The sequence below is a fragment of the Melanerpes formicivorus genome, unplaced genomic scaffold (assembly GCF_026170545.1).
Source record: "Melanerpes formicivorus ecotype bairdi unplaced genomic scaffold, bMelFor1.0.p_v2 SCAF_12, whole genome shotgun sequence".
Classification (NCBI taxonomy): Eukaryota; Metazoa; Chordata; class Aves; order Piciformes; family Picidae; genus Melanerpes; species Melanerpes formicivorus.
This window is the reverse complement of record NW_027142364.1, coordinates 22014092-22136202: the sequence shown is the minus strand read 5'-3', so window position 1 is coordinate 22136202 and position 122111 is coordinate 22014092. Positions and strand designations below refer to the sequence as shown.

At 54.1% G+C, this 122111-nt stretch overlaps 3 protein-coding genes and 1 non-coding gene across 6 annotated transcripts; 3 read left to right on the top strand and 1 right to left on the bottom strand.

Annotated features, from left to right (window-relative positions):
* Positions 1–19848: 19848 nt before the first annotated feature.
* TRNAN-GUU (transfer RNA asparagine (anticodon GUU)) lies at positions 19849–19922 on the top strand. The gene has a single exon. It is a non-coding gene; the product is annotated as a tRNA-Asn (tRNA).
* A 1716-nt stretch (positions 19923–21638) lies between these two features.
* Positions 21639–41184, top strand: OSTN (osteocrin). 2 transcript variants are annotated; one of them, XM_068145728.1, is made up of 5 exons: positions 21639–21713; positions 35705–35803; positions 36859–37076; positions 39733–39825; positions 40848–41184. In XM_068145728.1, exons 2-4 carry the CDS (start codon positions 35705–35707, stop codon positions 39815–39817), a joined length of 402 nt encoding a protein of 133 aa, XP_068001829.1. In that variant the 5' UTR covers positions 21639–21713; the 3' UTR covers positions 39818–39825; positions 40848–41184. The 2 variants fall into 2 exon arrangements, with proteins under 2 accessions (XP_068001829.1, XP_068001827.1); XM_068145726.1 differs by lacking the exon at positions 21639–21713 and adding an exon at positions 28019–28067.
* Positions 41185–43311: 2127 nt separating this feature from the next.
* UTS2B (urotensin 2B) lies at positions 43312–53596 on the bottom strand. Its single transcript, XM_068145725.1, has 5 exons — positions 53400–53596; positions 50909–51010; positions 47648–47685; positions 46283–46376; positions 43312–43910 (listed from the first exon to the last, which is right to left on the bottom strand). The coding sequence occupies exons 1-5, from the start codon at positions 53521–53523 to the stop codon at positions 43885–43887; spliced, it is 384 nt and encodes a 127-aa protein (XP_068001826.1). The 5' UTR covers positions 53524–53596; the 3' UTR covers positions 43312–43884.
* An 11494-nt stretch (positions 53597–65090) lies between these two features.
* On the top strand, positions 65091–119192 carry CCDC50 (coiled-coil domain containing 50). Of its 2 annotated transcripts, XM_068145666.1 has the most exons (12): positions 65091–65309; positions 88475–88537; positions 91604–91727; positions 97368–97458; positions 100492–100600; positions 104861–105592; positions 107918–108024; positions 108552–108596; positions 109120–109224; positions 110072–110151; positions 111142–111239; positions 112149–119192. In XM_068145666.1, exons 1-12 carry the CDS (start codon positions 65261–65263, stop codon positions 112166–112168), a joined length of 1623 nt encoding a protein of 540 aa, XP_068001767.1. In that variant the 5' UTR covers positions 65091–65260; the 3' UTR covers positions 112169–119192. The 2 variants fall into 2 exon arrangements, with proteins under 2 accessions (XP_068001767.1, XP_068001768.1); XM_068145667.1 differs by lacking the exon at positions 104861–105592 and having other exon boundaries at positions 65146–65309.
* The last annotated feature ends 2919 nt before the right edge of the window (positions 119193–122111 follow it).

Below are 122111 nucleotides of genomic sequence, written 5' to 3'. Positions count from 1 at the left end.
TGCTGACAGTAAACTGTAATCAAAGCTTCCTCTCTTAGGGCTTCATTTCTATCAACATGTGCTTTTAATGCTTTGCAAGTATCCTGATCAAGAGCTGTTTCTCTTCTGCTAGTACAGCCACTTAGTATGGGGTGGGGGGGAGGATATGGGCTTGACTAAGCTGGTAAAACAGGGACTTCATCTAATGCAAAGGCTGGCAAGTTTCCAGCTGCTTCAGCTTGTTTTGATGAGAGTTAACAGTATGTGCTGAGCTGAACCATAGAATCATGCAGGTTGGCAAAGACCCCTGGGATCATTGAGTCCAATCACTGACCCTACTCTAAAGAGGTCACATCTAAACCATATCCCCAAGCAGCACAGCCAAACAACCTTTAAACATGGGCAGCCTCCCTGCTGACTCCACCACCTCCCTGGACAGCCTGTTCCAATGCCTGACCACTCTTGGTGGGGGGAAAACTCTTCCTACTGTCCAGTCTAAATCTACCCTGCTGCAGCTTGAGGCTGTTCCTTCTTGTTCTATCACTAATCACCTGTGAGAAGAGACCAGCACCAGCCTCTTTCCCATGTCCTTTCAGAGCAAGGTAGAGAGCAACGAGGTATCCCCTTAGCCTACTCCTTTTCAAGGTAACCATCCCCAGCTCCCTCCATGGCTCTTCAGCAGATTTATTCTCCAGACCCTTTCCCAGCTTCCTTGCCCTCCCCTGCACTTGCTCCAGCACCTCCACATCTCCATGTAGAGCTCCAGCACCTTGATATCTCTGTGTAGAGCTAAGTGATAAAAGGGGCATCTTCAAGGCTTTGTTTTGTGCAGAGAGCCTAGAAAAGGGCAGGGTCCCTGATCAGGCTGGGGGCTGGTCAGTCAGGTCAGACCAGTGAGCCTTACTGCATTCACACTTAGCACAGAGGGGAAGGCAGCACCGTGCTGCAGCCTCACCTTGTTCCCCAAGGTCCATCTGTCATTTGCATCCCATCAGTCTGGTGGCCAGCATCCAGCACAGCTGTCTCCTGGGGATCCAGCCTTGAGAAAAACTCATCCTGCAGCAAACTTGTCTGCTTTTCCCCATGTCTCAGGTTGTCTGCATCTGCAGCATGAGCTTCTCTCACTTGATGGCAAGAGCCTCCACATCCACTCACAACAGGTGGTGGCAAAGCTGTTGTCTTCTGCCATAGACAAGTGTGAACAAAACCACAAGGACCTCATGGTCCTGGTCAGTCAGAGCCATCATCCACCCTGTCAACTGCTACAGGCTGGGCTCAGAGTGGCTGAGAGCAGCCAGGCAGAAAGGGACCTGGGGGTAGTGGTTGACAGCAGCTGAACATGAGCCAGCAGTGTGCCCAGGTGGCCAAGAAGGCCAATGGCATCCTGGCCTGCATCAGGCACAGTGTGGACAGCAGGAGCAGGGAGGTCATTGTGCCCTGTACCCAGCACTGGTTAGGTCACACCTTGAGTCCTGTGTCCAGTTCTGGGCCCCTCAGTTTAAGAAGGACATTGAGAGACTTGAAGGTGTCCAGAGAAGGGCAACAAAGCTGGGGAGGGGTCTGGAGCACAGCCCTGTGAGGAGAGGCTGAGGGAGCTGGGGTTGCTTAGCCTGGAGAGGAGGAGGCTCAGGAGAGACCTTCTTGCTCTCTGCAACTCCCTGGAGGGAGGCTGTAGCCAGGTGGGGGTTGGTCTCTTCTCCCAGGCAACCTGTGACAGTGGGGCAGGAAAGGATAACTAAGGAAAACAGATCTTAAAAGGAACCTGGGGCAGAACAAGAACTGATGCTGGCCAGGTACCTTGGGGTGAAAAGCTAGCTGGGGTGAGAGCTATTAGCTTCTTCTACATGATCCAATCAACCTTTTGAGAGACTGGCTAGGCAGGGTGGAGGGCAAGGCAGAGTAGTCTGGGTGAAAAGACTGCCAGTGTGTTGAAGAGCTTGAGGAATAGGGATTGGATCAGAGCTAAGGTGAAGGTAAGACCCTGAGAGGGCACAGAAGGATATTACTAGAGGGACAGGAGAAGTGGAAGCATGTTTGAGAAGCCTGTGGTGTAAATCACTGGTGCTCAATAAAGTCAGTGCCAAAAGCTTTCTGTCAAGTTGAGTCTCTCTGTCCTGTGCTTTCTGTGGTGCTATGGTAAAGTACCATTGCTTGAAGCAAAGTGGGAAATCAGCCTGGAGAGGGCAGGAAGCATGACAAGGTGAGAAAAAACCAGGAGGTGTGCAGTTCTCAGCCAGCCTGCTCTGGAGGTGACAGCCTGGCCAGCGTGGCTGCCCTCTCCCAGGCTGCTGGAGGTCTCTCGAGATTGTAGGTCTGAGCACACGGCTTGGGCTGTCAGTGAGGGCAAGCTGGGATGTCCTTTGTCAGGCAATCCCCAGGAAACTCTTCCAAGAGCACACTTGTGCCACATCAGTCAGAGTACTGCCCTGCCTCACCTCTTCACTCACCCTGCTTTTGCTCGTGCCCCAGACCTTCTGGCAGGAGAGCCAAGAACCTCGCAGGAGTGCCTGAAGGGCTGTCCTGCCAGGCTCTCTGAGGAGCTCCTGGCAACCCAGAGAGACAAGGGACAGGAGGTCCACCAAAACCAGACCTGGGCTGAGCTGCTGAGTTCTCTTGGACTGCAGCAACCTCCCCAGAAGCCTCCAACTCAGCCTTGTACTGGGATAGTCTGCTGGGCTTCCTGTACTCTGGTGCATTCTTGCTGAGCATCTTGGAAGTGTTTTGGCCAGCAGCACAGGTAGAAGTTCCCTTCTGTTACTAATAATCCTCTTCCTGCATTCTAATTTAATTTCCCTATCACTCTGTCTTTTTCCACTGCTCATTTCCCCTTGACAGCTAAGGTTGCACCAACAGATGTGTGTTCCTCTCCCCCCCAGTGCATGTAGCCTTTTTAATGCTGTTTGAAGGCATTCACATTTGGACTGGAGTGCACCTGCAGTTCCCATTAATGTCACAGAGGGAAGCTGACCCACTGGTAGAGAGACAGAAGCTCTGAAGTCTCTGCTCTGGCAGCAGATCTCAGGGAAGGCAAATAAAAGGCCCTGGAAGGTGGCAGGGAAGTCTGCTCCCTAAGGCAGCAGCAGTACATGGAGGGTACTGGCTGCTACTGGAGCTTGTGCATCCAAACCCAGCTTGTGTGCTTGTGCCTGGCCTTGCCTTTAGGTGCTGGGCTTTGAATCAGAGAATCATAGAATTGTTTGGGTTGGAGGAGACCCCCAGGACCATCCAGCCCAACCTTCATCCCAGCCCCACCCTGTCCCCAAGTGCCATGGCCACACCTTTCTGAACACCTCCAGGGATGGGGACTCCACCACCTCCCTGGGCAGCCTGTTCCAGTCCCTGACCACTCCTGCAGCAAAGAAACTTTCCCTAACCTCCTCTGGTGCACTTTTGGGCTATTTCCTCCCCATCTATCACCTGAGACTAGGGAGAAGAGAACAACCCCCACCTCACTCCAGCCTCCTCTCAGTCCCAGGCACCGATACAGGCTGGGCAGGGACTGGCTTGAGAAAAGGCCTTGGGGGTTGCTGGGGGAGGAGAAGCTCAACAGGAGCCAGCAGTGAGCACTTGCAGCCCAGAGAGCCAAGCAGAGCCTGGGCTGCAGCAAGAGAAGCAGAGCCAGCAGGGCCAGGGAGGGGATTCTGCCCCTCTGCTCCAATCTGGTGAGACTGTGTCCAGTTCTGGAGCCTCTGTTAGCAGAAAGATCTGGAGGTGCTGGAAGGTGTCCAGAGAAGGGCCACGAGGATGAGCAGAGCTCCTCTGCTATGGAGACAGTTGGGGTTCAGTTTGGAGAAGAGAAGGCTCTGAGGACCTTCTTGTGGCCTTCCAGGATCTGCAGGGGGCTGCAAGAAAGCTGGGGAGGGACTTCTTAGGATGTCAGGTTTTGATAGGACTGGGGTGGATGGATCCAAGCTAGAGGAGGTTGGATTTAGAACAGACATTAGGAAGAAGCTCTTCCCCATGAGGGTGGTGAGAGCCTGGCACAAGTTGCCCAGGGACATGGTAGAAGCCTCCTGCCTGGAGGTGTTTGCAGCCAGGCTGGATGTGGCTGTGAGCAACCTGCTGTGGTGTGAGGTGTGGCAGGGGGATTGGAACTAGATAATCCTTCCAACTCTGACAGGTCTGTCATCCTGTGACTTTCTGCTTTGCTGGTTTCATGATTGTCCCTGGAAGGTGTTTTGTACTTTACCCTGGAAAAGTGCAGGTGAGGATCTCAGCATGGACAGAAGTGTGCTAGATACTGGTGAAGTGCTCTGCACAGAGGAGGCAGGCAGCAGGAGCAGTGGGCAAGTGGGAAGGTTGCTGCTTAATAGTGTAAGGGTCTAATTCTGCTCCCCTAGTGCTGCAGAGCAAATACAAGCCTGAGAGAAGCTGTTCAGGAAGAGCAACTGAGAGAGGAAAGATTGAACCAGGTTCAGCACTGTGTTCCTGTAAAATTATTCTTAGCAAAGTGAGTCAGGTTATTGACTAAGAGTAATGTGTGTGAGGAAATCTCTGCTTCCCCCTGGTCTCTCTGTTCTTGCCTAGCATGCTTCTGCTTTGCCAAGTGATTTGGGCAAGCACATATGTGGTGTGCTTCTGCTCTTGTTGGTGCAAGCTGCTCCTCTGATCTTTGTGGCATAGCCAGATGAGAGAGGTTTCTCTCTCCTCCTGAGAGCAGTGTCTGAAGCATTGTGAAACTGCAGCACTGTCAGTGAGGCTTACAAGAATCACAGAGCTGTCAGGGTTGGAAGGGAGCTCAAGGCTCAGCCAGCCCCAACCCCCTGCCATGGGCAGGGACACCTCACACCACAGCAGGCTGCTCACAGCCACCTCCAGCCTGGCTGCAAACACCTCCAGGCAGGAGGCTTCCACCACCTCCCTGGGCAGCCTGTGCCAGGCTCTCACCACCCTCATGGGGAACAACTCTTCCTCCTCACATCCAGTCTGAATCTCCCCATTTCTATCATTACCTGACACCCTCAAAAGTCCCTCCCCAGCTTTCTTGTAGGCAGGAAGAGCACAGCAATTTGGGTGAAGAAGAATACAAGGCCTCCAGAGAAGATCACAGGTTCCAAGGGTTTTGCTGTTTGTAGATCAAGCCCTGAAAAGCCCCTGGGGACAAGGAGGGGTGGGAGAAGGATGCACACACTGTGCTGTGCAGTGCTCACCTACACCTTGCCTTCCACCAAGGCTTTGCCTTCCTCCTCCCTGTCATTATTGTGAGAATCCTTCTGGTTTCCAGCTGCCTTGCTGGCTCTGGTTACTGGAGACAAAGCCAATGCCTAGGACAAGCTTTGTCTGATGTGAATGGTGAATGTACTTTGCTTTAGGTACTGCAGGAGCTGGCTCACAAGGGAGGGGTGCAGGAGAGAGGCCATGGCAAGCTCCTGATGGCAAAGTGGCCAGAGCTTTCTTGCAAGAGCTGCAGAGCAGGGGAGTCTTCAGACTGTTCATCTGTGCTCTCTCATGTCTTGCTCTGAGAGCATGAGGGCTGCATGCTTCCCTTCAGCCCCTGGTGGGGTAGCTCATTAGTGAGACCCCATGTAGGACTCCCCTCCTCAGCTGCAGTTTCTCCTGCACTTGTGTGTGATTATGACCTACCAGCATCCATACTGTCTTCCTCCTGCTTTAGCCATTCTGTTCAGAGCTCTGCTGCTGACAGTGCCTCATGAGTTTTACATGAAGGGCTCTTATTCCCTGGCCCTCATGGTGGAGGCCAGCACAACCCAAAATACTTTCCTGGCTCCCCTTTCTGGATGCAGCTGGTAGATAGTGCTGTCTCTTTGCCACCTTCCACATCACACTCTGGCTTCTCAGCTCTTTTTGAGGCATCATTCTTAGTGCTTTGTGCTGGCATGTCAGGTGGAGATTGAGTTCAAGGACCAGCTCCTGCAACACCTACCCACTCTGGGGCAGAGCTCTAGCCATACTTGCAAAACAGTCTTCTCTGTGTTAGGCAGCTTGAAAGATAACAGAACAAAATCAACCAGGTTGGAAGAGACCTTTGAGATCATTGAGTCCAACCTATCACCCAACACTATCAACTAACCCATGGCACCAAGCACCCCATCCAGGCTCTTCCTAAACACCTCCAGTGATGGTGACTCCACCACCTCCCTGGGCAGCACATCCCAAGGGCCAATCTCTCTTGCTGGGAAGAACTTCTTCCTAACCTCCAGCCTAAACCTCCCCTGGCACAGCTTGAGACTGTGTCCTCTTGTTCTGGTGCTGGGTGCCTGGCAGAAGAGACCAACCCCCACCTGGCTCCAACCTCCCTGCAGGGAGTTGGAGAGAGCAAGAAGGTCTCCCCTGAGCCTCCTCTTCTCCAGGCTAAGCAGCCCCAGCTCCCTCAGCCTCTCCTCCCAGGGCTGTGCTCCAGACCCCTCCCCAGCTTTGTTGCCCTTCTCTGGACACCTTCCAGCAACTCAACATCTTTCCTAACCTGAGGGGCCCAGCTAGAGGATTCTGCTTTGCTGTAGAAAGGCTAAGGAAGAAGGCACTGAACCAACATGATCTCTGTGATTGTTTCTTGTGATGTATGTTCCTGCAGTTTGAATTTCATCCTCTCAGCACTTTGTCTGGAAACTGGAAGTAGGTAGAAGGAGCAGAGGAGGCTGTGGCACTGAAAGCAAGAAATGCAGAGCAAAAATTCAGCCTGCAAGATAGCTGGAGTCAAAGTGTGGTTTGTTTTCTGGTCTCTCTTTAGAATAGGAAATGAATCCCAGATTCCAATCTCTCTTCCTCATAAATCAGCAGTAGCTGCTGAAGCCAAATGGCTGCAAACAGGAGCAAATCAGGGCCTTCAGAGCTCCATGGGCATTGTGGGCAGTGGGTGCAGTTTGCACAAGGGCAGCTTCCTGAGAGATCAAATTGCTCATCCCATTTGCATTGTCCCTCACAGCCTCAGGGACTGGCACCCCAGTGCAGTCCAGGCTTGCAGTTCATGAGGCTGAGCCAGACACCAGGGTCTGCAAGGAGCCCCAGGGGTTAACACTAACTGAGAACCAACCCAAGTATCATAGTCCAGCTGGCAAATATTCCCAGGCCACAATGTCTTTGGCACCCCTCCGTCCCCCAAGGTCTCCAGTGGTTCTGAGGCACCCACCACAAGGAAATCAAGGCTTTGAAAGCACAATAACTGAAGAGAATCTTGATGGCCCTGAGGCTTGGGAGCGCTGGGAGTGTAGTGTGGCATGAGCTTCTCTGCAGTGCCTGACACCATCCACCCCTGGGTGCAGGAAAGGCTTCCCACCTGTGTGCCTCCTCATCCTGAAACTCTGGGAACTGCTGGAATGGAGCATGGAGAAACCCTTAGGGTGGCAAATCCTTCCCTCGTGTGCCAGCTCCACCCTGCTGACCTGCAGGGCCATGGCTGCTTCGAAGCGGGGAAGGGCATCTCTGCTATGTTTAGCTTCATGTGCTGACATGGTCACTTTGACCCAAGTGAAGTTCCCTGGGGCTGCTTCAGGTGTTCTTCCTGTAGGAGCAGAGGGATGCTGAGCAGAGTTGTGCTTATGTGTGTCTTAATTCTGGGACAAACCTGGGCACCGTGCTTGCTGGGGCTCCAGCTGAGTGACTGCTCCAAACCTGCCTTTCCCTGGCAGCAGCCTGCCAGCTTTCCTTGGCAAACCTTACTCAGGGAGAGTGTGTCCAGCTCAGCACCTGTAGAATCACAGAATCCTTCAGGTTGGAAAAGACCCCCAGGGTCATCAAGTCCAACCATTGACCCTACTCTGCAAAGGTCACCCCTAACCCACACCCAAACAACCTCTGCACACAGCCACCTCCCTGGGCAGCCTCCCTAGTGCCTCCACCACCTGGCTGGGCAGCCTGGTCCAACCCCTGACCACTCTTTTTATGAAGGACATTTTCCTACTGTCCACTCTAAATCTACCCAGTCACAGCTTGGGGCCATTCCCTCTTGTTCCATCACTAATTACCTGTGAGAAGAGAGCAGCACCAACCTCTCCACAGCCTCCTTTCAGGGAGTTGCAGACAGCAGTGAGGTCTCCCCTCAGCCTCCTCTTCTTCCAACTAACCATCCCCAGCTCCTTCAGTCACTCTTCATCAGATTTATTCTCCAGGCCTCCCCAGCTTCCTTGCCCTCCTCTGCCCTGGCTCCAGCCCCTCCACATCTCTCTGGTATTGAGGTGCCCCAAACTGGACACAACACTCCAGGTGTGGCCTCCCCAGAGCGGGGTACCAGGGGACAATCCCCTCCCTGCTGCTGCTGGACACAGCATTGCTGATCCCAGCCAGGTTGCCTTTGGCTCTCTTGGCCACCTGGGCACACTGCTGGCTCCTGTTCAGCTGCTTGTCCATTTGGACCCCCAGGTCCCTTTCTGCCAGACAGCTTTTCAGCCACACTGCCCCAAGCCTGGGGCATTGCTTGGGGTTGCTGTGGCTCTCTCTTTGGCTGCTTTGGAAGGATACTTGAGAGTTGAGCAGGTACATTGACTCCACATCAGTCAGCATCTACCTCAGTTGGACTAGTTCAAAAGCCTTGTCTGTATCTAGCAACTAATTGAGAAGGCTCAGCCAGGACAGTCCTGGGAGGGGGAGGTTTAGGCTGGAGGTCAGGAGGAAGTCCTACACAGAGAGAGTGATTGCCCATTGGAATGGGCTGCCTGGGGAGGTGGTGGAGTCACCATTCCTGGAGGTGTTCAGGAGGAGACTGGATGGGGTGCTTGGTGCCATGGGTTAGTTGATCAGGTGGTGTTGGATGATAGGTTGGACTGGATGGTCTCGAAGGTCTCTTCCAACCTGGTTTATTCTAAGTGTCTGATTTTCTACTACAAGGGATGGGAGCCAGGAGCTTCCCCTTTCCCCCCTCTCCAGAGATTGTAGGCTGGTGTTGAGAGGTGTCCAGCTACAGCAGCCCTGCAAACACAGCTCCAAATAAGCCAAGGGCACTGCTGCAGGCATCTCACTGTGGTCAGCACAGGCATCCTTGTGACCATCTAAGGGTTTAAATGCATTTGCATGGCTCCCTAGATGAAGTGGGAGAAGCCACTCAGTGGCTAGAGCTTGGTGTTATTTTTGGCTGGTTTCAGCTTCTCTTTCACATGCCATCTTTGTGCTCAGCTGCCTGGTTTATCTGACTGTATTGCTGTGGTTAGGGTGCAATGCACAGGGCAGCAGGCTGTGCATTAACAACAACAGTTAATGCAAGGCCAGCACAGCAGCAGTTGTTGCCCCTTGAGTCAAACACAGCACCTCTGCTTGTGAAGGGTTTGTCCTGGACTCCAGAGGCCTTGTGTTCAAAAGCTTTATTAGTCTTTAAGGTTTTATTATTGCAATGTCCTGAGGTCTTCTGCCAGGCTTCAACTGTCTTCTTTTTCTTCTTTTGAAGTATATTTCCTTGGCTCCCCACTGAGAGCATCCACTCATCCAGTTTCCATATAATCCCTAATAACTGCCTGGAAGTTTGGGTTCTTAGCTGTTTCCAAGCCTATAAATGCTGGTTTGAAAGCCCAGGCTGCATTCTGTGCACATGAGCCTCTCTGCCACCCCTTCCCTCCTGCTGACAAGAGGTGCCCTCAGCATTTTGCTTCCTAGCACTTAGTTATCAGTGGGCCACTGGCTCTTCTTGGGGGCCAGCAAAACTAGCAGCCTGACAGACATGTCTCAGAAGCACAATGATCCACTGACAAAGGCCAACAGAAGCAGGTGAATGAGTTAACATGTGGCTGCACTCCAAGTGTCTTTTCTTCCTGCCTCAGTGTAATGCCATGTGTAGCCAGGCATGCCCCCCAGTCAGGAGGGGGTTGTGCTCCTCAGCCTCTCTCAGCTGTTGTGTAGCAACCACAAACCAAGCCCAAGCCTCCCCAGCAAGTGTTGCTAGTGCATGGGGAAAGCCCTGGGAGCCTCAGGCCCTGTCCCCTGACATTTTCACTCATGACATGCTCACACAAGCACAGGTATTTCTAGCATGGGATTTGCTCTTAGAGTGGACTCATAGAATCAGTAAGGGTGGAAAGACCTCAGAGATCACCAAGTCCAACCTGTCCCCCAGCACCTCGTGACCAGACCATGGCACCAAGTGCCACATCCAGTCCCCTCCTGAACACCTCCAGGGATGGGGACTCCACCACCTCCCTGGGCAGCACATCCTAATGGCCAACAACTCCCACTGGGAAGAACTTTCTCCTCACCTCCAGCCTAAACCTCCCCTGGCACAGCTTGAGACTGTGTCCTCTTGTTCTGGTGCTGCTTGCCTGGGAGAAGAGGCCAACCCCCTCCTGGCTACAACCTCCCTTCAGGGAGCTGTAGAGAGCAAGAGGTGTCCAAGAGGGGATTGGATGTGGCACTTGGAGCCATGGTTTAGTCAGGAGGTGCTGGGGGACAGCTTGGGCTTGCTGATCTCTGAGGTCTCTTCCAACCTTATTGACTCTATGATTCTCAGTCTCCCAGGTGGATCCAGGACCAGTTGTCCTTCACAGAGGCTCAGACCAAGCGCTGTGGTGAGCAAGAGGCCAGAGCTGGGGGTACTGAACTCGATGGCAACAACCTGCCTGTCTTCCCGGGCTCTGGATCGCTCACCAGAGATCAAAGCAAGGCTTCCAATGTGCTTTTTCTGTGCAGAGACACTGGCTGGGGCCTCTGGCCAGCCTCTGAGGCACTGAGGCCTAAAATTAGGCCCCGAAAATACCAAGAGCACTGAGTGGTTCCAACTGATACCAAGTTAGGAAAAAGGGCCTGAAATAAACAGATTCCTCCCTAACCAAGATCCTGTTTTTGAGACAAGTGCTCACTCTCCCAAACCAAAACAACAAGAAACCAAGGAGAAGGGGAGAAGAGGAAAAGCAGAATGAAAACATCAAACCCAGTCCCAGCAGCCCCATGATATTATCAGCCACAGCATGCCTGGCTGGAATGCTTTCCACACCCCTCAGGGAGTACCAGGGAGCCAGGGAGAGGATGTTGCTCTCCTCTGAGGTATTAGATGGAGGGGGTTTGGAAGACACACTTATTCATGTGACAGATCCCTTCTTCTCTTGGGTCCTGTGTCTGCTCTATGGTCCTATTGTCCCTTGTGAAACTCCTTGTGTCTGCTCTGTGGTCCTCTTGCCCCTTGTGAAACCTCTTCCTTTGCCAGGTTTAGGCTGTAAGACACACAAAGAGTTTGAAAAGCATTTTGTTGTGATCCCTTTGGTTTGGTGCTGGGCTGTGGGATTAGTTGTCTCATCTGGCAGATAAAGTGATACTGGATTACAATGAGCAGCAATCAGTGCTGGTGGGAGGGTATGGCTGATGCTTGTGGACTGTCTTGCTTGGGGAGGGGGGTGTGTGTGTGTGTACACATTGGTCAGTGCAGCCCTGTTCCCCGGCTGCAATTGTTGGGGGTGCTGAAGTGTGGATATCAGCAAACATTAATAGGAGTAACAGCAAGCCTGAGAACATCTCCAAGCCTGAGAGCATCTCCAATCTCTTTATAAACTGCACTTGGGTTTGATTTGCAGCCCTCTCTTGGGCTTGAGCTTCATTTCTGCATCTGTTGGAAGCAGCTTGGGTGTTGCATTTTATGTCCCTTTGATGTCTAGCAAGAGAAGTGCTGGATCCTCTGTTCCTGTTCTCCTGGTCAAAAGGGTTGCCTCTGCTTTGGCCCAACACAAGTTATGAGATGCTGACTTAGCAAAATGCAGACAGTATCTGTGAAGGTCAGCTTGGGGTCTGATGCTCTGGCAGCCTATTAAGGTTTCAGGAGTTGCTTTCTGCCTTCAGCAATGCCCAAGCAGTTTATTATTGGCACCCAAGCAGATGCCACTGTGACATTGGCATGCCCATAACCTGTTTGGTTTGGTGATGTATGAAAGCAAGAGTTGGGTTAGGTTTTTCATGTCATACAATCACAGAATGGGCTGGATTGGAAGGCACCTCCAAAGCTCATCCAGTCCAACCCCCTCTGCAGTCAGCAGGGACATCCTCAGCTAGATCAGGCTGCCCAGAACCTTGCCCAGCCTCACCTTGAAGGGTATCTGCAAGGATGGGGCCCCAACTACCTGCCTGGGCAGCCTGTTGCAGTGTTCTGCTGCACTCCTGTATTAGAAATGCTGTGTCCAGCAGGAGCAGGGAGGTGATTGTCCCACTCAGCATTGGTGAGTGGTGTGCTCAGTTTTGGGCACCTCAATATGAGTGGCCCTGTCCAGCCTCAGCTCAGTCTGCAGTGGAGGAAAGTTAAGCTGCAGCAGGCTGTCCCATTGTAAGCAGAGAGTGCACAAGCCAGAAACACCCTAGGGAGCTTAATGTATGCTCCAGTTAACTTGGCTGTGCCCAGATCCTTTGGTGACTGTAAGGCTGTGAGACAGGAGAGGGGCTTCCTGACCTCTTTATGCAGCTTCTGAGAGGGCAGGGCTGTGAGCTGTGTTTGGGCCCACACTGGGTGATGGTGCATCCAATGTTTTGCTGAAAACTGCAGCCTAGCTCAGGGCAGCAGTAGGAATTCTCTGGGGCTCAGAAACTAGGGATAATCAAATACCTCATGGTCCATTTTCCTTAGCTTTCATCAGTCCCTGCAAGTCTGATGAGATGGATTCATAGATTCATGGAATGGTTTATGTTGGAAGGGATCTTGAAGAGCATTTTTTCCACTCCCCTGCCATGGGCAGGGACACCTCCCACCAGGCCAGGTTGTTCAAGGCCTCATCCAACCTGCCCTCCAACAGCTCCAGAGAGGGGGCACCCTGTTCCCTGGGCAACCTGTTCCAGTGTCTCACCACTCTGCTGTAAATACTTTCTTCCTGCTATCTAGTCTAAGTCTACCCTTCCCAAGCTTACAGCCCTTGCCCCTTGTCCTATCACATGAAGCTCTTGTAAGAAGTCCCTTTCTGGCTTTCCTGTAGGTCCCCTTCAGGTACTGGAAGGTTGCTCTAAGGTCTCCCTGGAGCTCTCTTTTTTCTAGGCTGAACAGCCCCAGCTCTCTCAGCCTGTCCCCACTGGGAAGGTTCTCCAGCCCTCTGATCATCTTCATGGGGCTTCCTCCATTGCTGCTTCATCACTCCAGGTACTAAGGCTCTCCCAAAGGTGCACATGGCCATGGACAAACACAGCCCAACAAACAGATGCAAAAACACATCTTCCTTCCTTTAGCACAAGGCAAGAACAGAGCTTAACTTCTAATGAGCATCTTGGTGGTCTGCTGTATCTGTCATGCAAGCAAGATTGTCTTGTCAGCTTCAGCTTTCTGCACAGGGAAGTAAAATCTAGGGGGTATGGAGCAAAACTAGAAGTGGGGAGATTCAGATTGGCTGTTAGGAAGAAGTTGTTCCCCAGGAGGGTGGTGAGAGCCTGGCACAGGTTGCCCAGGGAGGTGGTGGAAGCCTCATGCCTGGAGGTGTTTGCAGCCAGGCTGGATGTGGCTGTGAGCAACTTGCTGTAGTGTGAGGTGTCCCTGCCCATGGCAGGGGGCCAACTCTCCCACTGTGTCCATAGCAGAGCAGCTCCAGCCCTCTGCTCATCCTTGTGGCCCTTCTCTGGACACCTTCCAGCACCTCCAGATCCTTGCTGTGGCCACCAGTGGTTAGGTTCTTCCCTTTCTCTATGGATCAAGTCCCAGAGGTAGTACTTTTATTCATGAATAAAATGCAACTTAAGTCCAATTTGTAATTACAAACCTGATCTGGAGGTTGCCAGAAGCAACCCCAGCCTATCCAAGTGAGCCTCCAAGAAACACCAGGAGAAAGCATTAGCTCTCTGCAGGTTGATCTGTAACTCTGTGTACATTGATGCCCAGGTGCACTCACTCACAGTGACTTCAGCATGGGTGCTGTATGCTGACTCTTAGTACCCCATACCCCGTTTGCTCAGGGCTGTCCTAATGAAGTCCCTAGGATGTTATGAAAAGCATCTCAATAATTACAGAGGCATTGGACAAGGAGCAATAAGAAATGTCAGTTAGATGTTTGCTCTCCCAAATGTCAAGTCACACCAAATCAGCTTCCAGGAGAGTTCCTAACATCACCACTGACCTCAGCAGCGCACCTGACAGCTTGCCTGCCATCTCCAGCTGGAAGTCTGGGTGACTAATGGTACATGGGAGCAGAAAAGGTCAACAAATGCAGATCTGTGTGGAGAATCTAATCTTTCCCTGGCACTTGTTCTTCCTCCCTTTCCCCTCTCCTTTCCTGTTCTAATCTGTCACATTAAAGTAGTCACACTTGACAAGAGCCTGGCCAGGACAAGCTTCCCATCCATGATGGACAAAGGCACAGCTGGGAACGTGCCAGGGGAAGGCTCTGTTCTGGAAGTGCAGTGTAAGGAGGAGTCACAAATGCACACCAAACAGATGAGATTGGAGAAAGAGTTGGGAGAAGCTACCAAAATCATTCATCTCTTCACACATCATTAACAAGGATTTCAAGGAGTTTGGTTTTGGCTGGAACAAAACTGCTACTGCTGAGAGCAGAAATCTCTAAAGCTCCTGAGTAGCACACTTGGTAGCATCCACCAGGGTATTCCCCCCCCTGTAGTGTGCTTAACACTTTGCCCAGCCCAGAAAGAAATGACTACTGAGTCATACTGATGTCCTGCATCTCCCTTGGGTGATTATTCCACAGCCTCTTAGGTGTCCCCATTAGGAAATATCTCCAACATGATTTTCCCTGTGCTTCCTCTTAGAGCACCATTCCATGACTAGATATGACCCTAAACCCCTTCTTCCATCACTTTCCTCTGTACCTGTCTGTGGGTACCATATCTCCTCCAGCATTTCACTAGTGTTTAGATGAGCTGCAGGGGTGCAGCCCAGCAGATCTGGGCTAAAGAATGGAACTGCAGACCCAATGCTGACTGAAATGCAGAGTGAGACTTGGTTTGGAGTCAACAAGGGGCTGTGTCAGACATAAACAATCATGTCCCTGCATTACAGAAGGGTAAGAACTAGTCCAGGAAAGCAGTTAAGTTAATGTCTGACTGTGCATGCTGATGGAAATCTTTCCAGTAGGGATACCTATTCTGAACCTGAGGATCAGCCTTAAATGCTCTGCTGGACCTCAGGAGAAGGTGTGCAGCTGTCTGTGAGCACTGAACATGTGTGCAGTGTCTGAAGGACATGCCCAGCTTGGAAAGACTCTGTCTCTCAGGGTCCTTCTGCCTGTCAGACTTGACCACTCATCAGGTGTTTGCTTCTTTACCCTGCATCTCTCCCACATTGCCAGTGAGCTGCAGGGTCTGTGAGCCTTCTCTGGGATCTGATTTGGTCCCCACTGAAGTTAGCAAGTGGCAAAGCTCATCAGGAAACTAGCAGCAAGGCCTCCTGGAGAGGAACAGAGGGAAGGAGTGGAGAAGATTAAGGAGCTTTATTGTGAAAGATGCTTCCCCTCTGTTCCTCTCCAGGAGCTCCATTACACAGCATGTGGAATGTTGGCTTCTCCTTTGTATGGGGAAGGAAAACAGCTCTCAAGTGGTTGGAATTTCTCACAGGTCAGAAAGTCATTTTTCCCCCCCTTTTTTTTTTCTTTTTTCCCCTCTTTTTTTCTTTTCTGTGTTTTTTCCTTCCCCCCCCCCCCCCCCCCCCGCCCTGTGTTCAGCACTGCTTAGGCCACACCTTGAGTCCTGTGTCCAGTTCTGGGCTCCTCAGGTTAGGAAAGATGTTGAGCTGCTGGAAGGTGTCCAGAGAAGGGCAACAAAGCTGGGGAGGGGTCTGGAGCACAGCTTTTTCCCTGTGAGGGTGACAAACCACTGGAGCAGGCTGCCCAGGGAGGTGGTGGGGTTTCTTCTCTGAAGTCTTTCAAACCCCCCCTGGATGAGTCCCTGTGTGACCTGCCCTGGGTGACCCTGCTCTGGCAGGGGGTTGGACTGGATGATCCAAGGTCCCTTCCTGTGATTCTGGTATTTTGCTTTCTTCCACACCTCAGTACTTGTGAGTCCTGCCTGCAAACTCCAGGACCTGAGTGGTGCTTTCATTGCACTTGGGGCTCTAGCTGACCCCCAAAATCACAAAGCTACCTGTGACCAAGGGCAGAATGAACTTCTGTTTGGAGAGAGATGTGGAGGTAAAAGGAGATGCCCTTACATTTTCTGTGTCACACAGGAAACATTTTGACCTCTATGAGCATCTTGCTCCAAGACTTAGCAGCAGTAGGTGAAGGACCTTACACAGGTCCAGTAAGGGAAAGGAAATCAATGCCCCCCAGTATCAGTTTCCATGAGCAGAGTAAGTCTAACTTTAGTAGTGCTCAGGGAAGACAAAGGCAAAAACCAAGGAAATGAGTCAGATTCCCAGTGAGGAGCTGGGGGATGGTGGAATGAAGATATGTGCCTCTCAGAGCCTCCAAGTGAAGAGCAGAAGATACTTCAGATCCCTGCTTGGCAGTACAAACACTGTTGATGACCACTGCCAACCAACTGGCTGTGGTTGTGGTGTGTGAGGCTCAAAGCTGACCCTGAGTACATGGTGTTTGAAGGAGCTTTCACAGAGGGGTGGTGCACTTGGATGTTTGCCTCATGTGGATTGACAAACAGCTGGCTCTGAGCCAGCAGTGTGCCCAGGTGGCCAAGAGAGCCAAAGGCCTCCTGGCTGGGATCAGCAATGCTGTGTACAGCAGCAGCAGGGAGGGGATTGTCCCCTGGGGCTCAGCTCTGGGGAGGCCACACCTTGAGTGTTGTCTCCAGTTTGGGGCACCTCAAAGCAAGAGAGATGTGGAGGGGCTGGAGCCAGGGCAGAGGAGGGCAAGGAAGGGCTGGAGAATAAATCTGATGAGGAGTGACTGAAGGAGCTGGGGATGGCTAGTTGGAAGAAGAGGAAGCTGAGGGGAGACCTCATTGCTGTCTGCAAACACCCGAAAGGAGGTTGTGGAGAGGTTGGTGCTGCTCTCTTCTTACATTATCATTAGTAATAGTGATAGAACAAGAGGGAATGGCCTCAAGCTGCCACTGGGGAGGTTTAGACTGGACATTGGGAGACATTTTTTCCCAGTGAGAGTGGTCAGGGTTGGAATGTGCTGCCCAGGGAGGTGGTGGAGTCACCAGCCCTGGCTGTGTTTCAAGGTGGTTTGGATGTGGTGCTTGGGGCTGTGGTTTAGGGGGGAACTCTGTAGAGCAGGGTCAGTGGTTGGACTTGGTGATCCCGAGGGTCTTTTCCAACCTGAATGATTCTGGGATTCTCTGTGACAAATCCCAATGCTGTGAGGCAGAAGCTGCTTTCTGGCTCAGTTCAGGCTCCTCTCTGCTTTTATCCAGGACAAACTCCTTGAGTTCCAATGTTTGGTTACTTTCTAATTGACACCAGTACAAAGAGATGAAGGTCTAGTGATAAAAATACCTTCCAGTAAGCACTCCTGGAGCTGCCTTGGCTGTCAAATCTCTCTGCACAGCAGGCTCTTAAGAAAGTTGAAGGAATGCATGCCTGTCGATTCAGGAGCAGGCACAAGTCTAAGAGCCTTCCTGAACCACTGCCGTAGAAGAACTCCCCCACTGGCCACTTGTGCAGTGACCCTTGGGGGATGTGCACTGTCTTAGGAGAGCAGCAGGCAACCAAGTGCCCAGAATCCCAGCGAGCTTCCCATCTGAGCCAGGCTCAGGCAGGCAGGTTCACAATCAAACCCCTCATGTGAAACAAGAGCTGCTGCCAGATGGGAAGCCTCAGAGTGCACTGGAAAGCATCAGCTGGCTTTGCAGAGGCTGCTGACTTGTTTTCACCTCATGAGCATTGCAGAAGGGCTTCTAGCACTGTGTTAAACTGCTGCAGTACTGGAGTCCTCCATGTGTAGTTGTCCACACCTAGTAAACTCCCTGAACTAGCTGAAGGGCACGGCTTCAGCAGCCTCATGGCCGGCAGCTTGGGCTGCTCAGGTTGGTTTTATTGTGCTGGATTCATGTTCTGACAGACAAACCTGAGCAAAGTGTGCACATGAAATGCAAATGTTTGTTCCCTGGGGAAGTGTGGAAGGAAGCACCACAGAAAAGCTCTCTAGTCCAGGTGCACTTAGAATCACAGGATCATCATAGAATGCTTTGGGTTGGAAGGGACTTCCAAAGGTCATCCAGTCCAACCCTCTCTGCAGCCAGCAGGGACATCCAGCAGGTTGCCCAGAGCCCTGCAGAGCCTCACCTTGAATATCTCCAGAGATGGGGTCCTGGGCACCCTGTTGATGTGTTCCACTACCCTCATAGTAAAGAAGTTCAAAGAGGGCTGATGGTTAAATGCCCATCCCAGTGTATCTTTTCCTTTGCATCTGCAGCCAGATCTCTGCCTTGACTTTGCTGCTCTTGGCTTGGCTTCAGACTCCATCCCATGTACCTGCCACACTCTGTTCAGGACACTGACAGAGGACTTGTTGCAAAGCAGCCTAGGTCAGCTCAGCTCCAGTCAAGTCTATTGCCCAAATCCTCAGCTGCTGGAAAGCTGAGTCGATTTAGCCACCATGAAGGTCCATGCAGCTCTCTGCAGTGATTTGTTTCCACTTTCAGGATGTTTGTAATGACTTGCCCCACTGGAAACTTGCTTAAGCAGGTGGAGTGAAGCAGTGTTTCCTCTGATTACAGCTGGCCTCAAGAGTCCTCTGATTGTCCTGGCCCACATCTTCATTTCAGTTACACCAAAGTAAATGCTGCTGAGGACAAGGAAGCTACAACAGCAACATAACACTGTGAGGGAAAAGAGATCTTTGACTTGATGTGAGAGTTCATCCTTCACTCTCTGTTTGTGTGTGCTTGTGTGTCACAGGGGTTGGAAGGGACCTCTGGACATCTTCCAGTCCAACCCCCCTGCCAGAGCAGGAGCATAGAATCCAGCACAGGTCACACAGAACACATCCAGATGGGGCTGGAAAGTCTCCAGAGAAGGAGACTCCACAACCTCTCTGGGCAGCCTGCTCCAGGGCTCTGTGTCCTTCCCTCTGTCCCCATGCAATAGGATCAGCCCTGCTGTTCCTGACCTGAGCCTTCCCTCTGCAGTTTGCCTTCTGACCCTGGGGTTCCCTCTGGACCTTACTAGCAGTGGTACTCAGGTACCCTGCTGAACACCCCTCCAAAGGTACCTTCTAAATGGTATCAGTGGTTAAGCTTTCACCCAGTGGAAGTTGGCCTGAGGCAGCAGTCAGCAGTTTTGGGCCAGTGACAGGGACTGAAGGTTTTTGCATGGGTGTAAGGAATGTGTTCATGACAGACCCCAGGCTAGCTTAGCCATCTGGAGAACATCTTCTGCTGCATCTGTAGGTGGGGCTTTGTTCCATTATTGAGTCATTTACCCCCCTCATCTGGAATATCTCCACTGATTGGAGTGAACTTCTTGGGGTTTTCCTAAGCAGTAAAGAACATTCAGTTCACTGCTCAGAACACTGCCACTGCCTCAGCCCTGCAACCACTGCAGCAGAGGGGCCAGAGGCAAGGTTGGGCAGGCAAGAATATCCTCCTCTGGAAACTCTGGGGACAGGTTGTGCAATTCTGTGCAAATCATAGAACCTGAAGGGAGGTTGGAGTGAGGAGGGGGCAGCCTCTTCTCCTTGCTGCTGAGCAAGAGGAGCAGAGGAAGTGCTTCCAAGCTGCACCAGGGGAGGTTCAGGCTGCATGTTAGGAAATCTTTACTCCCAGAGAGGGTTCTCAGACATTGGAATTACCTGCCCAGGGCATTGGTGGAGTCAGGATCCCTGGAGGTGTTTAAGCAGCCTGTGGAGCTGGTGCTTAGGGCCAGGGTTTGGTGTTGCCCCTGCAGTGCTGGGTGGAGGGCTGGACTGGATGAGCTTGGGGGTCTCTTCCAAGGGGATGTGCTGTGTGCTTCTGTGGCTCCTTGCTTCTTGAGCCATTGTCCATGTGCTGCCAGAGGCTGCCGTGGTTTGTGTTCCTGCTGTCTGGGGCTGTGCACTCCTGCCACTTGCAGTCAGTGCTTTGGGAAGGGGACTGTGCCTGGGGAAGGAAGCTGTGGCGCCCTGCAGGGGCTGCAGCCGGCGCGTCTCTGTGGCGCAATGGGTCAGCGCCTTCGGCTGTTAACCGAAAGGTTGGTGGTTCAAGCCCACCCAGGGACGAGGCCTTCCCAGTCCAGCCTCTCCTCTGGCACTGGGCTGAGCAGGGTTTTGGCAGTTTGGACTGGGACAGAGTGCATTTTCCTCACAGGAGCCAGAGCCATCTGGGTCAGGGCACTCCCAGGCACCCATACAGCCTGGGCAGGGACTGGCTTGAGAGCAGCCCTGCAGACAAGCACTTGGCAGTGCTGGTGTGTGAGCAGCTCCACAGGAGCCAGCAGTGAGCACTTGCAGCCCAGAGAGCCAGCCAGAGCCTGGGCTGCAGCAAGAGAAGCAGAGCCAGCAGGGGCAGGGAGGGGATTCTGCCCCTCTGCTCTGCTGAGACCACAGCTGGAGCTCTGGGGCCTGTTCTGGGCCCCTCAGTTTAAGAAGGACATTGAGACTCTTGAAGGTGTCCAGAGAAGGGCAATGAGGCTGGGGAGAGGCCTTGAGCACAGCCCTGTGAGGAGAGGCTGAGGGAGCTGGGGTTGCTTAGCCTGGAGAGGAGGAGGCTCAGGGGAGACCTCATTGCTCTGTACAACTCCCTGAAGGGAGGTTGTAGCCAGGAGGGGGTTGGTCTCTTCTCCCAGTCACCCAGCACCAGAACAAGAGGACACAGTCTCAAGCTGTGCCAGGGGAGGTTTAGGCTGGAGGTGAGGAGAAAGTTCTTCCCAGAGAGAGTTGTTAGCCATTGGGATGTGCTGCCCAGGGAGGTGGTGGAGTCCCCATCCCTGGAGGTGTTCAAGAGGGGATTGGATGTGGCACTTGGAGCCATGGTTTAGTTAGTCAGGAGGTGTTGGGTGCCAGGTTGGACCTGATGATCTTTGAGGTCTCTTCCAACCTGGTTGATTCTGTGACTCTATGAGCTGAGCAGGCAGGCCCATGAGCATAGGCTACGCAGCAGTGGCTCCTAGGGACCAGTCCTTTCCCAGAGCCATGAATGGAAATCACACTGCTTCTGCTGCTGTCTTGCTCTAGAAGAAATGCTAAGGTAGAACTAGAGCCATTCAGAAATAACTCTCTGCCCCTAGCCAGCTCTCATGGCAGCAAAAGCCCCACAGCAGAGCCAGTCCCTGAGCCAAGGTCGTTTCTGAACCACTTCTAACTCCTGGAAACCAATTTGCAAACCATCCAGTGGTTTGGGAGGAAGAAAAGTCACTTCACAAACCATTGTCTGCTGCAGGGAAAGCAATTGCCATGCACCTAGAGACAACCTGGGGGTGGGTTTTTCCCCCCTGTTCTCTTTTCCAGTCTATCAAGTCCTATGACAAATTAGAGGGCTACCAAACAGCACCATTCCAACACAGCTGAACAGCTCCAGCTCCACTGGCATGGTGATTATCCTCTCAGTTTACACGGGTCTTTGCACTCCTGTGGTGCTTTAATAACATCATTTCAAACCCCTGACATCTGGGGAACATGAGGAGCAGCAAATACTCACAGCACCTACAGTCATCAGTCACTGTCAGCTCTGCCCCCAGGCCTCTCTGCTTTCTACCCATGTGGCTGTATGCTTAGCTTGAACTCCCTGATTTCTGATGCTGCCTGTCTCTCATAGCCCCCAGAAAACAACCTGCAGAGTCTCTGGTTGGTGTGTCCAGCTGCCTGAAGCCTCAAGAGCCTGCACAGACACCAGGCAGAGGTCTGCAGTTCAGTGTTCAAGGATGTCCATTAACCCTGGCTGCTCCCTGGGGGTGATGCAGGTGAGGTTGAGCTGTTCGTGTGGCAGCAGCAGGAGTGACCTGACTGAGATGGAGAGAAGGCTGGGGATAATGAAAGACAGCCTTTGGTCTGAGGAGCTTGCAGGACCAGGTGGTAAGAAAGGATGAAAGAAGGGTAGGATTGAGGTGCTTCAGGTGGTGGCTGTGTGTGATGAATGCCTTGAAGGAGATGTGTCTGATTTTTCTCCCTGGTCAGGCTGTACAGCCAGGCTTTGGTTCTGTCTGTGCTGACTTCAGTGCAACCACAGCTCTCTCTGCTATCAGGGCTATGGACTTGAGAGCACTTACTCTGCTTAGACCCATGCCTGGGGTGGGAAGTTCAGGCCAGGCTGGGGGCTGGTGGAGCTTTCTGGATGTTACCTCTCTATATGTTCTAATGAGAAAAAACTGAATCTCTCAGAGAGATGAGCACCCCTGCTCCTGTCAGCAGTGCAGGTCCCTGAGCATTGGGTAGGAGCAAAACTGTCACCAGTGGCATTGCTCTGTGCAGCCAGTCTGATACTGCTCAGCAGCCTGGCATCTCCCAGCCCCATGACAGGTCACAGAGTCATAGAATCATAGAATTGGAATCATAGAACTGTCAGGGCAGGAAGGGACCTCAAGGCTCAGCCAGCTCCAACCCCCTGCCATGGGCAGGGACACCTCACACCACAGCAGGTTGCTCACAGCCACATCCAGCCTGGCTGCAAACACCTCCAGGGATGAGGCTTCCACCACCTCCCTGGGCAGCCTGTGCCAGGCTCTCCCCACCCTCGTGGGTCACTGTTATTTCCCATGTGCTGTTCTTGTTTGTGGCATTACTGTGATTTTAACCAAGAAACCCAAACCAGTCAGTCACAGAATCACACAGCATTTGCCAGAGCAGGGTCACCCAGGGCAGGCCACAGAGGAATGCATCCAGGTGGGGTTTGAATGGCTGCAAAGAAGGAGACTCCACAACCTCCCTGGGCAGCCTGCTCCAGAGCTCTGTCACCCTCACAGGGAAAAAGCTTTCCCTTATGTTCCCCTGGAACCTCCTCTGCTCAGCTTGCACCCACTGCCCCTTGGCCTAGCATTGGGCATCCCTGAGCAGAGCCTGGCTCTGGCCTCCCCACACTGCCCTGCACATCTTTATCACCATGAATGAGGTCACCCTCAGGCTCCTCTGCTCCAAGCTAAAGAGCCCTCAGCTCCCTCAGCCTCTCCTCAGCAGGGAGATGTTCCACTGCCTGCAGAGCCTTTGTGGCTCTGTGCTGGGCTCTCAAGCAGTTCCCTGAGGTCCTTCTTGACAGTTGCTCCTTCCATGTTTGCTTTAAGCACACCTGATGTGCAAGGCACCAAAACCTTCACAATGCCATTGTTTTGCCCCCAACAGACAACAAAGACTTTGCCCTGGCTGGGCTGTGGGGAGCTAGGTGCTTGCAGTGTCCCAACCTCTGTGATGTGAAGCAGCTCAGCAGCCCAGTTCCAGATCCTCTCCTCTCTGGTGACTGGCATGGTGTGCTTGATTTGGGGATGCAAGACAGGGCCTGGAGTGCTTAGTCAGTAGGACCTGCTGGGTTCCCTTCCGCTGGTGGATTGCTTCTAACTGTAGTTTGGATGCCCTAACAGAATCCCTATGAGAAATTCCTGAAAGCACACCAGAAAAGCCCCCCCAGTATTTCAGTCACTGCACTGATGGGGCTGAGAGACTGCAAATCATTTTCAGAGGCTGTCAGCATCTTTTGTGGGGGTGGGGGTTTAGTGACTTGTCTTTGTCCTCCCATGACCATTGCTTGGAGAGCCATGTGCACCCTCCAAGGACTTGCTTTGAGAGGAGGGCTCAGATATCACAAAGCTGACCATAAAGCCCAGCACATCATTTTCAGAAGCAGAACATTGCTGTTACTTTGCTGACAAGCTTCTTTTGAGGGCAGCAGCGTGGTCCAGCACCAGTTTAGATTCATCTTGAAGCCACACAGAACCAAAGTAAATATGTGGTTGCATAAGAGCCTCTGCTAGGTTCTTGCTCCTGGCTTCCAAGTCTAATTGTAAAGTAAGCATAAATCCAGTGCCTTGGAATAGAACAGAATGGAATTAACCAGGTTGGAAGAGACCTTTGAGGTCACCAAGTCCAACCTCTCACCCAACACCATCTGATCAACTCAACCATGGCACCAAGGGCCTCATCCAGGCTCTTCCTAAACACCTCCAGGGATGGGGACTCCACCACCCCCCTGGGCAGCACATCCCAATGGCCAGTCACTCCTTGTGGAGGTAGAGGGCCAACATCCTCCCCCATGAGATCCAGAGTCACACCTGGGGCAGATGGATGAGGCATCCAGAAGGAAGGTGGGTTTGGCCCCTCTTCTAGAGTCCTTGTGAAGCCCTTCTGTGGAGGTGAAGGCAAAGGGGCAGGGAGAGGCAAGCACTGAATAGGCTCTGGAGAGCAGACATGTCTGGGGGGGGAGGGGCAGTGTGTGGGTTTTGGACCCAGCCCAGCCTGGTGTGAGGAGCTGAGGGCCAGAGGCTTACATTGCTCACATGGATCAATAATGATTCATGCAGCCTCACCAGCATGCCAGCAGCAGTGCCTACAGCTACAGTGACTTCGTGCTGCACGTGGTGCAAGCTTGCTTGCTGCTGCACATGAGCAGGGAAGGAATTATGTTGAGAAGCTGTGACAAGCCTGCACTTAGAGCTAGGCTTTGAAACTTGGCAGGGGATGATTGTCCTTCTTTGCCTCTGAAGGTGGAGTGAAAGCAGATGAATCATTGTTTACTTCCAAATTGCTTGGACACTTGAGCCTCAGGTGGGATGGAGAAACCCAGGAAGCAAGAGCAGAGATCCTCAGGAAAGACAGACCTTGGCCTGCAGAGGGAAAGGATCTGTGTGCATGGCTGGCATGATGCAGAGGAGAACAAGCAAAGCCACAGCAGGCAGCGTTGGGACCCTGAGCTGTCTGAAGTTGGCAACCTCTGGGTTTTAATCCAGCACAAATTGTTCAGCTCCAAGCAGGAGGGAATGGATGATGTCCACTGTCCTCTGTTACCTATGGGGAGAAAATCAGAGAGTGTCCCTGGCTTCTTGGCTGGGATACAGCAGGCACAGAGGGGGAAAGAGGGGGAAAAAAAGGGCTAAAGGGCTTTTTCCATGTCAGAATGTTCTGAACAGGAGTGATAGGCCTGCTCCCAGGATGCTCTACAGTGCTCAGTGTTCTGGCTCAGTTCCCATCCCTGTAGTGTAGTAGAACAATGGCTTAAATGTGTGCTGTATGTGTGTGTGATGGTTTAACCCCACACACTAAGCCCCCCCCAACCACTCCTTCAGTCCCTCTGAGTTAGGGTCGGGGGGAGAATAGGAGGAATAAAAGTAACAGAACTTGTAGGTGAAGTCAGGACAGCTGAACAGGCACAGCACAAGCTGTGCACACAAGCAGGGCAAGATAGGGAATTCACTCAGCACTTCCCATGGGCAGGTGGGTTCAAGCAGCTCCAGGAGAGCAGGGCTCCATCACACATAACACCTGGGAAGATGAGCCCCATCACTCTGAGCATGCTGGCCTTCCTTCTGCTCCCAGCCAGACTAGGTGACCTCCCAGGCAAGAGAGGGAAGCAGTGCTCCCGGAGGCAGTGCTCAGTAATTTGTTCCTGGACACGGATCTAGGTTCCTCCTGCTGCACGTAGAAGTTCTTGGTCTGGTCAGGACCATGCACAGCAAACCCAGATCAGCTCTCCCCACCATGTGGCCGCCTCTAGAGGGCGGTGACTGACTGGGGAATGCCTCTGCTGGCATTTCCTGGGTGAATCCAGTGGCAGCAGCTTAGCAAAGCATAGCTTCGCTGCAGAAAGGTGCAGTCCTGGTGGGTAGCAGGATGCTCATGAGCCAGCAAGGTGCCCTTGTGGACAAGAAGGCCAAGGGCCTCCTGGGGTGGATTAGAAAGGCTGTGGTTAGTAGGTCAACAGAGGTTTGCCTCCCTATCTGCTCTGCCCTGGTGAGGTCATGTCTGGAATATTGTGTCCAGTTCTGGGCCTCTCAGTTCAAGAAGGACCTCAGGGAACTGCTTGAGAGAGTGCAGAGCCACAAAGATGCTGCAGGCAGTGGAACATCTCCCTGCTGAGGAGAGGCTGAGGAGGCTGAGGGTTCTTTAGCTTGGAGCAGAGGAGCCTGAGGGTGACCTCATTCATGGTGATAAAGCTGTGCAGGGCAGTGTCAGGAGGCCAGAGCCAGGCTCTGCTCAGGGATGCCCAATGCTAGGCCAAGGGGCAGTGGGTGCAAGCTGAGCAGAGGAGGTTGCACATGAACATAAAGAAAAGCTTTTTCCCTGTGAGGGTGCCAGAGCCCTGGAGCAGGCTGCCCAGGGGGGTTGTGGAGTCTTCTTCTCTGGAGACTTTCAAGGCCCATCTGGATGTGTTCTGTGTGACCTGAGCTAGGTTGTATGGTCCAGCTCTGGCAGGGGAGGTTGGAGGTCTGTGGTGGCAGGCTGGACTCGATGATCTTTGAGGTCTCTTCCAACCTTTGTGATACTGTGACTCAATGATCCTGTGATCCTGATCCTGTGATCTCTTTGGGTCCCTTCCAACCCCTGACATCCTGTGATCCTGTGGATGGTAGGGGTTGGAGGGGACCTCTGGAAATCACTGAGTTCAACCCCTCTGCCAGAGCAGGATCACTTAGGGCAGGTCCTGCAGGAACCTCTCCAGATGGATCTTGAAAGCCTCCAGAGCAGGAGACTCCACAGCCTCCCTGGGCAGCCTGCTCCAGGGCTCCAGCACCCTTACATAAAGAAGTTTTTCCTCATGTTGAGGTGGAACCTTCTGTGTTCCTGTTCATACCCATTGCTCCTTGTCCCATCACAGGACACCATCTGTTTCCCATCTTAGACCCAGAACTAGACAGCTTCTGTGGACACCCTCACTGCTCAGTGAAACTGGGCATCACCCTGCAGTCAGGCTGCAGCAAGCCTGATGCCTTTACTCCAGGCTTCTTCAACAAATCCTGAGGATGGACACAATGCTTCTGGAGCCCACATCATTCAGGTTGATTTAGAAGTGACAGATGAGCAACCTTGTGTGCAGAGTCAGAGGTCAGTGGAAAGGGTGACAGAATTCAAAGAGGCTGGAAGGAAGAAATTTCAGGGGACAGCTTAATGACAGGAGACTGACAGAGTGATTTGGGTGGGAAGTGACCTCTAAAAGCCATCTAGTTCAACCCCCTGCAGTCAGCAGATCCTTCTCCACTGGTAGCTCAGTCAGGGAGCCTGGGGAAAGCACAGCTTGCCATGAACTCTCCTGATGGGGCACTTTGTGACAGCCTTGCAAAGTTCTGCAGCCATCTTCCCCTGGGAAACGAGTTGTGCTACAGTGTGATCCGACTCTTGTCTTTCTCTAATCACTCTGATCAAGCCAGGGGATGAAATCAAGGCTTTTGCTCCCTGCCTGGCAAATCTCTTCCTACACATTGCTAAGCTGCATTTGAAATTTCCTTTTGCTGTCCCTTGCTTGAGGAAGAGGTTTTGGCAAGTCAGAGTAAAGGCTGCTCTGTGCCTGTCTGTTTAGAGAATGGAGGTCACTGTGAGTTAACTGCTCAGGAGTCTGCATGGGCTGGGGTTTGAGCCCCAAACCCAAGTCTGAAATTGGTTTGCGAACCAATTAATAAAGCTGTTTAGTACAGGGGCAGAAGAGAAGGCTGATTTGTCCCAAGGAGGCAAACAGGCCAAGTGTAGAAGGTCCTCTGGTTGTGCTTGGGGAAGAGAGGCAGCTTCACAGCTCACACTTGGCAACCATCTCAGTAACTCTGCTCTTCCTGACCCTGCATTTGAGCTCTTGTTGCTTGCTTTGCAAAGCACACTCCTTTACCAATGCTTGTCCTACCCCACCTCTGGTCTGTTGAAAAATCCCCTACCTGCTCTCTTCCTGAAGTTAAAGCAGTCCTCCTCTGTTTGTTCCTCTTGCCCTGGAGGAATACAGCCTAAAAAAACCTCACCCAGGACATCAGATTGCTGTGCTGAAGTCTGCAAAAGGGAGAGACTACAGGGAGGGAGATCCTGCTGGAAACTCTTTCCAGTTTATCACCCAGGACATCAGATTGCTGTGCTGAAGTCTGCAAAAGGGAGAGGCTAGAGGGAGGGAGATCCTGCTGGAAACTCTTTCCACTCCCCTGGCTGCCTGAATTTTGTAAGAGAAGCAAACCAAACCCCCACCCCCACCCCAGCCCTTTAATTATAGCCTAATCCCCTTGATCAGAGCAATAAATACACCAAATGTGAGGCAAGTATGTGTGTGAGTGTGCAGGACAGAGAAAGGTTTAGGGCAAGGATCAGTGGAAAATCTTTAGAAATGATGTAAGAGAAAGCCAAGGCAGGGATTGGAGTTTGTAGCCCACAGCAGAGACTATAAAACCTCTGCAAGCAGGCTGAACATGAGCAAGAAGTTAGGGGGAAGGACGTAGCAGGAGCTTAGTGGTTGGGATTGCCTCTATGCAACGCAAGGTAAGAGCAGCAAGGGCAGATGTGTTGGGGATGTTTTGTGCCTTCTGCTGTGTTTACAGGAGATTTCTTCCCCTCTGTGCTTTCTTCTCTTGCATTGCCCCAGCCTCCTCCCCAGTCCCTGTGTGAGCAGGCAGGACGTGCACACCTGCCCAGGTCTGACGGGAAAGCGCGGCTGCTTTTTCCAGCTGGGGGATTAAGATAACCAGCTGCCTGTCACCCAGTGCCTGTCGCTGCTGACACTGAGCTGATAGCAGTGGAATCTTGTTTCCTTCCCTTACTCAGCCAAGGTGTGTCTAGAGGTGCATTTCATCACCATGCCTAGCTGCTTTGGTGCTTTGGCAGTGCTTGCCAGCAACGCCGCTGCCTTTATGCCGCTGCGGCTGCCCCTCCGTCTGCGTCGCTGTCGTGCATGCTGCTGCTTCACATGAGCTGAAGAGCTGGGACAAAAGAGTCCCTTTGCATTGCTAAATGCCATGTGTGGCAGGCAAGCTTGCTGGTCTCAAAAAAGCAACCCTCCAAGCCCCCAAGCTAAATAACTTAGGGGAAGTAAAGGTCTGCAAGAGGGCTTTAAGCAGGGTGCATGCTAGACAAATGTTGATCCAGATGCTGCCACATTCCTGCAGGAACAGAGTGAGGCTACAAAAACATTCCTGCACTAACAGGGCAGTTATCATTATCCTGCTTCAGCTTCCTGCCACTCTCTCCTCACGGAAAGAGTCATTGGCCACTGGAATGTGCTGCCCAGGGAGGTGGTGGAGTCCCCGTCCCTGGAGGTGTTCACCAAAGGCTTGGATGTGGCACTTGGAGCCATGGTTTGGTTGTCAGGAGGTGTTGGGTGTCAGGTTGGACTTGCTGATCTCTGAGCTCTTTTCCAAGCTGGTTGGTTCTGTGTCTCTATGATTCCATTCTAAAGGGAGGCAGACTCTGGCTCAGGGGCAGTTGCTGTGCTGAGTTTAAACTGCTGCACCGGTTTTGCCTGCCCAGGCTGGAGCTGTAGGAGTAGCTAAATGTGCATAACCCTTGGGTTAGATGCCCAGGGGCTACAGTAAAGTTCAGAAGCCACTCATTTTGGAAGCACAAGCACACAGTGGCTTTAGATTTCCTCACCTGGCTTTTCAGTTTGGAATGACTGATGTGAAGTGCAAAGCTGAAGGCTGGGAGGAGCTGTGGGGACACTGTGAGGGTGACAGAGCCCTGGAGCAGACTGCCCAGGGGGGTTGTGGAGTCTCCCTCTCTGGAGATATTCCAGACCCATCTGGGTGTGTTCCTGTGTGACCTGCTCTGGCAGGGGGGTTGGGCTGGATGATCCTTTGAGGTCCCTCTCAGCCCCTCACATTCTGTGATGGTGTGATTCTGTGCCTTCTTCAGCATTGAAACATACCTGCCACGCTGACTCAGCAGGTGAGGGCTTCCTTTCCCCTCTTTGGATGAATGCCAAGTGCACCTCTCCAGGCTCCCTATACAGCAAACCAAAAGATCTGAACTGTGCAGCAGTTATGAGAGCTCCCTTGTCTGACCCTACCAGAGACTGTGAGTGATTGAAGCTTTTCCTTTCCTCTGGGTTGACCCACAGAAACCATTTGCTCTCTAACTTCCCTTTACAATGCATCCTCACCAAGGATTCTCTTCCTCAAGTAAGATCCTTGCTCAGAACATTGAAAAGTCGATCCAGTAAACCTCCATCAGTGCTTGAGTCTCCTTCCAGTGCCATTCCTGCCTCTCAAGAGCTTATCTTGAAGGCACATCTTTGTTTTCAGTAGCCTTTAAGTGGTCTGTGCTTCTCCACTGACAGCACGTTCTGCTAATGTGCTCCTCACGCCTGCTATGAAGAACTTCCAGTGCTGGGAGTGAGAGAGAGCAGACAGAAAACCACAAGGTATATGTTGATTTGGGGGTTTGGGGGTGATGGGAAGGTTTCTTCTCTTTACATGCTGAAGATGGCTCTCTAACTATGAGCAGTATTCACTCCCCATGCTAGGGAAGAAGGAAGAAAGCTAAATGGGAAGCTGTTAGAAATGTTGAGAGAAGTTGGCACGTTCAGTCAACCCATCTATAAATAATCTGGGCCTGAGAGGTTATTGGCAAGGAGGCATAGTCTAACAGTGCTTTGTTTTCTCTTCTGCATGCCAGGAGGGCTGCAGCTTGTGCAGTTATCTTCCCCAGGAAAAGTGCAAAGGAGCTCTTCTCATCAGGAGAGATTTCCTTCCCCTTCCTGGCATCCTTCTTGTTCATCAGTCCCTAGGCTTTGAGGTGGCATTTCTCTCTCCTGCTTCCCAAGCTCCCACTTTTAGGGTACTGATGTGAGTTTCTAAAGCATCTGTTGCTAAAAAGGGGTTTGGTCAGTTTTGCAAGGTGTCCAACTTGTCTCCTTCTTTCCCATTCCAAGGAAGAGTCCCAGATCACATTTTCTGCATGGCCATTTCGTTTCACACTCTTTATTCAGGTGAAGAGAAGAGAATAGAATAGAATAGAATAGAATAGAATAGAATAGAATAGAATAGAATAGAATAGATCAGGTTGGAAAAGACCTTTGAGATCATCAAGTCCAACCTATCATCCTGTCTCAGTCCAGAGAGGGAAAGAGCCTCAGTTCTTCTGAACATTGCTGTGATATGGAATCAGAGGCACAAAAGAGACCAAGATATCAACAGCCCTTGAAGCTATTTATTAACAGAATAAAGTGGATGGATCAGAAGGAGAGAGAGAGAGAAAATAGAGACAGACAGAGAAGAGGAAGAGAGAAGAGGAAAGGAATTATGTGCTGCCCAGGGAGGTGGTGGAGTCCCCATCCCTGGAGGTGTTCCAGAGGGGATTGGATGTGGCACTTGGTGCCATGGTCTGGTCATGAGGTCTGTGGTGACAGCTTGGACTTGGTGATCTTTGAGGTCTTTTCCAGCCTTATTGATTCTATGTTTCTATGATTCTATGTTACCACACCCCTCACCCCCAAGACAGTTTGGGTCTGTGGAGGAAGGCTGCTGCAGCTTTGGCATGGAGGAGAGGTCATCCTTGTTGGCTGTGCTGTCCTCCAGCAGAGGAGGGGAGGGAGAGATCCCAAAGTCCAAGTCCAAGCCCTTGTCTGAGCAGCCTCTGCAGCTCCATGAGTTGCAGCAGGCAGAACTTAGAACTTAGGACTCCTCCTGGTCTGCTGCCTCCAGGCTACATGGGGATGTCTTTGTCCTTTTCTCTCCTGGTATTCTCTCTGTTTTTCTTCAGAGCAACCTTGAGGAGGTCTTTTCCTTCTCTAGAGCCAGTGGTTGCTCAGACCTTTTGCACAGTTTCCAGGTGGTGACCATGCACATTGCAGAGAGTGTGGATGGGAGAGGCCTCTGCCCATTATTTGCAGGGCAGCTGCAGTCTGGTGAGCAATCTCTATCTGTGCACCTTGCAGAGAGCCCTTGTCCAGTGGTGTCTGCCCAGTCCCCATCAGCCATTGTCTGGGCAAGCAGCAAAGGTGATTTCATCTTTGCTGAGTCACATCAAGAGAGACAAGATTTAGCCTCTCACACAACCAACACCAGCTCATCAACTAAACCCTTGGGAGCTCCCTTGGGAGCTTCTGCAGTCACTGCTGCTGGCAGTGATCACAGACTGCTGCTGTGGGCATCGTTTTGGCTTTGCAGTAGTGAATATGCTACAACTTTTACAAGCAGGGCAAGTTAGTTTCAGTGGGAGCAGGCTCATTCTCAGATAGAACCATAGACTTGTCAGGCTTGGAAGGGACCTCAAGGCTCAGCCAGTTCCAACCCCCTGCCATGGGCAGGGACACCTCACACCACAGCAGGTTGCTCACAGCCACCTCCAGCCTGGCTGCAAACACCTCCAGGGATGAGGCTTCCACCACCTCCCTGGGCAACCTGTGCCAGGCTCTCACCACCCTCATGGGGAAGAACTTCTTCCATCTTCATGCAAGCCATGCAGAAGTTGTTCTTGTGGTAAGATCCTCATCCATCAGAATTTTATTGGTGAGATTCTCATCCATCAGATTTGTCTTGGTAAGATTCTCATCCATCAGAATCTTGTTGGCAAAACCCTCATCCATCAGAATGTTTTTGGCCAAGGTAGGCTCCAATCAGGTGTCCCATCCAAGGCCAGTGAGGCCAATATGAGGACTCAATGGTACATCTGATTCAGATGTTAGTAATCTATTTTGTGGCACAAGAGCAGCAACCAAACAGCTCAGTCCCTGCCTTGCAGACACAGCTGTGGTTTAGAATCACAGAACTGTTAGGGTTGGAAGGAACCTCAAGGATTATCTAATTCTAACCCTCCACCTCACACTAGATCAGGTTGCTCAGAGCCACAGCCAGCCTGGCCTTCAAAAGCTCCATTTCCCCCATCTGAGTTGGCATCTGCATGGTCTGAGAGAGCCTCATGGCTATCAGGAGAAGGAGGCTCAGCAGTGCCATCCCAGTGCTCACACAGCAGAGTGTCTGGAGTCTGCAGAGCTGCTGCCAGGAGCTTCCCAGTGCCTATGGGGCAGCCACATGCTGACTCTGCATCGGGTCAGCTTGGGAGCATGCAGCACACAACCCCAGGGGCTCCTGGGCTCAGCCACATGTGCTCACTGCAGGAGCAATGTCCTCCTTTGCAGGTGAGCTTGGGCACGTCCTGACGTCTCCCCTCGGTGTTCCAAGGAGGAGAAAAGCACAGTCATCCACACACAGTGGCAGCAGCAGTGAAAGATGACAGGGAAAGGCATGATGTCTTGCCTCAGTTCTCTGGCTAATAGGGCCAGCAAGAAAAATAAAGCCCTTGTGATTCTTATTTGCAGAGTAATCTCCCCAGTAATGTAAAATATGATAGCTGAAATGGGGAAGAACAATGACAGCTGTTATCAGTCCTGACAGGCAATGGGCTTGCAGCTGGCTGATGAATTGCTTGCTGTCTGGGCTTTGCTCAGCACACTTATCTTCAGGATGTCACTTTGGGCTTGCTTTCTGTTGGTTTGCTGGGGGTTTTTGAAAGGAAAACCTCTCTCCCCATCCTTTGGTTTGATGTTGGGAGACTCAACAGTTTCCTTTTTGCAGTCAAGGATTTTGCTTGCTTGGAACAAAGCTCTGCAAAGATTCCTAAGGGGGGAAAATAAAACCCCCAACAAAACCAAACCAAAAGTTGAATGGTTATCCTGCTTTGATAAAGTAGAGCAATGTCCTCTCTTTTATCTCTCCCTTTCATTTTAATTGGACCTGCAGCAGATACCTCAGTACAGGAGGCATCTGAGTTTTGCCACTTTTCAGGCTGCAGTATCAGCAAGGCACATCAATATGGCTGCATTTCAGCCTGCAATTTACATTTCCTGAAGGGTAAGCCACATTTCATGCCAGATAACACCAGACCTTGAGATACTGAAGACATAACTCTGCAGGCTTGGGGCAGTGTAGCTGGAAAGCTGCTGGCAGAAAGGGACCTGGGGGTCCAAATGGAAAAGCAGCTGAACAGGAGCCAGCAGTGTGCCCAGGTGGCCAAGAGAGCCACAGGCAACCTGGCTGGGATCAGCAGTGCTGTGTCCAGCAGGAGCAGGGAGGGGATTGTCCCCTGGTACCCCGCTCTGGGGAGGCCACACCTGGAGTGTTGTGTCCAGTTTGGGGCACCTCAATACCAGAGAGATGTGGAGGGGCTGGAGCCAGGGCGGAGGAGGGCAAGGAAGCTGGGGAGGCCTGGAGAATAAATCTGATGAAGAGTGACTGAAGGAGCTGGGGATGGTTAGTTGGAAGAAGAGGAAGCTGAGGGGAGACCTCACTGCTGTCTGCAACTCCCTGAAAGGAGGCTGTGGAGAGGTTGGTGCTGCTCTCTTCTCACAGGTAATTAGGGACAGAACAAGAGGGAACAGCCTCAGGCTGCAAGTGGGGAGGTTTAGACTGGACATCAGGAAACATTTTTTCCCATCCAGAGGGGTCAGGGACTGGAATGTGCTGCCCAGGGAGGTGGTGGAGTCCCCAAGCCTGGCTGTGTTTAAAGGTGGGTTGGATGCGGTGCTTGGGGCTATGGTCTAGGGCTGACCCTTGTGGAGTGGGGCTCTGGGTTGGACTTGGTGATGCTGAGGGTCTGCTCCAACTTGAATGTTCCTGTGAGATTTTTCCTTGACATGGAGTTGCACCCCAGTCCCTTGGCCTGTCCCTGTGAAACTGGTGAGGTTCTCAGAAGCAGGAAGGACACTCAGTACAAATGGCAAGGCTGCACCTGCAAAGGCCCATGTGCTTGTCAGGGCTTTGTCTACTCTCCTTCAGCAGCAGACACTCTCAGGGCTCACCTTAGGTCTCTTTGGGAATGGCTCAGAGTAAGGTGTGGATGGGGTGAAGCAACAACCAGGGCATGGCTGGGAGAGCCCTTCTTGGCAGGAGGGTTCTGCTTACCTAACTACAACAGGTGAGCTCAGGGAGGAAAAGCAGCAACTGCTTTTAACAGCCCAGCTCCTGTGGCATGGCTGAAGGTGGGAAGTCAAGCCCCAGGCTGCCAGAGGCACTGTGCTTTCAATTATCTTTACATCATCCTCATTGCACCCTTGGTTTCCCAAATGCTTTTCTAGAGCTAAACTGCTCCACCAGAACAAGGTGCTTCTCTCTCTCTCCTTGGTCCCACCATCATGTGAAAAGCAGCACAAATCTTGCTGGACTTCTGCCCTGCTGGCCAAGAGAGCCAATGGGATCCTGGGGTGCAGCAAGGGAAGTGTGGCCAGCAGGGCTGGGGAGGTTCTGCTGCCCCTCAGCTCTGCCCTGCTCAGACCACAGCTGCAATCCTGTGTCCAGCTCTGGGCCCCCCAGCTCAAGAGAGACAGAGAGCTGCTGGGGAGAGGCCAGGGGAGAGCCAGGAGGATGATGAGGGACTTGAGGATCTCCCCTTTGGAGAGAGACTGAGAGCCCTGGGGCTGTTTAGCCTGGAGAGAAGGCTGAGAGGGATCTGCTCAATGTCTATCAATAGCTGAGGGGTGGGGGGCAAGTGGAGGGGGGCAAGCTCTTTTGGGTGGTGCAGTGATAAGACAAGGAGCAAAGGATACAAACTTGAACAGAGAAGGTTTCACCTCAACATGAGGAGAAACTTCTTTGCAGTGAGGGTGCCAGAGCCCTGGGGCAGGCTGCCCAGGGAGGTTGTGGAGTCTCCTGCTCTGGAGACATTCAAACCCCACCTGGATGCATTGCTGTGCAGGCTTCCCTGGGTGACCCTACTCTGGCAGGGGCTTGGACTGGATGATCTCTGGAGGTCCCTTCCAACCTCTAATGTCCTGTGACACTGTGACTTTTGCTCCCTTTTAAGCCAGTACTGTTGTTTCTCAGCTACTCGTTTCCATGGGCACTGGAGCCAAGCTTGAGGTCCTGACAATTTCCACCACTGTTGCTTTCCCTGGTGTTGAGTCCTGGGCTGGTTTCAGCACAAGTTTGCATTCATTGCTGGGCCAAACCAGGAAGGAGTTAAACATTTGAAGCAAAGAGAAGGGAGCTGGTTCTGCAGCTAAAGGTGAAGAGTGTTCAGCTGGCACTCTCTGGTTGTTGGGTTTCATGCAGTGACTCTGTGAGGAAGATGTATTAACAGCCATGGGAACTGAACCTCCCTTTGCTCCCACTCCTTGAAGCCCTCTCAAGCAAGGTTCCTCTGGCAGCACAGCTGTGAAGTCATTATCAGGTTGTTCTCTTCTGCAGATGCTGCACTTCCAGCTTGTGGTGCTGCATTTGGCCCTTGTGGTTACCCTGCTGCAGTGGCACTCTAGCTCAGTACTCCTTGTGCAAGCAGCTCTGGAGGTAAGTGAATGTCTCTGGTGGTGGCCACATAACCCTGCACTTCCTCAGGCTGGTCTTGGCCACAGACAGTGGAAGACAGTTACCCAAACAGCTTGGAGGGGGAATGATCAGTACTCAGTCTGTCAGGACACAGGAGGAGCCTAGGGAAATGGCTGATGTAAACTGCATAGCTCTGGGAGGACAGACAGAATGAAATCCAAACCAGATTCACCCAACCTCTCCTGAAACATCCTGGGGGTTTGTGTGTACTAAAACCTCCCTGGTGCCTTTGGATAGAGAACTTCCTGAGGAGGGGAAGGAGGAGCCTTCTCTTCTCCAAACTGAACAGCCCCAACTCTCTGTCTTATGGGAGAGCAGCTCCAGCCCTCTGCTCATCCTCATGGCCCTTCTCTGGACACCTCCTGAGGTTCCCCTGGGCACCACCTCTCCAGCCTGCCCAGGTCCCTCTGGATGCCATCCTGTCCCTCTGGCACATCAACAGCACCACTCAGCATGGTGCCACCTGCACACTGCTGGTGGTGCCCTGGATGCCCCTGTCTATGGCAGAGATAAAGACATTAAACAGCACAGGTCCCTGACTGCATTGTTTTCAAAGGATTAACTCACTCAGCAGTGGGCTGTAAGTGATGCTGATCACACTGCTGAGAGGGGCAGGGCTGGCCTACAAACCCAGGCTTTGTGGAGTACTAGCAGCTGATAATTCTTGCATCAAGTTGGATAATTCTTCCTGAGGAAGAGGGGCTCAAGTAATCAGGATGCAAACAAACACAAACCAAACCAACCACCCCAAACCCTAACCAAATGAAAAAACCCAAACAAAACAGAACCAAAGGGGGGAAAATGCAAACAGGAAGAAGAAAGAAAGAAAGAAACAAAAAGAGAGAGAAAAAAACCCAACTCCCAACCTTCTGTGGCAAAGCCCTGTGGGTAGGAATGGTCTGCACTGCCCAGAAGGAGCCTTGCCCCCAGGTTCAGTGCCCCAGGCATCAAGCATGCTGCTGTCACTCTGCTTGAAATGGTCTTTGTGGAACCTGCCTCCCTTTATCTTTTTGCAGCCTCTGGAGCCTTCTGCAGCTCAGGCCATGGGAGCACATCCCCGTGCCAGTGAAGAGAAGCCAGCCCCTAGCCTGGCAGCCAAGCTGCTCCTCCTCGAGGAGCTGGTGTCTCTGGAGAACGAGGTGGCTGAGACCAAGAGAAAAAGAAGCTTCCCAGGCTTTGGCTCCCCACTTGACAGAATCTCCTCCACCACTGTGGATGCAAAAGGCAAACAGAGGTACATTCCAAGGCGCTCCTACCAGTGACAAAGCTGGAAGAAGGCTGGTGGTGGGTGGCCTGGACATAGATGGGTTGGATTTAGCCACTAGCAGGTTTACTGTGAGGTGCCTTTGATCAGAGCATTCAAAGCTCTTCAGGAGCCATCATAGGCAGGGGTTGGCCTCTTCTCTCAGGCAACCAGCACCAGAACAAGAGGACACAGTCTCAAGCTGTGCCAGGGGAGGTTTAGCCTGGATGTTAGGAAGAAATTCTTCACAGAATGTGGAATGTGCTGCTTAGGGAGGTGATGGAGTCACCATCCCTGGAGGTGTTTAGGAAGAGCCTGTACTGAGGGTATTAACTTTGAGGGAACTGATTAGCTTCTCAGTTTTGGATCGACTCACTCACTTAGAACCATCTGAGCTCCTTGATCTTGGCACTGATAGTCAGGTACCACCCTCAGCGTGGGGCACAGGTCAGCTGAGTGCTGTGAAACAGTAGGAAGGTTGTAACTTTAGGCGGAGGCAGGCAGAGGCTGAGTACCCAGGTGCTGTCCTGCATGTGGGTAACATCCCATTGCTGTGCCACCTGAGGCTGCTGCCTTTAGAGACAAGGTAAATAGAGAATCCAGAGCATCCACAATTAACCAGGTTGGAAAAGACCTGGCAACACAAAAGTTAACCTTTGGAAAGGGGCAGGTCGATTGTGAGTTCACTTAGCAGCTCGTCGTGGCCACTCAGCAGTCACAGGAGGCTTCAGATCCTGCACCCATGTATAGAGCTTTGAAAGCATGGGAAGAGCACGGCAGAAGGCAGGGGTCTTCAGAGGAGAGACGGAGAGAGAGAATCCGGGAGTCAGAGGGGGAAAGCAAAGCAAAGCAAAACAAACACCAAGCAAGAACAACAACAAAATCCCTGGTGGGCACATCCTGGTTTGGAGGATGGAACTGGAACGGGAGGCTGGGGAGGGGGCCGTGGCTGTCCTGTTGTGCCTAGGGATGGCCACAAGGGGGCGAGCGTCGCTGCTCCGTCCGCCTGCGCTGCCTGCGCTGCCTGCCCTCCCTTCCCTCCCTTCCCTCCCTTCCCTGCGGGAATGACTTTCCTGCTTCCTTCTTTGTTTAACTCCAGGAGCATGAGCATGAAGCACCTCACGGTGCAGAAGACGTCACCTCCCCACCCCCTTCCGATTTGGGAACGGAACTCTTCTCATCAAGTCACTCTCAGGGTGACTCTGCCATGGGGAGCCTCACCTGGAGTGTTGTGTCCAGCTCTGGGCTCCCCTGTTCAGGAGGGACAGGGATCTTCTGCAGAGAGGCCAAGGGAGAGCTAGCAGGATGATGAAGGGATTGCAGAATATGCCCTGTGAGGAGAGGCTGAGAGCCCTGGGGCTGTGCAGTCTGGAGAAGACTGAGAGGGGATATGATAAATGTTTATAAATATCTGAGGGCTGGGGGTCAGGAGGCAGGGGACAGGGACAGGAACAGGCTCTGCTCAGCTGCACCCTGGGATAGGACAAGAGGAAAAGGATAGAAACTCCAGCACAGGAGGTTCCACCTCAACATGAGGAGAAACTTCTTTCCAGTGAGGGTCACAGAGCCCTGGAGCAGGCTGCCCAGAGAGGTTGTGGAGTCTCCTTCTCTGGATGTGTTCCTGTGTGACCTGTGCTGGATTCTCTGCTCCTGCTCTGACAGGGGAATCAGACTCCATGGTTTTTGAAGGTCCCTTCCAACCCCTAACATCCTGTGATCCTGTGACTCCAGCAGTCCCAAGTCTCCCACCTGCTCCTAACCAGCTTGTGCCTACATCTGGGGCAAAAGGCCCCTCAAGGATGAGCCCTGGGCTTGCTTTCCCTTTGCTTTCCCTTTGCTGGCTCAGTGCAACCACAGTGTGAGCACCACAGGAAGAGCTTCCCTCCGTTTCTGTAGCAGCTGCAGCGTGACCGATGTGCTGCTCCCTGTGCATGTAGCACACTCTCAGTTCCCATCCCTTGACCTCAGCTGATAGACAGCTGTGTGTAATGGGCTGATGCTGGAGTCCTGTGTCCAGTTCTGGGCCCCTCAGGTTAGGAAAGATGTTGAGCTGCTGGAAGGTGTCCAGAGAAGGGCAACAAAGCTGGGGAGGGGTCTGGAGCACAGCCCTGTGAGGAGAGGCTGAGGGAGCTGGGGTTGCTTAGCCTGGAGAAGAGGAGGCTCAGGGGAGACCTTCTTGCTCTCTGCAACTCCCTGAAGGGAGGTTGTAGCCGGGTGGGGGTTGGTCTCTTCTGCCAGGCACCCAGCACCAGAACAAGAGGACACAGTCTCAAGCTGTGCCAGGGGAGGTTTAGGCTGGAGGTGAGGAAGAAACTCTTCATCAAAAGAGAGATTGGCCATTGGGATGTGCTGCCCAGGGAGGTGGTGGAGTCCCCATCCCTGGAGGTGTTCAAGAGGGGATTGGATGTGGCACTTGGAGCCATGGTTAGTAGTCATGAGGTGTTGGGTGACAGGTTGGACTTGATGACCTCTGAGCTCTTTTCCAACCTTATTGGTTCTATGATTCTATGATCTTTGTCTGCTCCCCCACAACTCTTCTGTCTGAGCAGCACGTTGGTATTGAAGGGAGGAATGGAAGTATCAAAGATTTCCCTCCCTTGCCTCTTTTTTCACTTGTTTGGTTGGTTGGCTTTTATCTCCTCTGCAGAAAAGTGGTGGAGCTGCCTAAGAGGAGGTTTGGAGTCCCTCTGGACCGGATTGGAGTGAGCCATCTCGGCAACACCGAGGGTTAGCAGTTCCTGTAAGTAAGCCAAAGTACCCCAGGTGTGGGCAGGCTCTCAGGACCCACCCCACCCCCAGCTGCAGTTACAGGGAAGTCATGCCAGAAGGCTTGAAAAAAGTAGCTTGGGGAATGACAGCTTCTTACAAGATGGACTGGAGGTATGGAGCCCTCAGCACAGGAAGGACATGGACCTGGTGGAGCAGGTCCAGAGGAGGGCCACGAAAATGATCAGGGGGGAGAAGAGAAGGCTCCAGGGAGGCCTAACAGCAGCCTGCCAGTACCTGGAGGGGGCTACAGGAAGGATGGAGAGAGACTGTTTGCAAAGGCCTGCAGGGACAGGAGCAGGGGCAGTGGCTTCAAGCTGGAGCAGAGCAGATTGAGATTGGATGTTAGGAACAAGTTCTGCACTGTGAGGGTGCTGGAGCACTGGCACAGGCTGCCCAGGGAGGTGGTTGGGGGCCCATCCCTGGAGATACTGAAGGTGAGGCTGGAGAGGGCTCTGTGCAGCCTGAGCTAGTTGGGGATGTCCCTGCTGGCTGTGGGGAGGTCAGAGTGGATGGCTCTGGAGGTCCCTTCTGGACCAGACCATTCTATGACTCTAACTGTCCATTCAGCCTGAATGCCCTAAGTCACAGCTTAGTTCCCCCTCCATGAAAACAAACAGGTTGGACCAGATGATCCCTGAGGTCTCTTCCAGCCTGGTATTCTATGCATTCTTCCCCAGGAGGGTGGTGAGAGCCTGGCACAGGCTGCCCAGGGAGGTGGTGGAAGCCTCATGCCTGGAGGTGTTTGCAGCCAGGCTGGAGGTGGCTGTGAGCAACCTGCTGTGGTGTGAGGTGTCCCTGCCCATGGCAGGAGAATCAGAACTGCCTGATCCCTGAGGTCCCTTCCAGCCCTGACAATTCTGTGATGCTATGAATCCATGAGTCTGTGAAGTACTCCTGACACTGCCACCTCCTGCAGCCCCCCTGGGAGGGTGCTTATCCCAGCCTTGCCTTTCCAGCAGGACAGTGCAACGGTTGCTGCTCTTCTGCCCACAGGCACACCTGCTCTGAGCGATGGAGGCCGTGCTGGGAACACCCCAGGAGCGCAGGAGATGCACCACAGAGGGGTTTCTCTCTCAAGGGGACGACCTCCTGCCAGAGCTGTTCCACAGAGGAGCGTTCCCAGCGCTGCACTTACAAATAGTTAGCCAAGCCAGGATGCTCTGCACCACAGCACTGAGGGCAGGGGACAGAAGGGTGTCCTGCAGGGGTTCAATTGCATGGCATTTATTTCTTCAGTTTGCAGAAGTTCACTATCCTAGCAAGGACTGTTAGACATCATCATCATCTTCTTCATCATCATTATTTCTTTCATTGAAAATAAAACTCCCAGAGATGCCAGCAGCAAGCCACTTTTCTTTCAAGAGGGTTTGTCTGGGAGGGGAAGGGAGGTTTTAATAGGTTTGTAACCCAGAATTGATTTGGAACACAGAATCAGAGAGTGATTGAGGCTGGAAGAGACCTCTGAGATCATCCAGCCCAGCCTGTGACCTAACCCCACCACACTGACCAGACCATGGCACATCCAATCTTGCCTTAAGCACCTCCAGGGACAGTGACTCCACCACCTCCCTGGGCAGCCCATTCCAGTGTCTGATTGCCCTTTCCATGAGGAATTACCTCCTAGCATCCAACCCAAACCTCCCCTGGCACAGCTTCAGGCCATGCCCTCTCCTCTTGTCACAAGCTGCCTGGGAAAAGAGCCTGACCCCCACTCTACCACAGCTTCCCTTCAGGTAGTTGTAGAGTGTGACAAGGTCCCCCCTGAGTCTCCTCCAGGCTGAACACCCCCAGCTCCCTCAGCCTCTCCTCACCAGGCTTTCCTTCCAGCCCCCACCCCAGTCTGGTCACTCTCCTCTGGCCCTGCTCCAGCACCTCAAGATCCTTCCTGCAGTGAGTGGCACAGAGCTGCACACAGTGCTTGAGGTGAGGCCCCCCCAGAGCTGAGCACAGGGCAGGATGACCTCCCTGCTCCTGCTGGCCAGACCATTCCTGATCCAGGCCAGGATGCCATTGGTCTTCTATGGGGGTTGGCCTCTTCTCCCAGGCACCCAGCACCAGAACAAGAGGACAGAGTCTCAAGCTGTGCCAGGGGAGGTTTGGGCTGGATGTTAGGAAGAAATTCTTCCCAGCAAGAGGAATTGGCCACTGGAATGTGCTGCCCAGGGGGGTGGTGCAGTCACCATCCCTGCAGGTGTTAGGAAGAGCCTGGGTGAGGCCCTTGGTGCCATGGTTGAGTTGATCAGATGGTGCTGGGTGCTAGGTTGGACTGGATGATCTCAGAGGCCTTTTCCAGCCTGGTTCATTCTATCCTGTTCTGTTCTAGCCAGGGCTCAGGACTGTGGGGATGCCTCAGTATTTGTCTTGCTGTTTTTCAGCAGCCTTTCTCTCACCTCCACTCCATATTTAGACATGTTTTCATTGTGTGGCATGCCCTGCAGTGGGGAGAGACTTCTAGCTTCTTCCTCTAAGCTGATGAATACTTTTCCCTCCTCCCTGTGAATAACATAGGACAGAGTCCAAGTATGAAGTCACCAACTTCCTCAGCCATCTGCACCCTCATGCCTGATTTTAGCCCCTTGGTGTGTGCACAGGGCAGCAGCAGCCAGCCAACTCTAAAAGTTCAAGTGGTTTTCACCCTGGTTAAAGGTAAACCTGTCCTCTCCACTTCACCTCACAGGAAACCAGGCTGTCTTAAATCCTCTTTCATGCTTTTCTGTTCCCTGCAGATTGTAAAACACAGCTGAAGAGAGCTGTTTGCTGGCATCTCAGTGCTCAGATTCCTAGCTGATGTGTTCTAAACCTCCCATAGTCCTCCTTGGACTCTGGTCTGTCTCAGCTGAATTCCTTAGATTGCTGTTCTTGGGTATAATTCATTCTCAGCACTGCAAAGGCAGATCCATTGAGAAAGGCATTAGGTAGGGCTAAGGAGAAGCCCCCAGCACACTGTATGAGGCAGAGAGTGAGGCTGGAGACAGGAGGCAAGTGTTGACTTCCTAGTCTAACATGAGGCACGAAGCATCTGGCCATCAGCTGGCAGAATGGGAGGAAATACAGTCAGCTCTTCAGGCAGCTGCAGGAGAGAAGCTGAGAGCTCAATGAGTCTTTGAAGTCAGAGCTGGTGTGAGGACTGGGAGCTTAGGGCAACTGCCTGGAGTCAGGCTGTGGTGGCAAGTGGAGTCTGACTCGTGTCTGTGAGGGGGCAATGCTCAGCCTCAGCAGAGGTCTCATCCCCAGTTCTGGTCAAGAGGAAGAGCTACTCTCTCCAGCATCTTGAACCAGGACACTGTAGCCCTGCCTAGGTGTTTAATGAGAGGCTTTTTCCCTTGCAAACCTTACAGGAACCACTGAGGAACCAAGTGCTGCCCTGTGAGCCTCTGCAGGGGTTAAGAAAGCAAAGAGCAGCTGCTTCTGTGCAACAGAAAGTCTTTATTGGAATGATATCCAAAGGATCCCTCCTGTGCCTGCCCTCCCCCAGACCTACTGTGTACACTGCTGGGACATGAGGAGCAGCTCTGGCTCAGCAAGCTGGGACAGGCAGCCTTGAGCCCCTCCTATTGCACCCAGTCTGCCTTCCTGTCCCAACAGTGGGTGTTGGGTCATCAGAGACCTGCTCCTAGGAGGTGACTGGAAGCCCAGGCACCACAGTGAGTAACCCCTGCAGATGTCAGCAGAGACCCAGGTGCAGAGGAGCAGAGTGAGTGCTTTGTGCCTGGGGGACCTGGTGAGGAGGGGAAGGCTGTGGAGGGGCAGCAGGCCCAATGGCACACACAGGACAGCAAGGGAAGCTGGGCAGCATCCTCCAAGTTAGGAGGTGGCAGTAGGTTAAATCTGGAAGGAAGGGACAGTGGAGGGTGGCAGAGGGCTACCAGCCCCTGTCACAGTCCTTGTTAGACCTGGCTGTGAGGCGGTCCCAGAGGATGGCATCCCAGTTAGCAGCATGAGGAGGGAACAGAACAAACTCTGAACATTAACACTCAGCAAGGCAGTGGTGGGGAAGGGCTCATCTTCAGCCTCCAGCCCTGGCCAGCCTTCAGATGCAGTACTTCCAAAAGCAGGCTGGAAGGGACACAAGAGAAGGATGTTAGGATGCAAGGAACTTGCCCCCACTTCCCCAGTGCAGAGCTGGAGTGGCTTTCAAAAGCCTCAGGTCTTGAGAGCTGAGCTGGCAACCAGCAGCAAGCTACCTGGGCACACCTCAGTAAGCAGCCTTGACTTCCCACTAACACTTGTAGGTGGTGTCTCTGTGAGCTGCTTGTAGTCTAAATGAGGAGCCAAAGTTGTGCCCATGGTGCTGCTTTTGTAAGCACTTGCTTTTCACTTGGCTCTACTGCAGCAGCAGCAGGAATCAGCCTTTCCTTCCCTCTCTGCCACCCAGCAGTTTTGCTGCCTCAGAGGTTTGGGCAGGCCTTGTCACCTGTGGCTGACTGGAAGAGCAGACCTCTGACTTGGGCCAGACCAGATCTGGTCCTCAAAACACTCACAAAATCTCAGTCACTCTGTTGCTGACTCTCCTCCAAGCTACAATGAGCTCTGTGGGGTTGCCTGAGGGGATCAGATCAGGGGAGGATGAACATTTTGGTGCCATCCTTGAATCCTGTGTGAGTCTCCTCTTGCCAAGTATGAGGAATGATTTCTGCCTGGGTTTTGAAAGCCTGATCCTAGGAGAAAGCTTCTAGTGGAGCAGCAGTGCTCAAGCTGAGGTGTGAGCTGCACCCAGGCTGGGAGGCCTTCAGATGAAAGCAAAGATTCTCTGCTTTCACTTCTGCCAGAAGCTGATTTAAACCTGGCAGGGCAAAGTGCTTCTATCTGCATTTGACCCTCCCAGACTGGCAGGGGCATGAATCAGATGAGTCCAATGGATGGCAGCTGCCAGGGTTGCTCATAGCTTGCAGATTGTCTAAGGAGCACTCCAGGACTTCAAGCAAGCCTTGCACAAAAGGATTTTTCTCTTGGCTGCCTGGCAGGCTGACAGCTTGCACATGCACAGAGCACATGGGCTGAGGGCAGAGCTGGCTCTCTCAGGCCAGATCTGCCATCAGTGACTTCTGGCTGCCAGCTGCCAGTGCTTTGGAATGCACTGGAAGCCAGCAGGAACTGCAGCACCCGTGTGCTTGGCAGGACCCGTGCAGAGGCACTGGGATGAGGTGCCCCTGAGCCCCTGGATACAGTACCACAGAGCATTAGAGGGTGGAGAGGACCTCCAGAGACCATCAAGTGCAACCCCCCTGCCAGAGCACTATCACTTAGGGAAGCCTGCACAGCAATGCATCCAGGTGGAGTTTGAGTGTCTCCAGAGAAGAAGACTCCACATCCTCCCTGGGCAGCCTGCCCCAGGGCTCTGGCACCCTCACTGCAAAGAAGTTTCTCCTCACGTTGGGCTGAAACCTTCTACGTTCAAGTTTGCATCCATTGCTCCTTGTCTTATCACTGTGCACCACCAAAAGAGCTTGGCCCCCTCCCCTTGGCCCCCAGCCCTCAGATATTGATAGACATTGATCAGATCCCCTCTCAGCCTTCTCTTCTCCAGACTAAACAGCCCCAGGGCTCTCAGTCTCTCTTCACAGGGGAGATGCTCAAGTCCCCTAGTCACCCTCATGGCTCTCCCTTGGCCTCTCTCCAGCAGGTCTCTGTCCCTCTTGAACTGGGGAGCCCAGAGCTGGACACAGGATTGCAGCTGTGGTCTCAGCAGGGCAGAGTAGAGGGGGAGAGAAACCTCCCCAGCCCTGCTGGCCACACTTCCCTTGCTGCACCCCAGGACCCCATTGTCTCTCTTGGCCAGCAGGGCACAGTGCTGTCCCACGCAGAACTTGCTGCCCACCAGGACTCCAAGGTCTTTCTCCGTGGAGCTGCTTTCCAGTAGGGGAACCCTAACCTGCCCTGGTGCCTGAACTGTACAGAGCTTAGAGACCAGCTGGAGGACCTAGCAAGTCTTAGCTCCCTCCATTCTTGATTGATTTCCACATCCTTTTCCAGCTGCTTTCCAGCAGCACACACAAGTGGTCCTTTTGTTCCCTGCAGGGAGGCAGTGACCTTGGCAGAAGAGGATGTGTGCAGTCCACATGCCTCACGATGCCTTCAGCATTAGCTTTGTGCCCAAAGCAAAGCCACTGTGGGGGCATTCTCAGGGGGAACTCACACCCCTTCCAGACAAGCACTCATTGCTCACACAGCCTTGTGTGCCTGTGAAAAGAGAGGGCAGCACTGACTGCCTGCAGCGAGGCTCTGGGCGTGCAGGCAGGGCTGGGTACTCAGGCCCTCTCACAGGGGCTAAATCAGCCAGGCAGTAACAAGGACAGGGCTGCTGGGAAAGCTACCAGCTTGGCTCTCAGCATACTGGGAGCAAGTTTGCTGTCACTGTCTTCGCTGGAGACAAGAAGCCCTGGAGATGAAAGCTGCAGGGTGGCTCAGGGCTCTGACCCAAAGCTTACCTCGTTTTCTGGGCTGGGATGCTGAGAGGCTTTCCAAGGCATAAGCTACCTCTGAGCCCTCCTCAGCTGAGAGCTGATCCTTCAGTTTCTCCAGCTGTTGAAAAGTAAACACAGCAGTGAAGGAAGGCCCTGTGAGGGGGAGCTCCACAGTGTGCTGGCAAGTGCAAGCATCTCAGAGGCAGGTGGTACAGGCAGCTTGGCTGCCAACTTCCCTGGGGAGGACAGGAGGGTCTGCCTTTGCACCTCTCACATCTCCTCATGTCCTCCTCCCTTAAGCTGCCTGTTTGGTGGCAGCAATGCAGACACTGTCTGCTCTTCCTCCCCACCCCAGGGTGCAGACCACTGTGGAGAGGAGGATGTGTAGAAGGATACTGCACCAAGAGCCAAGTCAGTGCTCGTGCTGGAGGTCTCCAGGCATCCACTCACTACAGCAAAGAGAACTTGCTCCTCCATTGCTCTGGGTGCTTCCTCCCCTCCCTCTCCCCCAGCTCTTGCTAACATCCCCTCACTGTAGCATGGAAAGCTCACAGTATTTCTGCTCTATCTGTAGGAGCTCTTTTCTAGCAGGCTGGGAACATTTCCACTGATCACTTCAGACTCCTCTTCTGGCAAGGTGGCTCCCAGGAAGCCAGAGCTTAGCATCCCTCAGCACTGGAGCAGGGGGCTAGTGTAGGAGTTGGCAGCTTCCTGTCTGGCAGGCCACACTGGGACTTTTCAGTCTGAGCTACCAAGTGGAGCCCAGCAGGACCTCCAGGATCCACCTGAACAGCTGAGCTCAGCCTGGGAAGGAGGAAACAGAGCCTGTGGGGCTTGGGGCACAGTGGGAGCTGTGTCAAGGTCACTGCATGACTTTGCCTGCTCGTGGGCAGGGCATGTAGGACGAGGCTTCCCCTTGCTGTCTGTGTGTGCACTCTGCTCAGCACAGCAGGGCTCTGACCGTGGCTGGGACCTGCCTTACTGGAAAAGATGCAGACAAAAGTCATTCTGGATTGGCTGCACAGTGGCCATCCCCCTCACTTCAACCAGCCAGCTGCGAGAGCTCCTAGGCAGGCAGCTCACCTCCTCTCCTCCCTTCCTTTTCTCCAATGGAGATTTCTTTTGGCATTACTTATTTTCCTGGCAGCAGAGGCCTTCCCCTGGCAGCAGAGGCCTCAGCTCTCCTTGCCCCAGCCTGTGGCCCTGCTCTCTCTGTTTCTGCCAGCTTCTGCAGCTCTTTAGCCCAGGTTCTGCTTTTCTCTTTGTGTGATAAATGCTTTCACTACAGCAGCAGAGAGGGAAGATGCACAGACAGAAGGGCAGGGCATAAAGACAGTAGGCAGAGCTACTCAGCTCTTCCCAACCAACAGGCATTTATGTTCCTCTCACCTGTTCAAGCTCTTCAAATTTCTTTGCCAGCTCCCAGTCTGCAAGAAAGGAGAGAGTGGTATTGGTGTGGGCACTGCTTCCCAGTCCTTCTGCACTCCTGCCCAAAACCAGTTTCTTCATTGAACCTCTTCAAGGGTTGACAAGAAGAGAGCTGCTTACAGTCTGATTGGTTCCTAGGTCCCCCTGGTTTCAGACAGACACAGTACCAGACTTGGGCTGTTTCTTGGCTTTGGCTTGGGGATTTTTTAGTATCTGAAACTGAGCAGGAGGGTGCCAAGAAATTGCTGACTGCCTTCCTAGTTGCTTCTTTGAAAAGGGAACAAGACACTTGAAAAACCTTGAATACTTTCAGGCAGATACAGAAAAAGCAGCAGTCCCTAAGCAAAGCCATGACATCAGGGCTCAGTTGCAGAGAAAGCCTGGAGAGGGTTCAGAGGGGGCTGAGAACCTCCCCTGTGGGGCCAGGCTGGGAGAGCTGGGGCTGTTCAGCCTGGAGAAGGGAAGGCTGCAGGGAGACCTCAGAGCAACCTTCCAGTACCTGCAGGGGACCTCCAGGAGAGCTGGGGAGGGACTCTGGACAAGGGCTGGGGGTGATAGGATGAGGATAATGGCTTTGAGCTGGGAGAGGGGAGATTTAGACTGGAGATTAGGAAGAAGTTCTTGACAGTGAGAGTGGGGAGACTCTGGCACAGGTTGCCCAGGGAGGCTGTGGATGATCCCTCCCTGGAGGTGTTCCAGGCCAGGTTGGAGGAGGCCTTGAGCAGCCTGGGCTGGTGGGAAGGGTCCCTGCCCATGGCAGGGGGCTAGAACTGGATATCTTTAAGGTCCCTTCCAACCCTAATCACTCTGTGCTTCAGGGATAGCCAGGACACAGGGACTCAGCAGCATCACTTCCTCAGTAAAATGTAATCACCAGGGCTTGGTTGGAGAGGAGGTCTGGGCATGGGCTGGGAGTCAGGAGGTGGGGGCTGTGCTCCTGACACTGCCAGCAGTCACCTCAAGCAGATTCCTCTTCAGGCTTTGCACGTTCACAAGGCAGAGACAGCCAGGCCTGCCTATCTACAAGTCAAAAGTGCCACTTAAAATATGATGCTGAGGAGGAAGAGGAGGAGGAGGATTTCATTGCTGCTGTGGCTGCTATTGTGGTCATTCCACACGTGTTTACCTCTTGCAGGGTTTCAGGTGCCTGTTTTGGCTCAACTTCCCTCAAACCATAGGCCTCAGCGACTGCTATGAATAGAAAATGAGCAGCAGTGAAATTTGGAACAGATTATCTCAGCCTGGGAGGGGGCTGGAAAGGAAGTTAATCTATGGCTGAAGCCTTGGAAAGTGCCTGCTGTAAATCCTCTGTCTGGGCTCTGCTCAGAGATTCAATATATTCAATTGTCTGGCCTCAAATGCAGCCTCTCCTCCAGGAGCAGTAAGTGCAGTAATCCATAAAGCAATCACACAGAGGTTATGTCTGGGCTGCCTCCCCTCTGCAAGGAGCAAGCCCTTGGGAGCAGGAGGACTTGATTCACTTCTGTTTGTTCCTGTGTCCCAGCACTGTCTAACCACTGCCTCGCTGCGTTCACAAGGGCTGGGGATGAGCCCTGAGTCACTTTGATGAATGGGCTTTCCTAACAACATTGACTCTTCTGCTGGGCCCTGCTCTTGGCTCTTCTGCACAGGGAAGGGAAGAAGCTTCCTGGTCTGAGACCACCACAGAGCCCCAGCCCTGCCCTGGCTGCGGGAAGAGCTGAGCCCTGTGGGGCGTTTGGGATCGCTGTGTGCAGTGCCACGGGAGAGCCAGGTTTCTCTCCAGCAGGTCTGAGTTCAGCCACGTTTGAGGGCTTCAAACTTGCTGTCTGTCCACAGAGCAGGCAGGAAGAGCCTCCATGTGGCCCATCTCTGGCCTCTCTGCTGTGGCTGGAGCGCTCATCGCTTCAGCCTCTTGCAGCAGCAGCGAGGGCCCAGGCTCCAACAGGAGCTCCCCCTCCCCTCGTCCCAGGCTACACTTGATCCCAAGGGATCTCAGCCACGTGCTCTCTGCTGAAGCCTGATGCTGCCCCCCTGCCCTGGCTGCTCACAACATGCTGCTGATTGCAGCAGGTCGACACCACGCTGGGGTGCCTTTAAAAGCACAGGGCACTGTTTGCAGTGGGTGGAGAGGTGACTCCCAAGGCCAGCCCATGCTCCAGGCACACTACACAAGATACAGGGTCCAGTGCAAGGTCCTGCACCTGGGTCAGGGCAATCTCAAGCACAGATCCAGGCTGGGAGAAGAATGGCTTGAGAGCAGTGCTGAGAGAAGGGTTTGGGGGTGTCAGGTGGTGACAAACTCCCCATGAACCAGCAATGGTCACTGGCAGCCCAGCAGGCAGCTGAGTGCTGAGCTGCAGCCAGAGCAGGGAGAGCAGCAGGGCAGGGAGGGGATCCTGCCCCTCTGCTCTGCTGAGCCCCCACCTGCAGCACTGCCTCCAGCTCTGGGGCCCCCAGCACAACAACAACACTGAAATGTTGGAGAGGGTCCAGAGGAGGCTACAAGGATGATCAGAGGGCTGGAGAGCCTCCCCTATGGGGACAGGCTGGGAGAGTTGGGGCTGTTCAGCCTGGAGAAGAGAAGGCTCCAGGGAGACCTTAGAGCAGCCTCCCAGTACCTGAAGGGGGCTGCAAGAAAGCTAGGGAGGGACTTTTGACAAGGGCTGGGGGTGACAGGATGAGAGGCAATGACCTTGAGCTGGAAGAGGGCAGACTGAGACTGGAGATCAGGAAGAAATGCTTGACAGTGAGGGTGGTGAGACACTGGCACAGATTTCCCAGAGAAGCTGTGGATGCTTCCTGCCTGGAGGTGTTCAAGGCAGGGCTGGATGAGGCAGTGGGAGGTGTCCCTGCCCGTGGCAGGTGGGGTGGAACTAGGTGATCTTTAAGGTCCCTTCCAACCTTGACCATTCTATGATTCTATGATTAGTATCTCAGGGGTAGGCAGCACACAGGCCCCCAGCAGCACCTCCCCTTGTTCCCTCTGCTGTGCAGAGCCCTGCTCCTTTGCTGGCTCCGTGCCGAGTGCCTCGGTGCATGTTTGTGGGCAGCTTTGCACAGCACGGCTAAAGCAGACCCAGGCCGGCTGTGGTGGAGACCACCTGACAGCAGTCATGTGTAGGCACCACAGCGGTTGCTTCCACTTTCTGAGCTATTTGTGAGGAGCCTGAGGAGCAGGTTCCTTGCTCTCATGCAAGCACAGATGGATGGAGCAGAGGTCTGCCATCCCACTTTGCTTACCGATGCTTTCCGGCCTCCGCCAGGCAAGTCTCTTGTTCAGAAGCAGAGTCAGCAGAGCGTCCTCCTGATTTGTGTCCTCCCTCTCCGGGAGCACTCGGTTCTCTGCAGCACACAAAGCACACCTCTCTGAGGACAGAAGTGGGGGCACCCTCCAGCTCCCCACATTAAAACAAAAACCTCAAGAAGGCTGAGAAGCAGCAGGGAAAGATCTCCCCTGCTCTCGGTCAGGGTGGAAGGAGCTCGATGGAAAGGAAGGTGTGTGAGCACCATCCAGCCAGTGAGGGGCTGTGCAGCAAAAGTGTGCTGCATGGGGAAGGCCTCTGCCAGCACTGGGCTGCTGGCCAGCCTCACTGCAGCCTCATCAGCATGGCTGGCTGCAGAAAGGAGGAGGCATCACTGTGCTGTGGTCAGCCCAGACCTCTTCTGCAAGGCGGGCGTAGAGAATGCCTCTGCAAAGCCACACAGCAGCCCAGGAGATCCTCTCGTCCCAGAAGCACAGGTGTTCCCCCAGCCACACCACTCACTCCACCCACCTCCCCAGGGCTAAGAGAGCTGGGAACCCACTGCCCCTGAGGGCTGAAGTGTGGCTACCACGGCTGCAAAGCCCTGCAGTGCTTGCTTTGCACTCACTCAGCCTTGGGGCTGCTCTGTCTGACTGACAGTGGTATTAGAGGATTCTTCCTGACCAGAGTGGAGGTGTGGAGGAGTTTAAGGTGAGCTGTTTTATCCCCAGGGGAGCTTCTTATGGTAGGGCATGCAGAATTGTTCTGTTTTCCAGGGAAAACCTCCTCGAGCTGCTGTCCTAAAGCCATTTGGACCTCTCTCTGAGGCCCTCTTAGGGATCTTCCCCAGCGGTCTTGCTTCAGTGGTTGTGGCTGTGCCCTCAAATGAGTGGTTGTGAAAGTCAAGCATGCAGCAGAAGCCAGCAGATACAGGGGATGGGACTAATCAGAGCCCTGAAGGCTTTAAAACCCTGAACAGATTTCCAGCATCAGCTGAAGCTTGACTGTTGCATTTGTTTTGAGAGCCCCAGCATGGGAGCCAGGGAGAACGGCTGTTCCCCCATAGCTTTGATCTGACTGCCCCTGCCCCACCCCAGACCCTACAAAGCCCTAGAAAAATGCCAGCAGAAGCCATGGAAAACACTAAGGAATGATGCAGAAAGGCTTATTCTCTTCCTCCAGGGTCTTGAAGACTTTGGCTGACTCCTTTCAAAGGGGTGAGAGAGGAGAAAATGGTCTTGCCTAGACACCAGCCCTACACGGCTGTGACGGGATGGATGCAACTGTGTTTGCCACACAGGAGGCAAAACATTCTGCCAGGTGAGCCTTAAGGAGGATGCTCAGGAGTGTGTGGGAATCAGCTCCATCAGCTAAGGGCATGCAAATCTGCAGAAGCAGAGGGGCCTTGGCCAAATGGGTGCTCCAGGTACTTGGCCGGCTTCAACCCTGCCTCATGCTGCGGAGGAAGCTGCTGGTCCCGACTGTGATCTCTAGCGGTAAACCCGAGGGAGTGAGCAGAGCCCCAGGGCTGTGGAGAGCTATAAACCTCAACCCTAGGTCTGACAGACAGGTGGGATTTTCAAATAGCTGCCTTTAGTCACTGGGGGGAATTGCTGCAGGGAGAAACAAAAACCCCAGACCCAAGCCCTGTGAGCACTCTAATCAAATTAAGCTAAGCAAGGAGCAGCCTCCAGCCAGAGAGGCCTCAGGAACGTTTTGGTTGTCATCACATAAAGTAATAGAGGATATAAGGGGGGAGGGGGGGAATATTCTATTCTATTCTAATATCATTTGAAATGCAATGTGATTTTCAAGCCTATATCTAGCTGCTCAGGGTGGGGTTTTTCATTCCCCCACCCCACCCCCCAGTTGCCAAGTCTCTTTGGGAAAGAAGATTAAGGATTGACATTTCCCTGCAGAGTAAAGTTGGAGCTAAGTTTCATTTCAGTTCTGGGAGAAGGACACATGGAAAGAAGGCTCAGGGATAAGGAAAAAGCCCAGCTCAGCAGCACCCTGCTAGTGACATTTGTGAGCTGTGAAGTCTCATCTGCTGCATGTTGGCATTGCTGCTCTCTGCTGTTTCAGTGCTGGGGGCTTGTTCTGTCTGGAGGCTTCCTTTTGGAAGAGAAGGAGCTGCCCTTGCCACAGTGCACCAGGTCTGATGGCTTTACTGACTGGCAGAACTCATCAGACCAGAATGGCTGCAGACCAGGAGGACAGCTTCAGCTCATGCTAAGCTGCAGGTGTAGGTGACCCTGCTCTGGCAGGGGGGTTGGACTAGATGATCTTTTGAGGTCCCTCCCAGCCCCTAGCATTCTGTGATCCTGTAATATCAGCAAGCCTGTGGGTAGCACCCACCTGAACTGCTCGCTTAGGACAGCTCAGCGATCGCTTGCTTTCCTTCCAAAGTCAGGATTGCATTGGCCATGGCAAGCAGCAAAGCAAAGCAAAAAGATAAGCACCTACCTGTGTCATCTACTCCAGCTTACCTTGGAGTAAAAAAGGCTCTCCATGTGCGGGTGGGGTGTGGAGAGTCATGGTCAGGATGGTCAGCACTGCAAGGAGGAGCTGGAGAGACCACATCTTCTCCACGTTCCCACCGCCCAGAAGCATTCTTCCTTCAGGCACGGTGGAGGACTTCAGTGCAACCCAGTGCCAGATGAGCTCACTTTTAAGAGGCAGTGGATGTGCTGTGATTGCAAATGGCCTTTGGAGGAGGGGAGGGGAGAGAAAACATATCTCTTGAGATATAATTCAACCTGTCAATATGATTCACTCCTTTGGGAGTGGACAGAACGAGCCAGTAACAGATGTCAGATGGAAGCTGTTCAATACATCTCCTATCAGACTGGCCCTAATGAATTCTGATGTCCCCACAGGCATGCAGTGCCCATGCACATTGGTGAACCTTCCACATGTACAAACATGAGGAGAAAAAGCTCTCCCATTTTCTGGGGCCTGCTGCTTTAATGGAGCTCAGCCATGAGGACTCCCTCAGCAGCAAGGGAGATTTGTCTAACCTGCACGTTGCCAGGTGTCACCAGCTTGGACAGAATCAGGTTAATGGGCTTTTGCCATTCATCATCTCCCTCCCTAGCACCTAGATTAATTAATTGGAGCTCTAATGAGGGCTGGAGTGGTGGGAAACAGGGAGGGAGAGCTCTTCTCATTTAACTGATTGGAGGATGGGGAGTGTGTGCCTTGCTCACTGTGACTTATGGCTGTGTCATCAAGAAAGGCATCACAGGCTTTTGGGGGGCAAGGGTTGAGTGGGGGGAGTGCAGATTTGGCAGCAGATATGCAATGCATCCAGGACAGGCAACTGGCCTCAGGTTTTTCCTGGGGGGTGGGAAAGAAGTGGAAGGTCAGATGGTGGCTCTGCCTGCACAGCCATGCCTTAATACTTTAGAACAAAGTATTGAGGCACTTCAAAGATATTCCATGCCTTCTCAGGTCATGACTGCAGCTTGCTTTGGCTGCTGTTTGTTGCCTGCCCAGCACTACTGAGCAGGGACCTGCTGTTAGTTTTCTGTTAGGTTTCCCTAGGTAAGAAAAGTGTTGCAGCAGGAGCAGGGCTAAACTTTGCTCTTCACTTCTGTGTCCTCTGCAGAACTGAATCATCTGTACTGTGCTTTGGCCAAGCTCTGACTTGTACATAGGCTCCTAGTGAATCACTTGGTGTGCTTTGTTGACACCACACCGTGCCAGACCACCCAGCAGAGCTTCAGCTGATGGTACCTGCACTTTGTCTTCACTAAAAGGCAATATTATTCCCATGTTTGGGCTTTTGGCTTCTGGTCTCCACCTCTGTGCACTTTGGATAGCCATGGAATGGTCAACCTTTTAATGTCCCTCTCAAAAAGTACTTGTCCCCAGGAAAACTGAGGGAGAGAGGCTCTGACACTGTTCTGATTGGTCTTGCCAAAAGTTCCTATGGAAATGAAGCATTAAGGAATACTTCTCCTCTGGGGAAATATTGCCCAAGTTTTCTCTGTAGATGTACAAATAAACCAAACTTAGAATCACAGAGCTGTCAGGGCTGGAAGGGACCCCAAGGCTCAGCCAGCTCCAACCCCCTGCCATGAGCAGGGACACCTCACACCACAGCAGGTTGCTCACAGCCACCTCCAGCCTGGCTGCAAACACCTCCAGGCAGGAGGCTTCCACCACCTCCCTGGGCAGCCTTGTGTCATGGGCTCTTGGCAGAGCCTTTCAGAAATGAGCTATCCCCTGGAATTTGCTCTTTCACTGCACAGCAACTTCAGTTCTGGGTCACTGCAGTGGTTCAGCCCCCAGAGTAGCTCACATGTAGAGTGTGGCAGACCTTCCAAGGCAGGGCCTGGTGAAACTGTGGGACTCCCATTCTACATTTACATACTAGAAGGGAGCTCACTAGAGGCTGTGAGAGGTGGATGCTCTCAGCAGGTGGGGAGGTGGGTAGATGCCTGACAGCTGCTGCCAGACACTAGTGAAGCTTTGGCATGTGTTGTAGTTATCAGATTTGCAGTCTTGGGCTTCTGTAAGGCTTCCACCTGGAAAATTCCTTTGCTTTCAGCCCGTTTGTGCAAGTGTTAGAAATGCTATTGGGGAGGGGCTTCTGAGGGTGTCAGGCAGGGATAGGACTGGGGGGAATGGAAGAAGTTGTTGTGAGGAAGAAGTTGTTCCCCAGGAGGGTGGTGAGAGCCTGGCACAGGCTGCCCAGGGAGGTGGTGGCAGCCTCATCCCTGGAGGTGTTTGCAGCCAGGCTGAAGGTGGCTGTGAGCAACCTGCTGTGGTGTGAGGTGTCCCTGCCCATGGCAGGGGGTTGGAACTGGACCCTTCCAACCCTAACAGTTCTTTGGTTCTATGACTCTATGACACTTTATGGTTCATTCTCAGTAAAACAATAACATAGTCTCCATGTTGCTACCGTTCCTTCCCTCAGTCATGATGTCTTCTACATCATCTGGACACTAAGATGCATATTTTCCCATCAGGAGTGGTCAGGGATTGGAATGTGCTGCCCAGGGAGGTGGTGGAGTCCCCAGGCCTGGCTGTGTTTGCAGGTGTTTTGGATGTGGTGCTTGGGGCTCTGGTTTAGGACTGACCCTTGCAGAGCAGGGTTCTGGGTTGGACTTGGTGATCCTGAGGGTCTTTCCCAAGCTGGATGTTTCTGTGGTGCTGTGGAATTTCTGTGATCTACTGAGCACTTGTGTCTGAACTTGAAGACAGTGAGAACAGGAAGGTGTGAGCACCATCTCCACCTCCCACATTCCCAGTCCAAGCCTCTTCACGTGGAAGTTTCTCTTGTCACAGCTGTGCAGACTTCAGGTAAAGAAAACCAATCAAAGTGGAAAACTGACAAGGGTGGAATGGGGAGGCCTGAGCCCAGGCAGATGCCACTGAACTCATCTGTGCCAAGTCTGAGTGTGAGAGAAAGCAGGGTCCTGTCAGGACCTGAAGCTGAGCACTCTCAGCTGAGGCTTTCTTCTAGGTGTGCTGGAGCTGTGTTGAAGAGGTGCTGGCCTGGAGCTCAGCTGTGTCTTTTTACCTGCCCATGGCCTCTGCTGGTCTGGACTCAGACTTGCAGCTTGACTTCCCTGCTTGACTTCAGACATGCTCCATCAGTGTGGCCTGCCTGGTGCCTGCCAGGCTGTGTTGGATCCTGGTTGCTATCATCAGGTCTGATTCTGACTAGTTGATTGACTTCCAGCTTCACCCTGGACCTGTCTCCTCGTCATGAGTCTCCCTCTTCACTGGGGCTCCTGATGGCTGCTCTCTCTGGCTGGCTCTCTCTGCCCTGCCCTGCTGGCACCTCACCTCTCCTTTTGACAGCATCACTGGCCCTGGCTCCCTGCTGCCTAGGGTGTTGCTGGTCCTTGCTGCTCACAGATGTTACCTTCCTCAGGATGTTCAGCCTCTTCCTGTGCACAGAATCCTCTTCTCTGCCAGCTACACTTGGGGCAGTGAAGGCTTTCAGCTATGTCACATAAAGTCCCAGTTTCTCTGAAGTGGCTTTGGGCTTTGCTGGTAGCTCTGATGCAGTCAAGGTTCCCTCTAGAAGAGAGGCAGCCCCCCAAATAACCCCAAAGCTGTAGCCCCAGGCAAGGGGAGTTCAGTGTGTATCTTGAGTGACTTGTGAGGGGCAGGAGGCAGTGTCAGCTGCTGAGAGCAGAACATGAAAGGGCTGCTTTCCAGAGCCAGCTTGGAGTGGCAGCTTTCCAGACCACTTTTTATGCAGGCCATTTGGGGTTTGGAGAGAGACAGAGAGAATTGTTTCCTTTCTTACTTTATTTCCTCCCTCCCTAGAGCTTTCTGAAAGCTCATGAAGGCATCAGATGCATTGTGCAGTCCAGGGGAGCCCCAACAGCATCCATGGGGTTTGCCATGGTCTTATGGTCTGCACTCCCCTGTGCTCAGCACTGCTCAGGCCACACCTTGAGTCCTGAGTCCAGTTCTGGGCCCCTCAGGTTAGGAAGGAGGTTGAGCTGCTGGAAGGTGTCCAGAGAAGGGCAACAAAGCTGGGGAGGGGTCTGGAGCACAGCCCTGTGAGGAGAGGCTGAGGGAGCTGGGGTTGCTTAGCCTGGAGAAGAGGAGGCTCAGGGGAGACCTTCTTGCTCTCTACAACTCCCTGAAGGGAGGTTGTAGCCAGGTGGGGGTTGGTCTCTTCTCCCAGGCACCCAGCACCAGAACAAGAGGACACAGTCTCAAGCTGTGCCAGGGGAGGGTTAGGCTGGAGGTTAGGAAGAAGTTCTTCCTAGCAAGAGAGATTGGCCTTTGGGATGTGCTGCCCAGGGAGGTGGTGGAGTCACCATCCCTGGAGGTGTTTAGGAAGAGACTGGATGAGGCCCTTGGTTGTCTTTGCCGTTGCAGACCTGAGACCATGTGCCTTTCCTGTCTGTGTTCCTGACCACAGACTCACAGAATGTTAGGGGCTGGAAGGGGCCTCGAAAGCTCAGCCAGCCCAACCCCCTGTGCCAGAGCAGGAGCACCCAGGGCAGGTCACACAGGAACTCATCCAGACAGGTCTTGCACTTCTGCAGAGAGGGAGACTCCACAGCCCCCCTGGGCAGCCTGCTCCAGGGCTCTGGCACCCTCACAGGGAAATAATTCTCCCCCCTGTTTCCATGGCACTTCCTCTGCCTCAGCTTCCACCACTGCCCCTTGTGCTGGCATTGGGCAGCCCCCAGCAGAGCCTGGCTCCAGCCTCTGGGCACTGCCCCTGCACATCTTTATCACCATGAGTGAGGTCACCCTCAGGCTCCTCTGCTCCAAGCTAAAGAGCTCTCAGCTCCCTCAGCCTCTCCTCAGCAGGGAGATGTTCCACTGCCTGCAGCAGCTTTGTGGCTCTGTCCTGGACTCTTCCAACAGTTCCCTGAGGTCCTTCCCAAGCTGAGGGGCCCAGAACTGGACACAATATTCCAGATGTGGCCTCACCAGGGCAGAGGAGAGAGGGAGGAGAACCTCTCTTGACCTACTGACTGCAGCCTTTCTAATCCACCCCAGGATACCATTGGCCTTCTTGGCCACAAGACCACACTGCTGTTGCATGTCTGTTCCTTCATGGCTCCAGCTGTGCTTCACCTGGTAGGAAGTGGAAGGGAAGGTGCTGAAAACCACCCTGTGCCCTTCAGCCTTCATCCCTTACACATCTAATATGTCATTTCTCCTCTCCCTGTGTCACTCCTATCCTGGGGTGACCTGGAGAGAACAAAACCCACCCCAGTGCCATTATTTGAAAGGCCATTGGAAGGTGCTCAGAGACTCTGCTGATGTGTGGTGCCAAGTCCCTGACAGAGCAGCCTGACTGCAGGAAAGAATTAAAACCCTGGGCCTATAAGGCAGGAGAGCAGCTCCCCTTAGAGCTGCTTGAAGGAGGGACTGCTTCATGTGGAGGGAGCTCTGGTCATAAGGAGATCCTCTGTTCCTCAGGGAGCTGTTCAAACCAGCCAATATTTATGAAGCTTTTCGTCTGACTCATGCAATTTGTTCCCCCCTCCTATGTGCTTGTCTTTGGGACTCAGCCGTTGCTTGGCCTGTTTGCTGTGGTTTAACTGTGTCCTTGCCTAGGGAGAGCAAAATGGAGAGTCCAAGGCAGGCTGTGAAGCAGCTCAAGTTGCCACCTCACTGCAAGCAAGGGAGCACACAGCGCCACAGGCTCCCCCCAGCTGGGCATCGTGGAGGGTGGGTAGGGCAGCTGGGCTGCCTGCCTGGTTTTCACCTCCTCTCTGGAGGCTGCCAGGAAACCAGTCAAATTCTCAGAGAGCAAACCAGCTCCAAAGTAGCTTCCTGCAGTGAAGGGCAGAAAGAATAACACAGGGGTGTGAAAGGAGGCAGCCCACGGAGGAAAAGCAGGGGGCTGAGGCGGTTGTGGTGCCATTCTCACCTGTACCTCTTCATTCTGAGCTGGAGCACCTCCTCCAGACACAGCAATCTCTTGTCCCTGCTGACTGGGATTAGTGGGCTGAGTTTCCTGCTGGGGTGGTGAAAGCAGCACAGAAACCTTTTCTGCTCTTGAATGTTCTGTGACCTGTTGGACTCAAAGTCATTTCCAGTGATGCTCCTGCATGGTAAGTACTGAAGTGGCTGTGCAGGCACTATTCTGACTCCTGTGCCTGGAGCGTCCTGGAATGACCTGCTTATACCATCAGATTTACCTTGAGCTTGATCCCTCTCTCTTCTGACTCACCTGGAAGCCCTGAGTCTATTCTGGATGACGAGTGTGAGCAGGGCCCCTAGACTTGGCAGGGACACCAAATGCTGCCTAAGTGAAGCTGTGAGATGTCTTTGCAAGAGCAGTGCCACCTACAGAACACATTCCCCCAGGGAAGTAGGAGGGTTGAGGGTGATCTGGGAGCAGGAGCCTGCCTGCTATTCTGGAGAGCCTTTTCCTTCTCCATTTATAGGACATGAGAGAACAAGCACTTGTGAAAGAGGCAACTGAGGTAACAGCCAAGAAGAGGCAATTTCTCGAGGTGGGACTTGCCCATCACCCTGCTGATAGTGGCAGATCTCAGTCCATTTATTCTTTCTGGAAGATAGATTTCAGTGTCAGCACCACTCATTCTCTCAGCATGCAAAGCCAGGAGGAGCCAAAGTGGTGGTCTGGCTTGTGACTTCTGATGGAGCTTCCCCAGAAGTGAGGAGAACCAAGTGTGAGCTGTGCTCTCTCTGCTGAGTAGCAGCAAGGGGGTTTTAGGCTGCTTGTCCCCAGAGAGCTGATGCATCTCCCCAGTGAGGTGGAGAGCCAAGCCTGGCCATCAGAAAGCCCTGTGTGGATATTAGCATGGCACTGGGATCAGCTAATCAGCCTGGCTCCTGAGTGCACCTGCCAGGGTAGCCTGGCTGGTTCTGGAACAGCTTCTGCAGGGCTAGCACAAAGGGCACTGCCTGCCTGAGTATGTGCTCAGAAAGCCCTAGCTCCTCAACAGCTCCAAGGCTTCTGGTGGTGAGGCACTGTGCCCTCCAAACCACACTGCAGCCACCAGCTGACAAAATCTGCTGCCTGCTGTACAGCCTGGCATGTATTTGGCAGTTCCCAGTGTGACCACGGGGGAAGGAGCTGCCTCTTGGTTTCTCTTGCTGGACTGAAGATGCTCAACACCACCAGCATCCAGGAGCTCTGTGAGGACCCCAGTGTGTGGTCACCAACCATTGCATGGGAACGAGTGAGTGCATCTGTCTGTCTCAGAATGTTTCCCCGGAGGTTTGCACACTTCCTTCTGCTCCAGTCAGGCACTGCCAGTGAGTGTGCAGCTTGTACAGGCACTGCTTTGGGTACCATGGCCATAGAGACAAGGCTGGGTGGTTTCCTGCTGAACATGCAGGAATGGTTGGGGTGCCCTCAAGGCGGTGGAGAAGTGAAGTCTCGGGGTGGGGGGAACCTAATAACGACCTTCCAGGACCTGAAGGGGGCCTGCAAGAAGGATGAAGAGAGACTGTTTACAAAGGCCTGCAGTGATAGGATGGGGAAAATCACTTCAGTCTACAGAACAGATTTAGATTAGATGCTAGGAACAAGTTCTTTGCTGTGAGGGTGGTGGAACACTGGAACAGGTTGCCCAGGGAGGTAGTTGAGGCCCCAGCCCTGGAGATACATTCAAGGTGAGGCTCTACAGGGCTCTGGGCAACCTGATCTAGCTGAGGAGGATGTCCCTGCTGACTGCAGAGGGGGTTGGACTGGGTGACCTTTGGAGATCCCTTCCAACCCAGAGCATTCTGTGATTCCTGGTCTGCTGGCAGTGCCAACTTTCACACTGCTGTTCCCTTTCCTCCCTTCCTTCCTCTCAGTTCCCATCCTCTGTCTTTTGGGCGTATTAAGAAATCTTTCTTGTGTTTTGGGAAACTCTCACTGCTACAGATCACCCAAAGAAGGCTGAGAGAGTACAGAGATCTGTTTGGTTTTGAGGAAACAATCATTTTGGGGGAGCCTGCCTTCTTAGCCAGCTTTTCCTTTGCACCCAGGGCTGCCGAGACGTCACGGTATCCCCGCACGTGCTGGGGAGTGTTCTGTTGAGTGATCACCAAAGCTTTGTGCATGTCAGCCATCATTTCCCTCCTTCATTTCTCTCCATCATTTTCCAACTGTCCTGGCTCACTGGAGAGGTCCCAGAGGACTGGAAGCTGGCCAATGTGATGCCCATCCACGAGAAGACCCAGAAGGATGAGCCAGGGAATTCCTGACCTGTCAGCCTGACCTCAGTGCCAGGCAAGGTGACGGGACAGTCATCCTGAGTGCAATCACACAGCACCTACAGGATGGCCAAGGGCTCAGGCCCAGCCAGCATGGATTCAGGAAGGGCAGGTCCTGTCTGACCAGCCTCATCTCCTTCCATGCCCAGGTGACTGCCTGCACCAGAACAAGAGGACACAGTCTCAAGCTGTGCCAGGGCAGGTTTAGGCTGGAGGTTAGGAAGAAGTTCTTCCCAGCAAGAGAGATTGGCCACTGGAATGTGCTGCCCAGGGGGGTGGTGGAGTCACCATCCCTGGAGGTGTTTAGGAAGAGACTGGATGGGGTGCTTGGTGCCATAGTTCAGTTGATTAGGTGGTGATAGGTTGGACTCAATGATCTCAAAGGTCTCTCCCAACCTGGTCTGATCTATTCTATTCTATTCTAAACTTACATATTCAAAATGATGACTTGGAGAGTGCAGGACATGTCCACCCCTCGCCTTTTGGCCTGCTTGCCACCCTGCAGCTTGGGAAACAAGGCTGGCAGGAGTGATAACACAGGATCCTTTATTTTTGGTTCAAAAAGGGATGGGCAGGTGGGAAGCAAGAGAGGAGACTTCTAAGTAGATCTAGGGATTTTTCCAAGTGGAATATAGCAAACCTGCTGCTAGGCAAGAGCTGCTCTGCCTGCAGCCCTCAGCAACCTCACTCTAAAGTCAGTGTGTTGAAGATTCATCCAGGCAGCAGTGACTGTGAATAGCTGGGACCTGGCCAAGCTGCCTCACCGCCACCTGCCACATTCCTTAGGCTTCTGTTGAGTGGGGCTGCAGGAAGCTCCCTGCAGAGCATTAAATGAACTGCACCGTACTGATGGGCTCTGCTCTTCTGACTTAAAAGACCAAGGAGCTCTCCTTCCCTGGAGACTTTCCAAGCCAATCTGGATGTGTTCCTGTGTGGCCTGCCCTAGGTGATCCTGCTCTGGACCTGATGATCTCTGGAGGTCCCCTCCAAGCTCTAACATTCTGAGATTCTGTGTGAAAGGTGCAGAGCAGCTGAGGGAGGAAGCAGCAAATGCACCACTTCAGCATTACTTTCTCACTTTCATTGGTAAAAGAAGGCATTTGGTCTCTTTTGCTGATGTGAAGCTTACAGTGTTTCACTTGGGGGGGGAATCACTGAATCTACAAACCCTTGCAAAAGTCTGTGTGAAATCGTGGGCAGAGATCAGACCTCATTTGCACTTTGCAGTTTCCACGGTAGCCTGTTCAAGCATCTGAGCTGTGAGCAGCATCCTACCTGACTTCAACCTGCATGGGTTCTCTCTCCAGCTTGAAGGCTAACAAAAGCTCTCATTCTGCCCAGGACTTTCCTGTGTAAGCACACGTTTGGTTTCCTCTCTGTTTGTTCTTTGCAATCACTTCATTCATTCCCCCTGATGTGCTCCACAATACCTTAATCCTTGCAGGCTCCTGCTCTCCTTGTTCTTCAGGGAGCTTGAATTCCCCCCAGGCACCCCTCAGCTAATAAGGAAACTGCACACCTGCTGCTTGGTGCTCCTTGCCAGTGCTGACTTCCTCTCACCGGCCCCATCTGGCACAGGACTTTCTTCGAGTGTCTTAGCTTGGAAATGCAGGGAGGTTAATTACCGAACTGGGGCAAAGAAGAGCAAAACCAAGGTGTGTGTTCCCAGCTCAGGTGAGACGGAAGCTCAGGCTCTTGGCGTCCTTCACCACTGACCCACAGGTTCTGGAGACGGCTTTGTGCAGCATTTGATATCGTGAGACACCCAGAACCGTGGGGTTTGGGGTTTTTTTCCATGCCTTTGCACTGACCATGAGCTGATGCACACATTCCTGCGTGCAGGATCATCATCATTATCTGTGTCTCTTCATCAGCTGGAAGTTAGCCTTGTTGTCGTTAAGGAAACTTTAAACAAAGGCTGTTCTGTTGCAAATGAACATCTTGGTGCAGCCCAATTTATTTCACAGTTGTTATCCTGTTGACCTAGAATGACAACAGGCCACTTGGAGAGGCGCCCAGTTTATTTAAGAAGCAAGCACGAAGCAGCCTCTGCCGGTCTGCAGAAAGAGCTTGGCAGCAGGCGGCACTCCCAGCCCCGGGGCTCTGCCTGCCAGCTCCTGCCCCCAGGGCTCTTCTGAGGGTCAGTCCAGATCGTCGGGCTGTTATCTGGTTTGAACTGCTCTAGACTCGGCTCTGCACATCCCCTCAGGTGTGTTTTCTGTGCTGTTATAGCTGGGCAAGCGTTGTGCCTTGCGCCGGTGTGATAAGCCGGATGCCACGGGAGCGGTATGTGTTTGGGGGCAGGATCAGATGTCTGTGTGCAGGTAGGGAAAGTGTCCTGTCCTGGGGGTCCTTGGGGTTTAAGGCTCCTGTGGTGGCACAGTCCCAGCTGAAGCACCACCTCTGAGCACCTGAGCACAGTCCTCAGTGATGGTGGAGCGCCTTGTACAGAGGGGCTGCCAAGAAGAGTAGCTGCTGGGAAGTACAGAGCCAAATCTTTGCAGTTGCTTTAACGCTTTTACTTTTTCTTAATAAAATTAATATATTATTCCCTTTGCTGTTCTCTCTCCTCCCCCCCTCCCCCCGCCCCCCCCCCCCCCCCCGATCTGGCATCCCACTGCCTCCCTCCCAGGTCCCATTCCAGTTGGGAAAAGGGAATAGGAGATGGGCTCAGTCCCCCTCTCACCCCTGTATGCCTCTGCCGATGGCACAGGGGCCATGGGACGTTAGAAGAGAAGCTGGAGACCACACCTCTGAAGTGCATCAGTACTGCTTTCATCTGCTGCTCGCGTGCCTCTACGGCACATGCTTATTTACGAGCAGTCGACATGAGTGACTGGCTGTGTTAAGCACATCCCTGAGAAGCTCAACGACCCTTAAAGCCCAAATCCTCTTCCTTTTGTCTCCTCCCCTTTGCCCGGAGGGCATCGTCTCATGCGCTTTCTTTCCTGCTGGAAAACAAAGGGCCTGCAGCTGTTAAGTCCTTTCGATCTCTCCTGGAGGCTGCCTCCAACCACTTCGTGGCAGGGTGCCGCCAGAGCTCGAAGGCCCCTCAAGGTGCTCCTTGGCTAGAAGTCTGCCGCCCTGCTCGAGGTGCGCCCGTCCCGAACTGATCGCACCCCCCTTGCTGCCTCTGCCCGACGGACAGGGGGCACGGAACGCTGGCGCTGCCCGCCGCCGAGCAGCCGACTCCTTCCAGGCTCCACCTGGGCACGTTCGTATTTCCCAGCCCGCGCCACACTGAGCGGCCCTGGGATCGCGTGGCTTGGGGAAGGGGCAGCAGGGCCAAGGGCACGAGAAGGCAGCGGGAGACCCCAGCGGTGTGGCAAGCCGCTCCGGGGGGCGTACAGCCCCCGCTCTTACAAGAAACGTTACAAAAGTAAGGTTAAAAACAAACAAACGCGTTGGGAGCCCTCCCGCCCCACCCCGCCGACCGCCTGCCCGAGACCCACTAGAGAAGGGGAGGAGGCGGGAAACCCCCGGCCCCCCTCCCCGGAGGGGGAGAGAGGGGCGGCGAGCGGCAGCCCCGCCCCGGCGCCCGGCGCTTTCTGTCCCCTCTCCCGCGCCGTACGGCCGGGCGCGCCGTCTCCATCCGCTGGCAACTTTGTAGCGCGGGGCGCGGGCGGCCCCGCCGCGGCTCTGCCCTCCCCCGGGGGCCCGGGCCGAGCCCCGCGCCGCCATGGCCGGCATCGGCATCGACCACTCCAAGTTGCCTGGAGTCAAAGAAGGTGAGGGTGATGCCGGGGAGGGGGAGCAGGCTGCCGGGGAGGGGCGGGAGGAGCTGGACAGGAGGAGGCTGTTCGGGGGGGAATGGGGAGAAGGCAGGAACTCTGCCTTTTCCGGCCTTTTTTTTCCCTTTTTTTTGTCCTCTCTCTCCCCGTAGAAATGGCTATTGTTGAAATTCTCCGGCGGCGAGGGCGGTTGGCGGCGCCCCCGCGGAGCCGGGACAGCGCAGGAGGGGGCTCGGGGCTCCGCACGGCCCTTCGGGGCGGGCGAACTGCGGGGGGGGCGCCGCAGCCTCCCGCTGCCCCGCGCCTGGCCTCGGGCGACTGTGCGGGTCAGGGGAGGGGAGGGGTGGCGGAGGGCCAGCGGAGGAGATGCAGGCTTAGCGTAACGGCGAGCGGCGCCCCTCCGCCCGTGCCGGCGCCCCTCCGCCCGTGCCGGCGCCCCTCCGCCCGTGCCGGCGCCCCTCCGCCCGTGCCGGCGCCCCTCCGCCCGTGCCGGCGCCCCTCCGCCGATCCCGCGGGCAGTGCCGGCGCTGCCCGGGCCGGAGCAGGGGCACAGGCACAGCCCTTTGTCTGCGCTGGCGCCGAGGCCGCCGCCGGCGCTGCCGCCCCGCTCCTGCTGCCGAGCCCGAGCAGCGCGGCTGGGGCAGGGCTGTGGAGGCGGCCGGGTGCCCTCCCGGGGCAGACGAGCCTTGCTGTGAAGCGGCCGAGACCCTGCAGGGTACTGGCGTGCGGATGTTCCCCTCGCCCTCATGGCCTGGCTGCGTCTGCCGGGGGCACTGAAAAATGGGAGCGGAGCTGTGGTAGCCCGACCGGGTTGGTGGCTTGAGGGGGACTGGGGATGTGCAAGTCCCGGTCAAAATATTTGAGTCCGGGGAGGGGTTTATTGTTTTGTTTTGCCTTGAGCTTTGGGAGTCAAACAGCCTCCTCCTCCTCCTCCTCCTCCGCCGCCCTGCAGCAGCCCAGGAGCGCAGGGCAAAGGTGGCTGTGAGCGGCTCCGCTTGCTCTCTGGGTGTCCAGCTGCAGCGCTGCTGGCTCAGCCCCTGCCGAGTGCAGGGATTCGCTCTCAGTGAGGCCACATTGGCCTCTGCTTCACATGGCAGCTTAGTGCCCTGCAGCTGCTTCGGGTTTAAAAAGCTTTGTACGAGCTAGAGTCTCTTCTTGCTGGCAGTGATGCAGAGCTGTAGAAGCTCTCTCAAAACCAAGTAGTTTCAAATGTGCACTGCAGGAGAGGAAAGCACTGTGTGCCTGTCTAAAGACAAGCAGAATTCCATAACCTTGTTTGCTTTGCCACTTGCTCTTTCTTTATCCTTTAAAAAGTTCCAGTCCTTATCAGCTAGGGAGCATGACTTTGGTCAGGACTGGAAGGCACAGGCTCCCTGTCTGTGCAGGCAGCTGGAAGTTCCTTTTTAACCTCCTGTCATCCTTTAATGCTCCATGCCCTACTGCTGTTGGGAGAGAAATAGCATCCACGTGCTGAAGTTTTAGGGGTTAATGTTGGCTCTACTAAGTAATTAGCAGAATTATTCTTGGTTATTTTAATATGACCAGGATCTCAGTCCTTAGAGTCTGTCCACACGTGGTTGCTCAAGAAAATGAATCCCATTAACCTTCCCAGTGGGTTGATTAAAGTGAATTCAATTTGTATAGATGCTCTTTGTTCAGGATTTCAGTGGCCTGGATTTGATTTAACTTGATTCATTTTTGAAGTGCACTGACTGGACCACTTTCAGGGTCACTTGTGTGCTGAGCAGAAGCATGTTTACAGGCTTGCAGTGTTGAGCTCAACCAGTCCTTGGCCAGTTTGCACCTATGGTTAGCATGGATTAAGTTTCAAGGGTGTCCTGGTATGATGGGCAGTTGTTACCCCAGAGCAATTGGAGTAAAGCAGCCTCCCAGAGCAGCTCCAGCCTGCAAAGCAGATGAGGCCAGAGCAGTGTGCTGCAGAGCCACAGAGATGTTTCATGCTTTTAGTGGTGTAATTGGCTCTGCAGATTGGCCACAGCAACCCCAGGCAGTGCTACAGGCTGGGGTCAGAGTGGCTGAGAGCAGCCAGGCAGAGAGGGACCTGCGAGTGCTGGGTGATGGTAGGCTGAACATGAGCCTGCAGTGTGCCCAGGCTGCCAGGAGGGCCAATGGCATCCTGGCCTGCATCAGGCAGAGTGTGGCCAGCAGGAGGAGGGAGGTCATTCTGCCCCTGTACACTGCACTGGTTGGGCCACACCTGGAGTCCAGTTCTGGGCTCCTCAGTTCAGGAAAGATGTTGAGCTGCTGGAAGGTGTCCAGAGAAGGGCAACAAAGCTGGGGAGGGGTCTGGAGCACAGCCCTGTGAGGAGAGGCTGAGGGAGCTGGGGTTGCTTAGCCTGCAGAAGAGGAGGCTCAGGGGAGACCTTCTTGCTGGCTACAACTACCTGAAGGGAGGTTGGAGCCAGGTGAGGGTTGGTCTCTTTTCCCAGGCAGCCAGCACCAGAACAAGAGGACACAGTCTGAAGCTGTGCCAGGGGAGGTTTAGGCTGATGTTGGGAAGAAGTTCTTCACGGGAGGAGTGATTGGCCATTGGAATGTGCTGCCCAGGGAGGTGGTGGAGTCCCCATCCCTGGAGGTGTTTAGGAAGAGCCTGGCTGAGGCACTTGGTGCCATGGTTGAGTTGATCAGATGGTGTTGGGCGAGAGGTTGGACTCATGATCTCGAAGGTCTTTTCCAGCCTGGTTAGTTCTGTATTTGGTTTTGTTGTGGAAAGTGGTGAGGCAGAGCTGAGCTTTGGGTTAGATCTTTTCATGCCCAATGCCAGTGCCAACCATGGGAAGGCAGGCACTGCTCTCCATACCTAGGGAAGTAGGTCGTGTTGCTGATACAGAGATCACTGCTGATCCCTCTGGAAGAAGATTACCTTTCTTCATTCCGGGTAAAGGTCAGCTGAGTCACTGGTTAAGAATGTTTTGATTTGAGTATTTCACCAGCCCTCCGTAGGGAGGGGAAAGGAGGGAGGTGTGGCTGGGCTTTCCATGCCTCTAGGTAGCTGGGACTGCTTTCAGACGGGTGTCATCCTCTCCGGCGCTGTCTCAACTCTTCTACGAGTGAGGTCATTTCTGTGCAGCGATGACAGCGAGGATCTGGTTACTGGAGCCAGGTGCTGCAGGAAGTCTTGCCTCTAGTGCTTGCTTCTGGGTTTATCTTGAAAAGCTTTGGTGTCAGCTGAGGGCCTGACACAGAGGGCATCGTGCCAGTGAAAACTCCTCCAGCTGGTCCAGTTTATTTTGTGGACAGGGGGCTGCTGGTGTACATACACCCTCGAAGCACTGCCTGCTGTCAGCTGGAGCTTGGTGCTGCAGCTTGGTGCTACGGAGTCATTCTTGCATGGCTCTGAAGTGGATGTTCTGACCACTGTGGTCACTAAAGCTCTTGTAAAGTTATTTGCTGAAGGTTTTGGTGTTAGTTGCAGTCTGCAGGCTGAATGTCTCTGCTTGTACTTATGTTTGCCTCTCAAGTGTCTGTGGCATTCTCTCTCTTCATAAAGCAGCTTTGCTGCTGGGTGCTCTTCTGACCCCCCCAGGGGGTTGCTCAGCTCTGGGTAGATCTGTTTATTATGTTTTTGTTTGCCAGAGGTCTCATTTGTGAGCCTTCTGGGGACAAATGCACCTTGGAAGTGCTCCCTTAATTAGCTGTTTCTAAAGCAAATGCAAGCCCCTGCTTCTGCCTGATCTCTGGCTGGCTCTCATCGCTTGCGGTCTGACGCGGTGCTGGCAGCTGAGTTTGGGAAGGGCTTTACACCTTTTCCCTGGCTGCTGCTTTAGATGAGCTCTTCAGTGTGGCTTCCCATGCCCTCTCAAAGTGCTGTCTGCTGCCTCTTGCACTTTAGAGGCATCCTTGCTTGCATGCAGCTGGAACTGCACAGGAAGGCATTCCCGAGGAGGTCTTTTGGAGCTGTGCAGACCTTCCTCACTCTGGAGGACATGGTCACAGAAACATCAAGGCTGGAAGAGACCTCAAAGATCATCAGGTCCAAGCTGTCACCCAACACCTCATGACTAAACCATGGCACCAAGTGCCATGTCCAATCCCCTCTTGAATGCCTCTAGGGATGGGGACTCCACCACCTCCCTGGGCAGCACATCCCAATGGCTAACAACTCTCTCTGGGAAGAACTTTCTCCTCACCTGGAGCCTAAACCTCCCCTGGTGCAGCTTGAGACTGTGTCCTCTTGTTCTGGTGCTGGGTGCCTGGGAGAAGAGACCAACCCCCACCTGGTTACAATCTTCCTTCAGGTAGTTGTTGAGAGCAAGAAGGTCTCCCCTGAGCCTCCTCTTCTGCAGGCTAAGCAACCCCAGCTCCCTCAGCCTCTCCTTGCAGGTCCTGTCTTCTCTTGCTTTGTGAAGGGGATGTCTCTCTGCTAAAACTGAGGTGCCTTCCCTGAGTCAGTGCAGTCTGAGAGCCATCAGTTACTAGTAAACCCAGGTATGGGCTTCCTTGCCAGCAGCTCCTGATCTTTCTGCCAGTTTGAATCCCCTGAGAGGAGAGAAGAGGGAGAGAGAGAGGGGGAGAAAGGGAGGCACCCTGAGCTCTGCCCCAGCAGTGTACCAGCTCCTTGGAGCCATGGAAATTTGCAATGGCTTCAGTGTTTTAAATGAGTTGTGTTTGTAGTGGTACTGGAGGGCAGTGCAAGGGCAGTAGGTGTGTGGGGGTCATTGGCACCAGCCCTGCCCTGCTGCTGTCTCTGGAGCTCCAGCCTTGGCTAAGGCTGGTGGTGCTGGCCGTGCTCAGAGAGCAAGGATACTTGTGCTGTGGTTTCTACTCGTTAGTAAGCATCTGATCTCGCTCTCTCAACTTCCTGAGCTGCACCTTCAGACATTGCCAGTTGTAGCCTGCTGCCAGAGAGGCCAGTTTTCCAAACGTGATAGGAAAAGGTCCAGCTCAGCTGGCGGCTGAGGGAAACAGGAAGGCTCCAGTCTTTGTTTTCCCTGCTGGCAAGGTGTGCTCTGGTGCAGCAGCCTGGCTGGCTCTCTTCAGCACTGACATACACTGAACAAGAGTTTGCTGTAAGCATCAGTTTCCCTCTTCCTCTCAGCCACAGCACTGACCTGTGCACTCTGACCTGTGCAACTTAACGTGACCCTCACTGAGACTGCTGCAGTAAAAACCTCCCAGCTGCTGGCTGTGAAGTGACCAGGAAAGGGGCTCAGCTCTGAGGTGCAGCATGGTGTTACTGGCAGCTGATGTTCTGGGCCCCTCAATTGAAGAAAGATGTTGAGCTGCTGGGAGGTGTCCAGAGAAGGGCAAGGAGGCTGGGGAGGGGTCTGGAGCACAGCCCTGTGAGGAGAGGCTGAGGGAGCTGGGGTTGCTTAGCCTGGAGAAGAGGAGGCTCAGGGGAGACCTTCTTGCTCTCTCCAGCTCCCTGAAGGGAGGTTGTAGCCAGGAGGGGGTTGGTCTCTTCTCCCAGGCAGCCTGTGGCAGAAGGAGAGGACACAGTCTCAAGCTGTGCCAGGGGAGGTTTAGGCTGATATTAGGAAGACATTCTTCCCAGCCAGAGAGATTGGCCTTTGGAATGTGCTGCCCAGGGAGCTGGTGGAGTCCCTGTCTCTGGAAGTGCTTAAAAAGAGCCTGGATGAGGCACTCAGTGCCATGGTTTAGTTGATGGTGCTGGGTGATAGGCTGGACTTGATGATCTTGAAGGTCTTTCCCAACCTGGTTCATTCTGTATTCTCTGTGTGCTCAGCACCGTGGCAGCAGACAGGAGAAATGAAGTCTGTCAGGGGTGGAAGTGGCTTCAGAAAGTGTTGATGGCTGGCATGGTGTTTGCCGAGGAGGGATTCAGCTTTGAGATTTTTCAGGGCTGTGATGGTGAGGGATGAGGTGTCAGCTGTGCTTGTGTGAAGGGAGGGTTGGCCTTTAACTGGATTACTGTAATCAGGGCAACAATTTGGAGAGCAGCGCAGGGTCAGCCAAGTCACGGCGCAGCCACCTGCCCCATGCCCTTGGGCTCCAGCTGCCACTCTTCCCTTGCAGCATTATGTGCAGTCTCGTGGTTTGCTCCTTTGGCTTCCTCAGAGCAGGGCTTTGAAAGCCTTGGCCAAGCTGGGTGGCTGGAGGGCAATGTGGAGGTAGAGAAGGATGGGACACAGACACAGGCTTTGCTTCCAGGCCGCTGGTTCATGTCCAGCTCTCCCGAGCAGGAGCAGGTCTGCTTTTGCAGCATGCATGGGTTCAGTAGCTGAGGCTGTGGGGTTCATTTGATTTCTGCTTAAAGCTGGCTGAAAGTTTTATTGTGTGTTCAGTTGTTCCAAGTCTGCAGCAGCTGACAGAGGAGGTGGGCAGCATTAGCATATTTCATGCTCTTGGCTCCAAAATGCAACTAAGCAAGCAGGTCTGCCTCCTCCTATCCTTAAATCCTCAGCCCTTGTCCTCTGGGAGCTGCTCTGGAGGTTGTGCCGAGGCAAAAGCATTGCCCAAAGAGCAGTCGTTGGCAGAGAGCAGCTTCCAGCCTCGTGCTGATGCCTTCTGCAGTGGTCTCCTCAGTCCAAAAACTTGTCAGCACCTGGGGTGAGGAGGGGCCCAGTCTGCTTTGACCTGAGTCCTGGGGATGCAGGGAGGCAGGGTGGGACTCCTTCATTTGTGGCCATCGCTCAGCGCTGCTCTCTGAGTTGGGAGCCCAGCTGAGTGTTGATTTGTGATTGCTGTGCCCTCTGGTTAATCTTTAACTTCCTGTGGCCATGAGCAGTGTCAGAGGGGCTGCACCTACCGGGCAGGAGGTGGAGATGGCTGCTGCCAGCGAGCACGGGAGGCCAGCTGTGCTGGGCACAGGAAAACCCTGCTTGCAATAGCAGTGCCTTGGGACTGTGTGAAACCTCTCTTTGTTGGTGGAAGCTTTCTGGTTTGTTGCTTGCATTTCTCTTTGCCCAGAGCTGTCCAGCTCACATGAACGTGGTGATTGCCAGCACAAAGCAACATCTTCCCTCCCTGCTTCCTCAGCCCCTTCCCAGTATCCCCAGCTGGCTGGCTTCCCACTCACTTGCTGCTGCCCCTCTGGGTCTAGTGCTGGTTTGAAGGAGGAAGGACTGAGGAAGGAGACTGCTGGTTGGTAAAGCTGCCTTAAAGCTCCAGAAACCCAGTGGCAGCTTGTGGTGTGACTCTTGCTGCTGGCATGTCCGAAAGGATAAGGATGTTTGCTGTTGTGCTGCTGGTGGCTTGCCCTGCAGGGAGCAAAAGGCATTTGCTGGGAGTCTCCCCTGGCAGAGCAGGGCTGCCCTCTCCCTGCAGGCTGCCGTGTTGGGGATGCCCCGTTCCGCTCGCCCTGCACTGCTGCCTGTTCCACAGGGGACGTGCTGGGACCTGCTGGTAGTCCCTTCACTCTGTTTATGCTTCCTTTTAAAAGCAGAAATTGGAGCCTTCCTGCTGTTCTCTTTCTCAGGGCATGAGAAAACTCCCAAGGAGGGTGGTGGATTCCCCTACATGAGGCAGTTTCAGGGCCCATCTTGGCAGGGCGCTGAGCCATCTCATTTCAACTGTATTCTTACCCTGAAAGCTTGGACTGGATGACCCTTGAGGTCCCTTCCTACCTGCTATTCCATGAAGAGATACACTCTGCAAGCTGTGGGGTATGCTGTGTGGCCTTGGCACTGCATGGCAGCTGGGAGAGGACTTTAGCAGGGCTGGAGGGCAGCTGAGTGCAGCATCCCGAGGTAAGAGAGGCACAAGGTGAGGCTGCTGTGAACCTTGACATTAAGCAAAGGAAATCAGTTAGGCCTGGGTGCTCGTAAAGTCCATCCTGTAGCCCTGGGCCCCTTGTGAGTTAAGCTTGACAGAAGTGGAGGTGGGGAGATTCAGGCTAGATGTGAGGAGGAGGTTCTTCACCATGAGAGTGGTGAAACCCTGGAATGTGTTGTCCAGGGAGGTGGTCGAGGCCCCATCCCTGGGGGTGTTTAAGACCAGGCTGGATGAGGCTCTGTCCAGCCTGATCTAGTGTGGGGTGTCCCTGCCCATGGCAGGGGGGTTGGAACTAGATGATCCTTGTGGTCCCTTCCAATCCTGAATGAAACTATGAAACTAAGTGTTAGCTTCCCCTGGGGGAAGGTGTGGGTGAAAATGTGCTGAGCAGCCTGGCACAGCCCTTCTGCTGCTGCCCGAGGCCTTCGCTGCGTCGGGCTGCGGAAGCTCAGCTGAAGATGTTTAATTGCACAGCAGCCATCGCTGCACCACCACGGGGCTCTGGCAGCCAAGGAAAACTGGGGAGAAAGTTTTGACTTGGGCCTGGTTTGGTGGGTGCAGTCTTGGCAGCCCTCCTTTCAGTGAGTGCTGTTCAGGACAGAGAGACAAAGCGGCTTTGGTTGCTCGTTTTCACTTCTCTCTTCCAGAGGAGCTGTGAGAAGGCTGTGTGCAGGAGAGCGGAGAGCTCTTGTGTGCACACGGGGGTAGCTGCTTCTCCTCCCTGCCTCTCTGCTCAAGCAGGGCTTGGTGCCTGGAGCAACAGGGATTAAGAGGAAAGATATGGGCTCAATATGTGGTGTTCAGGAGGTGATGGCAAAGAGGAAGAGGACATAAATGAGCAAATGCTTGAAGGCACTGAGAGACAGATATGCTTTAAGGACTGAAGTGAGAGGTCAATAGGACAGGGAGGAAGGAAGTTCTATGCAAAGAGGAATAACCCCAAGCAATGCTACAGGCTGGGGTCAGAGTGGCTGGAGAGCAGCCAAAGAGAAAGGGACCTGGGGGTGCTGATTGACAGCAGCTGAACATGAGCCTGCAGTGTGCCCAGGGGGCCAAGAAGGCCAATGGCATCGTGGCCTGGATCAGGCACAGTGTGGCCAGCAGGAGCAGGGAGGTCCTTGTGTCCCTGTACTCAGCACTGGTTAGGCCACACCTTGAGTCCTGTGCCCAGTTCTGGGCCCCTCAGTTTAAGGAGGACATTGAGAGACTTGAAGGTGTCCAGAGAAGGGCAAGGAGGCTGGGGAGGGGTCTGGAGCACAGCCCTGTGAGGAGAGGCTGAGGGAGCTGGGGTTGCTTAGCCTGGAGAAGAGGAGGCTCAGGGGAGACCTTCTTGCTCTCTCCAACTCCCTGCAGGGAGGTTGGAGCCAGGAGGGGGTTGGTCTCTCTCCCAGGCAAGCAGCAGAAAGCTCTCCAAAGGACAGTGCACATAGGTTTGGCCCTTCACAGCCAGGCAGCCCAAGAGGCTGGAGCGTGCCCCAGCAGGGAGTGTTCCTCCCTGAGATACTGATGCTACCAACCCAGCATGTGGACTGGGGAGGTGCTGACCTGGCTCATGGTAGCCTTCCCTGGCATGGGTGGAAAGCTTCTCCCTGCCAGCACAGCAGCAAGCACCTGAGCTTATCCTGTGTGTCTGTTATGGATACAGCAAACATTTCCTGGGCTATCCTGCTCAGCAGAGGTGGTTTATTTTTCTTTCTCCCTCTGTTCTGAAGTCAGTTTGGTTACTGGGCTGGTGGGATGGACAAGATTTACGACCTACACTCACCAACATCTCCTGCAGCCTTTGGCAGTGCTGCTGTGGGCTGGGGGTGAAGCAGTGGGGGGCAGCAGGGAAAGACTGGAGACATCCCAAGGGGCCAGGGGGTGGCTGTGCTTGTGGCAGCAGAGTGGTGCTGCTCAGGGCTGGGCTCTCCTGCAGGTTTGCTTGGTGCCAGGTTTCCTGGGGAAGCTGCTGCTGGGAAGAGGCTGGGCTCTTTTGACTGAGTCCTTGGTTAGGGCTGCACAGCCCTGCCTGCATCCCTCACTGCTCTGACTCAAGGAGGGAAAGGCAAGTTTGCTTGCAGCTGATTCCAGTGCTTAGTTACCTGCTGCTCCAGGTGCTCAGCACTGCTCTGACCGTGGAAGAGGTGAGCTTTCAAAGAAGCTGTGAGTGTACAGCATCAGCTGAAGGTGATGGAGCTCCCAAAGCAAACACTTCTACTTCTGGCTGACTTGGAGCTGATTTTGTGTTTTCAGAGAGGAGATATTTAAAAGGCTCCCCCTCTGCTTCTTTTCTGTGCTTTGACATTCACCTGAGCTGTGGGCACAGATGCCACAAACGGTCTGCACCACCTTCATGCTGGGAGCTCTCCCTCTCTCCCTCCCTTTCTGGCCCCAGAGGCCAGGCACTTACTCTTGCCCTCCTACACCAGTGTTTTAAGTCAGTATTTGCTTGAAGGGCAGCGTGCCAGCAGAGGGCTGTGGCAGGAAGGGAGTTGTGTATTGTGATTTCTGCAGCTTTAATGGTTTCTGACTCTTGCAGAGGGCGGTGAAGGTTTGAGTGATCTGGGGGCAGCATTGGTACTTTATGTTGTTCAGAGATGATAAAGCTGGAGAACTTAAACATGAGGAAGCAAGAGGGAGATGAGAGAGTACCTGGGAGGAGCTGGTGGAGCAAATAAAACAAGGGGCTTTGAAACTAAAGTGTGTGTCCTCAGTTGGGTAGGGGCAGGTGGCTCTTGTGGAGCAGATCTGCAGTGCTGGCACCAGCTGACTTTCTAGGAAAAAGGAAGCTGATAGGAATCTGTGCAAGGATCAGAGTTGATTGCAGGATCAATTCAGACACCTTAATCTTTGAAAGCAGCAGCTGGCCAGGTTTCCAGCAAGCCTGGGAGGCTGCCCTGAGGTCGATCCTGCTGGAGCTTTGCCTTGCTTGGTGCCTGACCTGGATGAATAAACCCCATGACTCGTCTCTGCAGTCCAGGGCTGGGAAGTCAGTGGCATGTCTGAGGGACTCTTTCTTCTGCCTGGTTTCCCCAGGGATGCACATTCTTCCAAGAGGCTGGTGGGTGCCTTGGTGTAAAACCACACCATGAGGTTTTGAGGGGAACTGGAACCTTTTCTTGGCAGTTGGCACCTTCTGCATGGGCGTCAGGCTTTCAGAAGTCAGCCTTGCATCAAGAGTGCTCAAAGGTGGACCAGAGGGACACTGAGAGCTCCCTTGCTGAATCCTGTGCCCCTTGTGCTGTGCTAAATTCTTTTTTTAGGATTAAGCTGGCGGAGAAGCCTGTGAGAAGTGACACTTTGAATTATCTCTGCTTCCAGCTGCCTGCCTGCCCACCCCTGTGGAGCTGCTGTGTGAGTTTATTCACCACGGCCTGAAAAGTGAGGGCTGAGGAAGTGCTAGGGACCCATCTGAGCTGCAGGGTGCATGGTTCCTGAGGAGCACCCAGCACCACAGATCAGACCTGCCAGCTCCCTGCAGGGGAACTGCTGAGCTGAGCAGGGGATTTAGGCTTGTCTTCAGCAGAGAAGTTCTGCCTGTCTGGGACATTCAGTCTGTCCTTCCACCAGTGTTGCGTAGTATAACAGTGCCTAAAATGCTGAAACAAGAGCTGAAGGCAAGCTGCAGTGATGGCCATCAAGCTGGGCCTGGGGGAAGGGTGTGGATAAAGTGCAAACCTCTTGAGCTGCAATCTCCATGGCTGAGCAGTTTTCTGAGTGGGTGGCTGTTTTGAGTTGTGCTTGGAAGGAGATGGGTTTGCTTCTCCCCCTCTTTAAATGAGTAGTGTTGGGCTTGAAGCTTAAACTGCCATCCCATGCTATCTGCAAATGAAACAACAAACCCTCCAGAACAGGAAATGTCTGTGGGACACTGCTGAAGGAACAAGCTCTTCACCATGAGGACAGTGGGACAGGTTGCTCAGGGAGGTGGTTGAGGCCCCATCCCTGGAGGTATTCAGGGTGAGGCTCAACAGGGCTCTGGGCAGCCTGATCTAGCTGAGGATGTCCCTGCTGGCTGCAGAGGGGTTGGACTGGATGAGCTTTGGAGGTCCCTTCCCACCTGAACCATGTTTCCATGAAGCCATGCTCTACAGCTACAGGAGTGCTCATGGGAACGTCTGTCTGAGACAGGGACTTTGACCTCTCCTCCTGAGGGTTCCTCCTGCCTTGCCCTCATGGACTGTGGTGCTCTGCCCTGGGGCACAGGGAGCTGTTGGAGGCAGTGTTTGTTTTGCTGTGTTCCATGGCTGGGAGGCAGTGGTGAAAGCAGAGGAGCAGGAAGGCTTCTCCTTGTGTGTATTGTTCTGTACACATGGTGTTGTCTGGGTCAGCTGAAGCTGTGGCAGATGCTGGAGAGCTACTGTCATCCTCATTGGTCACTCATACTCACTTCCTCCACACAGAGCCACTTAGGCCTCCAGTACTGTCAGCAAGGTGTGACTTTGGCTGCCTGTGGTCTCCTGCTTGGCTGTGGTGTCAAACTAGTCAAGCCATCCCTCACCACTAAACTTGAGGCTTTCATGCTTGTCCACCGGGATGTTACTGATGGATCCAGGAGCCAGCAATGTGCCCTGGTGGCCAAGAAGGCCAGCAGTATCCTGCAGTGGTTTCAGAGGGCTGTGGTGAGTAGGTTGAGAGATGTTCTCCTCTCCCTCTACTCTGCCTTGGTGAGGTCATGTCTGGAATACTGTGTCCAGTTCTGGGCCCCTCAGTTCATGAGGGACCTCAGGGAACTGCTTGAGAGAGTCCAGCACAGAGCCACAAAGATGCTGCAGGCAGTGGAATGTCTCCCTGTTGAGGGAGCTGAGGGCTCTTTAGCTTGGAGCAGAGGAGCCTGAGGGTGACCTCATTCATGGTGATAAAGATGTGCAGGGCAGTGTGGGGAGGCCAGAGCCAGGCTCTGCTCAGGGATGCCCAATGCTAGGCCAAGGGGCAGTGGGTGCAAGCTGAGCAGAGGAGGTTCCATGGGAACATAAGGGAAAGCTTTTTCCCTGTGAGGGTCCCAGAGCCCTGGAGCAGGCTGCCCAGGGAGGTTGTGGAGTCTTCTTCTTTGGAGCCATTCCAAACCCACCTGGATGTGTTCTGGTGTGGCCTGCCCTGGGTGACCCTGCTCTGGCAGGGGGGTTGGGCTGGATGACTTTTTGAGGTCCCTTCCAACCCTACCTTTCTGTGACTCTGGACACATCCCTTGGGAGGGCTGATTTGCCAAAGCATGGCTGCTAGTGCTCTTAAGGTCCAGAACCATTTTCAAGGACATCTATGGCATGAAGTGCTTCAACTCAGTGCTGTCTTCTGGAGGTCAGGCACAACCTTCAGCAGTCTTGATGCAGGGGTTGTGTTTTCAGCTTAGGCCATAAGAAGAGTTGTTTTGTCCAGCAAAATTGCAGATGAAGTGAGGTAGGGCACAACTGTCTAATGACAAAGAGATGACAGCCACCTGTATTAAAGGCAGAGTGCTGAATCCTGGCAAGTGTTGTGCTCCAGGATGACCTTTTGAGCTCCTTTTGTGCTGCCTCTTTCTCCCTTTTTCCTCTTTCCCTTTTCCTTCCATTTTGTCTCTCCTGTTTGTTTGGGTTTCGCAGTCTTGGGTACCTCCAGCTCTCTGTTTATATTGTGCAAGCACATCACCCTCTGCCTTGGAGTGCTCAGCAGATGCTCTCTCGGCTTGGGAGCTGCTCTGTAGTACTTTGCAGTCAGGTTTACAGGAGTGAGAACATCAGAGCAGCAGCCAGCACTTCGAGTTCTGTTGATTCCCATTGCAAGGCAGGCTCCAAACCAGACTCATGTCCTCAGGTTTGGTTCCAAAATGTCTGTAGTCCTTCTTTCTTAAGGTGCTGCTGGGCAGGTGAGAGCTTCCTGCTGAACAGTGCAGGCAGAGCTCTAGCTCCTGTGACCTGACCTCAAGGAGTTAGCTTAAAGCAGAGAGAATAAGCTCCTCAAATCCCAAGCTGGCCTTGGCTGCCAGACCAAGGCAGCCAACAGAACAAATCCTCATGCTCTGCCAGCAGTTGAGCTTTACTTTGGTCTGCTTTTCAGTTTTCTTTTTTTACTTTTCTTGTATTTTCCTATTTTTATTATTTGCTTTGCTCATTTCTTTCCAGAATGAGGCTGAGAGCCCTCAGTTTGGATCCTGTGGGGCCAGCCAGCCTCTTTGTGCTGCCTCTATAGCTCCCAGCCATGAGAGATGCTCTAGTGTGGTGCCTGAGAAGCAGAACTTGTTGCCTTCCCGGGATGTCCAGGCCTGCCTCCCTCTCTCTGGGGGCTGTCATCTCCCTGTGCAGCTCTTCTGCTGTCCTTGGCACTGCTGGTGTCTGGTGAGCCAGGGCCTAGGAATGCTGTCTGTGTGCCTGCAGCTGCAGCAGCTGAGACACGTCCTGGCCAGCCTCTGGCACCCTCCCCTTGTGGCAGCAGGAGCTCAGGAGCCTTCTGGTGCAGTGGGGGAGGCAGGACAGAAATAAGCAATGCTGAGATCAGGCCAAGTGTCTCAGAGCAGCCTTGTGTGGGTGAGGAGGAACCACTCTGCTGTGCATTTCCTCTGGGCAGCTTTGCTCTTCCCTGTGGGGGGCTGTTTGGTCAGGCTGGCTTTGTTTTTCAAGGAAACAGTCTGCAGGTTTTGGAGGACTTCCTTGGCTTGGGGCAGCCTGTGGCCTGGTTAGTCCCTGCTGCTGAAAGTCCCTGTGAGGTCCCAGGTTACTTTCTGATCTGCAGGGATCTTCATAACTCAGCATCTGTTTGAGGCTGCTGGCTTGTCATGAGCTGCACAGAGAATCCTGGGGTGGTCTGAGTTGGAAGGGACCTCCAAAGGTCCAACCCCCTCTGCAGCCAACAGGCACATCCTCACTAGGTCAGGTTGCCCAGAGCCCTGCTGAGCCTCACCTTGAACATTGCCATGCACAGTGGCATTGAGGCTCCCTCAGCAGCTTTGCTGACAACACCAAGCTGTGTGGTGCAGCAGACAGGCTGGAGGGAAGGGATCCATCTGGAGGGACCTTGGCAGGCTGGAGAGGTGAGCCCATGACAGCCTCATGATGCTCAACAAGACCGAGTGCAAGGTCCTGAATCTGGGTTGGGGCAATCCCAGGCACCAATGCAGGCTGGGCAGGGACTGGCTTGAGAGCAGCCCTGAAGCAAAGGCCTTGGGGGTGCTGGGGGAGGAGAAGCTCCAGAGTTCCACTACCCTGATGGCAAAGCTTGCAACCTGCTTTGTCAGCTCTGTAGGCCCTACAAAGTTAGTTGTTGCTTAGGTAATGAAACCTTCTTCTTTGTCTCTTTTGTCCTTGCTCTCCCTGTGTCCTTCAGTTTGGGATTCAGGAGCTGCAGATGCTCTGGAGCTGAGCATGACTCACACCTTCTAGCTGATTGTGTGAATTACCCAGCCTTGGATGCTCAGGGGAAATGCTGGGAGTGGAGGGGGTGGGGAGAAAGAGATGGCTTTAAAAACCTTGAAGGCAATGCTTGGAGCCTGCTTGTGTGGTCCCTGGGTCACTGAGCTGGCTGGTATCCCAGAGGATGTCACATGGGCCATGTGAACCAAGGGGGGCCCTAGGGCTCTCCAGTGGATGTCAGAGTATGGCCCAAGACTTGAGGCAGAAGCATGGGGGGCGTTGTGCTGTGAGCCTTGCTTGTAAAGCCAGTGGAGCTTAACCTCTTAAAGGGCCCCTGTACTCTGCACTGGCTAGGCCTTGAGTCCTGTGTCCAGTTCTGGGCCCCTCAGTGTAAGAAGGACATTGAGATGCTGGAAGGTGTCCAGAGAAGGGCTGGAGAGGCTGAGGGAGCTGGGGTTGCTTAGCCTGGAGAAGAGGAGGCTCAGGAGAGACCTTCTTGCTCTCTACAACTCCCTGAAGGGAGGTTGTAGCCAGGAGGGGGTTGGTCTCTTCTCCCAGGCACCCAGCACCAGAACAAGAGGACACAGTCTCAAGCTGTGCCAGGGGAGGTTTAGGCTGGAGGGGAGGAGAAAGTTCTTCCCAGAGAGAGTCATTGGCCGTTGGGATGTGCTGCCCAGGGAGGTGGTGGAGTCCCCATCCCTGGAGGTGTTCAGAAGAGCACTGGATGTGGCCCTTGGAGCCATGGTTTGGTTGTCAGGAGGTGTGAGGCAGTAGGTTGGACTTGATGCTCTCTGAGGACTTTTCCAGGCTGGTTGTTTCTCTCATTCTCTGCCAGTGCAGCTCTTCCTGTACCTTTTCCCCCACTGCCACATGCCCAAGGGTCACTAGCAGCACCTGAGGCTGCCTTTGCTGCTCTGGGGTGGTTGCTCTCCTCTCTTTGAAGCACTCAGAACTGCTGAGCTGTGGAGCTGGGGCAGAAAGCCCCTGGCAGAACAGGAAAAGGAAATGGCTGTTTATCATGGAGTGGTCTGGGTTGGAAGGGACCTCCAGAGGTCATCTAGTCCAACCCCTCTGCAGCAAGCAGAGGCATCCTGAGCCAGATCAGTGATGTTTAGTGAGGTTTTTGTCAAGCTCTTGCACCTGCAGACAGTCTTCCCTCAGCCATCCAAGCAGGGCTTGCTCCTGTGCTTGCAAGTCTCAGCTTAGGCCTGTTCTGGGGGTGAGCTCCTACCACTGGAGAGCACCTGTGCTGGGAGCTCCCAGAGAGGCTCTCCAGGATCCCCACAACAAGCCAGCTCCCTCTTCCATGCTGCTGCATGAAGTTTGCAGCCCCCCACTGCTGTGCAGGCTGATCCTTCCAGCCCCGCTTCTGCCCTCGTCCTGCCCTGCTGGCACATCTGCTGGGTCTGGCAGCAGCTGGCATCTCTTTTGCTGGCATCTGTGGCAGAAGGACAAATCCCAGGGCTGCTCCCCACTGTGCTGGGGCAGAGTGGCTCAATCAGACTGTGGTAGGCTTGCTAATGCTTTGTGCTTCCCTGAGCTTGCCGACTGAAGCTGCACCCCTGCTGCTTGTTGGACTGTCCCATGGCTCACAGCCAGGGCTGGGGGATGGGAAGTCAAGCTGGTCCACAGCAGGGAATTGTTAATCTGACCTTTAATTTCTTGTTGAGGGATAAGGAAATAACTTGCTTTCCCTTTAAGTCTGAAAGCTCTTGGAGAGGAGGAGTGGTGACTCTCTGCCTTGTCCCTGGGGCCATCCTGTTTCCCCAGGGCATGCAGCAAGGAATGTGCTGGGGCCCTGCTGAGACTGGGCCAAGGGATGAGGTCCAGGTGAGGCTTTGTTTCAGACCCTGGCTGGGTGCTCCACCTCTCCAGTCACTCAAGAGTGGCCTCCTTGGATGCACTGCCTCCAGGGAGGGAGCACTGGTTGCTTTGTCCTCTCTTGCAGCTGCAGTGGTGCTTGACTCATTGCCATGGGTCTAGGCTGGAGGGAGTGCTCTGCCCTTCCATCACCCCCAGACCTGTTGGGGAGTTGCAGGTGTGTATCATGCAGGTGCAGGCCATCTCTTGCCACCTGACAGTGCAGCTTTGGCTTTGCAATGGGATGCTCTCATCTTCCCTTGCACGTGGTGCTCAGGCTGACGAGACTCGGGCACAGCCTGCTCAGATGAGCTGGAGGGGGCCAGCCCTGCCAAGTTCCTGACAAAGGCAAAAGGGCTTCTTGTGCTGTCTGCCCTGGAGCAGCTCCAGCAGCACAAAGCAAGGGCTGTGTGCTCCAGCTGCCCGTTGGTGGCTTCGTGAGAGCAGCTGAATGGGAGCAGAGAAGCAGCCAAGTGGCTTCTGCAGCAGTGCATGAATGAGTCCAAGCCTGTCAGCAAACCCAGGGCTTCCTGCAGCCCTGTCAGCCTCCTCTGCAAGGTGGCTGCTGTGGGATGAGGCTGCTGTGGAGACCAGGCACTGGGTGGCTTCCAGCATGCACATCATTCCCAACTGTCCATCTTGGAATCAGAGAATTGTCAGGGTTGGAAGGGGCCTCAAGGACCCCCCTGCCATGGGCAGGGACACCTCACACCACAGCAGGTTGCTCACAGCCACCTCCAGCCTGGCTGCAAACACCTCCAGGGATGAGGCTTCCACCACCTCCCTGGGCAGCCTGTGCCAGGCTCTCACCACCCTCCTGGGGAAGAACTTCTTCCTCACATCCAATCTGAATCTATTTGTAGTTTTGCTCCATCCCCCCAGTCCTGTCACTCCCTGACACCCTCAAAAGTCCCTCCCCAGCTTTCTTGTAGCCCCCTGCAGATATTGGAAGGCCACAATTAGGTCTGCTGGGAGCCTTCTCCAGAGCAGAGCAGCTCCAGCCCTCTGCTCATCCTCATGGCCTTTCTCTGGACACCTCCCAGCACCTCCAGAGCCTTCTTTTGACAGGGGCTCCAGAGCTGGGCCCAGTGCTCCAGGTGGGCTCTCACCTCTCCCTCTCTCTGCACTGGATCTTGGTGGGATCATAATCACTGTTTTAAGACCCAGCCCCTGGCTCTTCCCAGGGCATTATCCTGGCTTGCTTTGTCCCCATTTGTTTCACTTTGGAGACCTGTGAGCTGCTTCCAGCAGATCTCTGGAGGAGCAGCTGGAAGCAGCAGGCTCCTCAGTACAACCCAGCAGTGTAAGTGCTTGGCCTTTTGGTTTAAGGGATGTGCACTTTCTCCTGCAAGTTGTTAGTGGCCCATCAATCAGAAAGGGTTAAACAATGACTGCTGCATTGCAGGGATGAAGCCCACCACAGGACATGGGCCTTTTGGGGGGGCTGGTGCAAGACTGCCTGGAGCAGAGCAGCAGTGTTCTCCCATGGCCCTCCCACTTCCTTGCCTGTGTGCCAAGCATGTTTCTGTCAACAGAGCTCTTCCCAACCAGAGAAGTGTCTGGTGTAGGTTGAATGGAGTAAAATAACAACAAACTCAGATCCTTCCCTGCTCATGTGCATCTCTGGGGAGGATGGAGCAAGAGCCTGCCAGCATCACCATGACCAGCAGAGTGGAGCTGGAATGTCACAGGATCAGAGCAGGATGTGAAGGAAGGGAGGGAGGGCTGGGATGCAGCTTCCTGAGGATTTCTTACTGCAGTGATCTTTGGGCAAAGACTAGCTCTGAGATGTTCCTCCTTGCCCTGGGCTGCTGCCTTGCCCTGCTAGCAGAGCTGTTCAGGCAGCTGTACAGAGAGCTGTCACAGGGAGAAATGCACTTCCCCCCTCTCCCTTTTGGTAGCTATCAGGAGCAAGCACTGCTGCTTGAATCTGGGGGGGTAACAGCACAGCTCTGGGGTGGGACAGGCTCTTTATGGCTCTGTATTGAGGTGGCTTTGCCTAGGCCTGAATGATAGGGCTCAGACCTTCAAGCTGTACGTGCCCAGGGGAGGCTTGGAAGCAGAAGGTGGCTGTTGCACAGTGGTGCTGGGAAGGTCCTGGCCTGAGCTGGAGCAGGACTCATTCTGCTCAGTGATTTTCACTTGTCATCTCAGTCCCTTCTAAGTAACTGCACTTTCCTAGGCTGCCAGCCTCTTCTGCCAGTTAGTCTCAGCTTCCAGCAGTGGTAATGTCCCTGCTGAGCACCCAGGATTGGTGTGCAGACCAAGGCCATTGCTAAGTCTTGTCTACCATCTTTGGGGTGGAGGTAAAAGGCTGCAGCTGCAGGGAGGAGTGGGCAGGACAGGTGAGCCTGCAGTGATCAGTCACATCCAGTGGAAAGCTGAGGGATTGTGAAGGTCAACCTCTGTTGGGTGCTGGGCTCTGAGGAGGGTTCTGCCCTCAATCCCAAGCCGTGGATTTGGGACTCCAGCTCCTCAGTCTGGTTCCCATCTGCCACTCGGTGTGGTGTGGGGCTCCTGTCACAGCCTCAGTGGTGATGGTGATGTAACTGCCCTCAGGGAGCTGTGTTGGGTGTTGGTTGGTGGGGTTTGTGTGGCTTTCCCTTGGCTGTTATGGTTTCATTACAGTACTTTTGGTCTTCTCCAGACTGTGAATCTCTCTTCCTTATCCCTGTTCCCTTCCTTTGGGAAGGGAGAGGGACTAAGAGAGAGCATCTGTCCTTTGGCTGGTGGCGGGCCCAGCCCTTGAGGCTGATGGAGTACTGGAAACCACAGAAATGTCCTGTCTGTGGGCAGCAGCCCATACAAATGTGTTAATGATCACCAGGCACCTGGGAGCAGTACTGCTCCCTGCAGCCCAGCCGGGGCCTCTCCAGGTCTGGGGCTGAAGCTGAACCAGTTGGAGCAGCTCTGCCACAGGGCCAGGCTGAGGGAGCTGGGGGTGTTCAGCCTGGAGAGGAGAAGGCTCCAGGGAGACCTAATAGCAGCCTGCCAGGACCTGAAAAGGCTGCAAGAAGGGTGGGAAAGTCTGCTTGCAAAGGCCTGCAGGGGCAGGAGCAGGGGCAGTGGCTTTAAGCTGGAGCAGAGCAGATTGAGATGGATGTGAGGAATAAGTTCTTCACTCTGAGGGTGCTGGAGCACTGGCACAGGCTGCCCAGGGAGGTGGTTGTGGCCCCATCCCTGGAGATACTGAAGGTGAGGCTGGAGGGGGCTCTGGGCAGCCTGAGCTAGTTGGGGATGTCCCTGCTGGCTGTGGGGAGGTCAGAGTGGATGGCTCTGGAGGTCCCTTCCAGCCCAGCCCATCCTGATTGCTGTGTTTGCACACAGATGGCCTTCTGGAAGTGCTGCAGTGCTTCAGGGCCCTGTGGTGGGTTGCAGCCTCTTGCCTGCTATAAAAAGTTGCAGTCAAAAGAAAAAAAGAGACAGCCAAACCCCTTAATTGCACCATCCAGGATTATCCAGCTGTAATCTTGGTCCTCATCCCCACCCTGCTGCTGCTTGCTCCCTTCCCTCTAGCCTTGAGGAGCTTTTGTGGTCTGCAAGGCACCCTGCAATGCACAAGTTGTATTGAGTGCAGCAGAGGGAGAAACTCTCTTAGTTCAGAGGAGCCCTGGGACTCCTCCAGGTGTGGTGTGAAGCTGCCTTGGTGTTTCTTTAGCTACACATTATCAGTGGGTCACAAAAGTGGTTGGGGTTGGAGCACCTCTGCTATGAGCTGGGGTTGTTCAGCCTGGAGAGGAGAAGACTCTGGGGGCACCTGATAGAGACCTCCCAATACCTGAGGGGGACTGCAAGAAGGAGGGCAAGGGACTGTTCCCAAAGACCTGTAGTGAGAGGGTGAGGGGCAATAGACTCAGACTAGAGAGGGGTAGGGTTAGGTTGGGTGTTAGGAGGAAGCTCTTTACCATGGTAGTGGAACACTGGAGCAGGTTGCCCAGGGAGGTAGAATGGAACAGAATTAACCAGGCTTCGAGATCATCCAGTGCAAGCTATCACCCAGCACCAGCTGATCAACTAACCATGGCACCAAGGGCCTCAGCCAGTCCCCTCTTAAACACCTGCAGGGATGGGGACTCCACCACCCCCTGGGCAGCACATTCCCATGGCCAATCTCTCTCTCTGTGAAGAATTTCTTCCTGACATCCAGTCTGAACCTCCCCGGCACAGCTTGAGACTGTGTCCTCTTGTTCTTCTGCTGCTTGCCTGGGAGAAGAGACCAACCCCAATCTCCCTTCAGGGAGTTGCAGAGAGCAAGAAGGTCTCCCCTGAGCCTCCTCTTCTCCAGGCTAAGCAGCCCCAGCTCCCTCAGCCTCTCCTCCCAGGGCTGTGCTCCAGACCCCTCCCCAGCCTTGTTGCCCTTCTCTGGACACCTTCCAGTTGAGTAGTTGAGGCCTCATCTCTGGAGGTGTTCCAAGTGAGGCTCAAGAGGGCTGTGGGCAGCCTGATCCAGTGGGGGATGTCCCTGCTGGCTGCAGGGTGGTTGGAGTGGATGACCTTTGGAGGCCCCTTCCAACCCAGAGCACTCGGTGATTCAGAAGGCAGGCTTGTGGGGCTGTGCTTCATGAAGAGCTCCTCATTTCCTTCCATTTCCCAGCATCACCAAGGTTGGCAGAGACCTCAAGGATCATGGAGTCCGACCTGTCCCCACAGCCCCATGGCTAGACCATGGCACCAGGTGCATTTGCCAGCCTCTGCAGTGCTGGATGTGTTCTGCCCTCTCTGGCTCTGAGCCCTCTCACGACTGAGCTGCTCACAGCTTCCCCTGGGGGTTTTGGGGTTACTTTCACTTTCTGCTGTAGATTGCTGCTAAGAGAAACCTTTGTCTTCCCCAGAGGCTTTTGCATGTGGAGTACAGCAGGAGAGATCTGTGCCTCCCTCTGCAGCCTCAGGAGCTCCTTGGAGCTCTCTGCCTCGTGCTGTGTGTTTCAAATGGGAGATCTTCCCCTCTGGCTTCACACAGCTGCTGAGCTTGTCCCACTGAAGGGACACCAAGTGACAGGTGTCTCCAGTGTGAACTGTTCAGCAGCCCTGCCTTCACCTGCCCTTGGAGCAGGGGGTTCCTGTGTGTGGCAGCTCTGTAGAGAGGCCTCACCCTGCAGCGTGGGGCACAGGTCACACTGCCCTTGGCTCGCTGGGGAGCTGATGTGTGGCCAGCAGCGAAGGGCTGAAGCGTGCAGCTTGCCTTTGTCTTGCCCTCTCCTCTTTAACTTGCCTATCACAGCAGGTTAAAAATAAACACTGGTGTTTTTCTGGAGTGTGGGTAGAGCATTCCTTGGAAAGTTCAAGTGGGAAGGTGATAGGCATTGGCAAAGCCCTGCTGCTTGCAGGCTGCTGCTGAAGGGAGCTCGCTCCCCTCTCGCTCAGCTTGTCTCTGGGGCCTCTTCAGAGCCTTCTTAAGAAGCTGTGCTTTTCCCTGCCAGCTTTCCCCTGCAGGGGCTGGTCCCACAGGTGGGGTCTGCTACACATCCAGCACCTGCACTCGGGAAAAGTCAGTGGAGCTTACAAGGGACAGCTGTGAAATGATCCCTGAGCTGGTTCAGTGTCCTGCAGTGAGAGCCAGGGAGCTCAGCCTGCTCAGCTCTGCAGAGGTGGCAATGTGCAGTGTGCCTTTGGGGGGAGAAGTTACTGCTCTTGGGCTCTTCAACGTGGCAAAGAAAGTCACAGTGAGCACAAATGCATGCTGCTGGTTCTGGGTGAACAAAGTCAACATGGAGTCACAGAATCACCAAGGGTGGAAGAGACCTCAGAGATCACCAAGTCCAACCTGGCACCACAGACCCCATGGCTAAACCATGGCACCAAGTGCCACATCCAGTCCCCTCTTGAGCACCTCCAGGGCTGGGGACTCCACCACCTCCCTGGGCAGCACATCCCAATGGCTAACAACTCTCTCTGGGAAGAACTTTCTCCTCACCTCCAGCCTAAACCTCCCCTGGCACAGCTTGAGACTGTGTCCTCTTGTTCTGGTGCTGCTTGCCTGGGAGAAGAGACCAACCCCCTCCTGGCTACAGCCTCCCTTCAGGGAGTTGGAGAGAGCAAGAAGGTCTCCCCTGAGCCTGGGCCTTAAAGACAGTTTAAGGGTGCTCAGAGGGGAGAGTGGAGAAAGCTTTACATGCAAAGAAGTAAGTGCAAAACCAGGCACAAGTGCAAGAGGGAGGGGGAAATCTGACAGCAGTGCAGGCCTTGGGAGGTAGGGAGTGTCTGGAGCCTGCATGTTTGTGCTGACAGCCTCTGTAGCTCTCTTGCTGCCTTGGTTTTGCTCACAGTGCTAACTCCTCTTTCCTTTCTCTCCCTGCTCAGTGTGCCGGGACTTCGCTGTTCTGGAGGATCACACCCTGGCTCACAACTTACAGGAGCAAGAGAGTAAGTAGCAAGGATCTTGGGAACAGAAGGAGGCAGATCTGGCCCAGCACACATCTGGCTTTGTTCAGCTCTCTGAAGCAAATATCCTCTCTGCTTTTATTCACATGAGCCAGCAGTGTGCACTGGCAGCCCAGGATGTGAAGGGCTTGCTGGGCTGCAGCAAGAGAAGTGTGGCCAGCAGGGCAAGGGGAGGGATCCTCCCCCTCTGCTTTGCTCTGGTGGACCCCACCTGGAGCACTGCCTCCAGTTCTGGAGCTTCTGCTCCAGCAAGGATCTGGAGGTGCTGGAAGGTGTCCAGAGAAGGGCCACAAGGAGGAGCAGAGGGCTGGAGCTGCTCTGCTCTGGAGACAGACTGAGGGAGTTGGGGTTGTGCAGTCTGGAGGAGAGAAGGCTCCAAGGAGACCTTACTGTGGCCTTCCAGTGTCTGCAGGGGACTACAAGAAAGCTGGGGAGGGACTTTTGAGGGTGTCAGGGGGGGATAGGACTGGGGGGGGTGGAGCAAAACTAGAAGTGAGAAGATTCAGATTAGACATCAGCAAGAAGTTGTTCCCCATGAGGGTGGTGAGAGCCTGGCACAGGCTGCCCAGGGAGGTGGTGGAAGCCTCCTGCCTGGAGGTGTTTGCAGCCAGGCTGGAGGTGGCTGTGAGCAACCTGCTGTGGTGTGAGGTGTCCCTGCCCATGGCAGGGGGTTGGGACTGGATGTTCCCTGAGGTCCCTTTCTAACCCTGACCAGTCTGTGATTTCATTTGTTCTTTTTAATGGAATATGGATTATTCCTCTTGCTGTCTTCACTGTGCCCCAGGCTGCTCTGCTTGCTGCCTCAGCTCATGTCTAGCCTCGAGACAGCTCATTTCAGGCCTCCATTCTGGGCTCCTTTCAGAGTGGAGTTTCTGCCATTTATGGCAAGGGCATGTAGGAGTGCTCTTGAGGTTCTGGTGCTGTGCAGAGCTGTTAGAAGTGGCTGGCAATTCTGGAAGCTTCAAGCTGTATAGGCTGAGTGGAGGTGTAACCAGCAGAGGTCTCTTGGTGTGCTTGTCTCAGAATTACTAGCACCTGCCCTTTGAAAGGAGGCTTCCACTTAGGACCTGTGGAGGTGGGGCAGCTGTGTGCTACAAGGCTCACAGGATGTCAGGGGTTGGAAGGGACCTCTGGAGATCTTCCAGTCCAACCCCCCTGGCAGAGCAGGACCATGGAATCCAGCACAGGTCACACAGAACACATCCAGACAGGGCTGGAAAGGCTCCAGAGAAGGAGACTCCACAACCTCTCTGGGCAGCCTGCTCCAGGGCTCTGGGATGCTCACAGGGTCCTCATGTTGAGGTGGAACCTCCTGTGCTGCAGTTTCCATGCACTGCCCCTTGTCCTCTCAGAGGCACAAGTGAGCAGAGTCCCTTCCTATCCACCCCCCAGCCCTCTGGTATTTATAGACAGTTGTTAGATCTCCTCTCCAGACTGCACAGCCCCAGGGCTCTCAGCCTCTCCTCTAAAGGCAGTGCTCTAGTTCCTTCAGCATCCTTGTAGCCCTCCCTTGGAGTCTCCAGCAGATCCCTGTCCCTCCTGAGCTGGGGAGCCCAGAGCTGGATGCAGTATTCTAGGTGGGGCCTCACTAGGGCAGAGCAGAGGAGGAGGAGAGCCTCCCTGGACCCACTCTCTGAATGCAGCCCAGGATACCTCTTGGCCTTCTTGGCCCCCAGGGCACATTGCTGTCCCATGCAGAACCTGCTGGCCCCCAGCACTCCCAGCTCCTTCTCTAGAGGGCTGCACTCCAGCAGATCCCCTCCCAGCCTGTGCTGCTGCAGTTTGTTCTTCCTTCCCAGGTGCAGGACTCTGCCCTTGCCCTTGTTGACCCTCATGAGGTTCCTCTCTGCCCAGCTCTCAGCCTGCCCAAGTCTCTGGATGGCCTCCCAGCCTTCAGGGGTCCCAGCCAAGCCTCCCAGTTTGGTATTGCCAGCAAACCTGCTGTGCAGACTCTGTCTGTCCCCTCATCAGTGTCATTGGTGAAGATGTTGAACAGGGCTGGCCCCAGCACTGATCCCTGGGGGACCCCACTGGTTGCAGGTCTCCAGCTGGACTTGGCACCACTGACCCTTTGCACTGCTGACACAGCAGTTCCTAATCCATCTCACTGGGGGTTTTCTATCCCACACCTCCTGAGCTTGCTCACAGGGATCTTACAGGAGAAGGGTCAGAAAAAGCCTTGCTGAGGTCAAGGCAGACTCCACCCACTGGTCTCCCTGCACCCACCCAGTCAGCTGTGGCATCACAGAATGCTCTCATTAGGGAGAGGAAGTCCAGCCAGGAGCTCCCCAGGGACTGGTGACTGCTAATCAATTAATCTTCTTCCTTTTGCATGCTTCTCTGTTACTTTGTTTGCATTGCAGTTTCAGGTGCAGTGGCCAATCCAACCTGCTTTGCTGGGTGCCCAGACCATAGGTGTCAAGCAGTGCTAGGTGCCAACACTGCCAGCTGCAGCACCACGCTTGCAGCCTGGGCTGGAGCTGTGCCCTCGCTGCTGGGCCCTGAGAGCACTGCATTAAAGAGGGCTCTCAGTTGCAGCTCATGGAGCTGCCTTTTCCTGCAGGCACTCTCCATGCATGGTAAAGGACTTGCTGTAGTACTCAGTGTCTAACTATGAAGGTAGGGAGGTGTTGAGGGTGAGAGGAATTCCCTCCTCTGGATGGCCTTGAGAACACATGAGGGGAGCAGCCATCAGACGTGGTTTAGGTTCAGCTCATGCTTCCTGGCCTCTGGTGGTCCCTTCCAGACCCAATGTATTAATCTGGGGTAATTTCCAGTGGCCAGCAAAGGAAGTGCAGAGCCTGAGACCTGTGTGTGGTTGTGATGTGCAGCTCTTGTGCTGGGAGCAGGCTCATGCACACAGCCCCCACCCCCTCAGGGCAGGCTCAAGCTGCTAGCATCACTTCACTTCACAACTTCCCCACCTTTAGAGATATTACATACTGTCTCCCTGCCAAGAACTGGCCTGGAATCTCCCTCCCACTTGGTTGTTTTTATCTTGCTTACACCACAGAGTTGTGATCTGGGTTCTCTTATCTCTGTCCCCAGTTGAGCACCACTTGGCAACCAACGTTCAGCGCAGTCGTCTGGTGCAGCATGACCTGAAGGTGGCCAAGAAGCTGCAAGAGGAGGAGGATCTGAAAGCACGTGCTCAGAAACACCAGAAGGACTTGTGAGTTTGGCTTAGCTGTGGAGATGCCAGCTGGGTTTGGTCAGAGCACTGAAGCCAGCTGCCTTGCCTTGGTTGACTGGGGGGTTCAGGCCCATCAGCCTTTTGCTCCTGCTTCCTTTCTCCTCTGGGCTCTCTGTTACCATATGTCAAGGGTTAGGGCTGGGCTGGCCCCTAGACAAATGACAGATGTTCTCTCTTGACTCCCCTCTCTTCCCAAGGTGAAGAGGAAGGGGTGAGATGTCATCCAGAGGGACCTGAACAAGCTGCAGAGGTGGTGCCCAGGGGAACCTCATGAGGTTCAGTAAGAGCAAGTGCAGGGCTCTGCACCTGGGCCAGAACAATCCTCACTATCAGTACAGCCTGGGGGAGGAGGTGATAGAAAGCAGCCCTGAGGAAAAGGACTTGGGGGTGCTGCTGGGGGAGCAGCTGGGCAGGAGCAGGCAGTGTGAGACTGCAGCACAGAAGGCCAAGGGCAGCCTGGGCTGCATCCAAAGCAGTGCTGCCAGGGATCCAGAGCTGATTCTGACTCTGCTCTGGTGAGACCTCACCTGCAGCACTGCCTCCAGCTCTGGAGCCCTCTATACAGGGAGGACTTGGAGCTGATGGAGAGAGTCCTGAGGAGGCCATGAAAATGCTCATGGGGCTGGAGCAGTTCTGCTATGGGGAGAGGCTGAGGCAGCTGGGGGTGTCCAGCCTGGAGGAGAGGAGGCTCAGGGGAGACCTTCTTGCTCTCTACAACTCCCTGCAGGGAGGTTGTAGCCAGGTGGGGGTTGGTCTCTTCTCCCAGGCAGCCAGCACCAGAACAAGAGGACACAGTCTAAAGCTGTGCCAGGGGAGGTTTAGGCTGATGGTAGGAAGAAGTTCTTCACAGGCAGATTAGCCACTGGGATGTGCTGCCCAGGGAGGTGGTGGAGTCTCCATCCCTGGAGGTGTTTAGGAAGAGTGGATGAGCACTGGCTTCTGCAGGAGCTGTGGGAGGATGTGTAGTGAATGATGCAGTTTGCACTGCAGGGTCCCTCAAGCACCACACATGACAGCTGCCACTGTGGCTCTCTGTGAGCTGTGGCTCCAGGGTTGTGGAGGTGTTGCAGAAGTGCAGCAGGGCAGTGCAGGGCTGAACAACCTGTGCTGCCCACTCCAGATGTGGCACTGGTGGTTTGCTTTGGGTTGAGGCTCTTGTGGGTGCTGTTAGTTCCCTCCAGCTTAGTCTTTTGCAATGCACAAGAGACAGTAACAGTCAGGTGGTGTGACAGGGCTCAGATCCCAGTGATGAGACAGCAGGTTGGGGCTCCCTGCAGCTGCAAGTCCTGCAGGACAGAATGCATCTCCCAGCAGCTGGTTTCCTGCTCTGTGGTGCCACCCAGCCAGTGCAGCCTGCTGGGGATCACAGACCCTGGGTGGCTCATCTGGCAGAGGCAGCAGTGGAGGAGAGCAGCTCTGGTTTGCAGATGTGTGAGATGAGGACTGGCTTCAAAGGAGCTGCTCCTAAAGGATTTGAAGCTGTGTGTGACAAACTGCCTCCCTCTGCAGTGCTCCCAGCATGTGCTGGCAGCCCTGGGTTGGATCCATGTGTCTCTGAGCAGTCTGCTTTCCCTCAGTGCCTCCATAGCCAATTAGAGATGTGAGCATCTCAGTGGCAACAGACAAATCCATTTTGCATGGTTCTGGCTTTTGGGGGTGGCTTGCTGGGAGCTGGAAACAGTCTGCTTGTTGTGGGACTCTGTGAAATGGGATTGGTGACTTTGTGAGCCCAGTTCCAGGCTGAGCTGCTGATGCAAAATGCTGTGCCAGAAGCACTGCTGCTCCTGAAAGAGGGAGGGAAGCTGGACACATCCTTTTGTGACTGGATCATTTTAGTCACAGAACCACAGAATGGTAGGGATTGGAAAGGACCTCCAGAGACCATGGGGCCCACCCCCCCTGCCAGAGCAGCACCATCTAGGGCAGGCCATGCAGAACATGTCCTAATGGTGGCCTTCCAGTGTCTGCAGGGGGCTCCAGGAAGGCTGGGGAGGGACTGCTCAGGATCTCAGGCAGTGATAGGACTAGGGGGAATGGAATGAAGCTGGAGGTGGGGAGATTCAGGCTGGAGGGGAGGAGGAAGTTCTTCCCCATGAGAGTGGTGAAGCCCTGGAATGGGTTGTCCAGGGAGGTGGTTGGGGCCCTGTCCCTGGAGGTGTTTAAGGCCAGGCTGGATGAGGCTGTGGGCAGCCTGATCTAGTGTGGGGTGTCCCTGCCCATGGCAGGGGGGTTGGAACTGGCTGATCCTTGAGGCCCCTCCCAACCCTGACAAATCTGATTCTGTGATTTCAAAGCATCTTTTACCCCTGCAGCCTGCACACTGCCAAGCAGGGCAGCAGAGTTCTGTAACCTCTGTTCTTAAGCTCAGTCTAGTTGGGAAAGCATCTCCTGTTGGTTAACTGCTGAGGCCTCAGTGTTGAATTGCCCCTGAGCAGTAACCCCCACATCTAATCCTGTGGTGCTGTTGAGTGGTTCTTAGGCACTGACCTGACATGCTCCATGCTGCCCTGTGGATCCTGTCTGTTGGCAGGAGCATTGCTCAGCCTGGAGGAGAGAAGGCTCCCAGGAGACCTTACTGTGGCCTTTCAGGATCTGAAAGGGGCTACAGGAAAGCTGGGGAGGGACTTGTGAGGGTGTCAGGGAGGGATAGGACTGGGGGAATGGAGCAGGACTGGAAGTGGGGAGATTGAGATTGGCTGTGAGGAAGAAGTTGTTGCCCATGAGGGTGGTGAGAGCCTGGCACAGGTTGCCCAGGGAGGTGGTGGCAGCCTCCTGCCTGGAGGTGTTTGCAGCCAGGCTGGATGTGGCTGTGAGCAACCTGCTGTGGTGTGAGGTGTCCCTGCCCATGGCAGGGGGTTGGAGCTGGCTGAGCCTTGAGGTCCCCTCCAGCCCTGACAGCTCTGTGATTGCTGCTTTTGCCTCCCTGCTGGTGTGCTGGGCATGGGGCAGCAGTGACCTTGCTGCTTGGGCTCTGAAGGATGGGGAGCTGCTGCTGTGCCCTGCTGGTCTGCAGGAAGATGTATTTTAAGCATTTAGCCAGCCTGTTGGTGCTGATGAACTTGGCACCTTCCCTCTGTCCACAGGTGCTGGGGGAACTGGAGATGTGTGATGCCTTGATATGTCTGACCTTTAGCTGATGTTCTACCTGCAGTTGTGTCCTCTCAGGCTGAGGTCATAAGAGATCCACTCCCTCAGGCCCCCTGACAGCCTGCTCCCCAGGATCTGCAGCTGTTGTTTGCCTGGGGGCTGGTGTGCCCTGCTGGTGCCAGGGTTGCAAAGGTCCTTTTCTGTAGGCCAGGTTCCAGAGCTAGCTGTGCTGCTGCCTGAGCTCATCTCCCTTGGAACACTCTCTCTGTGGACTCCAGTGAAACCAGCAGAGCCTCACTGCCAGGTTTCCTTACCTGGCTGAAAGAAACTGATGTTTGACTTGTTGGTAGCTCAGCCCTGCAAACACTGACATCCCTGAGTGCCTTCCAGGCTGTCTCTCCAGGTGTCAGTTGATGGAGAGTGTTTGCAGGCCTGGTGGGCTGGGGAAGGGAAGGAACTGTCCTGTTGTGGCACTGCCTTGGGGAGGGGTGTACAAATGACATGGAGTGCCCAAGGGCAGGGTTTGACAGCAACAAAGAGCTTCCTTGCTGCTGCTTCTTCCCCCTCCCTCCCTGTGACAGATTGGTTCCTTCTTGATGGCATTTGTCTTCTAAGCCTCTCCCTTTGGTGGTGGCCCTCCTCACCCTAAGCCATATATCCACTCTGTCCATTTCTCTCATTCTTCTTTGCTTTCTGTAGAGAAGAGAATTAACCAGGCTGGAAAAGACCTTGGAGGTCATTGAGCCCAACCTACCACCCAGCACCAGCTGATCAGCTGAACCATGGCACCAAGGGCCTCAGCCAGTCCCCTCTTGAACACCTCCAGGGATGGGGACTGCACCACCTCCCTGGGCAGCACATCCCAGTGGCCAATCTCTCTTGCTGTGAAGAATTTCTTCCTCACCTCCAGCCTAAACCTCCCCTGGCACAGCTTGAGACTGTGTCCTCTTGTTCTGGTGCTGGGTGCCTGGGAGAAGAGACCAACCCCCTCCTGGCTACAACCACCCTTCAGGTAGTTGGGAGAGAGCAGTAAGGTGTTGGTGGATTTGCTCCTTTCTTTTTTCCCTCTCTATTGGGAAGGAGGAGGGGGAGCAGGGGAAGGGATTCTCAGCCTTGCCCCCATCTGAGCTCCTAAGTCCCAGTTAAGGCTCAAACCACCACACACCTTGAGTCCTGTGTCCAGCTCTGGGCTCCTCAGGTTAGGAAAGATGCTGAGCTGCTGGAAGGTGTCCAGAGAAGGGCAACAAAGCTGGGGAGGGGTCTGGAGCACAGCCCTGTGAGGAGAGGCTGAGGGAGCTGGGGTTGCTTAGCCTGGAGAAGAGGAGGCTCAGGGGAGACCTTCTTGCTCTCTGCAACTACCTGAAGGGAGGTTGTAGCTAGGAGGGGGTTGGTCTCTTCTCCCAGGCAGCCAGCACCAGAACAAGAGGACACAGTCTCAAGCTGTGCCAGGGGAGGTTCAGACTGGATGTTAGGAAGAAACTCTTCACAGAGAGAGTGAGTTGTCACTGGAATGTGCTGCCTGGGGAGGTGGTGGAGTCACCATCCTTGGAGGTGTTTAGGAAGAGCCTGGCTGAGGCCCTTGGTGCCATGGTTGAGGTGCTTAGATGGTGCTGGGTGCTAGGTTGGACTCAATGACCTTGAAGATCTTTTCCAGCCTGGTTAGTTCTGTATAATATTTCTTCTCCAGTCCCCCACTTCCTTTCTGGGTTGCCCTGAGGAGCCCCTGGCCATAGTTCCAGCCTGCTTGCTGGGCAGCAGGGCCTGTGGCTGAGTGCAGCACAATTCTTGCAGGTGCCTTCTGTATGGCATTCCTGAAGTGGGCCCTTCCAGCCTGTCTGCACAGCTGAAACCCTCAGTCTGTGTCTCAGTTACTCTGCTAATTGAGTAGCCTCTCTGTCTGTCTGTCCCCAGGGACCACAGTACTGGCCTGGGCTGGCTGCTGCAGGGGTGTTTGCTGCTCCCTCACCATCCCTCCTTTTGCTGTGCATTGCCCAGCTGCCTCCTGCTGCTGATCTGCTCTTCTGGCTTGGCCCCCTCACTGTTATTTCTCACTTCTTGTTGAGCTGCCCCCTCCAGCTTCCTCCTGGCCTGCATGCTGTGCTTTGCTGTCAGCATCTCTGCCCTTTCTGCTCTCTGGCTTTCACCTGAAGCCCACTTCCCAGAGATGCCTGCAGTAAGTGTTCCTCTGAGCCCCTGCTGTGGCTCCACGTGTGCCAGAGCTCCCCAGAAGAATCTGACTGTACAGACTCTTGTGCACTGCCTTGGCTTGCCCCAGCCTGAGTCCTCCTTTCTTAGCAAGCTGCCTATGAATCTGTTCTCTGAATGCTTTGGGAGCTATTTGCTAGAGCTGGTCAGCAGTGGGTACAGAGAGTTCTGTCCCTGCTGTGAGGATTCATAGGCTCTGAACCACCACCACCAAGTGATAACTTCTGTGTGTGGCAGCTGCTTTTTCAGCTCTCTTTGTCCCTCTCTGCAGGCTGAGTGATGCCTTTGACTGGGGCTGCCTATAGTCTTTGTCTCCTTGCCTTCCAGGGAGCGCCAGGACTGCGAGATGGCTCAGGAAATCCAAGTGAGGCTGGTGTTTGAAGCGGAGCAGCGCCGCAGGCAGGAGGAGAAGGACGAGGTAACCTTTAGAGCTGCAGGGGTGGCAGGGCTATTTGTGTCAGCCCTTTCAGGGCAGGCATTTCTTGGTCATTAGCCACAGGGGTTGGCTTGCCTGTGGTGTCAGACCTCGTCCTCAGAGACCCTGGTATGCTCAGAGATGTTGGGGGTCCTGTTACAGGAATAGGATACAGTCCTCAAGCCCAAGGTGCAAGGCTTGCCGATGCCAGTGGCCTTGCTGATGCAGGGGGCAGGTGGTGAGTGGGCTTACCCAGAATCAGAGAAGATAGCCAGCTGGGAGAGACTTCCAAGCTCATCCAGTCAGCCTTCAAGCCAGCACTGAAGGGTCAGCACCAAACCACGTCCCTAAGTGCCAGGATCACAGGCTGCTTAAACACCTGCAGGGTTGGTGACCCCAGCACTGCCCTGGGCAGCCCATTCCAGTGCCTGAGAGCCCTTCCAGGGAAGGAGCATTTCCTAGCATCCAGCCTCCACCTCCCCAGGTGCAGCATGTGGCTGTTTCCTGGAAGAGCCTGAGAGAAGCAGGAAGCTCTTTGTGTGAGACCTCATTCTCCTCAAGCACCAAGGCCAGGCACATGCTGGAAGGCTGCCCAGGGAGGGGTGGAAGCTCTTCCAAGAGGAGCTCATGGCAGTGAAGGTGGAAGGAAGGCTCAAGGATTTGTGCTGCAGGTGTGAAACCTCTGTCTCATTCCTACCAGGAGGGTGAAGGGGATACAAAGCTACTCATGTTGGCTGTGGGAGCTGCACCTTCCCTTCCTGCTTTAGGCAGGGGGCTACTGGCACGTCAGCAGCCTGACAGCAGGGCCCTGCAACCTGTCAAACCACTCTGCTGACCATCTCCTGCTGTTGGGGCACTCTTCAGATGGATGTGGCTCAAAGCAAGGAGTTCTAAATCCTCTTTCTCTTCCTGCTGCTCCCTGTGTGTAACTGGGCTGAGTTAAGCTCAGCTGGGCACCAGGGTGGGCATTAGCAGCTGTCTCCACAGCAGAACTTCTGGAGAGCTTGAACTGATCCTGCTTCCCCTCCAGGGCTCCTCCTGCAGCATCATTTCTTTTGGGTAGACTTCTGTGGTGATAGAGAGGCAGAACAAATTGTGAGTAGGGCTGTGCAGTGCCCCAGGGTTTGCCAGCAGGTAGAGTGACAAACATCAGAGCCCCTTCTGGGGCACAGCATCCATCAATACACCCTGCAGGACCTTCTTCTGTGTCACCCTTGTGCTGGCCACATGCTGGGCTACTCATAGAATCACAGAGCTGTCAGGGCTGGAGGGGACCTCAAGGCTCAGCCAGCTCCAACCCCCTCCCATGGGCAGGGACACCTCACACCACAGCAGGTTAATCACAGCCACCTGTCTAGGGCTGAGGCTTCCACCACCTCCCTGGGCAGCCTGTGCCAGGCTCTCACCACCCTCATGGGGAACAACTTCTTCCTAACCCAATCTGAATCTCCCCACTTCTAGTTTTTTTCCATTCCCCCCAAGTCCTATCACCACCTGACACCCTCAGAAGTCCCTCCCCAGCCCTCCTGTAGCCCCCTTCAGATCCTGGAAGGCCACAATGAGGTCTCCTTGGAGCCTTCTCTTCTCCAGAGTGAGCAGCCCCAGCTCCCTCAGTCAGTCTTGTGTTTGTCACACTGCCCAGTGCCTGTGGTGCTCTGTGCCAGTGCTCTCTGGTCTCAGTAGTGGCTGGCAGTGTTATGCCAGTGCTGTGCTTGAGCAGAGCCAGTCTGGGGTGCAGGGGTTTTCAGGGCAGTGCTGAGGCTGCCTGCTCACAGGCCCAGTTTGTGGGGAATGGTTTGGTTGGATTTGCAAGGCCTGAGCTGTCTCAGTCCGGGAGGTAATGTGCTGAAGCCCACTTATAGACTTGCTGTGCTTGCTGGAAGAGGGTAACCTTGTCAGGGAAAGAATATCTTGGGGTTGTTTTTGTGGTAGTGAAGAACCTGTGGCATCCCCAGGTCCTCCCCAAGGCTGGTGACTGAGCAGATCTGTTTGGAGTCCTGAAGTAGTAGGTTGTGCTTGGGCACCCACCCATCCAGTGTCCTGAGTGCTAACTCTGCTCTGAAGGGTGTTCATTCCCAGTTTGCATTTCAGTCATGCCTTTCCTGCCTGCACTGTCTGCTTTTGCCTCTGTGGCTCTGTGAAAGTTCCTGAGGATTAGGGAGGCTTAAATGAATAGCAGCCAGGAGCTGAGATGTCCTCTTGGTGCCTTCCAGCTTCTCTTCTTCCCTTCAGACTACTGCCACTGAATTGTAAGCTTCTGGCGCCCCAAATGAGCAAGCCCCAGGGAGCTGTTTGCTGCTGCCAGGCCTTGTTGGTCCATTAGTCATCTAGAAGGGAAACCACTTAGGAAAATGGAGTGCTGCTCTCTTTGATGGCACATCTACCAGACCTGTGACAGGGGATAAACAGCTGCGGCCCCTGCGGCGCTCCGGCCCCTGCGGTGCTCCAGCCTGCTGCCTCTTCTGCTCTTCCTAAAGTCCCTTTCCATTTTCCTTTCCTTTAGCCTCTGTCAGATTGATGATTTCCCTGCCTGGCACCCTACAGTCCCTGTAAATTACAGCTAGGTTGAAGCAAGTTCATGACTTTGTTCTGGGAGCTCCTTCCAGTCAGAAGTGTCTTCTACTGTCTGCTGGTGTGCTTTATCTGTCCTTGGAGCCCAGGGACAGGTCCAGCCCACTCCTGTGACTTCCAATCCCCTGCTGAAAGCCTGTGGTTGCACACACACTCCCTTCTGCCATGCCTTGGCCATCAGAGCTTTGCAGGCTTGTGTGCCTGCGGATCAGGAACCAGCAAGTCTGCTCTGGGCTTGGAAGCTTAACAGTGGGGCTGGGGAATATTGGATGTGGCTTTCTGAAGGGGTCCCTTGTGTCAGCCCCTAAGTTGGAAGCTCCATCCAGCCCAGTAGGTGAATCTTGAGAATAACCCTGCTGCTGGTGGGGTCTGAAACATTCATCTAGCAGGCTTTTTGACAAGTGACTAAAGAGCTTGGATGGGGGCCTCTGCAGGTACAGTCTCTGCTTCCTTCTCACTCTGCAGGACATTGCCCGCCTCCTGCAGCTGCAGGAAGAAAAGAAGCACAAGAAGCACTACCCAGAGCCCCAGGGACACACAGTCTATGAAGACAGCTATTATGCAGAGGATGGAGGTATGTTTCTGAGAGAGAGAGAAACACAGCAACAGAGGTGAACCTGGAGACCTGGCACCTTCATTTCAGAGACTGCCTCTGAGTTCTGCAGCGCTGCATCGGCTTCCAGGCTCAGGGCTTCCAGGCTCAGGGTTTCACTATTCTAGGATCAGGAAATATTAAAACCAAGCAAACCAACCCCCCCAAACCAGACAGACAACTCAATAAAACAATCACAAACCCCAAGCAAAACCCCCACCAAACCCAGCAGAGAACAGTTTTAGCCTTTGGGATGTCCCAGAAGATGGCCTAGAGGCCAGAGCTGGGCCATGGGGTCTGTGTGTGTGCAAGCACACCCATTCTTGCATGTTTGAAAAGGGCTTGTGGGGAAAAAAAATGGAAGTAGGTGATGGTACTGATAAGCCACAGCTGCTTCTGTGTGACACCCAGAGAGTGTGGGGGGAGAAAGGCAGCTGTAATTCTACCCTTGCACTCGAAGAGAAACAGTTCTGTTTGCAGCTCATGGCTACAGGCCTAAAGGAGTAAGTGCTGCTTCATGGGAACAGCCCTTCAAAAATAACTCCCAGCAGGTATGTGTCCAAGCATTAAAATTAGCACAGCTGCTCTGACTTACTGAATAACAGCAAGGTCATCTCCTCAGAATGTCTCTGCTGCGATCATCCGGGCCTGGAGGTTGTGGAAGCGATAGGACCCCCAGGGCTGCACCCTGCTTGGTTGGCTTTTGTGATTGAATGCAGAGCTGCTTTTAGGAGGAGAGAATCAGGGTGTGTTTGATTATGGAGCAGTCTGGGACTGGCTTTGCTGTGCACTGGTGGTGGTTCTTCTGTTCTTGCTTGAAAAACCCCAAGCCAATAAAACTGTGGTGTGGAAGGGACAAGCTGCTTCTGATTAGCAGATGGTGAAGATCAAACCTCTTCTTTCTCAGTCTAACATCAGTGCACTGGTGATGTTCAATGTCTTTTCACTTGAGCTCTACACAAAGTATTTTGGGCTCAAGGATGGCTAAGAAAACAAAGCACAAAGTGCAGAACAGTAACCAAGTGGAAGCCTCACAACCTGGAGTCCTGCTGCGTGCACAGAGCTGGGAAAGACTTTGCTCTTGGACTCTGGCGGCCAACTCAGTTCAGTTTTGCAGAATTAAATAGGACGAGGGCCTGGAAAAGCACAGTAGGCTGAAAAAGGCCTTTGAGATCATCAAGTCCAACCTATCACCCAGCACCATCTAAGCAACTCAACCATGGCACCAAGGGCCTCATCCAGGCTCTTCCTGAACACCTCCAGTGATGGTGACTCCACCACCTCCCTGGGCAGCACATCCCAATGGTCAGTCTCTCTGGGAAGAGCTTCCTCTCACCAGCCTAAACCTCCCCTGGCACAGCTTGAGACTGTGTCCTCTTGTTCTGCCACAGGTTGCCTGAGGGAAGAGACCAACCCCTACCTGGCTACAACCTCCCTTCAGGTAGCTGTAGGCAGCACTAAGGTCTCCCCTGAGCCTCATTTCTCCAGGCTAAGCAACCCCAGCTCCCTCAGCGTAGGCAGTAGAGTTGCTGTGCAGAGGTGCAGGGTGGGATGGATTTTTTTGTAGCAGAGATCAGCTGAGCTGAGGCTGTGATGCAGATTCAGAGAGCAGAGTATCTTGTGGGTCTTCCTGCAATCATCTGTAGTCATGACCATGAGGTAGAAGTGGCTTTGGCTGACCATTCCTGATAGTCCTGCTCTTGATCCATGCTTCTTGAAAACTAGAAAGGGTTTTGATGACTGCATCTAGTCTGTTGATCTGGAAACTCATCAATACTTGGGCACTGTTTGATTAAGCTTCAGCATGCTCAGTTTGTGCTGTGTTTATTGTCTGTGGATTTAAACACACACAGAAAGCCCTTTCCTCTGTTTGGGTTTTAGTCTGCCTTGAGACTGAATAAGAAAGTGTGCTCATCCAGGAGGAATGTGGGCTGGGGCTGTTGCTTCAAAGCAGTCTGAGCTCTTAGAGTGAAAAAAGTAACTGTGCAAAGAGGTGGAATTCTTCCCAGAAGTGACTGTGCCACAACCACCATTCTTGTAATTGCTCCCTCACTGCTGCCTGGGAGGGTTGCACCAGGGCCTGGAGAGTGATTGTGTGGTGGTGCTGCAGAAACTGCTGCCTGCTGTGGAGCTGATGGCCCTGGGACACCACAACAGCAAATCTCCTGCTGGGGCTCCTTGGCATGCCTGTCACCTGCAGCACTCCTTGGGCAGTGTGCCCATGCTTTGCTCTCTGGTGATTTCTGTCCCTTGCTGCTGTATTCATTGAACTCTCCTTCATTAAAAAGAGTTGACTGAAGTTTGGGACCTCTCTTAGTGCTGTTCAAAAGCTGGCTCTTGCTTTCAGGCTGTGTTCAGTAAGTCACCTAGACTGTTTCTTTGGCTATTTATAGTCTGGAAGTTGTGAATGATCAAAAACTGGACAAAAAAACCCAAGCAGTTCACAAGGAACTGCTGAGGGTTGCTCTTGCAGTCTTTGAAACTCATAGAATGGTTTGGGTTGGAAGGGATCTCCAAAGGTCATCTAAGCCCAGTTTCCTCTGCAGTAATCAGGGCCATTCTCAGCTGCAGGTAGCCAGAGCCCTGTAGAGCCTCAGCATGAGGTTCACCGGGGAGAAGAGACCAACCCCCTCCTGGCTCCAACCTCCCTGCAGGGAGTTGGAGACAGCAATGAGGTCTGCCCTGAGCCTCCTCTTCTCCAGGCTAAGCAACCCCAGCTCCCTCAGCCTCTCCTCACAGGGCTGTGCTCCAGACCCCTCCCCAGCTTTGTTGCCCTTCTCTGGACACCTTCCAGCAGCTCAACATCTTTCCTAACCTGAGGAGCCCAGAACTGGACACAGGACTCGAGGTGCAGCCTAACCAGTGCTGAGCACAGGGCAGAATGACCTCCCTGCTCCTGCTGGCCACACTGTTCCTGGTGCAGGCCAGGATGCCATTGGCCCTCTTGGCAGTCTGGGCACACTGCTGCCTCATGTTCAGCCTACCATCAACCAGCACCCCCAGGTCCCTCTCTGCCTGGCTGCTCTCAGCCACTCTGTCCCCAGCCTGTAGCACTTGAGACATTACAGTAAACATCTCAGCAGTGGAGGAGAGTCTTACCCTGCTGGGCTGGGGTTTTTTCTGGTCCAGCTCTGTTTGAAGTCAGCCTCTGCTGCAAGGAACTTTTTGTTTCTTCAGAACTACCCTTTCATTCTGAAAGGCTGCTGCAGAGCAAACCCAGTTCACTCAGGGCAAGGGGGTTTTTTCTTAGCTGTGGGTTGACTGGAAAATGATCTGATCAGCAGTGTGGAGCCAGGCAGAGTGCTGCATCCTCAGAACTGTCTCAGTTTTGTTACTGAAACTAAAAGCAAAGAAAGTTTCCACCGGCTTTCTGGAAGGCATGGAGGAAGCACAGCCGCCAGGCTGCTGAGTAAGTGGCTTCTCTAGCTGCAGTGCTGAGGTCAGGAGCCTGGGTTGGGTGAAATCTTATCCTGCCCTTAAATAACTGTAACCCTCTCTGCACTCAGAGCCTAAACTTCCCCTTAGGCACTGCCTAAGTGTGAGCCCTGAAGCTTCTAGGCCTGCAACAGGTACATGAGAGCCTCTGGTGGAAGGTAGTTGGATGCTGCAGCTTGGCTATGGTCTTGTTCTTGCTTTAAAGAGAGAAGTGAATAAAGTGAATGGAAAAATCCCCTCCTGCTTTTCTTTCTCTCCTGCTTTACCTGGATCTTCTCCCCCCTGGGGGAGGCTGCTTGCAGAAGAAACTTGGGCCTGAACCCAGGGCAAGACACTGGTGCTCATAAGCCAGGATCCAAACTGACCCTCTGCTTGGCCCCTTCCTTGCCTTACATCCCACCCCTCCCACACTGCCTGCCAGCTTTACCTGCACCTGGTGTCCCCCTCTGCAAACCTTTCTCTGGTGGCTTCAGTATCTGTGACAGTGTCCCTGGGGGATGAGCTGGAGCTGCTCTGCTTGCTGTTTTTCAGCCCTGGTGGCATCATTTTGAAGTCCTTCATCTCTCTATTGGCTTGTCCTTGTCTTAGGAGGTGCTTGCACACACTTTTGGGCTGGGCTGCCATTTCCTCCTGTGCCACGCTGCCAGCCTGACATTCCTGCTGCTCTCCTCCTGCCCCCCTCACGCTCTGCCTGTGTTTCCAGCTTCTCTGTACCTCACGGTGCCTCATCTGCTTCCTGGCCTCGCTGAACCATCATTAACCCTTGTGCCACTAACCTGCACCTTGTTTGTCCCCCCCATTGCTCAGAGCGGCGCTGGGGCCAGCCCAGAGAGCAGGTTTGTGGGCGCCCCGGAGGCGGCGGCGGTGCGAGGGGCGTGCGGCGGCGAGAGCGGCAGGAGGAGGCCTGGCTGGCGCCCGGCGAAGCCTCCGGACACAGGCGCTGCCCCGCGGAGCTCCCTCCCGAGGCCCCTCCAGCCAGCAAGGCCAGCGATGGCCGTCCCCAGCCATGGAAATCAGCCAGCCAGGGAAGGTCCAGGAGACACCCCCGCCTTGACCTGGAAGGAGAGGCTGAGCAGAGTGCCTCTGGCTGCAGCAATAGCTGGGAGCAGCAGGAGAGGAGAGCAGCCTGCAGGGAGAAGGCTTGGAGACCGCCCAGCCCCGACCTGCAGTCAGAGCACGGACTCTCGGAGCAGGGGCGGCAGAGCAGGAAGCCAAGGAGGCCAGGCAGAGAGAAGCACCTTCCTGCCCTGGAGGTGGAACTGGAGGCTGAGCAGGAGGCCTGGCAGCCGGGCAGCAGCCAGCCGGGCAGCAGCCAGCCGGGCAGCAGCCAGCCGCTGCGCTCGGCCAAGCACAGACCTCGCCCTCGCGGCCGCTGCTCACCCAGGGTGGTGCCCGATGAGGATCTCCACGGAGCAGAGTCTAGAGACAGTCATAGGAGGGGTGAGGAGAGAGACTGCAAAAGGACAGGACACAGGAAACCTTCTCCCTCCCTCCATGCTGTGTCCCAGGGAAAGGTTGGAAGCTACCAGCGGGACTCAGGTAACCGAGTGCTGGGGCAGGTGTGCGCCACGTGGAGATGGACTTTGTCTGCCCCTCCTCGCATCCAGTTTGTGAGGCTTCTTTGAAGGTGCTTTCCAGTAGCTCTCCACAGGGGCCAGAGTGAATCCTGCCTGGTTTACTCCCTTATGTACTTGAGATTTTTCTTGTCCACTAGTATCCTTGCTGTGTTTCTTCCCTGATGCGGCCCATGGCGTCAGGGACAAGTAAGATGGGACTTGTGGAAGTGGTGTCCCCAGTGTCCTGTGTGTTTCAAAACAGCCCAGCCAACCAAAAACCTAATACACTCAGAGAATCACAGAATGTTAGGGGCTGGAAGGGACCTCCAGTGATCATCCAGTCCAACCCCCCTGCCAGAGCAGGAACCCCCAGGGCAGGTCACACAGGAACTCATCCAGGAGGGTTTTGGATGTCTTCAGGGAAGGAGACTGCACAGCTTCTTTGGGCAGCCCCTTCCAGTGGTTTGTCACCTTCCCAGGGAAAAAGTATTTCCTTCTGTTCACAGGGAACCTCCTTTCCTCCAGCTTCCACCCACTGCCCCTTGGCCTAGCACTGGGCATCTCTGAGCAGAGCCTGGCTCTGTCCTCCTGACACTCACCCTTCACACCTCTATCACCATGAATGTGACCAGGCTCCTCTGCTCCAAGCTCAAGAGCCCTCAGCTCCCTCAGCCTCTCCTCAGCAGGGAGATGCTCCCCTGCCTTAATCATCACCCCCCAGACTTGTTTTTCTTGCTAAATTTAATGCTGGGGTGCACTTACACAAGAAAAAGAACAGCTCTGCCCACCAAACCCCGAGGGTTAGGCTAGCACTTGTGGTTTTGTTGATGTGGGGTGCAGGGCAGTGTAATCCCTTCACTTCAGGCAGAGCTCAGCAGTAGGGGTCTGGCTGGGCTCTGGGTGGAAGCTGGGGTTCTTGTCACATGCTGTACACGTGGATTTTTCTCAGAGCCATGTACCTGGCTTTTAAAGACCCAGATCCCTCTTTCAGCTTTTCAAACCACACTGGGAGTGTGGGTGAGCTGTGTCTGTGAAAGGAGCTGGGAGACTTGGATCTATGTCTGTGACAGCACAGGAAATTGGTGCTTTAAGCCATCTGCTGGTCTGCTGGTGGGACTCATAGAATGGTCTGGGATGGAAGGGACCTCCAAAGGTCATCCAGTCCAACCCCTCTGCAGTCAGCAGGGATATCCTCCACTAGATCAGGCTGCTCAGAGCCTTGTCAAGGCTGGCCTGGGCTATCTCCAGGGCTGGGGGCTCACCCACCTGCCTGGGTAACCTGTTGAAGTGCTCCTCCACCCTCGTGGCAAAGAACTTGTTCCTAACATCCAATCTAAGTCTCCCCTTGTCTCATTTCAAACCATTGCAAGTGTGTCTTTGGGGATGCTGGGAGAGCTGTCATTTGTCTTCATCATGCAGTAGATCTTTACAGAAGTGGAAAGTGTTAATCAGGTCTTTATGCAGTCTGTAATGAGGTGTGGATCCAAATGACTCAGGATCTCATCACTTTGAGTCAAAGCAGCCAGGAGGTCACATCCTTTTCCTGTGGGCCTTGGCCATGATGGGCTTCCTGCTCCCCTGAGTGCAGGCAGGGGTGAAGTGGAACTAACAGTTATTATTGTCCTCTGAGCAGATGAGGCCTGGCACCAGTCAGTGTGTGAAGAGAGTTCAGCCTCGGGCTGGTCAGCAAACAATTCCTGGAAACTGACTTTCATTCCCAGAGGCAGTGGTGTAAGGGAGCCTCTCAGCCCTGGTGCTCATTCCTGGGGGGTAGAACAGTGGTTGCCTTGACCTTGGGAGCACTCTGAGTGATTCACTGTGGCCAGCCCTGTGCCAGGGTCCTTCACAACTTGGATTGCTTGCACCATGGGGAAGGGCCAGGTCATACTTCTCAGTGGTGGCATGTTATGGTTAAGTTGTGGTTTTATTGCTTGTTGGTTGTTTTTAATCACAAGAGAGGTGTTAATTGCCTAAGGACATTGTGGGGTAGTTGTGGTTCCTTTTCTAGCACCACTGTGCCAGCAAGGGGTGCTTCAAGGGCCTCTTCTGCCATGCAGCTGTCTTTGCCATGGTGTATCACATGTTCTGTGTGCACAGAGAAGCCTCTCTAAGGTGCATGCTGCACCTCAGCTGAGGGTCCTCTCGAGGCAGCTGGCTGGCAGCTATCCTGTCATGGACTCTGCCCCTCCTGAGTGGGGATTTAGCAAGTGGCTCTTGGGGTGCTGGGGAGTTCCTTACCAACCCCCTTGGGAGATGGGGGAGTTGATTGTGTGCTTTGGGTGTTTTTTCTCCCCTCACAATTCTGTAGGCACCAGGTTGAGAGGGGCACAGCAAGCCATGTATGATACACCCCAGAGTGAGCAGGAGCTAACTGACGCAGAGATCGCTCGGAAGCTGCAGGAGGAAGAGCTTCTGGTGAGTAGAGAAAAATGCTTTAGACAAGCCCAAGGAACTGGCCAGCAGTGACAGCTTTAGTGTGGAAGCCTTTCCCACATAGTTCACTGGTTTAAAACATAAGGCCTTGTCACTGTGCAGTCTGCTACTTACCTTTGCCTCCTTTATAAACACCCAGAAGGGAAATGATTGAAGCAGAGTGCTAGGAACGTTTCCAGGCAGGTACAGCTGATCTGTAATCACTGTGGTCAGCCCAGAAGAGAGAAACTATTGCCTGGTTTTGAAGGGAAGGCAGCAGGGTGGGCAGTGCCTTCTTGTGTGGCCTGGCAGACAGGTGAGAGCAAAAGTGGGCTGTAAAGCTGAAATGAGAGTCTTGGTGCTGGGCTGTGAGGGCAGTGTTAAGCCAGCCAAGTGTGTTTGGAGAGCGTGGTGGGTGTGCTTGTGTGGACACCTGCTTGCCCTGCCAGCACTGTGAATGATTTAGAGGTCTTTCTTTCTTTCTTTAATTTTCCCTTGTTTTTCCTTCCCTCCTGTTTCTTTTTCCCCAGGCTAGTGAGGCAGATCAGAAGGCAGCTCAAGTAGCTCAAGATGAGGTGAGCAAGAAGTCAAATGTTTGCAGTCTTCCTTTCCTTGTAGAAACTGGCAAAGCCAGCTTGTCCCCTCTGCCCCTCTAGTTGTTTGTTTCCTGCCTTGTAGGAGAAGCTCTGGGTTCCAGTGGGGTTTTTCCTAGCTGGTGTTCATTTGTGTGCTCCTGCTGGCCAAGGAAGGTGGTGTGCTGCCTGCTGCAACCATGGCAGAGGAAGTTAGTTCCTGGCTCTGACAGTGCCATCTCTTGTAACTGAGCCCCAAGGGCTGTTACCAGAGGTGCTGCAAAGTGAGCCCCCTCACTGGAGGAGAGGGGATGAAGGGTTGAAAGGCTCTGCAAATGCAGCTCTGGCAAACCAGAGGTCCACTGAGCATGCTGCATGTCACCAGCCTTAATCCTCCTCTGTCACTTGGTTTGGGTGAGACCTTGGCTTTGCACCTTCCCCAGCCAGCAGCTGTCCTTAGGAGAGGTTTTAGCTACCCCCAAGAGCAGTGAACCCATCTGACTCGGCTCTGCCCTCTCCCCCCTAGGAGATTGCCCGACTCCTAATGGCTGAGGAGAAAAAGGCTCTCAAGAAAGGGAAGGAGAGAGAAAAGTCTTCCTTGGAAAAGAGGAGACATGATCAAGACTGGAAGGTACAGGAGGTGTTGCAGAGGGATGTGAGGGTGTGTGGTGAGAGCAAAAGAAATGGTGCAGGCTTGTGCATCCAGAGGGTCTGGCTGCCTGTTACTCAGCTGTCTCCTAAGCCTTTTGGAGTGACCTGGTTAGAAGCCCTTTGGCTTCAGCCTCAAGCAAGGTAAGCCTTGGGCTCTGGCCTTTGAGAATGGTGCTGGATGCCACAGCACCTTGTGGCCTCCCTCATTTGCTGTCAGTCCTGATGCAGGACCTTCCCCCTGCTGAAAGAGAAGCAGTCGAAGCAGGAGCTGGCTCTGTCTGTGCACTGCAGGTGTAAGGGCAGTGCAGCTGCCCCAGTGGCACTTTGTTTCATAAACAATGGCAGCACTGACTGTGTCAGGCCTAGGATTTTGCATGAGCAGCACTGCAGAGGCTTGGCTAGCTGATGTGGAAAGGGACAGGAAACAGATTCATTGTCTGCAGTGGTAAGGTGCTAACAGGAGCACTATGTTAGCCTTGGGGCTGCTCGGAGGTGGCTCTGATGTTTTCAACCTCCTTACTGTGGTAGCAGAGCACAGCTGCCTGCAGGCAGTGCCTTGTGCTGAGCCCAGCCATGTGCACAGTCATTACACTCTGGGTGCATTCCCCCCCAGCCTCAGGATGGGTCCCAGAGTGCTGTCTCAGAGCAGGGTCCAGAGCTTCATTTCCTGGAAGCTAGTCCTGCTGCTGCTGCCATTCACATCGGACTGCAGTCAGTTCTGTTATAAACTGAGCACAAAAGGTCTGCATGGAGCTGTGGCAGCCTCAGAGCACTGGGTGCTGTGCTGCAAGGCACACAGGTGAGCTGCTTTCCCTTCTTCCCTTCAGCGTGATGCAAGCGAGTCCTCGTGCTCAAGGGCAAAAGAAGGGCCTGAAACGCAGCGGCACAAAGGCGACAGGTCTGCGAGGTGAGCTTGGAATGGGCAAGGGCAGGAGGGAAGCTGCTCAGAAGCTGAAGCCAGGGTGGTGACCAGTCTGACCCACCCACAGGGGGCTTGGTGGACAGCAGAGGTTTTAGCACTGAAGAGAGGCGGAGGGCACCGAGCTGGTGAGGTGTTTGGAGCCGTGCGTCATGCGCCGCGCTCGTGGCATTTGTCCCGGTCAGTCTCCCTGCCTGCTGCTGGCAGGGATTGATGACTCTGTGCAGTGACATTTGTTAAATGGCAAAGAAACATTGAGAGGGTTAAAACACTTCTGGGGATGGGAAACCAAATGTCATCCCTGGGCAGGAAGGAGTAATCACAATGTATTTGCACAGCTGCTCCCTTGGGTAGCTGCTCCCCAGTCAAGCCCTGTGCGCTCTTGTTGCTGAGCGTGGATGTCCCTCTGCAAGCACTGTGCTTTGGGGTACCTCATCCCAGAGCTGATGCAAATGTGCTGTTGCTGATTCTCTGGGTACCCTGGCCAAATGCTCCTCATAAGGGACTGAACCCTGGAAGTGATCCCTGGTGGCTTTGATTTCCAATGGAGATAATGACTCTAGAAACTCTTGTTGAGTTTGCAAAAGGAGCAAGTGAGCTGTGCAGGAGGAGACCGAGAGGGATCTGGTTAAAATACTCTGGGATGAAAACCAGACAAGCATTTAACTCTCTAAAATATTGCTCTCTTGAGGGAGAGTGCATCAGGCTTTCATCTTGATGGTTCTTTGTCTCCTGACAACTTGAACCCATGATTAAATGAGAGCAGTCCATCAGGAGCTGTAGGCACTGTGCATTCCTCCTCTGCAAAGCAGTAGTGAGCTGAGCCTAAGGGGCTGCTCTGCGTGGGGAAGGTCCAGGCCAAGCACAGTTTTCATCAGACAAACAAGGCCAGGCCAGGCAGCTGAGGTGTTGGTTTCCCATGCTGTATTGCCTTTGAGTGTGTGTTTTCCCCCAACACTTTTTCACTGTGCTTGGCAGGTCACAGCCTCACGTGGATGACTTCGACCGTGCTCGCTACTACACAAGCCAGCCCAGCCCTTCACGCCAGATCCCCAAGCCTGAGCCCTCTCCTAAAGGTAGGGAGGATCAAGCCCATGGCTGCCTCAAGCACTTGAGTTGTTGCAGGCAGTTTCCTCAGATAAGCAGCCTGCAGCATATGATTCTGGAAAGGAGGAGGGGATGGTGTTGCCCCAGCAGGCAGACTCTGCTGAGTCGCTGCTGAGTTGCACTTGCTGAGCAGGTTGCAAGCTGAGAGATGGAAAAGCTGAATTGGTTTGCCTTGAGTTTGTCAAACTGCTCTCTGCCTGTCCTCTGTGATCTCCTGATGATGAATGACTGTAAGTCCAGGCAGTAAATGGAGAGGAAATGACATGGAGATGATGATGTGATGGAGTTTAGGTGACTCACTAGTCTCCAACAATCCAGTCCAAGCCAAAACCTGGCACTGTCTCCTGCTGGGTGGATGGGAGCAGGCTTGTTTTGTTCCTTAGCATCTCAGCAGTGCTTCCTTGGCTTGTTTCCTCACATCACTTGGCACAAGAGTTGTGTGGTCAGGGTCACCCCCTTCCAGCTCTTGAAATGAGAATGCCAGTTGCCCGTGGTATCTGTTAGAGTCTCTGGGGCAGGAAGTGGGCAGCCAGGCTTGGACCAAGTCACTCTGGTTTAGGAAGAAGCTGTGCACCATGAGGCCAGTGGAGGCCCCATCCCTGGGGATGTTTAAGGTGAGGCAACCTGATCTAGTGGAGGATGTCCCTGCTGATGTAGAGGGGCTTGGGCTGGGTGAGCTTTGGAGGTCCCTTCCAGCCCAGAGCTTTCTGTGACTGTAAGTTTCTTCCAGCTGATTGTGGCTTAAATGTCAAATGCCAAAACTTCACCTCTGGGTTTGGTCTTCATCAGACACCCAGGAAAGCTGCATGACTGCAGGTATCATGTCTCTTTCATCACCAGGATCTATCCTCACAGACTTTCTTTGTTTTCCCTTCCAGGTTCCCGCAGGAAGCAGTAAGCTGTGCTAAGCCTTTGCCTTGGTACTGCCTCTTCTGCAGCAAACATTGCTGGAATTGCCAGGCATCACTCTTGATTCCTTACACAATGGGAGGTCCACCTTCCTCTCCCAGGATCTCCTCTTAGGTGTCATCACATTAAGGAGCATTGTTTGGTTCAATTTCTTCCCCACAGGTGATGGCTGGAGCAGGACAGTGCAATCTGGCTGCTGCTGAGCTGTGTAGATCAACCAGCTGGGTCTAACAGCTCCCTTGGACCTTCTTTCCAGCCTTGCCTTTTAATTGTGAAGCTTTGGCTGGAGCTGTGACAAAAAAGGCTTTAGAAAGATGCCACAGATTGGAAGTGCAAGTCCTTTCCAAATTAGTCTGGAGAAGAGAAGGCTCTGAGGAGACCTCCTTGTGGCCTTCCAGGATCTGAAGGGGGCTACAAGAAAGCTGGGGAGGGACTTTAGAGGGTGTCAGGGAGTGATAGGACTGGGGGGAATGGAGCAAAACTAGAAGTGGATAGATTCAGACTGGATGTTAGGAAGAAGTTCTTCCCCATGAGGGTGGTGAGAGCCTGGCACAGATTGCCCAGGGAGCCTCAGTCCTCGAAGTTTTGAAGGCCAGGCTGGATGTGGCTCTGAGCAACCTGATCCAGTGTGGGGTGTCCCTGCCCATGGCAGTGGGGTTGGATCTAGGTGATCCTTGAGGTCCCTTCCAACCCTGACAATTCTATGATTCTCTGAACTGTGTTCTTCCTGCACTGGGTGAGGCAGCTGAGGCAGCCTGGCAGCTGTGCTAGCTTGCAGGAAGGAGAGGGGAACACACACCAGCAAAAGGCTGAGAAAGAAATTGCCTGTAGAAGAATGTTTCTGAGCTGCTGTGTTTCTTGCTGGGGGTTTACAGCAGTCTGGGCAGTGTGTAACTGGGTGTTTAGCTCCTGGAACTACCAGAGCACAGTGCAGAGGAACTAGTTTCAAGTGCAGTTATTCCTGGCTTTGAAGGTGTGCCAGGGAGTTGATGGAACTGTGAGCTGTGGCTTGGGAAGGGTCATACAAACATTGGAAGTGCCTGAGGGGACCTCTGTGGTCAGCTGCTCTGAGCTTCAGTGTGGCTGAAGCCAAGGAATTCCACTGAAGCAAAGAAAGAACTCTGACTTCCAGCTGACTGCAGCACCTTGGGGCTGAACCTGCAGATCTCTTGGCCTTCCTCCAGACACAGCTCCCCATGGACACTGAATCCAGAAATGCAGAGTTCCTGCTAGCCTTGAGCTAGGTGCAGAGTGCCAAACAGCCCCCATGGGGGCTGTGCTGCTCCCTCTTCCCCCTCCACTCTGCAGACATTTTTTCTCCTGTACAAATAGGAAGCCTTTTCCCTTGGCCTCCTCATTTCAGTTCTTTTCTCTTTGTGTGTCTGACCCTTTTTTCAGGTGCACTTTTAAGTTACCAGGCTGAGTATCTGGGCACTGGCCTGGGGTCTGTTCAGCCAGCACAGGCTAGTTACTCTTTTGCCAGTCCAGCTGATGGCAGCAGGCTGGGCTGTGTTGCCCCTGCAGAGCAGCTGCCTCAGTGCCCAGCTCTGAGTCTGTCCCACCAAGCTCTGTCTTTTTCTGGTAGCTGCAACTCCACTGCAGGCTTTGCTGAGGAGGGGAGGTAGAGCTGTGACTCTGCTTGTCCTCACCACCAGTCTGCCTGGGAAAGGAGCCTTGACAGCTCTGTAGAGCTTGGTGAAGAGCATGTGCTGCTGTGAAGCACTGAGAGGAGACTGGAAGAGATTGTGGCTCTCTGCTCTTGCACTAATCATAGAATCAGTAAGGTTGGAAGAGACCTCAGAGATCAGCAAGTCCAACCTCTCACCCAACACCTCCTGACTACTAAACCATGGCACCAAGTGCCACGTCCAGTCTCCTCTTGAACACCTCCAGGGATTCAAGCCCCAAGGGAGCTGTAAGGCTGTAGCCTTGGCTGTTGTTCTTGGTCAACAGATCTCTAGGAAGACAAAGCAAATCCTTTTTCTCACAAGCTGCAGGAGTATGTTTGATAGCACCTGAGCCCTTGCCTTGGCCAACAGCTCCCACATCGTGCCCCAGCTGGGAGGCTGGTGGCAGTTCCCTTGCTGTGGAGAACCAGGTAACCCCTGGGAGGCCTCTGCTCCAGGCATCCACTAGACAAGAAGTGTGTGAGGTAGGACTTTGTGCAGTGGCAGCAACATGTTCACAGGCTCACAGGGTGTTAGGCGTTGGAAGGGACCTCTGGGCTTTGAGTCCAACCTCCTGCCAAAGCAGGAGCATAGAATCTAGCACAGCTTGTACAGGAACACATCCAGACAGGGCTTGAAAGTCTCCAGAAGGAGGCTCCACAACCTCTGTGGGCAGCCTGCTCCAGGGCTCTGGGACCCTCACAGTGAAGAAGTTCCTCCTCAAGTTTAGGTGGAACCTGTGCTGTGGTTTCCATCCATTGCCCCTTGTCCTATCACAGGGCACAGTGAGCAGAGGCTGTCCCTTCCTTCCTGACACTCAGCCCTCAGCTATTGATACACATTGATCAGATCCCTCTCAGTCTTCTCCTCTCCAGACTAACCAGCCCCAGGTCTCTCAGCCTCTCCTCCCCAGGCAGTGCTGCAGTCCCTTCAGCATCCTTGTAGCTCTCCATTGGAGTCTCTCCAGCAGATCCCTGTCCCTCTTGAACTGGGGAGCCCAGAGCTGGATGCCATATTCCAGGTGGGGTCTCACCCTTGCTTCCAGCCTGAGAGCTTGCTCACCTGCAGGAGCCCTGAAGTGACCTGCAGGCTCTCACTGGCTCCCTGCTGCTTCTCAGGAGATCTCCCAGCCGGCGCCCAGATTTTCCTGTCCCTGCCTTGTGCCTCCTCCCTGTCCAGCTCTGCCCACTCAGAACTGTGGATGCTGGGGAAAAAACCAACAACACCACAGGCTCTATCATTATTATTACTGGTTTTGTTTGCCAGCGTGGGCCTGTGTGGCAGCTTCATCTGCAGTGGCTTTAGTTTGTACAGGCTTACTGTTGTATTTCATGGCACAGTCTCGAGTTCTGCTGCTGAGGCTGTGCTTGGCTCCTTTCCTTTCTTGTGCCTTTCTTTTTTTTGCTCCTTCCCTTCCCCTCTTAAGTTTTTTTGCTCCTTTCCCTTCCCCTCCTGATTTCCTTTGCTCCTTCCCCTCCCCTCTCAGTATTTCTTTGCTCCTTCCCCTCCCCTCTCAGTATTTCTTTGCTCCTTCCCCTCCCCTCTCAATCTTTTTTGCTCCTTTCCCTCTCAGTATATTTTTGCTCCCTCCCTTTTTCCCTGTTCCATTGCCACCAGCCTGTGTTTATTGTTGTTGAAGTGGATGCCTGCTGGGGTGTTCTGTGGTTTTTTTACCTACTAATGCTTCTACCAATCCCCCAGCCCAAGCCCTGCTGCTTGTGTCCTCTGGTGCCCTGGTGAGAGCTGGACAGGGAGAAGCCCTGCCAGATCAGAAAGGGGTTGGTTTGTATGCTCTGTGCACAGGGGGACCATGGTGACCCTCTGCAGAAGGCAAGGGGAAATGGCCACCCTTGCACTGCACTTGGCTGATCTAACTTCTGTCCCACTCTGGTCAGAAAAGTCATCCAGCCCCTGGGCCTGCTGGCATTTGAAGAAGCACAGGGGAATGCTTGGGTGTATCAGAGACTGCAGCTGCAGGGCACTGAGTCTTCTCAACAGGAGCACCAAGGGTGTGGTGGAATTTGTGCCCTGTGCCAAGACCATGACTCTCCTGCCCAGCTGACCTCAGCCCATGCATCTCTCCCTGCTGGTGAGCAGCCTTGGTGATCCATTGGGTGTTGGCCTTGTGGAATGGATCAAGCAGGATCCCTTCAAAAAGCTTGGAAGAGGAATCTTCAGCCACCTAATAGGAGTTCAAGACCCTCAGGGCCCCACAGTGGTGCCTAGCATGTTCCTCTGCCACAGCCTGAAGGCTCCAGGTGAACTTCCTCTGGTTAACATCAAGCTGGTGACTTCAGTGGCAGTGACAGGAGGGAAAGCTGCAGTTGATTTGTATTTGGAGGCTGGGTAAAGCCTGAAGAACATTTCAGTGCCTGCTCTGTGGAGCTGCAGGTTCTCCTCAATGGCCTCCTCAGGCTAGCCAAACCCTCCAGCCATGGCACCAAGAGATGAGAGCCCCAGGGAAGGATCCCAGGAGTGTCTGCCTTCAGGGAATGCTGACTGCTTTGTGGACTGCTTTGCCCTGTGTCTTCCTTAGTCCTTACGTTTTGATTCCTGCTCTCTACCTTGATTAATCTGCTGTCCCTTGTGAGGGTCTCTGCTGTTTGATTTTTCCATAGCCCTTGTGCAGAGGGTGGCCCTGAAGAAGGCTCTGCTGGAAGGGGCTAAGCCCTGTTGAGGGAGGCAGGAAATGCCAAGAGTGGTGGCTGAGGCCAGCAGGTCGTCCCTGGGGTACGAGCAGAGCAGTTGTACCTCTAATAGATGTTCAGCTCAGGCAGCCAGCAAGTGGCAGAACTCCTGAGGCATCTGCACTTGGACACTTCGTAACCACTTGTGGAAGGAGATTCCATCATCCCATTGAAGTCAACAAGAGCTGAGTTAAGGCTGTGGATAAGCCAGGAGCTGCTCCCCCGGGGGCTCAGCGGCCGAGCGTCAGGAAGGCGCAGCTTGGGCAGGGAGGATGCCAAGCCAGCCCCTTGCACCTGCCCTGCTGGGAGGGGGCACAGGGACACTGATGGGGACAACCAGTGGGAGCAGCATTTCCTGTCTGTGACAGAAAAGTGGGGAAGTGACTTCACTTCTGTCCTTGCTTTCTCTTGCCAAGTTTCAGCAGCTTTGCCAGCAGCTTTGCGCTGGGTTGGTAGCACAGCGGAGCCCTTCCGGGGCCCCCAGGTCTCGGCCTCCCTTTCAGCCTGCCCATCGAGAAGGCAACACGTGGCCAGCTCATCCCACGGCCTCCTGGCACTTCCTGATCTCCATGGTAGGCACTTCTCACCAGCAGGAGCTCTGGCCACCTCCTCACCTCCGTCCCAAGCACAAGGAGCGGCCTGCAGCCGCGGGTGGGGGCGGACCCGAGCGGCGGTGCCTTACTCGCAGGGGTGCTCAGCGCCTGCAGCAGGCTGGGCCCAGTCGCCTTGCCAGCAAACACTGCCTCACTGGACTCTGCAGGGAGGAGTGTTTGTGGCTGTGTGGCTAGATCCAGCAGCTTGATCTCATCTGTTTGCCTTCTTGAAGAGCTCCAGGGTTCTGGACGTAGTGGGGTGGGGAACTAACCAGCTGGTAGGGGATAGACGTTGAGTCTCCTCTTGTGGGGAGGAAGGGCAGGAGTTAGCAATGCTGCAGGCTGCAAAAGGGATCCTCTGTGTGCAGTACTTCTGTAGCTCTGCACTCCCACCTGCCAGGAGCTCAATCAGGAGTAATAACAGGGGGGTGGGGAAGGGAATGGGGGTTTATTTGGACAGTGCTAGACCTTTGTGCATTGTTGTCTTGTGCCAAATTGCAGCCACTGTTAGAGCCTGGTTTGTTGCATCCATTCAGTTTGTTGCTGCTGAGCTGTGTGCATGTTGTCAGTCCTGCTGCCCTGTGTGCAAGCTGCCTGCAGACTGCTCATTCCCACACACAGGGGAGCACTTGGAGACGGTGTGAGGATTCCCCTGCGGGGTTTGTAACGCAGCCAGTCCGTGCAGCTCACTGCTGCTTCCTCAGAAGCATCTCCTTGGTGTCTGTCACCCACAGAGGTGGCTCCTGCCGTTCCTCAGGCAGCACTGACACTGCCAGGCTGGCTGAGGTGCAGCAGGAAATACAGCACAGCTCATAGCACGGCCAAGCTTTGTGCTGGCAGCTGCAGCAGGCAGGGTGCTGCCGCAGGCAGGGTGCTGCAGCAGGCAGGGTGCTGCAGCAGGCAGGGTGCTGCAGCAGGCATTCTCTCTCTGAGGTCTGCTCTGCCCTCTGCCCATGCCTAGCCTAGGGACAGGTAGCTTTGTCCCAGGCCTGGGGCACTGAGTGCTCAGCTCTGCAGTTGCTGTGGGGGGTGGGTGTGGGAGGCAGCACTGAGGCACAGAGGTGCCCCTCACACCACCTGTGCCCCGGGCAGCCTCTCCATTCTCATTGTGGGGCACAGGCAGAGAGCTCCAGAGACCCCAGTTTCACACAATCACAGAAGGCTTTAGATTGGAAGGGACCTCCAAAGGTCATCCAGTCCAAGCTTCCTGCAGGGAGCAGGGACATCCTCCACTAGGTCAGGCTGCTCAGAGCCTTGTCAAGGCTGGCCTGGGCTATCAGCAGGGCTGGGGGCTCCCCCACCTCCCTGGGCACGCTGCACTCCTCCAGACACGTGCTGTGGCACCCCTCTGGCTGTGCTGCACACAAGTGCCCCTTGCACTGCTGTGCCCAGGACAGCTCTTGTGTGGAGAAGCCGTGCTGTCCTCAGCTTCTGGGCTGGAGATGTTAGCCAGCTCCTCCCTGTGGGCCATGCAGGGCAGGGCTGTGCAGCTTGGGCTCTTGCAGGAGAGGCCCAGGGAGGACAGTGGCACACAAAAGGGTTTTGGTGTTGCCCCTGCTTCCCAGTGAAGAAGTTCCACTGTATCAGTGTGTGCCCTTAACGAGACCCCTGGTGTGTCTCCAGCTGCAGTCCAGTCAGCTGCCTCAGAGAGCTGGCTGCAGGCCATGCAGCTCTTCAGGTGAAACTTGCAGCCTGTTGAATCTCCATGCTGGCTGTGCTGGATTGAGTCAAAAGGCTTCAGCTCCTCAGAGCTGCAGGTGTGCCCTGTGCTGCCACAGCTAACCCTTGAACACAGACTGCACAAGGATAATAACCTCTCTATGCAAGCCTAGGCTTTGGTTCCCCCTCCCCCCTCCCTGGTTTTGACTGTTCACACTCTTCATGTTCACCAGGTTTGGCATAGAACTCCTGAATGACATTAACCAAAGGATCATCTCTCTCTGTCTGTCTGTCTGTCTGTGTAGAGCATGCTTTGCTTCATCCCCCTGGAGTGTCACTGAATGTAAAGGGAACATTGCCTTGCCCCACTCTCTTCAATAAACCTCTGTATTTTGTTATCCACCACAGCTTGTCTGCCCCTCCTTGTGCTTGTCTGCTGGCACTGCAGAGCAGGGGGGCAGCAACCAAACAAGCAGCAAACCAACCTAAGGCTCAGCTGCTTCTACCTGGAATTGTGTGCTTCCAACCCAACAGATGTAGCAGCCCAGCAGCCTTGTAGTTGATCATTTTGTAGCCAGAGAGATGGGGAACAAACCCCAGACAACCTCTGTACTGCCTTGGAAAGGATCTGGACTGTCATTGCTGGAGGCTGATGCTGAAAAATAAAGCAGTGAACTGTTTGCAAGGCTAGGATGCTTTTGCCTCCCTCCCCTTGCTGCTTCTTTCTCTTTCTCTTCTCTTTTCTATTTTTTTCCTTTTTTTCCCTCTCTGCCCCCTCCCCCCCTGCCCCCTCCCCCCCTGCCCCCTCCCCCTCTGCCCTCTCCCCCTCTGCCCTCTCCCCCTCTGCCCCCTCCCCCCCTGCCCCCTCCCCCTCTGCCCTCTCCCCCTCTGCCCTCTCCCCCTCTGCCTCTCCCCCTCTGCCTCTCCCCCTCTGCCTTCTCCCCCTCTGCCCTCTCCCCCTCTGCCTCTCCCCCTCTGCCTTCTCCCCCTCTGCCCTCTCCCCCTCTGCCTCTCCCCCTCTGCCTTCTCCCCCTCTGTCCTCTCCCCCCCGCCCTCTCCCCCTCTGTCCTCTCCCCCTCTGCCTTCTCCCCCTCTGCCTCTCCCCCTCTGCCTTCTCCCCCTCTGCCTCTCCCCCTCTGCCTCTCCCCCTCTGCCTCTCCCCCTCTGCCTCTCCCCCTCTGCCTCTCCCCCTTTGCCCTCTCCCCCTTTGCCTCTTACTGCCTGGGTACCATGCAGCACCGAGACTGAAATCAACGCTGCTCACCCTGGGCCCTCCCTGCGTGCAGAGCATCCCCTCCCTGCAGAGGTGGTTCAGCTGCCTGAGTGGGGCTCAGGGCTGCAGCAGGGCGATGCAATGCATCCTGCCAGCAAGGCACACACATTGTTTTGCACCAAACTGCTTTTTCTTCCAGGTAAAGCTCCCTCACAGCTGAAAGTGATGCTACTGAGCCATGAGAAAGGGCCCCCGGCACCCATGGAAGTGTTTTGATACCTCCACCCGGCACTTAACTGGAGAAGAGAAGGCTCCAGACAGCCTCCAGTGGCCTTCCAGCAGCTGCTGCGGGCTCCAAGAGGGCTGTAGAGGGACTGCTTACAAAGTCCTGCAGTGACAGGGCCAGGGAATTAGAGCAGATTGAGATGGGATGTTGGGAACAAGTTCTTTACCTTGGGGGTGGTGGAACACTGGAACAGGTTGCCCAGGGAGGTGGTTGGGGGCCCAGCCCTGGAGATGTTCAAGGTGAGGCTCGACAAGGCTCGCAGCGACCTGAGCTAGCAGGGGCTGCCCCTGCTCGCTGCTTGCTTTCCGCTCCGGGCGAGTCGCTCTGCCCCGGGGGCAGCGTCCGCGCAGGGCTCGCCGAGCAGCACGTTTGGTACCCTGGCGCCCTCCAGTGGCCGAGCTCAGAAGAGCAAAGCCCTCGCTGCTGCCCGCTGGCGGAGCCGCAGCCGCAGGTCTCGACAGGCTGGAGCTGGCTAGCGGGGTGCTGGCACCCCACAACAGGCAGCAGCCAAGCCGTGGGCTCCCCTCTCGCAGATGTTCCTCCTGCGGGGACTGCTCAAGCCGCAGGAGCCGCTGGGGGGCGGCCAGCAGCCCTACCTGCCAGGTGTGCTGAAGAAGGACTCACACCTGCAACAGGCGTGGGGCTGCAAAGCGCGCAAGGGAGCTGTGCTCGGTGGAGTCATTCGAAGTCCCCCCAGAAGGCAAAGCACCTGGCAAACTGGGAATCACTTTAACACAGAGGTCAGTTCTGTGTGGTACTGGTTACAGACAGATCTCCCAGTTGGAGACCTGTACCCTTGTCTTGTTCCTTCCAGCACACTGCAGCTGGGAATGGTCAGCAGGGAGGAATGCTCCTCTAGGCTGGCCATCAATCTTTGGATCCCTTCCCTTCCCTTCCCTTCCATTTCCATTTAAATTTCCAGTTCTGTTGGGAGTGTTTCTGTTTTACTCCTTTTTGGGGAGGGCTACAAGAAGGACTCCTCAGAGCCTTCTCTTCTGCAGACTGAACAGCCCCAACTGTCTTAGTCTGTCCTCAGAGCAGAGCAGCTCCAGCCCTCTGCTCATCCTCATGGCCCTTCTCTGGACACCTTTCAGCATCTCCAGATCCTTCCTGCAACAGAGACTCCAGAACTGGATGGAGTACTCCAGCTGTGGTCTCACCAGAGCAGAGCAGAGGGGAAGAATCCCCTCCCTGGCCCTGCTGGCTCTGCTTCTCATGTTGCAGCCCAGGCTCTGCTTGGCTCTCTGGGCTGCAAGTGCTCACTGCTGGCTCATGTTGAGCTTCTCTTCCCCCAGCATCTTTTCTTCAGGGCTGCTCTCAAGCCAGGCCCTGCCCAGCCTATATTTGCTGTGCATGAAGGCAGAAAAAGTGTGCAGGTTATCAGGAGCTTCCCTTGCAGGAGTCACCCACGTTTCACCATGCTGGTGCTGTACAAACCTGAGACAGGAAACCAATTCTTACCCCAAACTGTGTGAGGTATGCAGGTAAGGGGAGGCAGCTCTAGGAATAGCATCTTCCTAATGGCAACTTTCCCTGCTGTTCCCTGTCCCTGAAATGATGTTTCTGGCTGCAGAAGGAGAGCTCTGAACCCCATGGACTGAGGCACTTCACTGTTCTTCTATCTGGCCCTTCTCCTTTTGGCAGTGTTTATCCTTTACAGCTTAATTGGGATCTGTGGCACTGAAGGCTGCTTGCTGCTTAAAGGACATTAGAGACTTGCACTGAAATATTTATGTCCAATGCATTACTTCATTAAGGAAACGATGTGAAATGAATGAAGATTGAGTTATGCCCCAAATGCCTTATCAGACTGGATACTGGCTGATT

What these genes read in the sequence shown, in the direction of transcription:
- UTS2B (XM_068145725.1), bottom strand. Translation starts at nt 53,523, where the DNA reads ATGCTTCTGGGCGGTGGGAACGTGGAGAAGATGTGGTCTCTCCAGCTC. An exon ending in AGAGCCTTTTTTACTCCAAG is followed by an intron (nt 51,011 to 53,399) that starts GTAAGCTGGAGT and finishes TGTGTGCTGCAG; the next exon opens with AGAACCGAGTGCTCCCGGAG. An exon ending in ATCCCAGCCCAGAAAACGAG is followed by an intron (nt 43,911 to 46,282) that starts GTAAGCTTTGGG and finishes TGTCCCTTCCAG; the next exon opens with CCTGCTTTTGGAAGTACTGC.
- CCDC50 (XM_068145666.1), top strand. Translation starts at nt 65,261, where the DNA reads ATGGCCGGCATCGGCATCGACCACTCCAAGTTGCCTGGAGTCAAAGAA. An exon ending in TGCAGGAGGAAGAGCTTCTG is followed by an intron (nt 108,025 to 108,551) that starts GTGAGTAGAGAA and finishes CTTTTTCCCCAG; the next exon opens with GCTAGTGAGGCAGATCAGAA. An exon ending in AAAGGCGACAGGTCTGCGAG is followed by an intron (nt 110,152 to 111,141) that starts GTGAGCTTGGAA and finishes TGTGCTTGGCAG; the next exon opens with GTCACAGCCTCACGTGGATG.
- OSTN (XM_068145726.1), top strand. An exon ending in TTGTGCAAGCAGCTCTGGAG is followed by an intron (nt 35,804 to 36,858) that starts GTAAGTGAATGT and finishes ATCTTTTTGCAG; the next exon opens with CCTCTGGAGCCTTCTGCAGC. An exon ending in GATGCAAAAGGCAAACAGAG is followed by an intron (nt 37,077 to 39,732) that starts GTACATTCCAAG and finishes TCTCCTCTGCAG; the next exon opens with AAAAGTGGTGGAGCTGCCTA.